Genomic DNA, 144,179 nt, shown 5'->3' on the forward strand with positions numbered 1-144,179 from the left:
TAAAGTGGAATATGTTTTGCTCATATCATTTTAAAAACCAAGTCGTTAGGTGTGGGAGCCGTTGTTCATGTTTTATCATGTCCCTGCAATTGCTGAATGAGCATGAGGAATTATATCGCTGGTGGCGTAAGTTTCTTAATAACAAGTAAATTGCAAAAAAAAAGTGTCAGGGTACTTCTATAACATGTCATTTACATCCAAAATACAGATTTGGTGAAAAAAAACAAAAGTGACCTTATCCTTTAACAATAATAGAGCCTGCATCACTGAACTTCTGTGACACCTATACTGCGTTCAATTTAACACAATTAAAACATTAAATACAGACAGTAGGCTAAACTTTGGTTTTAAGATGTAAGAATGTTTTACAAACATCCCCACCTTAGTTACTGACCTTATAATAAATGTAATGCTGGATGTCATTATGGATGCATGCATTCACATGTTTTTCCCCTCTAGCACATATTCAAAAGTCTCTGTACAGATATTTAATTACACAGGGTATTTACAAATAAATGCAAAAAGTAGCGTATGTGCGCATTCTCATGCGCCAAAGGCGTGTCTCAGCTATTTTAAAAGCTGCACGGCTACTCGATGGCAGGGAAATTCTTGAAATCAAATATTGTTCTGTATGGTTTTCCCTGTGGCTATCTATTCTGAAGTCTTAATTTTAGCCTACATGCTGTCATATTATCATGTTATAAATCATAGCATGTAATTTGAGGAAGGTCAATTAAAAATAAACTCCCAGAAGAAAATGCTTACAAAAACATAATTTGGAGCTAGCTTTTTCTTACTATGTAGTTTTGCCATTTTTGACTATCTTCGGGCTAAGTGCTGTTGAACTCAGGCATATATGTATGTAGCTATGAACTTTTAAACTCCCTCTTTTAATGTCTGCCCTCTGATGGCCATACATTTGCTCAAATACTTTTGTATACAATTGTGCTTTCAGTCTCCAGTAATTCCATTTAAAAGCATGTGCCTTTAATTCTAAATTAATTGTCCATTTAATTTTTTAATTTAATTAATTCGTAATTGAATTTCAGTTTGGATAAGTGTAGAGTATACGGTGCCTTCGGAGAGTATTCAGACCTCTTGAGTTTTTCCACATTTTGTTACATTACAGCCTTATTCTAAAATTGATTTAAAATCAATCTACACACTATACCCCATAATGACAAAGCGAAAACAGGTTTTTAGAAATGTTTGCAAATTCATTATTTATTTTTTAACTCATATCTTAATATTCAGACCCTTTGCTCTGAGACTCGAAATTGAGCTCAGGTGCATCCTGTTTCCATGATCATCCTTGGAGCCCACCTGTGGTAAATTCAATTGATTGGACATGGTTTGGAAAGGCACACACCTGTCTATATATGGTCCCACATTTGACAGTGCATGTCAGAGCAAAAACCATGCCATGAGGTTGAAGAAATTGAGACCTGACAATAGCTGTGCAGCAACGCTCTACGTGACAGAAATTGACATTATCTGCAGAGAAGCATGGGAGAAACTCCCCACATACAGGTGTGCCAAGCTTGTTGCGTCATACCCAAGAAGACTCAAGGCTGTTATCTCTGCCAAAGGTGCTTCAACAAAGTACTGAGTAAAGGGTCTGACTACTAATATAAATGTGATATCAGTTCTTTTAATCTTTAATGAATTTGCTAAAAATCTGTTTTCGCTTTGTCATTATGGGGTATTGTGTGGAGATTGCTGAGGATTTTGATTTATATAATCCGTTTTATAATAAGGATGTAACAAAATGTGGAAAAAGTCTATGGGTCTGAGAACTTTCCATAGGCACTCTATATTAGGCCAGAGATTGCTTTAAGTGATTTAATAAATAACAGCAAGCATAAACAAATAGTTGCATTACTCTTTCAATAGTGGGCCTCCACTTTCTTTGGTGAAGTTGGGCCTTGTTTTAAAATGTCCTTATTAATGATCTAATATTTTGAGCAATAATAATTTGCTTTTTCACTGAATAGCAAACACAATTTATTACTAAAAGGTAACACAACTTGATGTGCCCTGTATTTATATACTTTTTCACCTTAAGTTAATTCAATTTTTGCAAATTTAGAACCCTTCCCTGATGAAAGCAAGTTATTATTTCAGATAAAATTCAAAATAAATCAAGTTCCCCTAGCGGTTTGAATCAGCACCTCCTGGAGCAAAAATACAAATTCTTGCCTCACATACCACATATGCCAACCTTAGAACAAACAAATATTACAATGTCTGAAAGGTTGATCAGAGGTGTTTGGCTGTGTCTTGTCCTATACTTCTTATTAAGACAATGAATGCACTAGTGTGTCATTCCTTTGCCTTAGTGTGTAGTAGGCTACCTTGTTCTGCATGCATATGTTTGACTTAGTCATCCATTTTATTTGCACAAGAACGACAAGTTTGTCAAACACTTTTTTTTTCTCTAGGGGAGATATTTCAAGATGTTGGCAGTTAAGCCATTTTTTATTTTATTTTATTTTTTTTACCCAGAGGCAACTCATGGATACAATTTTTATGTCTCTGCATCAGAGTATGTGAGCAGAGTTGAGCGGTTGGAAATCCCAATCATCGCTCACAAAGTAGTATTTGCACACTGTGCCAGCACACAATGTCATTTCCCCACTCCGTAAAAAACAATCACTCAGCGCTCACAGAAAAAAAGAAAGATCACTTAGCAAACACCCCATCTACTTTTGTAACTATGTACCATTTGGTTTTGAAGTAGGCTATATTGTAGTGGTGGGGTAGGCTTAATAAATACAATAGAATATGTCTTATTAAAAGAACAGTGATAAAGGAAATAAAAAATGCTGGGCAGAGCATGCCCAGAGCTTGTTGATGAGCGGTACCTGAGCATTTTTTAAATATGCTTCTGCGAAATTATACACACTCCACTACTCGCTCCACTCACATCCTCTGCAAATTCCAGAAAATACCTTAAACTTCCTTCAAACTGCATGCAGAGACATACAAATGGTATCCATGAGTTCATCTGACTCTGGGTAAGTAGAAAAAGGTTTAATTGCCAAAATCTTGAATTGTCCCTTTAAAAGATTTGCAACTTTGTGTTTTTAAGAGAAATTAAGCAATTATAATGTGTCACAGAGACTGATGCTATATTTCTACATTGGTATCTGTATGTCTGCTGGTTTGCTTTGAAGTTAAATCAGTGTTTCCCCTATATGCATTCGTGGCCGCCACTTCAAAAAAATAAATACTAGAATATTTGTATTTTTATTTGAAAATAATTTTGGGATGATAGAACATTTTCAGTGTTAACTTAAATGACCAATGCGAGATATGAAGTATGTAGAAAATATAATGGAGCAATATACAGTAATTGTACAAAACATGCTCTTCCCACTGACGAGGCAATTGAGACATGGATTGTGTGTGTGCCCTTCAGAGGGTAAATAGGCAACACAAAATATGTAAGTGCTTTTGAGCATGGTATGGTAATAGGTGCCATGTGCACCGGTTTGAGTGTGTCAAGAACTGCAACGCTGCTGGGTTTTTCACGCTCAACAGTTTCTCGTGTGTATTGAGAATGGTCCACCACCCAAAGGACATTCAGCCAACTTGAAACAACTGTGGTGAGCATTGGGGTCAACATGGGCCAGCATCCGTGTGGAACGCTTTCGACACCTTGTAGAGTCCATGCCCCGATGAATTGAGGATGTTTTGAGGGCAAAAGGGGGTGCAACTCAATATTAGGAAGCGATTCCTAATGTTTTGTACACTCAGTGTATTTGTTTATGAGATAATCTTTGAGAACTAACAATCACCAAAAGTATAACTAGACAGTCAGGAAGAATCTAAAATTCAAATAATGTCATGGAATGGGGCCGCCATTGATTTACTTGTAATGTTTGAGTCACTCCGATAGCATATGAACAAATGTGTATAAAACATTTGTATATTTGCAGGAAATTAACTTTAAAACTGTACATTTTCTCACGGGCCCCATGACAAAATGTGTAGAATTGGTGAAAATGTGTTTTAAAAAAAGCTGAATGCTATCTCTGCGGCTAATTGGAGGGCCTCTAAAACCACGCCATTGGCCACGGCCACCACTGCTGAAAAAAGTCCAAGGGGAAACACTGAGTTGAACTTTTGCATGTCAGGCAACCATAATGAAAAACGTTATTTCCTCTCCAGTTTGACGTCAACTGTGCATCATTTGGCTACTTTACCTTTTGAATGAACGTCTTGGTCCCCAATCTTAAAGTAAAAATTATATACATATTCATGAAGTGTAGTACATTGGCATGCATGGTACCAACTGCACGATTTAACAAAGTTAATAGTTTCAACCTGTTGCAAAGACTGTGTTTCTATCTTAGCGTTTAGTTTTTGCACTGAACACAATAACCCCCACCTGCATGATTTAGTCAAAAGTTAATTTACACCCCTATTCTAAAACAAACGGAAATCCATGACCATACAAATGGCATAGGCCTATATAAATACATTGATGAAGGGGCAGACAAGGGACTTATTCTAACAATATAAAGAAAAATAAGTAAATAGCATGGGAGCATCTAAAGCTACAGTTTGGGATTTGGAAAGCTGTTTGACGGTTATTTAAATTCTTGTTATGTACCCATTGGTTCTTAAAGAGTATGATGAGCTTAGCACAACTGTCTGTCTTTATCATAACGAAAAATATAAGGTTTTGTTACACCTTTGTTTTGTTGGTCGACTGACAGGGGGTGTATCTTTTGGGATTGGCTCGACCGTGATGTCTTCCACTGGGAGAGGAATGCCCCTGCTGGAATGATATGTTGAGGATGTCAGAGATGGGTTGGCTCAACTCGCAGGTAAATTCTTGGAGGATCTGCTATGGCATACCGTCGGAACCTGGGGCTTTGTTGGTTTTGATCACAGTCAGCTTATCATAAAACCTCCCAGGCTTTAGGGATGCTGCAGGGCAGGTAAAAATGGGAGGACTGTCATGTCCAAGAGCAGTTGTAATTGGCTGACCAGTGAGAAACTGATGTTAGTTTAATTCATTAGGCTATTCTAACTTCTTTGTTTTGGTCATTGCCAGGAAAGCTAATTTTCAGAGAGGCCTTTCATTTCAGGCATGATTTGCAGGGTTCTTGCAGTGGCAGGTCTTGACTTGGCGATGGTCTTCCACAGCTGATAGGCCAAGGTGTCGATGCAGTTCAGAAAGGCAGTAGTAACGGAGGGAGCGTTGATAGCACAGGGAGGGAGAAGTGTCAGTCGCATAGATATACCACCTGGCCTTTACAAAGTTGGATACAGATCCTTAATTTATGTTCTCCCTTCACTTTACTCACCAGTTCCTGTTCCCATTCCAGTCCCATATTCAGGTCAGAGCAAGACTCACAGATCAGACTAAGAGGAATGTTGTTTAACTGCCCTGTGTGTTACAAGACAGCAGTTTGACATTGATTGTAATTCCATCACTGATTTAACATTGGCTTACATTTGTGTTGCCTACCTCAGGGGTTCCCAAATCTTTTATTTTAAGTTAACTCATCTTCTTTCAGTATTATTTCTATATTAAGTCGAACTTTGAGCAGCCTCATTAATCAGACTACTTCTGGACTGTACCAGATTGAGCATATATCTTGTCATCTGAATGCATGTATATTGTAGAGTAATGATGTTTTGGTTCTGAGCATACCGGCAAAGATTTTTTTATAACTAAACCAAGGTAGACCACAGCACGTTGTTTCAAATGGGAACAAATGAGTCATAGTGGGCAGAACATGCAAGGAGGTGGGCAGAGCCAAGCATGAGCTAGCGAGATCCTATTGGCGCATTCTAGCATGAATTAGCGTATTTCCGTTAGGGAACGCCTACACTGTGAAGTGCGCGTGTGCAATAACTCAATTCGTCTTTGCAATCCTTCGAGAACACTTTATTTTCTATTTTGGCAAAGGGTAAAAGTCTAAAAAAAACTTTGTCCACTCTGTTCATAGTAGATTCTAGTTTTGGGAACAGAAAACTGTATTGAGATCAAATGTTTCACCGATTAGAAAATTAGCAGAATGCCGGACAAAATCCATTTTGTTCCATCTTCTCCCACTGCCTGCCACTGGGCTTCCTCTCACTAAGCGGATGCTTCACATTTATATATCTGTCTCATTGTTCCATCTGTGATACTGGTGCATGGAAAATGCCAGACATTGCTCAAAACTCTCATTAGAGAAGCATAAGAAAGAGGTGACACACAATGCTCCATTTAACTTAAAGGGATAGTTTGCCCAAATTACAAAATTATATAGGTTTCCTTACCCTGTGATCAGTCTATGGACAAGGTTCCACAGCTATCCATGCTTTAGTTTTGTTTACCTGGCCACTGTTTCCAAATGCTAACTTTTGAGCATTTGTGGCACAAATCCAATGTAACTCAATGGTACCAATATTTTGCCTGACGACTAAATCAGAATTCTTCAGCTGCCTTATCATTTGCTGCATACTTCAGTCTGAGACTGCCATCTTTGACGTCGTTTGTGGTGATGTCTAAATGAGGAGTGTTGTTAAAAATAAATTGGTGATTGGATCATCTCTAACCGATCAGAGTATGACACATTTTCAAAACTCTGCTTCACCCACGTGTGATCTGGCTCTGTCCCAGCCCGTTGGTTCTTGGGACCATGCTCATTGAGCTATTAGTGTTTATCCCATTTTGCAAATGTTGTAGCATTGAAGCTGGCCAGTGTTTTTTGGAGATCTGTGGTGTAAATGGATTGGTTGCTCTTGGAAGCTGTCATATCAATGTTTTATCCTATGTACCAACTAGCACAATGATGGTGCCACATTCCCACGGTTTCTATCTAGTGCGTAGCAAAGGGATTGTTGTTATGACTGCAATTAGGCCTACCTCATTTAGAATATGACTAGCTGCATATTGGCCTATACATGCCTCTGAGCAATAACTCATTGAATTTAATGTAATGTATTTATTAATATAATTTATGTATCCTGCATTCGCACTCATAGTAGACTGTCCATGCACTCAGTTACACAAAATATATACATTTATTTTTTAAAGCACGACTAATGCAAAGAAAGAAATTGATTAGGCTGTTTTCTTTGTTATTATTGTTGTCTTAAATAAAACTGTCTTGATTGGTACGCATCTACTGCAGCATTGTTCAGGGTTAGTTTCACCAAAATTACACATTTGTATGATTTTTTGACACTTCTCTAGGCTGTTGTCGATCAACCCAAACAGTTTTTATACTGTATGTGCACTCTGCAACATTTTATCATTGTGAATAATAATAATAAGAGATGTATTTTCCCTTCTTGTTTGGAGTGGTTGAAAAAAACACAGGCTCCACAGTAGTAGGCCTACTACACAAATAACAGAGGACAGGATGACATGAAATATAACAGCCACGTCTCTGAGTAGGACTAGTGATCTACAATCACTTAGTCCTTTCATATCACCTCTCCTACTCTTTATAAGGGATCTGTTATTCATTTTTGAATAAGAAATGCAGAAAACATTAATACTCTTTCCTTATCATAATCCAAAATAAAATGTGTTCTTCCTGACCAGCCACTGGCACATAAGTAAGCATTTATTTTTTATTTACAATCTCAAGTTATTTTATTATTTTACTTGACATAAGTAAAATTTGCCATTTTTTTTATTAAAAAAAAAAAAAAATTACATCATAGACCTTTAGGAGTATTATTTAAATGTATGTAATAATATAATATTTGGGTTTAGTATATTATATATAATGTACTTCAGACATCTGTTTTTCATAAGAATTGGCTTAAATGCAGTTTCTACCTGATTTCATTCTCCTCCAATCAAATCTCTGTTAGCAATACTTCCAGTTAGGTCGTGTTTGATAGAGCAATTGGGAACAGTGATTAGATTGGATGCATTTTGGTTAAATTGTTTTTGTTGAATAATGCTTTACCTAGGAAAAGCAGTCGTTTTTTTGGAAATTCTAAAACGCTAGTCAGAGGTTGCTGAAACAAACTAAATACCCAACTATGTATTTAAATCTGTCTGGGTCAATAAACAACAGCCTAAAAGTAAGTGAACAAACCCATTAATGGTTCTGTGTCATGAACTCGTTTTAGCACTAAAGGAAATAGGCACAGTCTTTTCATTGAACATGCATAACATTTGTAAGATGAAGGAATACATGTATTTGAAAAGACTTCCCCATGCCATCTATACAGACTGTGTTGTCTATAGCTATATATGTAAGATGGTGATGTTTTCAGAAAGCTCATTCCAAGGTCTTAAAAGTTAGTTTGAAGGATTTATTTGAACTTGTATATCCAAATATCAGAAATGTAGACAAATGTGATGTCATTTTTAGATGTTTGCTATGATTGAAATAAAGTTATTTACTGAACATTCTGAGATCAAATATAGCGCTGGTCATGTCCATGTTGTCTTTGTTGTAAAATATACATTTCCAATTTACACAGATTAGGGGAAGTTACAAAAAAATTCCAAGAAACTGAATATTCCTTTAAGCTTGGTCAGGTACGGTAATTCATCTGTGGATGGCATATCATGTCACCCTGGCACTGTGAGGCTTAGCTGCAGCATCCCCTGATAAGCACTACCAACCCAAAACATCTTCCCGCGGCCATGCTGTGAGGATCTGGCTAACCATCCTAACTGAGCTGCAGGAGAAAATAGAAACTGCTCAGGGATGTCAGCGTGGCTGTGTTTTGCCTGCATTTTAACAGGCAGCCCAATTCAGAATTTTTTTCCGCTAACTGGTCTTTTGACCAATCACATCAGCTCTTTTCACATCAAGTCTTTTTCAGAGTTGGTCAGATGGGTCAAAAGACCAATTCATGAAAGAAATATCAGAATTGGGTTGCTTGTCTAAGGCAGCCCAATTTTTTTCAATTATTAATTGGTGTTTTGACCAATCGGATAAGCTCTAAAAAAATATCTGACTTGGTTGCTGCAGCACCCTCAGCAACCCTATGTAACAGTATAACTTTAGACCGTCCCCTCGCTCATACCCGGGCGCGAACCAGGGACCCTCTGCACACATCAACAACAGTCACCCACGAAGCATCGTTACCCATCGCTCCACAAAAGCTGCGGCCCTTGCAGAGCAAGGGGAACCACTACTTCAAGGTCTCAGAGCAAGTGACGTCACCGATTGGAAACACTATTTAGTGCGCACCACCGCTAACTAGCTAGCCGTTTCACATCCGTTACACCTACTTCCCACGGCTATGGTGGTAGAAAAATGCTGCATCGAGTTCACAGTATCTCTCATAAGTGTTCAATTGGGTTGAGATCTGGTGACTGAGATGGCCATGTAATATGGCTTACATAAACAATTCAGTGACCACTCGTTCCCTGTGGATGGGGGCATTGTCATCATATGGAGGCATAGCTATGGTAACCAAAATAATCGCCTGCCCAGCATTTTTATACATGACCCAAAGCATGATTGGATGTTAATTGCTTAATTAACTCAGGAACCACGCCTGTGTGGAAGCGCCTGCTTACAATTATACTTCATCCCTCATTTACTCAAGTGTTCCCATTATTTTGGCAGTTACCTGTAACTCAGTATTTGAGCTATTTTTTTATTTAGTTGGTTTTGCTCATCTTTATTAAGGGTGTCAATAATGTTGAAACCCACTGTAAATCTTAAATGATAGTGTTTTCATGAATTTGATTATATAATCTTGAAGCCCATTCGAAAGACCTGGGAGATGACCCCGGAAGGATGACGTAGTATCATGTCACTTACACATCATGTGTGAGATGAACAGGCTGAGCTGCAAAATACATTTTATAAGGAACGACCACACGAGGAACCTCGGCAGTGATGTCATTTTGTGGGGTGTAATGACGCAGCTGTCCAAAAATAATATTATTTGACAGAGGGGTTTCTAAGCTGTCTAGAAATGTCAGGCTTTTGTATTATGACTTGTAAAAGTGGGAAATGAATTTGGATTTTATTTTCAGTCTTTTAAAAAACTTTTTTTTTTTTAAGGGGTGGATCAGCTAAATATTGCGTAAAGAATATTGGTTCCATCAATGTAATTGTCTGCATAATTTCCAATCCCCCATATATTTTTGGGGTAAATACACTGCTCAAAAAAATAAAGGGAACACTAAAATAACACATCCTAGATCTGAATGAATGAAATATTCTTATTAAATACTTTTTTCTTTACATAGTTAAATGTGCTGACAACAAAATCACACAAAAATGATCAATGGAAATCAAATGTATCAACCCATGGAGGTCTGGATTTGGAGTCCCACTCAAAATTAAAGTGGAAAACCACACTACAGGCTGATCCAACTTTGATGTAATGTCATTATAACAAGTCAAAATGAGGCTCAGTAGTGTGTGTGGCCTCCACGTGCCTGTATGACCTCCCTACAATGCCTGGGCATGCTCCTGATGAGGTGGCGTATGGTCTCCTGAGGGATCTCCTCCCAGACCTGGACTAAAGCATCCGCCAACTCCTGGACAGTCTGCTTTCATCTGTGAAGAGCACAGGGCGCCAGTGGTGAATTTGGCAATCTTGGTGTTCTCTGGCAAATGCTAAACGTCCTGCATGGTGTTGGGCTGTAAGCACAACCCCCACCTGTGGACGTCGGGCCCTCATACCACCCTCATGGAGTCTGTTTCTGACCGTTTGAGCAGACACATGCACATTTGTGGCCTGCTGGAGGTCATTTTGCAGGGCTCTGGCAGTGCTCCTCCTGCTCCTCCTTGCACAAAGGCGGAGGTAGCGGTCCTGCTGCTGGGTTGTTGCCCTCCTACGGCCTCCTCCACGTCTCCTGATGTACTAGCCTGTCTCCTGATAGCGCCTCCATGCTCTGGACACTACGCTGACAGACACAGCAAACCTTCTTGCCACAGCTCGCATTGATGTGCCATCCTGGATGAGATGCACTACCTGAGTTGTAGACTCCGTCTCATGCTACCACTAGAGTGAAAGCACCGCCAGCATTCAAAAGTGACCAAAACATCAGCCAGGAAGCATAGGAACTGAGAAGTGGTCTGTGGTCACCACCTGCAGAACCACTCCTTTATTGGGGGTGTCTTGCTAATTGCCTATAATTTCCACCTGTTGTCTATTCCATTTGCACAACAGCATGTGACATTTATTGTCAATCAGTGTTGCTTCCTAAGTGGACAGTTTGATTTCACAGAAGTGTGATTGACTTGGAGTTACATTGTGTTGCTTAAGTGTTCCCTTTAAATTTATTGAGCAATGTATATATATCCATACACACATGCATACATATACACATATATACATACACATACCTATATAGACATACATACTTTTAAAAAGAATATACCTTTATTATTATTCCCCCCAAATCCTACCACCAATCCCCCAAATGGAGTAAACTAATAAACACTTCAGCTTTTACCTTCAATTTATACATCTTCTACACATTTTACATTCAGTCTATTTTACAGTAGTTCTTTTTTTGTTTGTTTTTAGTCCTTCCTCTATTTCTGATGTCCATCTAGTTTGATTTCGATTTGTAACTGTGCTATTAAACAAAAGTTCTGAACATACAGTGGGGCAAAAAAGTATTTAGTCAGCCACCAATTGTGCAAGTTCTCCCACTTAAAAAGATTAGAGAGGCTTGTAATTTTAATCATAGGTACACTTCAACTATGACAGACAAAATGAGAAAAAAAATCCAGACAATCACATTGTAGGATTTTTTATGAATTTATTTGCAAATTATGGTGGAAAATAAGTATTTGGTCAATAACAAAAGTTTATCTCAATACTTTGTTATATACCCTTTGTTGGCAATGACAGAGGTCAAACGTTTTCTGTAAGTCTTCACAAGGTTTTCACACACTGTTGCTGGTATTTTGGCCCATTCCTCCATGCAGATCTCCTCTAGAGCAGTGATGTTTTGGGGCTGTTGCTGGGCAACACGGACTTTCAAATCACTCCAAAGATTTTCTATGGGGTTGAGATCTGGAGACTGGCTAGGCCACTCCAGGACCTTGAAATGCTTCTTACGAAGCCACTCCTTCGTTGCCCGGGCGGTGTGTTTGGGATCATTGTCATGCTGAAAGACCCAGCCACGTTTCATCTTCAATGCCCTTGTTGATGGAAGGAGGTTTTCACTCAAAATCTCACGATACATGGCCCCATTCATTCTTTCCTTTACACGGATCAGTCGTCCTGGTCCATTTGCAGAAAAACAGCCCCAAAGCATGATGTTTCCACCCCCATGCTTCACAGTAGGTATGGTGTTCTTTGGATGCAACTCAGCATTCTTTGTCCTCCAAACACGACGAGTTGAGTTTTTACCAAAAAGTTATATTTTGGTTTCATCTGACCATATGACATTCTCCCAATCTTCTTCTGGATCATCCAAATGCTCTCTAGCAAATTTCAGACGGGCCTGGACATGTACTGGCTTAAGCAGGGGGACACGTCTGGCACTGCAGGATTTGAGTCCCTGGCGGCGTAGTGTGTTACTGATGGTAGGCTTTGTCACTTTGGTCCCAGCTCTCTGCAGGTCATTCACTAGGTCCCCCCGTGTGGTTTTGGGATTTTTGCTCACCGTTCTTGTGATCATTTTGACCCCACGGGGTGAGATCTTGCGTGGAGCCCCAGATCATTATCAGTGGTCTTGTATGTCTTCTATTTCCTAATAATTGCTCCCACAGTTGATTTCTTCAAACCAAGCTGCTTACCTATTGCAGATTCAGTCTTCCCAGCCTGGTGCAGGTCTACAATTTGACAGCTCTTTGGTCTTGGCCATAGTGGAGTTTGGAGTGTGACTGTTTGAGGTTGTGGACAAGTTTCTTTTATACTGATAACAAGTTCAAACAGGTGCCATTAAAACAGGTAACGAGTGGAGAACAGAGTAGCCTCTTAAAGAAGAAGTTACAGGTCTGTGAGAGACAGAAATCTTGCTTGTTTGTAGGTGACCAAATACTTATTTTCCACCATAATTTGCAAATAAATTCATAAAAAATCCTACAATGTTTTTTTCTGGATTTTTTTCTTCTCATTTTGTCTGTCATAGTTGAAGTGTACCTATGATGAAAATTACAGGCCTCATCTTTTTAAGTGGGAGAACTTGCACAATTGGTGGCTGACTAAATACTTTTTTGCCCCACTGTATATACATTTTACAGACCCCGTATGTTCTACATGTTTTATCTTGCTATTAGTCCCACCCTTCAGCTCCATTCAACCTCTCCCATCTATCTCTCAACATCATCCATTTTGAATTTCAATTTGCCATATATTTTTCAACTCTGCTGTGATGCTTCACAAACGACTTGAACCTTTCTATTCTCATAGCTTCTACAGATTGTAAATTAAAAATAAACATTTTTTTCTAAAATAATAATTATATTATTGATTGATTGACTATGGCTTTTCAAATCACCCAGTATTGCTGTCTGCAGCGTTAGTTCTAGGCAAATGTTGCAATTCTTCAGCCATTCCTGGACCTGTGACCAAAAACGAGCTACAAATGGACAATACCAAAATAAATGATCTAATGACTCTGCCTCCTCATAGCAGAATCTGCAGAGCTGGGAAGATTGTATCCCCCATATATATAACATTATAATTCATTGCAAGAATTTTGTTTAGTAATTTACATTTTAAAATTCGAAGTTTTGCATCCGGCGTTGTTTTGCGTATCAATTCATAATAGGGGCGGCAGGGTAGCCTAGTGGTTAGAGTGTTGGACTTGTAACTGAAAGGTTGCAAGTTCAAATCCCCGAGCTGACAAGGTACAAATCTGTCGTTCTGCCCCTGAACAGGCAGTTAACCCACTGTTTCTAGGCCGTCTTTGAAAATAAGAATTTGTTCTTAACTGACTTGCCTAGTTAAATAAAGGTAAAATAAAAATCAATTCATAAACCATGTGTCATGGAATGGGTACATCGAAAATCTCTTCCCAACTATTTAGCCATTTATATGGCACAGCTGTCATATTTTCAGTCTTTGTCCAGCTGAATGTGTCTTAAAGCCATTATTTTGCTAGACAAGCTATGTTTACTTTTAAGAGGATATAGAGAACTTTTATTTCTGGGTTTTCTTGAGCCTTAAAGGGTCCCCTAAATTGACAGATTTGCCGCTAGGCCTCTCCAAGCGGATCCTAATGAATCAAACCGGGGCTTGAATACAGAACCATATGACTGTTATGCCAAAAAAGCAGAACCTCTTGACGTCACGTTCCAGAAACTTCCGAATTTTGGCCATACTGACCAATACTTTATTAAAATAGTTATTAATTTCACATGTCATATGTATGTTAATGTCCATTTAAAAAAAAAAAAAAAGCTTATTTGTTTAAATGTTGAAACTGACAAATTGTGTTAATATTTGAATTTAATGAACATATTTAATGAATGTTTAGAATCAAAGGTTCATGTAGCTTTGTGGGGATCTGACCAAATTCACGTAGAAATTAAAGTTATTAATCGGTCATTCTGATTAAAAAGCAAGTATGATAAGCAGTATTCAGTTGTATTTTGTGTTTTTTCTATGCATCCCGTTCTTAAATATTCAGGTTGAAATATTTGTGAAAATAAATGAGAACACTGTATACCAAAGGTGACAGTGCAGTTAAGCACCATAAATTTAATTTTTCCATAATCTTTTAAAACTTGAATTTAGCAGGAGGAACATTGGTGAGCTCGTTTTGCATGACCGGTCCCCCGGCTGTTGCACAGATGGGAGGAATTTACACTCGATTACCAATTTAGGAGCCTGGCAGGGAACACTGAATGCCCCACCGAAACCGACGGTGAGGCCGTCTAGGGATGGAGTCTAAAACTAAACAACAAAACGCACGTGGTGCATACAAACTTCTGAAAGATCTTATTAATACTACATGCTACCTAGATATTTTGTGGCAATGATGAGAATGCCAGCTCATCAAACAGGGGCAACTAAACTCAGCAAATAAAGAAACGTCCCTTTTTCAGGACCCTGTCTTTTAAAGATAATTCGTAAAAATCCAAATAACTTCACAGATCTTCATTGTAAAGGGTTTAAACACTGTTTCCCATGCTTGTTCAATGAACCATAAACAATTAATGAACATGCACCTGTGGAATTATTAATTATTATTATTATTATTATTATTATTATTATTAAGACACTAACAGCTTACAGATGGTAGGCAGTTAAGGTTACAGTTATGAAACTTAGGACACTAAAGAGGCCTTTCTACTGACTCTGAAAAACACCAAAAGAAAGATGCCCAGGGTCCCTGCTCATCTGCGTGAACGTGCCTTAGGCATGCTGCAAGGAGGCATGAGGACTGCACATGTGGCCAGGGCAATAAATTGCAATGTCCGTACTGTGAGACGCCTAACACAGCGCTACAGGGAGACAGGATGGACAGCTGATTGTCCTCGCAGTGGCAGACCACGTGTAACAACACCTGCACAGGATCAGTATTTTCGAACATCACACCTGCGGGACAGGTACAGGATGGCAACAACAGCTTGAGTTACACCAGGAACGCACAATCCCTCCATCAGTGCTCAAACTGTCTGCAATCAGCTGAGAGAGACTTGACTGAGGGCTTGTAGGCCTGTTGTCTGGTGAGGACCTGCCTTACATCACCAGCAACAACATCGCCTATGGGCACAAACCCACTGTCGCTGGACCAGACAGGACTGGCAAAAAGTGCTCTTCACTGACGAATTGCGGTTTTGTCTCACCAGAGGTGATGGTCAAATTTGCGTTTATCGTTGAAGGAATGAGCTTTACACCGAGGCCTGTACTCTGGTGCGGGATCGATTTGGAGGTGGAGGGTCCGTCATGGTCTGGGGCGGTGTGTCACAGCATCATCGGACTGAGCTTGTTGTCATTGCAGGCAATCTCAACACTGTGCGTTACAGGGAAGACATCCTCCTCTCTCATGTTGTACCCTTCCTGCAAGCTCACCATGACATGACCCTCCAGCATGACAATGCCACGAGCCATACTGCTCGTTCTGTGCATGATTTCCTGCAAGACAGGAATGTCAGTGTTCTGCCATGGCCAGCGAAGAGCCCGGATCCCAATCCTATTGAGCACGTCTGGGGCCTGTTGGATCGGAGGGTGAGGGCTAGGGCCATTCCCCCCAGAAACGTCCAGGAACTTGTAGGTGCCTTGGTGGAAGAGTGGGGTAACATCTCACAGCAAGGACGGGCAAATCTGGTGCAGTCCATGAGGAGGCGATGTACTGCAGCTGGTGGCCACACCAGATACTGACTGTTACTTTGGATTTTGACCCCACCTTTGTTCAGACACATTATTCCATTTATGTTAGTCACATGTCTGTGGAACTTGTTCAGTTTGTCTGTTGTTGAATCTTGTTATGTTCATACAAATATTTACAAATGTTAAGTTTGCTGAAAATAAACGCAGTTAACAGTGATAGGACGTTTCTTTTTTTGCTGAGTTTATGTGGAACTAATACATGCCTTTGCTGAATTAATTTTTATAGTTAGCAACCCATTGAGACGCCACCCTGTTTGCTTTTTGCTCATGGCCTAGGGTGGAATTTTCTATTAAACTGATGCGCTCTTCCGTGTTCTGCAGAACAAAGTGATGGATATGGGTCTCTGCCTTACCTGTATCAGCGACACAATGAAAAGCACTGGAACGGCAGCGACAAGACTTTATTACACTGAACAAAAATATAAATGCAACATGTAAAGTGTTGGTTCCATGTTTCGTGAGCTGAAATAAAAAATCCCATAAATGTTCCATCTTCACACATTTGTTAACATCCCTTTTTGTGAGCATTTCTCCTATGCCAAGATAATCCATCCACAGGTGTGGCATATCAAGAAGCTGATTAAACCGCATGATCATGACACAGGTGCACCTTTTGCTGAGGACAATAAAAGGCTGCTTTAAAATGTGCAGTTTTGTCACACAATGCCACAGATGTCTCAAGTTTTATTTAATTTCTTTATTTAACCTTTAACTAGGCAAGTCAGTTAGGAACACATTCTTATTTACAATGACGGCCTGGCAAAAGGCCAGCGGGGATAAAAAATAAATAAAAACAATTTAGGACAAAACACACATTACGATAAGCAAGACAACACTACATAAAGGGAGAGCTAAGAACAACATAGCAAGGCAGCAACACATGAGAACACAGCATGGTAGCAACACAACATGGTAGCAACACAGCATGACAATAACATGGAAGCAACAAAACATGACAGCATCATAATATGGTTCAAACATTATTGGGCACAGACACACAGATGTGTGTGCTTTGGGGACCTTTAACAGAATGTGACTGGCAGAACGGGTGTTGTGTGTGAGGGATGAGGGCTGCAATAGATATCTCAGATAAGGGGGAGTAAGGCCTAAGAGGGTTTTATAAATAAGCATCAACCAGTGGGTCTTGTGGCAGTGATGACCAGTTTACAGAGGAGTATAGAGTGTAGTGATGTGTCCTATAAGGAGCATTGGTGGCAAATCTGATGGCCGAATGGTAAAGAACATCTAGCCGCTCGAGAGCACCCTTACCTGCCGATCTATAAATTATGTCTAGCATAATCTAGCATGGGTAGGATGGTCATCTGAATCAGGGTTAGTTTGGCAGTTGGGGGTGAAAGAGGAGCGATTACGATAGAGGAAAAGAAGTCTATATTTAACCTTAGCCTGCAGCTTTGATATGTGCTGAGAGAAGGACAGTGTACCATCTAGCCATACTCCCAAGTACATGTATTAGGTGACTACCTCAAGCTCTAAACCCTCAGAGGTAGTAATCCCACCTGTGGGGAGAGGGGCATTCTTCTTACCAAATCACATGACCTTTGTTTTGGAGGTGTTCAGAACAAGGTTAAAGGCAGAGAAAGCTTGTTGGACACTAAGAAAGCTTTGTTGTAGAGGATTTAACACAAAATCCAGGGAGGGGCCAGCTGAGTATAAGACTATCATTTGCATATACATGGATGAGAGAGCTTCCTACTGCCTTGGCTATGTTGTTTATGTAAATTGAGAAGAGTGTAGGGCCTAGGATTGAGTCTTGGGGTACTCCCTTGGTGATAGGCAGTGGCTGAGACAGCAGATTTTCTGACTTTATACACTGCACTCTTTGAGAGAGGTAGTTAGCAAACCAGGCCAAAGACCCCTCAGAGACACTAATACTCCTTAGCCGACCCAAAAGAATGGAATGGTCTACTGTATCAAAAGCTTTGGCCAAGCCAATAAAAATAGCACAAGATTGCTTAGAGTCAAGGGCAATGGTGACATCATTGAGAACCTTTAAGGTTGCAGTGACACATCCATAACCTGAGCGGAAACCAGATTGCATACCAGAGAGAATACTATAGACATCAAGAAATCCAGTCAGTTTTTCCAACACTTTTGATAAACAGGGCAAAATAGAAATAGGCCTATAACAGTTAGGATCAGCTTGCTCTCCCCCTTTAAATAAAGGACGAACCGTGGCTGCCTTCCAAGCAATGGGAATATCCCCAAAGAGGAGAGACAGGTTAAAAAGGTCAGAGATAAGCAATGATATGGGCAGCAACCTTAAAGAAGAAAGGGTCTAAACCATCTGACCCAGACGTTTTTTGGGGGTCAAGTTTAAGGAGCTCCTTTAGCACCTCGGACTCAGTGGCCGCCTGCAGGGAGAAGCTGTGTTGCGGGGCAGGGGAAAAAGAGGGAGGAGCATCAGGGCTAGTTGCATTAGACGGGGAGATGAGGAAGTGTTGGATGGGCAAGGAGTCATGGCTGAGCCTATAGGAATCCTGATTTAATGAAGTGGTGATTAAAGAGCTCAGCCATGTGCTTCTTATCAGTAACAACCACATCGTCAACATTAAGGGACATTGGCAGCTGTGAGGAGGAGGGTTTACTGTCCAGGTCTTTGACTGTTTTCCAGAACTTATTGGGCTTAGACCCACAGAGAGAGAACTGCTCCTTAAATTAACTATCTTTGGCCTTCCAGATAGCCTGAGTGCACTTATTTCTCATTTGCTTGAATGAGAGCCAGTCAGCCTGAGTATGTGTGTGCCGAGCCTTTCGCCAAATGCAATTCTTGATGGGAGCGTGTTTGTTAACAATACCACTGAAAATATAAAAAAATATTGTCCAAGCGTCTTCGACAGAGGGGATCAAGGTGTTCTATACCATTTTACAGAGATCAGTTCATGAAGGAAGGATTGTTCATTAAAGTTTTTTAGCAAGCGTCTATGACAAATCAGGACAGGTTGTTTCACTGAGCAGCCATTTTGAACACAGGCTGAAAAACAGTGATCACTAAGGTCATTACAGAAAACACCAGACTGATACCTATCAGGATTATTTGTGAGGATAACATCGAGGAGAGTAGCCTTCTCTGGGTGTTTGGAGTCATTCGTTGTGGGATTGGTAATAATTTGAGAAAGATTTAGGGAGTCCCATTGCTTTAGGACTTGGTTAGTTGGTTTAAGCATGTCCCAGTTTAGGTCACCTAGCAGGACAAATTCAGACTTAGTGTAAGGGGCCAGGAGTGAGCTTAGGGCAGGTAGGGTACAGGCCGGTGCTGATGGAGGGCGATAGCACCCAGCTACAGTCAACAAAGAGCTATTTGAAAGTTGAATGCTTAAAACCAACAAATCAAATTGTTTGGGGACAGACTTGGTGGAGACAACTGAGCACTGAAGGTGATCCTTGGTGAAGATTGCCACTCCCCCACCTTTGGAAGACTTTCTTGCCAAAAAAGGTTATAACTAGAAAGGTTAACATCAGTATTCAAAACACTCTTCCTTAACCACATCTCAGTAATGACAAACACATCTGGATTGGAGCTGTGAACCCACACTTTCAATTGATCAATTTTAGGTAATAAGCTTCCAGTGTTAACGTGCAGAAAACCCAGGCTTTTACAAGAGCAGAAATCAGTGAAGCAGATATCAGAGCACAAGTCAGAATTGGGGCTAGCAACAGTAGATGGGCCAGGGTGTACATGCACATTTCCAGATATCATCAGCAGTAATACAATCAAGGCATGGCAGAGGACAGGGAGAGCTCTGCTGTGTTGATTTATGACATTTGAATGTGCATTAGATGGCAACAAGATCATATTACAGTACAGCAATTTCATCAGGTAACATGAATACAAAACCGGCGAGAGGTGGTTAGAATAGGATGGTAACCAAGAGATTCTCGAGTGTTGGAACAAACAGTCTGTCTCACTGTTGGGTCAACAAGAAAGTTCATAGTCAACAAAGCATGCAGAAAGCATGCAGGAGTCATATGGCAAAATGCACAAGAAACATTTTTAATATAAAACGACTTGGGGCTAGCCATTGTAAGTTCAGAGTCACTCGCCCCAACAGTGCTTGTGTGCTGGTGGCGAGTGAAAGCTCAGGAGAGAGGGGGGAGTGTGGTGGGGGTACCTGTGCCAGACGGGGAGACAGTCCAGGGCAGACGGTGAACAGATCACCAGGTGGAATCCAAGCAGCAGCACAACAGGCAACGGGAGTAGGTGTCACACCCACTTGGGAGAAGCTTTTATTTCTGGAGACAGATTTCTTGTAGAAAATGCCAGTGGATGGTCTCTGAACAGCGGGAGGGGGCTTCAAAGGCCTCTGGATTTGGATGGGGCAGGCTGCGAGAGACTCCTAGCACTTGTTGGGCCCAAAGGCCTCTACACCTCTTACTTCACACCTCAGTACTAATTTAAGTTGTATCTTGTCTGTTCAAGCCAACCTGGAAGTCTTAACTCAGCATTCGGGCCCCATAAAGTAAAATATATCATTGTAATGTACTTTATTTTTCATTTTTCTTCTTCTTGGCTTTCAAAATAACATCAGACCAAACACTACCCACTCAGTTCCAGGTTGGATGGTGTCCTCAGGAGTGTGCAGGGATTTCCACCAGAGCTGTTGTCAGAGAATTGAATGCTAATTTCTCTACCATAAGCTGCCGCCAACGTCGTTTTAGAGAATTTGGCAGTATGTCCAGCTGGCCTCACAACCGCAGACCACGTGTAACCATGCCAGCCCAGGACCTCCACATCCGGCTTCTTCACCTGTCGGATCTTCTGAGGGAGGGTGCTGAGGAGTATTTCTGTCCAAAATAAAGCCCTTTCGTGGGGAAAAACAAATTCTGATTGGCTGGGCCTGGCTCTCCAGTCGGTGGGCTTGGCTGCCAAGTGCTATGCTCTGCAAGGCCCACCCATGGCTGCATCACTGCCCAGTCATGTGAACTCCATAGATTAAGGCCAAATAAATGTATTTCAATTGACTGATTTCCTTATATGAACTGCAACACAGTAAAATCTTTGAAATTGTTGCATTTATTTTTGTTCAGTATAGTTTCTTTATTATTTTTTATTTATTTTGCCTTTATTTAACCAGGTAGGCCAGTTGAGAACAAGTTCTCATTTACAACTGCGATCTGGCCAAGATAAAGTGACAAAAACAACACAGAGTTACACATGAGATAAACAATCGTACAGTCAATAACACAATAGAAAAATCTGTATATAGTGTGTGCAAATGAAATAAGGAGGTAAGGCAACAAATATGCCAATAGTGGCGAAGTAATTACAATTTAGCAATTTACTCTGGAGTGAGATATGTGCAGATCAGGATGTGCAAGTAGAAATACTGATGTGCAAAAGAGCAGAAAAACAAATATGGGGATGAGGTAAGTAGTTGGTTGGTTGGATGGGCTATTTACAGACGGGCTGTGTACAGCTGCAGCGATCGGTAAGCTGCCCTGACAGCAGACGCTTAAAGTTAGTGAGGGAGATATAAATCTCCAACTTTGATTGCAATTTATTCCAGTCATTGGCAGCAGAGAACTGGAAGGAAAGGCGGCCAAATGAGGTGTTGGCTTTGGGGATGACCTGTGAAATATACCTGCTGGAGCGCGTGCTACGGGTGGGTGTTGCTATGGAGACCAGTGAGTTGAGATAAGGCGGAGCTTTACCTAGCAAAGACTTATAGATAACCTGGAGCCAGTAGGCTTGGCGACGAATATGTAGCGAGGAGCCAACAAGAGCATACAGGTCGAAGTAATGGGAAGTATATGGGGCTTTGGTGGAAAAACGGATGGCACTGTGATAGACTGCATCCAATTTGCTGAGTAGAGTGTTGGAGGCTATTTTGTAAATTACGTCACTGAAGTCAAAGATCGTCAGGATAGTAAGTTTTACGAGGGTATGTTTGGCAGCATGAGTGAAGGAGGCTTTGTTTGCGAAATAGGAAATCGATTCTAGATTTAACTTTGGATTGGAGATGCTTAATGTGAGTCTGGAAGGAGAGTTTACAGTCTAACCAGACACCTAGGTGTTTATAGTTGTCCACATATTCTAAGTCGTAACCGTCCAGGGTAGTGATGCTAGTCAGGTGGGCGGGTGCGGGCAGCGTTCAAGAGCATGCATTTCATTTTACTAGTATTTAAGAGCAGTTGGAGGCCACGGAAGGAGTGTTGTATGGCGTTGAATCTCGTTTGGAGGTTTGTTAACACAGTGTCCAAAGAAGGGCCAGATGTATACGGAATGGTGTCTTCGACGTAGAGGTGGATAAAAGAATCACCCGCAGCAAGAGGGAGATCATTGATTTAAACAGAGAAAAGAGTCGGCCGAGAATTGAACTCTGTGGCACCCCCATAGAGACTGCCAGAGGTCTGGACAACATGCCCTCCGATTTGACACACTGAACTCTATCTGAGAAGTAGTTAGTGAACCAGGCGAGGCAGTCATTAGAGAAACCAAGGCTGTTGAGTCTGCCGATAAGAATACTGTGATTGACAAGAGTCGAAAGCCTTGGCCAGGTCGATGAAGATGGCTGCACAGTACTGTCTTTTATCGATGGTGGTTATGATATCGTTTAGGACCTTGAGCGTGGATGAGGTGCGCCCGTGACCAGCTCGGAAACCAGATTGCATAGCGGAGAAGGTACTGTGGGATTTGAAATGGTTGGTGATTTGTTTGTTCACTTGGCTTTCAAAGACTTTAGAAAGGCAGGGCAGGATGGATATAGGTCTGTAACAGGTTGGGTCTAGAGTGTCTCCCCCTTTGAAGAGGGGGATGACCGCAGCCGCTTTCCAATCTTTAGGAATCTCAGACGATAAGAAAGAGGTTGAACAGACTAGTAATAGGGGTTGCAACAATGGCGGCGGATAATTTTAGGAAGAGAGGGTCCAGATTGTCTAGCCCAGCTGATTTATAGGATTCCAGATTTTGCAGCTCTTACAGCTGTCTGGATTTGGGTGAAGGAGAAGCGGTGGGGGAAATTTGCAGAATGCAAATTTCTGTTTGAAAAAGCTAGCCTTAGCTTTCCTAACTGACTGTGTGTATTGGTTCCTGGCTTCCCTGAAAAGTTGCATATCGTGGGGACTATTCACAGCTAGTGCAGTGTCTTTACTATCATTAAATTGAAGACAGTTTTATCAAAGATTCCCTGTAATTAGTATAATGCGATCAAAGTAATTAATCGTGTACCTGTAATTAACTAGGAAATAGGGGCACCAAGGAAAGCATTCCGATTACAAAGTTATAATTTCCCAATATAACCTTTCAGATATTTTCATATCTGATCAATAAATAGTCTTCTGATTAATGATTTATTTATTTTACTTCACGTTAGTCTCATTCCAAACGTCTTAAATTGTTGGTTATCTGCACGAATCCAGTCTTCAATATGAGTCATCCATACATCAATTGCCTTAAATCATTTATTTATTACTAGCTAAGTAATTCACAGAAATGCATAAACAAACAGTAAATATGGTAACATGAAATGATAGAATGTGCCCTAGTGGGCTGAACCGGCATGGCAGCTTGTTAGGCAAAGGGGCAACAGAGTTAATTATAACAATTAAAATGCTAATCCCTTACACATGAACGCTCACTCATTCGGGAACAATTGCAATCAATCAATATATTTACGCTCAGTGTGTCGTCTTGATCGCTGGTGAAAAGTTAATTTATTTTGCAGAATTGTCCGTCTCTCTCGTTGTGGTTAGAGGGGATTGTTCAGAGTGACATTCGTTATAGAATGGATGTTTCGGTGGTTGTCGTTCTTCGCGTTCAATGATGCCAAATTCCTAGCTGCAGACTAGTAATCAATATCAAAGACTTGTTCTTATTCTGTCGGTATCGATAGTCTAAGAGTTTAACCACGTGGTATGGTTAAAAAGATTCAGCAATGGTCTGCAACCTTTAGTCCCCCTCCTTATGGAGAAAAACATGGTCTACTGATAATTTCTCAATGTGGGGTTTTATTCAGAATGGCAGAAGAGGGCTGTCTCAGGATGTCTGGCCCTAACTGGGCTCAGGGGCGGTCCTCTGATTTAGTTCAAATCAAAAGGGAATTGTATTTTTCTTCATTAAACAGTCCACAATCATATTTCACCATTATTCAAAAAGTATCATCCTCACTCATTCATCTTATACAACAATTAGATGTAAACCTCATATCTGAGGCTATTATATAAACAGCGGTATGGTAATGTGGCCACACCGTCTCTTTTGAGCTTCCCAAGTTGTGACAAACGCACCAGTTCGTAGCTGGATTCTTCACCGATCTTTTACACTTTCTCTGGAACATGAAATTTGTTCGTTTTACACTTTCTCTGGAACATGAAATTTGTTCGTACCTCACGTTCTGTGAGGTGGAAGAATTTCCTTTGTCTCCATGAAAACTACTCTCTATAACTGTGTGTCCTTGAGGCAGGTTCTTCCTTAGGAATTCTCGATCTCACTCTGCCCACAGCAGTCTGGTTGTAGAAGCAGAGAGCGGGGGATGGTGCTCGCTGTACTCAGAGGGCAACATCATGACAGGGGCATGCTTATTTAAGATGGTGAGGAAAGCACTTTTAAAGAACCACCGGGCATCCTCAACTAACGGGATGAGGTCAATATCCTTCCAGGATACCCAGACCAGCTCGCTTAGAAAAGGCCTGCTCGCAGAAGTGCTTTAGGGAGCGTTTGACAGTAATGAGGGGTGGTCGTTTGACCGCGGACCCATAACGGATACATAACGGTGGCAGTGATCTCTGAGATCCTGGTTGAAAACAACAGAGGGCGATTTAGAGGGCAAGTTGGTCAGGATGATATCTCGGTGCCCGTGTTTACGGATTTGGGGTTATACCTGGTAGGTTCCTTGATCATTTGTTTGAGATTGAGGGAATCTATCTTAGATTGTAGGATGGCCGGGGTGTTAAGCATATCCCAATTTAGGTCACCTAGCAGTACGAACTCAGACGATAGATGGGGGTAATCAATTCACATATGGTGTCCAGGGCACAGCTGGGAGCTGAGGGGGGTCTAGGACAAACGGCAACAGTGAGGGACTTATTTCTGGAGAGATGGATATTTAAAAGTAGAAGCTCGAACTGTTTGGGCATAGACCTGGATGGTATGACAGAACTCTGCAGGTTATCTCTACAGTAGATTGCAATTCCGCCCCCTTTAGCAGTTCTGTCTTGACGGAAAATGTTGTAATTGGAGATGAACATTTCAGAATTTTTTGTGGCATTCCTAAACCAGGATTCAGACACGGCTAGGACATCAGGGTTGGCGGAGTGTGCTAAAGCAGTGAATAAAGCAAACTTAGGGAGGAGGCTTCTGATGTTAACATGCATGAACCCAAGGCTTTTACGGTTGCAGAAGTCAACAAATGAGAGCACCTGAGGACACAAAGGGCCTGGGTTAACCTCTACATCACCAGAGGAACAGAGGAGGAGTGGGATGAGGGTACAGCTAAAGGCTATAAGAACTGGTCATCTAGTACTTTGGGAACAGAGTATAAAAGGAGCAGATTTCTGGGCGTGGTAGGATAGATTCAGGGCATAGTGTACAGACAAGGGTATGGTAGGGTGCGATTACAGTGGGGGTAAACCTAGGCATTGAGTGACGATGAGAGAGGTTGCATCTCAGTTAAGCTCAGTGCGGTCTCCGCATGTGTGGGGGGTGGGACAAGGGGGCTATCTAAGGCATGTTGAGCAGGACTCGGGGCTCCGCAGTAAAATTTAACAATGAGAGCTGCCCTAAACAACAGTATACAAGTCATATTGACATTAGAGAAAGGCATAAAGCAATCACAAGTGTTGATTGGGAGAGCTAAGACAACAACGGGTGAGACAACAACGGGTAAACAGCTAGGACAACAACGGGAAATGCCGATGAATGGGCAGAGAGGGTCCGTTTGCTACACACAGGGCCTGAGTTCGAGGTTGGGGCAGACAGATTAACAAAATGAAGTACTGTGTTAATGAACAGTCCAGCAGGCATCAGCTGTGTAGCCGAGTGATCATAGGGTCCAATGAGCAGCAATAGATGAAACAGGGAGCCGTTCGGTAGTCGATTACTACGCTAGTCGAGTGGGAGACACGGCATTCAGGAAGCTAGCAGGCCGGGGCTAGCAGATGGATCATCAACATCCACGATGCAGAGGTCGGTTGAGAGCACGTCGCCTGAGTTACGTCAGCAGACCAGCAGACCAGTCGTGATGGATCGGCGGGGCTCCGTGTCGACAAAGGGTCCAGGCCAATTGGTAAGAGAGGTATTGTTATTGGTGTAGTTATTTTGCTAGCCGGGAGATGGGCCTAGCTCGAGGCTAGCTCGAGGCTGACTGGTGAATGCTTCTGGACAAGGATGTTAGCCACTCGGTAGCAACTAGCTAGCTGCGAAGATCCGGTGTAATGTTCCAGAGCTTGCGGCAGGAATCCTATGATGTAATGGAAAGAAGCAGTCCGATAAGCTTAGGGCTGGTATCGCGCTGTGCAGACTGTCGGGTACTACCCGGGCTAAAGCGGCTGGGCTATTGTCACGAGAATTTTCAATCCCAATGATGATAACTAAACAATTATTTGAGCTTTGACCAATCCCCAAGGTTTGTAAGACCCTGGGTTTAATAATAATTAGGCAAAGACTCAGCTTCTGCAAAAGGTTTGTAAGCTTTATTCAGAAAATGTTCTAAAGTCAACCAAAAATTGAACAGTCTTTATAACCCCCTCTACACACACACACACACACACACACACACACACACACACACACACACACACACACACACAGACACACAGACACACACACAGACAGGTTAATCACTTTTCTACCAGCCTTGGCAATTTCTCGCCGTTCCTTTCCTCCCCAGATAAGAGGGACCTTGGAAGGAGCCTCTTTCCTGTTGTCCTTTGTTCTCTCAACTCTCACAACACTACATAGCAACACAATGGTCTAGTCACACATATTATGGAATTATGACTGCTAACACATTTCATACAATTATATGATTTCAGGGTGGAATCCTTTAGTTATTACTTTAAACACATAAATTCCCTTATTAACTATCCGGACTAAAGCGGCTGGAGTCCGAGCTAAAGGTAAAGACCGCTAGCAGAGGCTAACAATGACTAAATAGCTAGTAGCTAATTAGCTGGCTAGCTGCTGATGGAGGTTCCAGTTTTAAGATCTAAAAAAAATAGCAGATCCGTACCATATTGGGTGAGGTGGGTTGCAGGAAGGTATATTTAAAATTGAAAATGGAAAACAAAGATTAGAATATAATGAAATGTATACAAACAAAAAGAAAAAGACAATATTTACATGGGACGAAAACAAATACGTATTACTGCTGCGCCATCTTGGATCTTGGAGATGATTCGAGCAGAAATGCATTGAACTGGGCCTGGCAGAAAGCAAAACTTGTAAAAACAGCTCATCAGAGTAGAGAGGGTGCGAATCTACTACAACATACTGGACAATATGAACCCGGTCAAGAACCGAGGTAAAGTAGGTTTTATATCTGACATTTAACAGACATTTGCCGTTAGCCTATTTAAAGGTTGACAACCATTTCCATTCCTCTCTGATTACTACTGTTGGATTCGAAATGTTGAACATTGAGATATTAAAGACATGATAGATCAGACACATAGTATATTAAGGAGTGAGATCTGTAGAAAGACAGAGTGGCTGTGGAATGTGCTGGGTGGACGGGAGGAAATCAAATGATTTCTATAGGGGAGACAGATGGACATCTGTGGACTAGGCAAAGGAGGGGTTGAAGTCAGGAGGTGAGGTCAGATCCCCTGAAGGGAGTAATAAAGGTTTACTACCCCTTTCCTGTGGAACCATAAGATATAAGGATTGGAGAGAAGGAAGAGTGTCTTAAGGGGGATATATATACCTGTGATGGTGAGAAATGTTTGGTTGTCTGAATTACAGCTGTACAGATCCTTTGGGAATAATTAAACTTGGTTAAAGCTTATCTAGTGTCCGTGAGTTATTTACTCTGAAAAATAAGAACCTAACACTACGAAGGATCTTTCACGAGCACATTTCGTTTGTTAGGGACCAGACAGATAAAGTCAAGTGTTGATTTGATAGAAATAATCAAATCATATAAAAATACATTTAAATCTCTTGTGCATAATCACTTTTTCATTGATTGTCATAGAAAGATCAGCACAAGTGCAAATTGTTCTGAAAACATCTGGCGTACTTTTACAACCTTTGATTTGCATCAAAAGTCGTGGTGATATGATAGAAATAATCAGGTTATATAAAATTGCATTTTAATCTCTTATCCTCAATACAAAACAAGCAAAATAATATACAGTATCAATAAAAGGTTTGGACATTCTTTTTTTCTGCATTGTAGAATATTACATCAAAAGTATGAAATAACACATATGGTATCTTGTAGCAACCAAAAAAAAGTGTAAAATAAATCAAAATAAATGTATATTGTAGATTCTTCAAAGTAGCCACCCTTTGCCTTGATGACAGCTTTGCACACTCTTGACATTCTCTCAACCAGCGTCATGAGGAATGCTTTTCCAACAGTCTTGAAAGAGTTCTCACATATGCTGAGCACAGTCGTATTCCTGGTCGTAATGCTGGTGAGTTATCATCGCTCTGATATCCAAAAGTTCATCCCGGCTGTAAGTAATAACACAAAATGGCCTAATAATGTAAGAAATAACACATAAAAATACAAAATACTGCAAAGTTGCCTAGGGGCTAGAAGCACAGCTGCCCTCTCTATTCGCACCATTTTTTTTAACTTGATGGAGTTCCAATATATGCTGAGCACTTGTTGGCTGCTTTTCCTTCACTTTGCGGTCCAACTCATCCCAAACCATCTCAATTGGTTTGAGATCGGGAGATTTTGGCCAGGTCATCTGATGCAGCACTCCATCACTCTCCTTCTTGGTCAAATAGCCCATACACAGCCTGAAGGTGTGTTGGGTCATTGTCCTGTTGAAAAACAAATGATTGTCAAACTAAGTGCGAACCAGATGGGATGGCGCATCGCTGCAGAATGCTGTGGTAGCCATGCTGGTTAAAGTGTGCCTTGAATTCTAAATAAATCACAGACAGTGTCACCAGCAAAGCACCCCCACACCATTACACCTCCTCCTCCATTCTTCATGGTGGGAACCACACATGTGGAGATCATCCGTTCACCTACTCTGCGTCTCACAAAGACACGGTGGTTGGAACCAAAAATCTAAAATTTGGACTCATCAGACCAAAGGACAGATTTCCACCGGTCTAATGTCCATTGCTCGTGTTTCTTGGGTCAAGCAAGTCTCTTCTTATTATTGGTTTCTTTTAGTAGTGGTTTCGTTGCAGCAATTCGACCATAAATACCTGATTCACGCAGTCTCCTCTGAACAGTTGATGTAGAGACGTGTCTGTTACTTGTACTCTGTATAGCATTTATTTGGGCTGCAATTTCCGAGGCTGGTAACTCTAATGAACTTATCCTCTGCAGCAAAGGTAACTCTGGGTCATCCTTTCCTGTGACGGTCCTCATGAGAGCCAGTTTCGTCATAGCGTTTGATGGTTTTTGCGACTGCACATAAAGAAACGTAAAAAATTATTTTAGTTTTCCGCATTGACTGACCTTCATGTCTTAAAGTAATGATGGACTGTCATTTCTATATGCTTATTTGAGCTGTTCTTGCCATAACATGGACTTGGTATTTTACTAAATAGGGCTATCTTCTGTATACCACCCCTACCTTGTCAAAACACAACTGATTGGCTCAAACGCATTAAGAAGGAAAGAAATTCCACAAATGAACTTTTAACAAGGCACACCTGTTAATTGAAATGCATTCCAGGTGACTACCTCATGAAGCTGGTTGAGAGAATGCCAAGATTGTGCAAAGCTGTCATCAAGGCAAAGGGTGGATACTTTGAAGAATCTCAAGTATAAAATATATTTTGATTTGTTTAACACTTTCTTGGTTACTACATAATTCCATATGTGTTATTTCATAGTTTTCATGTCTTCACTATTATTGTACAATGTAGGAAATAGTACAAATAAATAAAAACCCTTGATTGAGTAGATGTGCCCAAACTTTTAACTGACACTGTACATTTTGTTCCGGTTTGGGTTGTCAGAGAAACATCAAACTAAATCCAAATTATTCAAACCAGACCATCAATGGAACTGACACAAGCCATTACCACCATACATAAAGTTTCGGCTTTACAAAGGATGTTACAGAATTATCTGCCGGTGACTCTTAGATAAACACCATCAAATAGCCCTCTCTCACAGAAAATATGTAACTGGCCCTTCACATCTCTGGCCCTAATCAAACCGATTGGTTGCTAGTGACCAGGTTGCCAGGTGCCTTATCACACTGTGGAATCAGCCTATCACAGGCAGTCATCTTGGGTACCAGATCCCCAATTCCTGCCACCCCCTCTCAGTCTTCTTCAAGCAGTTGCAGAGAGAGCATCAAGCCCCTACACCTCTTCCCTGCCCAACACAACTGGACTCATTCACATACCTTGACATGTGGAATGGTGTCCGTGTATAAAGGAAGGAGGGAAATCGTATTTGTGTATATTACTGCTGGTTGTTCTGTACAATATTCGCTTTTAATTCTATACAGTTATTTGCCATTTGTTTCTACTCTATTCTGTAAGGTTCTGCATCTGTGCATTCTTTGCCTGGTGTATTAATTTGGTATGTGAATATTCGTTGCCTATATTGTCTCCTGTTACAGAACCACTACCATTCCACTTTCCATGTCTGCCAGTGTATGTCAATAAAGTATCCCTGTGTGTAACTCTGAAGTTGAATCATTCCCCATGTCCTCTGAACAGGGCCGGGGCTAGCGTGTCACAGTCCAGCAAAAATATGGAGAGCCAGGTCGCACTCTTTCAAATGGTGTGAAATTACTGGGCAAAATCGTGTGCAATTATAGGTCCCCTTGTCAGTCCAGTGCCCTGATCATTGTCTTGTTTCAAGGTATTTATGGAGACGATACTGCAAAAATAACACCTCAACCCTGAAGACCTCCACCTGGCTGCCACAAGCTTGCTCAGAACAAGCTGCAGAAGTCATGATTCATTTGGAGTAGAAAATGCTGTATCCCACATGCTTCAAGTTGCACTGGACCAGGGTTTCTGTAATGGGATTTTGTTTGTTTGGTTAATGTGAGGAGTGTGAATGATGTTTGCTGTACTAATGATTCTGATGTGCTGTTTGAAACAAGTCATGCAATTGAAACCAAGTGCCCAAATGATGGTCTAAATGCAAACCCTTAACCCAGCCATATACAGATACTGTAAGTGCGGGGTAGGTCATTGTTTCATCCATGCTGGTAGGAGGTGAAGTTTCCCCTGTCCTCTCTCTATCTGTCATGGCCCGGTATGTTGCTACTCGCCTTTGTGGGACTTTTATAGTTCATGAATTGATGTGCACATATGAACTACATGTTGTGTCTGCTACATACTGTATTTGAATAGCTGTTCTTGGAAAATGTTAAACTACTGTATGAATCTGTTGCTTTGAGGTTCTGATGCTGTAATACTAATTGTCCATTTCTTTCTGTGGACTATGGAAGAAGAGACATTTATCTTTTCAAATGTAACCAGCACAAACATGTAGTTCCACCAATATCTAGTCTAGACATCTTTCACTAATTATGTTACATATAGATAGGCACGAAATATAGTTTCAGATGATCATCAAATCAAAATCCAATTGTATTTGTCACATGCTTTGTAAACAACAGGTGTAAACTAACAGTGAAATGCTTACGGACCCTTCCCAGCAATGCAGAATGCAATAAAGACATTCAAATAATAATAGAAATGTAGAGAAAAGGCCTCCTGGGTGGCGCAGTGGTTAAGGGCCCTGTACTACAGCGCCAGCTGTGCCACCAGAGACTCTGGGTGGCACAGCTGACTAGGCAAGAGGATAGATAATAGACAGTAGCAGCAGCATACTGTATGTGATGTGTGTGTGTGTGTGTGTGTGTGTGTGTGTGTGTGTGTGTGTGTGTGTGTGTGTGTGTGTGTGTGTGTGTGTGTGTGTGTGTGTGTGTGTGTGTGTGTGTGTGTGTGTGTGTGTGTGTGTGTGTGTGTATAGAGTCAAAAAGAGTAAAAGGTCAATGCAGATAGTCCGGGTAACTATTTGGTTAATTATTTAGCAGTCTTATGTCATTGGGGTAGAAGCTGTTCAGGAGCCTTTTGGACCGGTACCAATTGCCATGCAGTAGCAGAGAGAACGCTCTATGACTTGGGTGGCTGGAGTCAATTTTTATGGTTTTCCTCTGGCACCACCTGGTGTAGAAGTCATGGATGGCAGAGAGTTCGACCCCAGTGATGTACTGGGACGTACACACTACCCTCTGTAGCGCCTTGCGGTCGGATGCTTGAGGTGGATGTCTGCTTTACCTTTTTTAATTGGGAGCATCTTGACTGGCTGCATCACTGCTTGGTATGGCTACTGCCACACACACACACACACACACACACACACACACACATCACATACAGTATGCTGCTGCTACTGTCTATGGCTACTGCCATACCAAGCGGTGATGCAGCCAGTCAAGATACTCTCAATGATGCTGCTGTTTAAATGTTTGAGGATCTGAGGGCCCATGGCAAATATTTTCAGCCTCCTGAGGGGGAAGAGGTGTTGTCGTGCCCTCTGCATGACTGTGTTGGTGTGTTTGGACCATGATAAGTCCTTAGCAATGTGGACACTGAGGAACTTCAAGCTCTCAACCTGCTCCACCATAGCCCTGTTGATGTGAATGGGGATGTGTTTGGTTTATTCTAAATATGTCTTAAGTCCCGCCGGGGAACTAATGGGACTTTTCTGTTTTTTTATATGTTGGCCACTCGGGAGATGCATTGTTCTTCTTCTGCGTTAGGCTACCAGGAAAATGGAATGTGGGGATTGGGGGGTTGACCAGGATCCTTCACTGGTATTCTGGAGATGGTTGTAGACACAACATGGACCATAGCTCCAGCCACCTCTTCCAGTCATCCACCTCTTCCAGTTCAGCTTAAGGTAGTGATTTATTAAAAATATTGAAAAATACATTTTGAAATGTTTGAGAAACTGCCCTGTCAGTGGATTATAAAATGAAGTATTGACATTCAACATTAATTGAAGAGTGGTGAAATTTCCCCAGACCCATCACGCAACTGTATACCTAAACTAATGTTGTGGACTATGATGCGCTTTGTCAAACGTCACACTGGTGTCCATTTCCTTTTCCACAAAGCTTTGAAAATTAGCAATGCGAGTGTATAGCCTAATGCAGATTTAATGCAGCCTACTGTTTGACAAATTGAGATTCAGTAGATGCGGTTGATAAATGGTTTACAGAGCTAAAACTAACTTAGAAGGTTGACGTTTTCTAGGAAGGAGACAAGGTTTTCCGGAAGATAAGAGGGTAAAGCCATGACAATAGGATTAATCATGATTTTTTTTTAACATTCTCTGCATTCTGTTGTCCTCTTCTTGATGTCAAACCTTCCTGTTTCTCCAGTTAAAGTATCTGTTTCTTCTTGAAGTGTCTTTCCCGTATGTTTTTAGAATATTTTACACTTGTTTTGATGTTTCTATGACAAACAATGAAAAAGTGAATGAATTGAATTGAATTGCGAACGAGATTTAAATGCATTTTTATATGATTTGATTATTTCTATCAAATCAACACTTTACTTTTTTATGTTAATCAAAGGTTGTAAAAGTACACCAGATGTTATTAGAACAATTTGCACTAGCAAATCAACACTTAACTTTATCTGTCCAGTCCCTAACAAAAACATTTGCTCGTGAAAGATCCTTCGTAGTAGTCAGAGAGGAATGAAATTTGTTGTCAACCTTTAAATAGGCTAACATGGAATGTCTGTTGAATGTCTGATATAAAACCTAATTTACCTCGGTATGTTCAGATGAGAGACAGGTTTGACCACTTTGGTGTACTTAATTTCCTTGGCTTAGTGAACTGCAAAAAAAATGAAATAATGTCCAGCATGACCTGACGTAGACTGTCCCCGAGGCGACAAAGTTACTGCAGCTGGTTCTCAATATACCAGCCTAATCAGCATCCATTGAGAGGTCTTTTTCTGCGCTGAAATGGATAAGAACATCCAGTCAAAACCGGACTGTTCAAGGGCGACTCTCATCCTTTGCTATCATCTTCATTGAGACCGAGAGACTTTTATAACTGAGGCCCAACCGGGAGGAGTTTTTTTACAGTTCAGTCACGGATGTCTTTACACAGAAGGATAGATAGATGGACTTTATTTACAAGTAAATGTAAGTGCAAATGTTTATTTACAGTAGCGCAATCTACTATTATTACATTACATCTATTGTGTCAGTTTACAGTGCCTTCAGAAAGTATTCATACCCCTTGACTTATTCCATATTTTGTTGAGGTACAATCTTGTTTATTTTTTCAGTTTATTTTTTATCAACAACAAAAAACAATCTAGTCCTTGCCGATGACAAGCATACCAATAACATGATGCAGCCACCACCATGCTTGAAAATATGCTTGAAAATACTCCATGCTTGAAAATACTCAGTGATGTGTTGTGTTGGATTTGCCCCAAACAAAACACTTTGTATTCAGGACATAAAGTGAATTTCTTTGCCACATTTTTTGCAGTTTTACTTTAGTGCCTTATTGCAAACAGGATGCATGTTTTGGAATATTTTTATTCTATACCGGCTTCCTTCTTTTCACCCTGTCATTTAGGTTAGTATTGTGGAGTAAGTACAATGTCATTGATCCATCCTCACTTTTCTCCTATCACAGCTATTAAACTCTGTAACTGTTTTAAAGTCACCATTGGCATCATGGTGAAATCCCTGAGCGGTTTCCTTCCCCTCCTGCCACTGAGTTTGGAAGGACACCTCTATCTTTGCATTGACTGGGTGTATTGAGTGTGTCTAATGGTTGCGCCGCCTACCTGCTGTTGTTTGATAGGTTGGTTTTTGTATTTATTTAGGATCCCCTCTACTCTTCCTGGGGTTCAGCAACATTAAGGCAGTTAAATATTAAATACAATTTAAAATATTAAATTACATTACATTTCATAACACTTCACACAATACATGAATTGTGTTCCCCCAGGGCACTACTCTACTAACACATCTACAATACAAAATCCATGTATACTGTGTGTGTAAAGTGCGTGTCTTATCGTGTGTATGTGTGTCTGTGAGTGTGTGTGTGTCTCTTCACAGTCCCCACTGTTCCATAAGGTGTATTTTTATCTGTTTTTTAAATCTGATTCTACTGCTTGCATCAGTACCTGATGTGGAATAGAGTTCTATGTAGCCATGGCTCTATGCAGTACTGTGTGCCTCCCATAGTCTGTTCATGAATTAGGGATTGTGAAGAGACCTTTGGTGGCATTTCTTGTGGGGTATACATTGTTGTCCGAGCTGTGTGATAGTAATTTAAACAGACACCTTGGTGCATCCAGCATGTCAACACTTCTTACAAAATCAAGTAGTGATGAAATCAATCTCTCCTCCACTTTGAGCCATGAGAAATGTACATGATATTTTAATGTAAGCTCTCAGTGTAAATTTAAGGGCCAGCCGTGCTGCCCTGTTCTGAGCCAATTATAATTTTATGGGGTCCCTCTTTGTGGCACCACATGACTGAACAGTAGTCCAGGTGTGACAAAACTAGAGCCTGTAGGACCTGCCTTGTTGATAGTGTTGTTAAAAGGCAGAACAACACTTTATTATGGACAGACTTCTCCCCATCTTAGCTACTGTTGTATCAATATGTTTTGACCATGACAGTTTACAATCCAGGGTTACTCCAAGCAGTTTAGTCACCTCATCTTGCGTGCGTGAGTGAGTGAGTGAGTAAGTGAGTGAAAGAGACGGGGACCGGGGGTGAGGGTGGGAAAGGGATTTGTATCCCAAATCAATGGCGGGAAAGGGATGTGAGTGACCCCTCACTTTCACATCGTATTACAATGCCATGCTGCCTTGAAAGTGTACTGTATATTTTTGTGATTAAAAATCAAATACAGTAATTTTGCTCTGTATAATTTCTGCTCTGTATGTAATTGTCTCTTTAAGCTGTTTTGAATTGTTGTTTGTGGTAACACAGGGCACCATTGAAAAAGAGACCCTAGTCTCAATTAGGATTCTCTATATAAATAGTGATTAAATAAAATTAATACAAATGTTTTAATGTTTCCTTTCAAATGTATGAAACAACGTTTTTGTATCAGAATATTCATAAACATTGTGATTGGAGGACAACTGTGAGTGTTATCGGATCAAATCCTCTCTTCTCCTCAAGCTCATTAATTATAAAATTTGCCAAAAGTCTTGCATTGGCCCGGGTATCCCACGAACCAGACCGAATTTGATCTAAATCGAGACAGCTTGAACGGATTCCCTCAAACACTCTGATTGTCATGATTAGGCAATAAGGAGCAACTTTTCCTCTGCTGGAGATGGCAGATCGTATTTTCCCTCAGGTGGTTGAGAGGAAGAAGGCAGAAATTCTGGTTGGAACTGCGCATCAGGAGAAGATGAGAGCATAGACTCGGATGAAGGAAGGATGAAGCAGGCAGATGTGTAATATGAATCAGATGGCAGTGGAAGTAAGGAAGAATGGACCTTTGTCCAAAAGGACAGGGTAAAATCAAAGTTGGGATGGGAAAGAGAGCACCTAGTGTTAAAAAAAGACATCACATTTGGTGGATGTCCGGTTTCTGGGAGAATCAGGGCCCGAATTGTGAAATTCGTTGGAAGTATCCAACATGGTGGAGAGAGGTGTGGGTAAAGTGGAGTCGGTGAGGGTCACGAGGAGTGGGCTGGTCTTGATTTTTTTGTGTTTCTTCTGAACAGAGGAAGAGTGTCTTGGCAATCAGACAAATTGATGACCATACTGTATTGTGTTTGAACTAAGGAGAAGAGCACCTGTCAAAGGAGTCATTGCTGGAGTCTCTGAGTAAGTGGGCATCGAGGAGCCGAAAAGTATTCCTGGAGTGGTTAATGCATGGAGGATGAATCGTTGGGCCAATGGCAGGAAAGAAAATAACTTGTATATTATTGTGTCCCTCCTGACCCGAGTGAAGCTGGGGTATGTGCACTTTCCTGTAAGAGCTTTTACTTCCAGGTCGTTGCAGTTTAAACGGTATAGAATGTTTGGACATGTAGAAAGTGTCTGCAGGCGGAGGAATCCGAGATGTGGAAGTTGTAGAAAAGAAGGTCATGGTGAAAGTTATGAGGAAGATGTGAAGTGTTGCAACCGTTGTGAAAAGCATGTAGCTACATCTTCGGAGTGCCGGACGAGGGTGAAAGAGAATGAGGTTGCCAATGTCAGGGCCATCCAGAGAATTTCATGTGCAGAGGCCTGCATATTAGAGACCTTCAATGCAGGCTGCAGAGTTGGCTTCCCACCAGCAGGATCCACGGATGTTACATGTAAAGAAGGTGCACTTTGTGATTTGTATGGCAATGGTGATCAGTGGCACGGCTAAAGTGGAGGGAAAGTCCAGGAAGACTACATTATTTTGAATGCGGCAGAGCAGTCCCTGGGACTAAAAGATTTCTCAGGGAAGGTGTTACACAAGGTGCTGTCACGAGCAGTCCTACCCTCTCAGAGCCTCAGGAGGGAGCAATGGAAGATGGAGGAAATTAGGGAATAGGTTTTGTTAAGATATTTTGTTGTGTTTTAGGTTATGCGGATTAGCCACCCCTTCCTTTTTTTTGACCTCTGTACAGTTGGCGGCGGTAATGCACCATAGATATTGGATGCCAACCGCCGTTAAAATCCTCCGAAGATGAAGAAGATTAGGCAGTATAATGATTTCATACTACAGAGTAGTAGGCTTTACTGAAGTAGAGCAGTGGTCCCTCAGGAGGGGCTTCAAGTTTTCAGTTGAGAAAACACACGTTTTTTTCTAGAAGGAAGGTTGGGGAGGAAATATACTTGAAGTTGTATGGCAGTAATCTTGAACCGGTGGGAGTGTTTAGATTCCTGGGGTTCTGGTTTGACACTCGAATGACATGGGCAGAGCATATTAACAGAGAAGTTGTCAAATGAAAGAAAATATTGAATGTGATGCGTTGCTTGTCAGGAATGGAGTGGGGGGCAGATAGAATGCCATTGAAAATGATATATAGCGCTATTAAGGTCATCAATGGATTACGGAAGTATAGCAAATGGATCAGCAGCCCAGACATCTTTTAAAAAATAGATTTGTTATCCAGGCCCAAGCCCTAAGAATCTGTTGTGGAGCACTTAGTACCTTTCCGGTGGCAGCGATGCAGGTGGAGTTGGGAGAGATGCCGTTAAAGTTAAGAAGACAACAGCTAACCTTGAAATATTGGGTTAATCTACAATGACATAAGGTTACACATCCTACATAAAAGGTGCTCCTAGAGTGATGGGAACATAAACAAAATCTGAATACAAGCTTTGGGTGGATAGGCAATGGCATGGCGAGAGAGATGGGGTTGTTTGGGAGGGAGTTTAGCCCCTCTGTGGTTCTTCCTACACCTTGGTTTCTCCCTCAGACAGTGATAGATCTAGGGTTGCTTGAGAGGGTAAGAGATGTTGAGGAAGTGAGTAGATTCAGTTGTAAGTGAACATTTAAGAACACAATACTAGGCTTTCTTGAATATTTTCACAGATGGATCTAAGGACCCTAAAACAGGGAGCAGCTTTTAGTGTTCCTGAGTTTAAGGTGGCAGTGACAAAAAGAGCAACGGATAATTTATCTGTTTACACAAAGGAGTTGTTGGTCATACTATTGGCTCCAGAGTGAGTGGAGGAGGTGAGGCCAGACAGGGTAGTCATCTGCTCTGACACCTGTACAGCACTGATGAGCTTAAATTAATGTGTGTCTCAGAGCAGACAGGATGTATTGTATGAGGTTTTGCAGTGTTTGTATAGGGTGAAACAGACTGGGGTGTTTGTGATATTCCTCTGGGTACCAGCTCATGTGGGAGTAGAGGGGAATGAGGAAGTGGATATTATTGCCAAGCAGGCTCTTAAACATCCTGTTGAGATGGAATTGTCAATCAGTAAAGCAGAAGCCAAGGGATTCATAAGAACAGTGGTTAAAAATAAGTGTCAAGAGATGAGGAACAGGAAGAGTATGGGAAGACACCTGTATAAGATCCAGGAAAAGGTGGTGGCAGGGAGGTCCGATTGAGAAGGGAGGAAAGTGTAGTCACAAGGCTGAGACTTGGACACACAAGGCTAAATAGTACATTGAAAGTGGTGGGGAAACGTTTGAATGGGAGGTGTGATAATTGTCATGAGGAGATGGAGACAGTGGAACATGTTATATTTCAATGACAGAAATATATGAGAGAAAGGGAGCGATTGTTATTAGATTTGAGGAGTAACGGGGTTGAAGAGCCAGGATTAAGTGAACTCTTGGGGAAATCTTCGGGAGATGTAGTGTTTAATAATGTATTTGGTTTCCTTCGGGAGACGAGATTATTGGGTAGGATTTAGACCGTCAGTGTCTCTGGTCCACACTCTAGTCAGGTTGGTGGCAGTAATGCACCTTAAAGTTGGTTGCCAACTGCCATATAAACTCCACAGAAGAAGAAGAGGAACGTATTAGGCTGATGCACAGCCCATACAGAAGCTGTCGGCATGCACCCATAACATTTGTTTGCAGACCACAGTAATATCGAATAAGAAGATTAGGCATGGACGGCAAGCAGTTGTGTTGAAAAGGTCGCATGTTGAGCTCAGAGAGGCACGTCAACTTCACTGAAAAGGGTAGCCAATCACCATACTTCTGAAATGCCGAATGGTAAGTAGGATTGCAGTACCACACTAGTGAGTTGAACTAGATCTGTATTTGGTGTATTTGAGTTTAAATATATCATTAATCAGGTAAAGCGAAGGATCGTTTTCTGAAGCCACTTGTAGCAGACTACGAGGAACTGCTGGGTCGTTTCCAACAGACGGAATCTGTGCGGTTTGAGGAATTTACTGCTATTTGGAGAAACATGGGCTTCTCAAGTGTATTTTAGTAAGTACCTTTCCTCTTCATCAGTCGTCTCTTTAAGATTACCTGCCGGCCTACCTAGTGTCGACAATTTGTTGCCAAATATGCATTTGCCATAATGCACTTTTTTTTTTAAACATGCTAATTATTATTAGACCACTGCCAACCTGTGCCCGGTTTTCCGATAACGATGGAATTTAGGCTTACTGGTGTTTTAACGATGAGTCTTTCCTACAACTGCTGAATATTTAACACGAGTTTCCCAAAACGCCATGCAGAGAACAACGCTAAGTGCGTCGTCGTCGGAGTGTTTGTCGATACTGATCGGATGGAAATAAGGGCAGCACTGCTCTCGGGACAGCTTTCTCAGTTTAAAATCTGAATTATTTCACAATACTGACGACGGATGAGCTCCTAGTGAGAGTTTACAATCTACGGCTGCAAGTATTGAAGTGGCTTAATGTATTGCAATACCCAATAAAAATGCACTAAATCAGCGATTTGGCACGTCATTCCGCAACATTTTAGGCTACCCATCATGAAATGTATTAGACAAATTAGGCAGTAGCCTACAAGTAACAAAATATATAAAATGTATTGAACATGAAATAGGCGTATGTGCTACTCTATTTCTATTTCAATGCAGTCATCTTGGTTTTAATTTATAGTTTATTTTACATCCCGCTTGTATTAATTGCAAAGACATTAGCAACTTTTGTTGTAGTACACTTTGTTCAGCAGTTGCAGAGAGACGGATAAACCATGTGATTCTAGGTTTAGCAAAGATCTTCTGTGTATAAAGTGACGCGGGAGGGGAAAAAAGCAAATACTGAAGCATGTAGTTTTTCTACGAGTGGTCAGAGGCAGACGTTAGGGGTGCTTGTTAGATTACGAGCGTTTTCAAGTGCTTCTTTAACGATGGTTTTGAGAAACGGCTCGAGGTTAAACGATGCTCCTACGAAGGTTCTAAAGATGAATTTCTCCTTAAAATGCTTTTTGGAAACTGGGCCATGGTCACGTTCCAGAGTTTGACAAAAACACATTTACTTGAACAGTGCAGATGCAAAGTTTGGTAATGGCTCAAATCGTAGTTCTTTAACCAAGAAAATGTGTTTTTGTAGATATTGTTAGAAGTACTCCCTGTGCCAGGCAGGTAACATCACTGGGGAAGCAACCTATGTGATAAATGTGTTTGCTCAATAAATCCTGTTAATTCATAATTTTTTTAAATGTGTGTGTATATATATATATATATTATTTTTTTTTACTATTACTAACGCAACAAATACAAAAAAAACTGAAATATACAACAAGTACATAAACCTAACATACAGGGTATTACATATCAAGATTCATTTTCAATTTGTTAAATACTTTTATGGTGCGTATTGCTTATTTGTTTTTACATTTACTGATCATTTCAAAAATAATAATTCAATTATTTCAATCTTAAATAATGTGAAGAGGGGTTTGTTCTCTGCACACTTCATTTTATGGACAGAATCTTCCATGAAAGATAAACAAATTAACAATGAAAGTTAAATCAGGGTCCATATTACTTGGATGAAAATAAAACATAATATCAGAGTCTTTCAAATTAACATTAATAGTTGTTTTTTTTTCAAATCAAATCTAACTCACACAAATCTTCTGACATAAGAACAGTTCCAAAATAAATAGTTGAGTCTCTGGGTCACAACCACAAAATACATATTTTCTATCAATAGCTATTTTAAATCTGTGTATAATAAAGGTCTTTACAGGGTAGATTCTATGAATGAGTTTGTATGATACTACTTTCACCTTATTAGATATACAATATTTACCAGATAACAACAAAACTTTGTTCCAGTTCACTTGTCCTAGGGCTGCATTCCAGTACATTTTAGCAGAGGGAGTAGTATCATATTGACATAGTTTCCTTATGTACATGTTGTTACATTTATAGTTTAAAATGTAAATTCCTTCTAATTGTATTGAGGCTACAAAATCCTCAACACTTGCACTTGGAGTATTGTTATATTCTCCCAAAAGAAGAATGGCATCTTTTGGGATAGCTCTAACAACCATGTGATACTCCTCAGGAGTCAATGTAACATTGTGTTCTAATAAATTCTGGATGATCACATCATTAACAATAATTGTTTAACCCAAATAATGTTGTCAAACCAGTTCTGGAAAAACAGACATGTTTTTGTATTTTATGTCTCTATTATTCCAGATTGTATACCTAATGTGGGAAAAAATTGTTTTGTACATGAGGTTCCAAGTTAGAAGTACTTGTTTATGAAAGTTTGCAAGCTTAATAGGGATTTTACCCAAATCAAAGTTGCATTTGATTTTCAGAATTCTAGACCACCAATCTGTTGTAATATTAAATTAGGGATGATATTCCAAATGCAATCCTTATTTCTTAAATAGTTTTGTATCCATGTTAATCTTAAATATTATGAGGTTTTAATATCCAGAGCACTCAACCCTCCCTCACATTGGATGCTACATATTACCGCTTTTCTTAAATAATGAGCTTTATTCCTCCGTATAATAAACCTCAGTATGAAGTTAACTAATTTAGAATCAACCATTTTAGTTACTGACAGAGGAACATCCAAGGCAAGGGAGGTATAAACTAATCTGGACAGACCTTCAGATTGTGATAAAAGTACTCATCCAGATAAAGAAAGATCTCTTAATAACCAGGAGTTAAATCTCTTTCCAATTTTCTCTACAATAGGAGAGACATTTAAGTTGGCCCTTTCTTTCTGATCTTTGCTAACTGTAATACCAAGATATGTGATCATATCTTTTACGGGGATATTACATATTGAGTTTAAGTCGCATCGTTTTAACGCAAATAATTCACATTTCCTAGTATTCAGAGATAAACCTGATACATGTGAGAAGGCATTAATACACTCAATAGCTTTCTTGACTTCATTATGATCTTTCGAAAAAAATGGTGGTGTCAGCCAATTGTGAACGTTTTATGACCTTCCCTTTAAATGCACCTCTCAACTGCTACACCTGCAGAGTGGTTGTTGCCATATGGTAACCAGATATCGTTACCCCATTGATTTTTTTCCAAAAATATAGATCGGAAGAACGAGCATGAGTCTCTTCTAAAAAGTAAAAGTCTGCATTAAACCGTTTTCAATACAGGAAAATCGCCTTACCCTTGAGTAAATTACGAATACCCCTGACATTAATTGACCAAAGAGATAAAGACAAACTTCAACCAATAACCTTGTTATGCTAATATAAGCTTTTCCTAAGGATATGTAACTCAAAAGGATTTCCATCCCATTGTTAACCTCTCCAACAAAAACAAAAACAAATATTGGTCATAAAGTTACCAAAGTGTTCTTACTCCCACAAGGGGAGTAAGAAGAAGCACTGCGCCTGCCACGTCTTTTTCCCCTGGTTGATTTACCAGTTCTCAGGTCAGCCTTGATTGGAGTGGCGGGGTCGTAAGGTAACAGCCTGAGCTGGGGACTGGAGAGGCGGATGTTGTGAGCATTGTTGTCGGTGCTCACCACATTTTCTAAACTAAAATATACCAAAAAAGAATTGTCCAATCAACGTAAGCTGAGTATGTTGCTCTTCATGGTTAAGATTTGTGTTTGTTCGTGCAAGTAAAAAAACATGACTGTACTTGTAGAGAAATGTCAATGCCGCCATCCTCTTTCCTGTTGACGAAGCGGTCTATCACTCTGTCATACAGTACACGCTTGTATTTTTTTGGTTGTCCTAGGCTACCTGGGTAAAATGCTTGCTCACTAGCGTAACTTCCATTCATGGGCAACGTTAGCTAGTTTACGTTAGCCTTTTACATCTACCTACGTATTGAGCTTCCATCCTCTTAAGGCTAAGGGCACAACAATGTATGAATTAATGGTTGCATCAGAATTGCCATTATAATCATTGGCCAGTCGTGTGCCTTTTAGCGTCATACCCAAGAAGCCTCGGCTGTAATCGCTGCCAAAGGCGCTTCAAAAAAGTACTAAGTGAAGGGTTTGAATACTTACAATACCAGTCAGGTGTTTTCTACAGTGTCTCCACTATTATTCAAACTATGAAATAACACAAGGAATCATGTAGTAACAAAGACGGTGTTGAAGAATGTCAATTATAAAATATATTTTATACTTGAGATTCTTGAAAGTAGCTACCCTTTGCCTTTGATGACAGCTTTGCACACTCTTGGAATTCTCTCAATGCGCTTCATGAGGTAGTCACCTAGAATGCATTAACAGTTGTGCCTTGTTAATTTGTGGAATTACTTTCCTTAATTAGTTTGAGTCAGTCGTGTGACAAGGTAGGGGTGTTATACAGAAGAGAGCCCTATTTGGTAAAAGACCCAAGTCCATATTTATGGCTCAAATAAGCAAAGAGCTAAGACCACAAGCAAAGAGCTATGACCAAATTTAAATTAATTTGACATTTCAAGTGCTGTTGCAAAAACCATCAATGAAACTGGCTCTCATGAGGACTGCCACAAGAAAGGGAGATGCAGAGTTACCTCTGCTGAAGAGGATAAGTTCATTGGAGGTAACTGCACCTTAGATTGCAGCCCAAATAAATGCTTCAGAAACATCTCAACATCAACTGTTCAGAGGAGGCTGCTTGAATCAGGCATTCATGGTCGCATTTCTGTAAAGAAACCATGACTAAAGGACACCAATAATAAGTCTTGCCAAGAAACACGAGTAATGGTCATTAGACCGGTGAAAATGTGTCGTTTGCTCTTAGTCCAAATTAGACATTTTTGGTTCCAACCACCTTGTCTTTGTGAGACGCAGAGTAGGTGAACAGATCTCCAGATGTGTAGTTCCCACCGTGAAGCATGGAGGAAGTGTGGTGACACTGTTGGTGATTCATTTAGAATTCAAGGCACACTTAACCAGCATGGCTACCACCGCATTCTGCAGCGATAAACCATCCCATCTGGTTTGTGCTTAGTCCCACTATCATTTGTTTTTCCACAGGACAAACACCCAAAACATACCTCCAGGCTGTGTAAGGGCTATTTGACCAAGAAGGAGAGTGATGGAGTGCTGCATCAGATGACCTGGTCTCCACAGTCACCTGACCTCAACCCAATTGAGACGGTTTGGGATGAGTTGGTCCGCAGAGGGAAAGAAAAGCAGCCATCATAGCGCTTGATGGGTTTTTTTCGACTGCACTTCAAGAAACGTTCAAAGTTCTTAGTGTTCTGCATTGACTGACCTTCATGTCTTAAAGTAATGATGGACTGTTTCTCTGCTTATTTTAGCTGTTCTTGCCATAACATGGACTGGGTATTTTACCAAATAGGGCCATCTTCCATTATGATTTCATACTGTCCAATTAAATTTCAATCCAAAATAATATTCTGCTTTTCCTGCATTCATTTGAGAATTTCCACTCTGCCACATAGGGCTGCACAATGTGAGTAAAACATCTAGGCCTTATTTTTAACCAAATGCTGAAAATGCGATTTGACTTGCAATTTTTAGATCAACTCTTCGGTGAACTGTTGGAATCATTTTCCCATGATTCTAACCCTATCTGGTGTGGCCACCAGCTGCATTAAGTACTGCAGTGCATCTCCTCACGGACTGCACCAGATTTGCCAGTTCTTGCTGTGAGATGTTACCCCACTCTTCCACCAAGGCACCTGCGAGTTCCCATACTTTTCTGGAGGGAATGGCCCTAGCCCTCACCCTCCGATCTAACAGGTCCCAGACGTGCTCAATGGGATTGAGATCCGTGCTCTTCACTGGCCATGGCAGAACACTAACATTGCTGTCTTGCAGGAAATCACGCACAGAACAAGCAGTATGGCTGGTGGCATTGTCATACTGGAGGGTCATGTCAGGATGAGCCTGCAGGAAGGGTACAATATGAGGGAGGAGGATGTCTTCCCTGTAACGCACAGCTTTGCGTTTGCCTGCAATGACGACAAGCTCAGTCCGATGATGCTGTGACACACTGCCCCAGACCCTCCACCTCCAAATCGATCCCGCTCCAGAGTACATTCCTCGGTGTAACGCTCATTCCTTCGACGATAAACGCGAATCCGACCATCACCCCTGGTGATACAAAACCGCGACTCAGCAGGGAAGAGCACTTTTTGTCAGTCCTGTCTGGTACAGCGACAGTGGGTTTGTGTCCATAGGTGATGTCTGGTGAGGGCCTACCTTACAACAGGTCTACAAGCTCCATCCAGTCTCTCTCAGCCTATTGCAGACAGTCTGAGCACTGATGGAGGGATTGTGTGTTCCTGGTGTACCTCAGGCAGTTGTTGTTGCCATCCTGTACTTGTCCCGCAGGTGTGATGTTTGGATGTACCGATCCTGTGCAGGTGTTACACGTGGTCTACCACTGCGAGGACTTAGGCGTCTCACAGTACGGACATTGCAATTTATTGCCCAAAAAAAGGTGTCAAAGAAATTAACTTTGTCTTGAATACAAAGTGTTATGTTTGCGGCAAACACAACACATCACTGAGTACCACATATTTTCAAACATGGTGGTGTCTTCAGTGTTTTCTTATGATAAAAAGGAACAGAATAGAGCTAAACACAGGCAAAATCCTAGAGGAAAACCTGTTTGTCTTCTTTCCAACAGACAATGTCACCTTTTAAGCAGGACAATAACCTAAAACACAAGGCTAAAAATACGAGTTGCTTACCAAGATGACATTGAATGTTCCTGAGTGGCCTAGTTACGTTTGATTTTAAATCTACTTAAGTCTATGGCAAGACACAAATGGCTGTCTAGCACTGATAAACAACCAACTTGGTTGACACACCTTTTTAATTTTAAGGAATGTGCATGTATTGGACAGGTGGGCAAAGCTCTTTGAGACATGCGTTGATAAACTCAGTAGTATTCACTGCCAAAGGTGATTCTAACATGTTATTTACTCAAGGGTGTTAATACTGTTAAATTTTCAATAAACTTTTTTTCACTTTGTCACTATGGGGTTTTGTTTGAAGATGGGTTTGGGGTTTTGTTTGTAGATGGGGTTTGGGGTTTTGTTTGTAGATGGGGTTTGGGGTTTTGTTTGTAGATGGGGTTTGGGGTTTTGTTTGTAGATGGGGTTTGGGGTTTTGTTTGTAGATGGGGTTGGGGTTTTGTTTGTAGATGGGGTTGGGGTTTTGTTTGTAGATGGGGTTGGGGTTTTGTTTGTAGATGGGGTTGGGGTTTTGTTTGTAGATGGGGTTTTGTTTGTAGATGGGGTTTTGTTTGTAGATGGGGTTTTGTTTGTAGATGGGGTTTTGTTTGTAGATGGGGTTTTGTTTGTAGATGGGGTTGGGGTTTTGTTTGTAGATGGGGTTGGGGTTTTGTTTGTAGATGGGGTTGGGGTTTTGTTTGAAGATGGGGTTGGGGTTTTGTTTGAAGATGGGGTTGGGGTTTTGTTTGAAGATGGGGTTGGGGTTTTGTTTGAAGATGGGGTTGGGGTTTTGTTTGAAGATGGGGTTGGGGTTTTGTTTGAAGATGGGGTTGGGGTTTTGTTTGAAGATGGGGTTGGGGTTTTGTTTGAAGATGGGGTTGGGGTTTTGTTTGAAGATGGGGTTTTGTTTGAAGATGGGGTTTTGTTTGAAGATGGGGTTTTGTTTGAAGATGGGGTTTTGTTTGAAGATGGGGTTTTGTTTGAAGATGGGGTTTTGTTTGAAGATGGGGTTTTGTTTGAAGATGGGGTTTTGTTTGAAGATGGGGTTGGGGTTTTGTTTGTAGATGGGGTTGGGGTTTTGTTTGTAGATGGGGTTGGGGTTTTGTTTGAAGATGGGGTTGGGGTTTTGTTTGAAGATGGGGTTGGGGTTTTGTTTGAAGATGGGGTTGGGGTTTTGTTTGAAGATGGGGTTGGGGTTTTGTTTGAAGATGGGGTTGGGGTTTTGTTTGAAGATGGGGTTGGGGTTTTGTTTGAAGATGGGGTTGGGGTTTTGTTTGAAGATGGGGTTGGGGTTTTGTTTGAAGATGGGGTTGGGGTTTTGTTTGAAGATGGGGTTGGGGTTTTGTTTGTAGATGGGGTTGGGGTTTTGTTTGTAGATGGGGTTGGGGTTTTGTTTGTAGATGGGGTTGGGGTTTTGTTTGTAGATGGGGTTGGGGTTTTGTTTGTAGATGGGGTTTTGTTTGTAGATGGGGTTGGGGTTTTGTTTGTAGATGGGGTTGGGGTTTTGTTTGAAGATGGGGTTGGGGTTTTGTTTGAAGATGGGGTTGGGGTTTTGTTTGAAGATGGGGTTGGGGTTTTGTTTGAAGATGGGGTTGGGGTTTTGTTTGAAGATGGGGTTGGGGTTTTGTTTGAAGATGGGGTTGGGGTTTTGTTTGAAGATGGGGTTGGGGTTTTGTTTGTAGATGGGGTTGGGGTTTTGTTTGTAGATGGGGTTGGGGTTTTGTTTGTAGATGGGGTTGGGGTTTTGTTTGTAGATGGGGTTGGGGTTTTGTTTGTAGATGGGGTTTTGTTTGTAGATGGGGTTGGGGTTTTGTTTGTAGATGGGGTTGGGGTTTTGTTTGAAGATGGGGTTGGGGTTTTGTTTGAAGATGGGGTTTTGTTTGAAGATGGGGTTGGGGTTTTGTTTGAAGATGGGGTTGGGGTTTTGTTTGAAGATGGGGTTGGGGTTTTGTTTGAAGATGGGGTTTTGTTTGAAGATGGGGTTGGGGTTTTGCTTGTAAATGGGCTTGGGATTTTGTTTGAAGATGGGGTTGGGGTTTTGTTTGAAGATGGGGTTTTGTTTGAAGATGGGGTTTTGTTTGAAGATGGGGTTGGGGTTTTGTTTGAAGATGGGGTTGGGGTTTTGTTTGTAGATGGGGTTGGGGTTTTGTTTGAAGATGGGGTTGGGGTTTTGTTTGAAGATGGGGTTGGGGTTTTGTTTGAAGATGGGGTTGGGGTTTTGTTTGAAGATGGGGTTGGGGTTTTGTTTGAAGATGGGGTTGGGGTTTTGTTTGAAGATGGGGTTGGGGTTTTGTTTGAAGATGGGGTTGGGGTTTTGTTTGAAGATGGGGTTGGGGTTTTGTTTGAAGATGGGGTTGGGGTTTTGTTTGTAGATGGGGTTGGGGTTTTGTTTGTAGATGGGGTGGGGGTTTTGTTTGTAGATGGGGTTGGGGTTTTGTTTGTAGATGGGGTTTTGTTTGTAGATGGGGTTGGGGTTTTGTTTGTAGATGGGGTTGGGGTTTTGTTTGAAGATGGGGTTGGGGTTTTGTTTGAAGATGGGGTTTTGTTTGAAGATGGGGTTGGGGTTTTGTTTGAAGATGGGGTTGGGGTTTTGTTTGAAGATGGGGTTGGGGTTTTGTTTGAAGATGGGGTTTTGTTTGAAGATGGGGTTGGGGTTTTGCTTGTAAATGGGCTTGGGATTTTGTTTGAAGATGGGGTTGGGGTTTTGTTTGAAGATGGGGTTTTGTTTGAAGATGGGGTTGGGGTTTTGTTTGAAGTTGGGGTTGGGGTTTTGCTTGTAGATGGGGTTCGGGTTTTGCTTGTAGATGGGGTTCGGGTTTGCTTGTAGATGGGCTTGGGGTTTTGCTTGTAGATGGGGTTGGGGTTTTGTTTGAAGATGGGGTTGGGGTTTTGTTTGAAGATGGGGTTGGGGTTTTGTTTGAAGATGGGGTTGGGGTTTTGTTTGAAGATGGGGTTGGGGTTTTGTTTGAAGATGGGGTTGGGGTTTTGTTTGAAGATGGGGTTGGGGTTTTGTTTGAAGATGGGGTTGGGGTTTTGTTTGAAGATGGGGTTGGGGTTTTGTTTGTAGATGGGGTTGGGGTTTTGTTTGTAGATGGGGTTGGGGTTTTGTTTGTAGATGGGGTTGGGGTTTTGTTTGTAGATGGGGTTTTGTTTGTAGATGGGGTTGGGGTTTTGTTTGTAGATGGGGTTGGGGTTTTGTTTGAAGATGGGGTTGGGGTTTTGTTTGAAGATGGGGTTTTGTTTGAAGATGGGGTTGGGGTTTTGTTTGAAGATGGGGTTGGGGTTTTGTTTGAAGATGGGGTTGGGGTTTTGTTTGAAGATGGGGTTTTGTTTGAAGATGGGGTTGGGGTTTTGCTTGTAAATGGGCTTGGGATTTTGTTTGAAGATGGGGTTGGGGTTTTGTTTGAAGATGGGGTTTTGTTTGAAGATGGGGTTGGGGTTTTGTTTGAAGTTGGGGTTGGGGTTTTGCTTGTAGATGGGGTTCGGGTTTTGCTTGTAGATGGGGTTCGGGTTTGCTTGTAGATGGGCTTGGGGTTTTGCTTGTAGATGGGGTTGGGGTTTTGTTTGAAGATGGGGTTGGGGTTTTGTTTGAAGATGGGGTTGGGGTTTTGTTTGAAGATGGGGTTGGGGTTTTGTTTGAAGATGGGGTTGGGGTTTTGTTTGAAGATGGGGTTGGGGTTTTGTTTGAAGATGGGGTTGGGGTTTTGTTTGAAGATGGGGTTGGGGTTTTGCTTGAAGATGGGGTTTTGCTTGAAGTTGGGGTTTTGCTTGTAGATGGGCTTGGGGTTTTGCTTGTAGATGGGCTTGGGGTTTTGCTTGTAGATGGGCTTGGGGTTTTGCTTGTAGATGGGCTTGGGGTTTTGCTTGTAGATGGGTGAGGGAAAAGTATCTCGAATTCAGGCTGTAACACAATATTAAGGGATATTAATACTTTCTGAAGGTGCTGTAAGCCTATATATATATATATATATATATATATATATATATATATATATATATATATTTCAATCATGTTGTAATCCATTTCTGGTTCATTTGATTTCTAATTTGCTAATTGTAGGTTAGTGTCTAATTTTAGCATTCATGGTGTGTAACGTGTCCAATGATGTGCCATATCTGTGGTTTAGTCTGTTATAGTGTAGGCTAGGGCCTAAGCTGATCTGTCAGTGTGGAACAATTATATGGTATGTGGCTGTTTTGGTAGGATTTGGATAGCGCTGCTCACGGATCAGCTTTCTGTCTTTTTTTCTTTTGATCCTATCAGTGCCGACACACTCCAACTACGCACTTAGTGAAAGTTATCCCTATGTAGTGTTTTGGGAAATGCATGTGAATTCTTCGGTCGTTGTAGGAACAATGCATTGTTAATACACTCAAACCTAATCGCTATCGGGAAAAGGGGCTTTGGATGTTGCCCCACATGCTTGACTAGAAGTTCAGTTCTTCTTTCTAGTCAACTGCCATATGCCAACATGTTTTTTATTTTTATTGATTTGCTCAATGGAATCATTAGTATTACAGTGACACATTCCATCCCTGGAATGAGCTATGTTTTGAAAACATTTCACTTTCACTGTAATGTAAACATATATTGGTATGTGGCTGTTTTGACTAACGGGAAGTACTGAACCTCTAGTCTGGTAACTGTACACATACTGTGTATAGAGTTACCATCTGTGGATACCATAGTATTTGCGTTAAGTCCTACTGAAGTGACTGTACCTGTTTAGCAGCATGTCACACATTGGAAGGTATATCTGTAATAATTGGTAGAAAGTTCTGATTTAAAAAAGGCATTTCCCGAGCGCCCAAGACCATTAAATCAAGTTGTTCCAATAATCTAAAATCCATTCCATGTTGTGTTCTTGCTTATTGCATACACACTGGTCTCACACCTGTTTTGTCCTAGCTAATCATTACCAGTGCTACTGTTGTAACTCTTCTTAATTTTCCCTCTGCTCTCCATTTCATTTTAGCGGTTCACTTGCTGGTAATGAGATGAGGGAATTCTGCCACCTAACCCTGACCATGGCCTTCAACTACTTCTTACCCCCATATAGCTTCCAGATCAGAGTGGGGGGTCTGTACCTTCTCTATGGCCTATACCACACACAGCTCGCTTCACCTAAAGAGAAGGTGCTGAAAGACACTTACTTTAACTCTCATTATTCAATCCCATTTATTCCAATAGTGTTTTCTATTTTTTTTTCTTTAACAATTGACTTGATATACTTTTCCACTTCCTAAACTAATATGCTGTACTGAACAATGTCTGTGGAGAATCTCAATTGTATACTCCTCGCCGCCTCCTGAGTAGAAGGTCACAGGGGATGCACCTTTTGGCTTTCTCATTCAATGGGTTTTGAGGAGGATGTGAGTAGTATGCAATTGAGATTCTCAAATAGTGTGCAACAACTTGCAGACAGCCCTAGTCTCGGAATGTCTGAGTTTCCCATACAATGACTGTAAATCTTCCAGATCCAAGTGGTCCTTGTCAATCCATTTGAAATGTCACATTTGTGTAACTCATCAGAAAATTCTATCTGATACATATGGGGGAAATTTGTTTCTCACTAGCGCAGGAGAAAATATATGCATGTTCCTGACAGTAAAATAACCCCTGACAATAGCTCATGAAGTATATCCGTATGAATTTGCTGTTATCATTATTGTGTTTGGGTTATGTCCCCAAAATGACTCAAGTATCCCACTTGGGTGATCTGTTCTTGATTCTTGTGGTTGGATGATAAGTTGAATGATATGTATCCAACGTGTTGGGTGCTTTGTTAGATGTATTAGGGGGATGAAGTCATGCACAATATGTTGAGTAAGTGTGTGTGTTCCCCCCACCCCTCCCAGATCAGAATTGCCCTAAAGGACTGGGAGCAAATTCAGAAGTTTTACCAGGATTCTGTGAATTCGCAGCACTATGATGCAGTTTACATTATCAGGAAGCTAATAGCTGAGAATGCTGTCCTTTACACCGCCATGCCTCAGATGGTAAGGCACTCCCAAATTACATATTGTAATTTTAAAGTATCCCTTAAGGTATTTTGTAATGTTACATACTTGGCAAAAGAGAATCTAGAAATCCATTTAATGTCTACATATCTTCCAAAGCTTATTAAACAATGTAGAAGTACAAAATGGCAGTGCAGTAGCTTAAACAGTCTGTTTATTTACATCATTGGTCAAAACGAGATGTTTAAAAAAAATAATAATAATAATTACCCCTTTTTCTCCCCACTTTCGTGGTATCCAATTGTTAGTAGCTACTATCTTGTCTCATCGCTACAACTCCCGTACGGGCTCGGGAGAGACGAAGGTTGAAAGTCATGCGTCCTCCGATACCCAACCAGCCGCACTGCTTCTTAACACAGCGCGCCTCCAACCCGAAAGCCAGCCGCACCAATGTGTCGGAGGATACACCCGACACCTGGCAACCTTGGTTAGCTAGCGCGCACTGCGCCCGGCCCGCCACAGGGGTCGCTGGTGCGCGATGAGACAAGGACATCCCTACCGACCAAGCCCTCCCTAACCCGGACGACGCTAGGCCGATTGTGCGTCGCCCCACGGACGCGAACCCAGGGACTCTGATGGCACAGCTGGCGCTGCAGTACAGCGCCCTTAACCACTGAGCCACCCGGGAGGCTCCAAAACGAGATGTTAAAAATACAACTAGTTGAAACAAGCACCTATGATTCACCTCACAGCAGCAGTCTGGTCAATGTTGCTATCTGACAGACCAGAATAACAGCCATGCACCTCAGAGCCAGTGTCCTTTTTTTGTTGTGATGTCAGCCCATCTATCTTCATAGGAGAAGAGTAATTAGTGTCAAGTTTTTGGCCAACTGATGACATTGCAAGCTTTAAAATGTTTGTTTTTCATTCAAATGTCATGTGGGTCAGTGTTTCTGCACAATCTTGTACAGATATTTAAATCATTTCAACAAATATATTTATTTTCAGGGCTTTCTGAACAGTGACCTGATCAGCTTGAGTGAATTGAATTCAAATTGATTTCGTTGAATTGTTGTTGGGGGTAATTTACCTGACACTAAAATTAATTGACCTGAAATTAGAATTTCCTTGATCTAACTTACAGTGAGAGGGAATTTAATTAAAGTTATTGAATTGACCCTGACCCCAACTTGAATTAGTCTGATTAGTATTACTCTAATTCAAATCCCTTTTTGATGATTCAAGTATTTACAAAATAATGTTTAAGCATGGAGCATCACTCAACATTCCAGAGTGCCAAAGAAGCCCAGTTCATGTCTGCTGCAGAGAGACAAGACAAAGCCATGACAACCAGTTTTGATGAGTCAATGTTGACATTTTGTTGATTCACCATTAACTAAGTTTATTAGATGGAAAACAAGCTATTAGGGTGAGAAATTCTGACGTTTTGTCGCAGGTGCAGCCGATTCACGCAAGCGAACGTTTGAGATCATGGCTAGACGGCGGAACATTTTTTTTTTTACATTAAGCCTAGTTGTATTTTTCAGCTCATCTCCACATTTTGGTAGGCTACTTCCTATGTGTTAGTCAATAATTGGATACGTGCAAATTCTCTTTGTCATTACTTGATGCCCTAAAATAATAAATAAAGCCTTGCCCACCAGAATGTCGTAAATCGATTGAATGAATGCATCTGGTGGAAAAAGTACCCAATAGTCATACTTGTGAAGTAAAGAAACCTTTTAATAGAAAATGACTCAAGTAAAAGTCTAAAATATTTGGTTTCAAATATACTTGAGTATCAAAAGTAAAAGCATCAATCATTTAAAATTCCTTATTTAGCTAACCAGATGGTGCCATTTTCTTTTCCCTTCAAATTTTACGGATAGCCAGAGGCACACCAACGTTCCTACATAATTTACAAACTAAGCATGTGTTTAGTGAGTCCGCCAGATCAGAGGCAGTAGGGATGTTCTGTTGAGAAGTGCGTGAATTGGCCCACTTACCTGTCCTGCTAAGCATTCAAAATGTAATGAGTATTTTTGGTTGTCAAGGAAAATGTATGGAGTAAAAAGTAAATGTTTTTTCTTTAGGAATGTAGTGAAGTAAAAGTAGTCAAATATAAAGTACAGATACCCGCAAAACTTCTTTAGTATTTTAAATGTAAGTCCTTTACGCCACTGGAATACTTTCATTTCTGCTTCTCTCACAGAGTGAGAACGTTTTAAGGAAGCGAGGTGAGAATGCAGTAACTCAAACAGCTGAAAGATTTCTCATGCAAAATGTCTGAATGACATCAGTTTGACCGGTTTTAAGAAAATGAAATTCTGTGGAAAAGATCCAAAGATTTCAGTTTGTCTTGACTGCATTTCTAATTTGTGGTTGAAATACTGGTAGCTTTTATATTGCTGAAAAACAGTTTATACACTGTCCCTAAAAGCCAATTTATGCTTATGTACCCATGCGGAGGGCACCTTATAACGCCACATTGACAGGATTGGTTGATGTTAAGTGGGGGCGGGAGGTCCTGTATAAACACACTCACGTCCTTCACAACAGCTCTGCTCCGTGTAGTGCAAAAAGTAGGAGTGCCCTGACTTCTGTGGAGGCCATATCACTGTAAATTCGGCACTTCCAATGCAGATGTCGGATTGACCATGCAGCGCCTTTAACCACACATTCTCATTCTCTCTCATATTTCTCCACGCCTGTTCCCAAAACAATGTTATTTGGTGTATCATTTTACTATAAGAAATCATTAATTCTGCAGACGTTTATATTGTATTAGGCTACATGTGAAAGGTTTTAGGCCCACAGTCAGTGTCCAGATTTCAGCGTATTCCATTTAACCCATCTAAACTTCAGATGCGTAGACCAGGGGGTGCGGCCTCACATGTCACAACCTACTTCCGCTGTCTCTGCGTGCGCACACCGAGCTTGGCTGCATTTAAGCCAATCAGTGCAGCAGAGTACACGTTTATAGACCCTCCGCCTTAATCTTGTAGGGCCAATATTTTTTTTTTTACCAGAAATGTTACTTATTGAACTTGATGGAATTGACCCTATTCCTCGGTTCACTGTGTCCACCTGTAGTTGACCTTCCGTGTGAAGAAGAAGCCCCAGCATCACAAGGTGTGCGAGGAGTTCCGTGACCGACCAGAAAGGGTCAAGGACCTCATCTCTACAGATATGCTGCAAGTATGGCTTTTCCTCTATTAAAAACTTTGCTACAGTAAAAACGGTTCCATGTCACACTGGGGAATCGGCACATTTCCCATGCTGAATCTGTAGATCTCCCACTCAATGTGTGAATAGGCTTTTTGAATATCAGTAGGCTATAATGCAGGCATGGGGGTGTGCGTCTAAAGCCTGTCTCATACCATCCAGTCAAAATGCTGCTTTAAAAGTTGATAAAGTGTAATCCCATTTAGGAGAAAAAGGCATTCAAACATTTTGCTGCAATTTTCACACTGCTCTACATTAAAGTATTATTTTCCCAGCAATTAAACAAATTACCTAAATGGATTCTCTGAACATTCTCACCAAGTTCCCTCATTAGGCAAACCATTAACAGTATTAGATTAGTTATTCTATAATAAAAATGTCACATTGAACAGCTACAGTGCTGCTCTTTGTTTTTGCCCATTTAGAATCTTTCACAGCCTCTTAAGCCTTAGCTCGGCCATCTCTTACAGAATTCACATAGGAACATGTGACTGGTCAAGAGTTCAACATTTAAAATACTTTATCAACATCAAGTGCTAAAGGTAGCCTACAATTAGGAAACAATTCAAACACATGAAGGCTTGGGTAGAATAAACTACTTACGGTACATTTGGAAAGTACAGACCCCCTAGACTTTGCACATTGTTACGTTACAACCTTAATCTAAAACTGATTTAAAAAATGTATTGAATCCATCTACACACAAACCCATTTACACACAAACTTCCTTGACCAAGGCCCTACTCCCCCGATTGCTCAGTTTTCCCAGGCGGCCAGCTCTAGGAAGTGTCTTGGTGGTTCCAAACTTCTTCCATTTAAGAGTGATGGCCACTGTGTTCTTGGTGACCTTAAATACTGCAGATATTTTTTGGTACCCTACCCCAGATCTGTGCCTTGACACAATCCTGTCTTGGAGCGCTATAGACAATTCATTCCACCTCATGGCTTGGTTTTTGCTCTGACATGCACTGTCAACTGTGGGACCTTATATAGACCGCTGTGTGCCTTTCCAAATAATGTCCAATCAATTTAATTTACCACAGGTGGACTCCAAGTATTAGAAACATCTCAAGGATGATCAATGGAAACAGGATGCACCCGAGCTCAATTTCGAGTATCATAGCAATGGGTCTAAATACCTATGTTAAGGTATTTTTTAAATACATTTTCAAACATACAGTGGGGCAAAAAAGTATTTAGTCAGCCACCAATTGTGTAAGTTCTCCCACTTAAAAAGATGAGAGGCCTGTAATTTTTAACATAGGTACACTTCAACTATGACAGACAAAATGAGAAAAAAAAATCCAGATTTTTAATGAATGTATTTGCAAATTATGGTGGAAAGTAAGTATTTGGTCAATAACAAATGTTTATCTCAATACTTTGTTATATACCCTTTGTTGGCAATGACAGAGGTCAAACGCTTTTTGTAAGTCTTCACAAGGTTTTCACACACTGTTGCTGGTATTTTGGCCCATTCCTCCATGCAGATCTCCTCTAGAGCAGTGATGTTTTGGGGCTGTTGCTGGGCAACACGGACTTTCAACTCCCTCCAAATATTTTCTATGGGGTTGAGATCTGGAGACTGGCTAGGCCACTCCAGGACCTTGAAATGCTTCTTACGAAGCCACTCCTTCGTTGCCCGGGCGGTGTGTTTGGGATCATTGTCATGCTGAAAGACCCAGCCACGTTTCATCTTCAATGCCCTTGTTGATGGAAGGAGGTTTTCACTCAAATTCTTTCCTTTACACGGATCAGTCGTCCTGGTCCCTTTGCAGAAAAACAGCCCCAAAGCATGATGTTTCCACCCCCATGCTTCACAGTAGGTATGGTGTTCTTTGGCTCCAACTTAGCATTCTTTGTCCTCCAAACACGACGAGTTGAGTTTTTACCAAAAAGTTATATTTTGGTTTCATCTGACCATATGACATTCTCCCAATCTTCTTCTAGATCATCCAAATGCTCTCTAGCAAACTTCAGACGGGCCTGGACATGTACTGGCTTAAGCAGGGGGACACGTCTGGCACTGCAGGATTTGAGTCCCTTGCGGCGTGGTGTTTTACTGATGGTAGGCTTTGTTACTTTGGTCCCAGCTCTCTGCAGGTCATTCACTAGGTGAGATCTTGTGTGGCGCCCCAGATCGAGGGAGATTATCAGTGGTCTTGCATGTCTTCCATTTCCTAATAATTGCTCCCACAGTTGATTTCTTCAAACCAAGCTGCTTACCTATTGCAGATTCAGTCTTCCCAGCCTGGTGCAGGTCTACAATTTTGTTTATGGTGTCCTTTGACAGCTCTTTGGTTTTGGCCATAGTGGGGTTTGGAGTGTGACTGTTTGAGGTTGTGGACAGGTTTCTTTTATAGTGATAACAAGTTCAAACAGGTGCCATTAATACAGGTAACGAGTGGAGGACAGACGGGCCTCTTAAAGAAGAAGTTACAGGTCTGTGAGAGCCAGAAATCTTGCTTGTTTGTAGGTGACCAAATACTTATTTCCCACCATAATTTGCAAATAAATTCATTAAAAATCCTACAATGTGATTTTCTGGATTTTTTTTCTCATTTTGTCTGTCATTGTTGAAGTGTACCTATGATGAAAATTACAGGCCTCTCATCTTTTTAAGTGGGAGAACTTGCACAATTGGTGGCTGACTAAATACTTTTTTGCCCCACTGTATGAACCTGTTTTTGCTTCATTGTGGTATTGTGATTTTTTAAAAATTGAACCTTTTAACTAGGCAAGTCAGTTCAGAACAAATTCTTATTTACGATGACGGTGTACCATAGATTGAGGGAAAACATTTGATTTAATCCTTTTAGAAGACGGCTGTAATGTAACAATGCGGGAAAAGGCAAGGTCTGAATACTTTCCCAATGCACTGTACGTTACTGCAAAACGTGTTGCAATGGTTTTACGTAGGTATTTAGTTTTATGTAACAGTTTGTCACACTGAATGACCCTCTGGATTAATTTAGCATATCGGACTGTTCGGATGTCTGGCAAGTGTGTTTTGTTTGCATTGCACATAGGAGGTGGCTAACATTCAGGGTCACCATGAGCGGCTGAAGGCGTCCGTCTTGGAGAGGTCATCCATTGCGGTGACCCAACAGGACCTGCCTGCCCGCTTGCACAGCTGTGTGCTTGAGTTCCTCCACTGGCAGGACAGGCATGAGGTGAGCCTCTATTCTTATAGCGCAGCGAAAAAGCATATTTCAATGCAGCAGTGTTTAATTGTCACTGTTTTGCACTATAAACATTTTTGTTGACAATTCATAAAATGTAAACTTCTACTCTGAAGAAATATTTGAGCCCAGAAACTGGGTGTGCTTTTTAAACTTGGCTTTTTGTTATGTTTAGAACCATGGAGATGCAGACCACTTGGTTTATGCTGAGGAAAAAGCCCAGCAGGTCGAGGTAAGCTTTAGCGTAGTTAGCCTTTTTGTTGTTGTACTGTAATGAACTAACGCTATGACTATTTGGGAACTTGGCATAGACCGTTAAATGCTAGAAAGCCTTCTGCACTGCTTGTTTTGCTACTGTCTAACATTACTAGAATATAGTACATTGACTAACAAACTACAAAACCCTTCGGGAGTGTACAATGGTTTTACGTCAACACTGGTGAGTACCACCGTTGGCCAAATAATGACATTGCAAGCATTGAAGGTCTTATCCTTTCCTGAATATGCTCTCTTTTTGTCCAGTCTTCCAATAGGGCACAGCTTCTGGCATCCATCAAGACAAAATCATACGGGTGTCTTGCAGAGGTCTGCTGAACAAGAAGTGATTTTTCACACTTAATTTCAAGTGCCACTTAAGTGTCCAATGCACATCTGTCAAACTCCAGTCTTTGAGGGCAGAGTGTCTACGGCCTTTTTCTCCTCCCTTGTACTTTATTAATCCTTAAAGGTAATTGATTAGTTAAGAACTCTGCTCACCTGGTTGTCTGGGTCTTAATTGGACATTAACTGAAAGAAAATGACAAACCAGCAGATATACATCCCTCCAGGAATTGAGTTTGACACTGCTTGTCCAATACATAGTTTATTTCATACACCACTTTATAATGGCTATGCATGTGTTTTTTATTTATAGAAAATGATGGGCAACATTTTCCTCTTGCTAAAAGGCGCACGATGCACAATGAGCTAAAAAATCTGAGCAATGACTTTTTGGGTATTTTCCACTGACCTGTAGGTGTCTGCACAGATCTTGGCCATGTTGGACATCAAATACTGAACACCTTGAAAAACATCGGAAGCAGGCATTTCTATTGTTTATCCCCATAATGCACCACACATTGAATGTCGTTGATCACTGCTGGAGAACCAACTTGAATATATCTGATCAAACGTGCCCCATGCCAACTTTCCCACAACAGAGGTGAAGCAATGGGAAGGTGTATTGGGCGGTAGGCTAATTAGCCTTTGTTCATGAATTTAGTGATTGGCATGGCAATACTTACAAAACTGTATATTTTGCTAATGGAGTTAAGGACAAGGAAAATGTTGCCCTACATGTGGTATATTGTTTTGCTTGTCTGCATCATATGCATCTGGTTAATCAATTCTTAATTCATTGCATTACTGGCTAGTGGATATACTCAGTGTCCTATTCAATGGAATACTTTTGAACTGATTGATCATTTTTATGTTTATCCACAGGCCTCGAAGTCACGGCGGCATCGCCAGGTGGAGATGGACACATCCATTTCTGGAACAGGCTACATTAAAGAGGCTCCCAAATATCACAAAAGTAGGGCACCATCACTCAAGGCCCGAACCAACAAGAACCTCTGTGGGGAAGGTCAGTCAGTATACCTCTTGTTTGATGAGAACTTTTTGGGGTGAGATGTTTTGGAGGAGTTTCTCCAAAGTCAACAGTGATGTGGATACACTTTTATAGCTAGCCACAAAGCAAGAGAACACCTTCAGGCCTGTCAGACTGAGGTTCTGTTCCGGCTGCACCACTAACAGGCAGCTAGACAAGTGGTCACACCAGGATGGATTCCGCTTAGTCTATTTTAATTCCACTTGCATGAATTACTCTTAAGGGCATGTTCAGACTCCTAGGCATCTGAACCATGGGGTTAACTTGGCATCTGCCACACCACTTATTTAACATTTTATTTAACTAGGCAAGTCAGTTAAGAACAAATTCTTATTTACAATGACGGACGACGCTGGGCCTATTGAGCGCCGACCTATGGGATTCCCAATCACGGCCCGTTGTGATACAGCTTGGAATCAAACCATCAAATCAAATCATCATCAAATCAAATCATTGCACCGTGATTAATTATTTTGTCTCTTGGGTGGCTTGGGTCTAAAATGATTTGAGCCTTGTGGAGGTCCCTGACCATAAAGATCTCACACATGCCTTTCTGTTTGACTCCAAGTACCTTGCTTGCTGTGGTGATAATCCTTCTCAGCATATATCTGGCATTGCCAAACCAACAAATAATACAAAAAGTTAAGATACTCTCAATGAAAGATTTCTAAAACCGAGTTTGTGTAGTACAGTGACTGTCTTTGTAGATCAGGTCTGTACATTTACTCCACTGAAGCTTATTGTCCAAGAGGACACCCAGATATTTGTTTTCTTCTACGATCTCTGTTCTGACCACTGATAGATGTTGCAGAGGTAGGTGTTGTACACTCCCTGAAGTCTATGCACATCACTTTGGTATTGAGGACCAAGTGTGATTTGTCACACCACTCTACAAAGGTCATTTAGGACCGGGCCATGGTGTTCCTCGTTGTCATGCAACAGGCTTATTAAGGCAGTGTCATCAGCGAACTTAACGAGGTGTCGGTCAGGATGGGAACTAGTACAACTATTAGTGTACAGGAGTGTGGACAAAACACGTCCCTGAGGAGAGCCTATGTTGGTGGTGTGTTTGTCTGAAATGTGGGGACCTACTTTGACCCGCTGTGGCTCATGAAGTCCAACAGCCACAAAACCAGACCCCCATCAAAGGAGAAGTACCTTAGGAGTCTCTGTGCCAGAATGTAAGGCTGACTTGTGTGTAAGGCTGAAGAAAAGCCAACCGAACCCTGACATGGGATTTGGCACCTTCTAGATGTCTATAGACCATGTTGAGAGTAAGAATTGATCATCAACTCCTCTGCTGGGCAAAATCTTGAGGAGAAAACATTAGCAATGTACTAGCCCTCATGTCTCCCAAAGTCAGCATTGTTTTTTTCCCTTGCCTATGTGGGTCACACTAGCCATGGATTTAATCTGTTGAGTTTCCTGAGGAGTGGGTCCTCTCCACCCTTTGTTTATATGCCTCCTTGTCCACCAGTATCTGTCATTTGAGCTCACATTGTACATCTCTTCAAGCCTATCAATTACCCTCAGTATAAACTGCCTTCCTATTAAGTAGTGATTTTTAATGTTTTTGATACCAAAGGCTTATTGCGGGGACTCGAACTAGTCACCTTTCGGTGAAATTCAGCGTTTTTAAGCCAAAAAATGTGACCTACGTGATTAGTGTAGATCCGATGAGAAGTTTTTGGCGGGCTATGGATGACTGCTGGCTGTATGCAAACGAGTGATTCGCATTTGGAGCAATACTGGCGGTATCCAAGGCTCAGCCAATCGTTCACATAACAGAATGCAGCACGTGACTGAAGAGAAGAGACAGCCAATGTGCTAGTTACAGCATCAGCGCTCGCTCTATAAAGAGCAGGAGAGTGGAAAGGCAGTTTGCCACTTAATTTACAGCAGCGTGTCCCCTGAACAATAATGAAGGGGTAGGTGAGAAGCCTGACCACGGAGACGGGGGTGAGAAGGTGATGAAGTATACTTCATGAGCTGTAACCGAAAAACAACAACATTTGGAAAGTTTGAGCTGAGGGAGAAAGTGTGATGGAACAATTATTGTTAGCATTAAATATCTTGCAAGCATTCTCCCTTGGCTAGCCAGAAAAATGTTGAGCAAAATCAGCCAACTAAACTGATCAAATAATTGAGTTTATGGTGTGGAAAATGAGCTGGCTAATAAAATCAGACAGCCAATGTTAGCTAGCTAATGTTACAACATCAGATAAGCAAACGTTAATAACCTAACCAATTCACTATGGTATTAACTGGGCGGCAGGGTAGCCTAGTGGTTCGAAGGTTGCAAGTTCAAATCCCCGAGCTGACAAGGTACAAATCTGTCGTTCTGCCCCTGAACAGGCAGTTAACCCACTGTTCCTAGGCCGTCATTGAAAATAAGAATTTGTTCTTAACTGACTTGCCTAGTTAAATAAAGGTAAAATAAAATAAATAAAAACGTTGCTGTTCCTCAAGTTATAACTCGTTAGTTTGGACACTGGCAATCTGTGTGAAATGTTAATAACAAGCTAGTGAACTAACAGTACTATTTTCCCTCTACCTTATGTGGTTAATTTTCAGAAGTAATTACAATATACCAATTAGACACTGGAATGGTAGATGTGCAGAAGATTAATGTGCAAGTAGAGATACTGGGGTGCAAAGGAGCAAGATTTATAAATAAATAAATAAATAAATACAGTATGGGGATGAGGTAGTTGGATGGGCTGTTTACAGATGGGCTATGTGCAGTGATATGTGAGCAGCTCTGACAGCTGGTGCTTAAAGCTAGTGGGGGGATATGGGTCTCCAGCTTCAGTGATCTTTGCAGTTCGTTCCAGTCATTGGCAGCGGAGAACTGGAAGGAAAGTCGGACAAAGGAGGAATTGGCTTTGGGGGTGAGCAGTGAGATAAACCTGCTGGAGTGCGTGCTACGGGTGGGTGCTGCTATGGTGACCAGTGAGCTGAGATAAGGCGGGGCTTTACATAACAGACTTGTAGATGACCTGGAGCCAGTGGGTTTGGCGACGAGTATGAAGCGATGGCCAGCCAACGAGAGCGTACAGGTCGTAGTGGTGGGTAATATGGGGCGTTGTTGAGAAAACGGATGGCACTGTGATAGACTGCATCCAATTTGTTGAGTAGAGTGTTGGAGGCGTTGCTTGTTAAACAAGTGGAGCTGGGCCTGGCTTAAACTGGATGCCTCTATAGAGGTTAAAGGAACAACACATGCTTTCCCACTTTTTCAATTCAGTGGATTAAAAGGGTGGTGTACGCTCTGCCTGAAAGGTCAATTATGCCAACAAAGTTTATCATGCTCTGCTGGCACATTGTGGAACAGATGTCCACATTCAGAAAGTATACAATGTAATAATATGCAGTGTAGCCCAAAGATATTGCTTTTGTTGAAATTGACAGTAAGACGTGTGAGGGGGGGATTATTGCATTTTACTTGGTGAACGTAATTTTTGCACAAATTTAGCCTTGTGCACTTGATCGATAGATCACTATAATAGAGCAAAAATAAAATGCCTGTTTCATATTTCTACTAAAGATATTTTTTTCCCCAAGTGCAATATTTAGGTGTGTGTGTGTGTGTGTGTGTGTGTGTGGTCAAAAGTGTTCTATTATAAAGGGTGTCATGGCTAAATGCAATATTAGGGTATTGGTTTTTTTTTCTCAAGACTTGAGTGTCATTTGCAGTAAAGTCTAGGCAACAAATAACATTGGATTGCTTTCTTTACATTTTTTAGCTGTGAGCTAGGTTCACTTTAACCACTTTCTTTTACAGAGACTGATCATGTTGATCATTTTCTTTGTTTAATTAGTTAACCTGCATTTCCTCCTAGCAGGGATTTGTTTTGCATGTTACAGTGAAGAAAAAAGGTGTCACCTTTTTTGGGCCCTCAACAGTTTGCATCCCTGTTATTGTTAGGGAAGATTTTACAGGTTTTAGTAGGCACAACTGACTCAACACAGAATTTTACAACATCTGACTTCATTAAGATCAGAGCTGCTGTTCTCGTACCTCCCACAGAGTACAGTCAAAACATCCTTGGAGACGAGTGATACTATTGTTCCATACCTGGACAGTTTCTCCAGTAGGTTGGCAAGAGGTAGACAACATTGTGGTCCAATGTCCCCAGGGGAGGTCTGGTAGTGGCAGAGAAAGCACTTGGTATTGTCCGATAGCACAAATCGAGAGTTATTTTTCCTAGTGTGACATTTCACATATTGGTGGTACATGCAAAGTACAGTTTTTAAAATCCCCTAAAATAAATGTTGGGTGAGATGGATTCCAGTTTCTGTGACTGGTTATTGATCAGCAAGGTGGCGGGTAAGGGAAGATTGTTTAAATCTTTCTGATTCCCCCACGTTTGCATTTGGGTTTGTAATCCACTCTCAGACAATCAGGGATTAGATGGGCCATTGGAATATCCATCGTGTTTGAATTGCATTGTAGTAGGAACTCTCTGCTGTATTGGATCCGCTGCCAGCGGCGCTTTCATAATTTAGTCCGTTATTGTACATACCTGCTACAATAAACAAGATCAGTCCAGCACACCATCACTGTAAAGCTGTTGTTGAGAGATTGTTTACAAAGTGTACGAATTAAAAACCTAAAACGCCACACCCATTGTGGGATGCAACAGAGCCGTGCCCCCCTGTCACTCTACAAGGTGGTTGAAAGTGTTGCACAGGTGCTGGCCCATGTTGACTCCAATGCTTTCAACTGTTGTCAAGTTGGCTGGATGTCCTTTGGGTGGTGGACCATTCTTGATACACACAGGAAACTGTTGAGTGTGAAAAACCCAGGAGCATTGCAGTTGTTGACACACTCAAACAGGTGTGCCTGGCACCTACTACCATACCCCGTTCAAATGCACTTTTATTTTGCCCAATCACCCTCTGAATTTGCACACAAACACAATCCATGTCTCAATTGTCTTGTTTCATACGCTTAATCTACACTGATTTTGAAGTGGATATAACAAGTGACAGCTTGCACCTGTTCAGTCTGTCATGAAAACAGCAGGTGTTCCTAATGTTTTGTAGACTATGCATATGGCCGATATAAGGGCTGTTATTGCATGACGCAGAGTGCTTGGATACAGCCATTAGCCGTGGTATATTATCCATAAACCACAGTGGTGCCTTTTTGCTATTAACTGCTTACCACCATAAATAGAACAATTAGAACAAGTCATACCCCTTTCTGAAATACCGTGACCCAAACTACCCGGTTTGATATTATGAATATACAGTACCTGTCAAAAGTTTGGACACCTGTTTTCTTAATCAAATTTTATTGCTCACATGGTTAGCAGATGTTATTGCGAGTGTAGCTAAATGCTTGTTCTTCTAGTTCTGACAGTGCAGCGATATCTAACAATTCCACAAATACCTAATATGCACAAATCTAAAGGGATGGAATATAAATATATGGAGGAGCAATGTCAGAGTGGCTTAGGCTAAGCTGCAATAGTATAGAATACAGCATATACATATGAAATGAGTAATGCAAGATATGTAAACATTATTAAAGTGGCCAATGATTAAGTCTATGTAGGCAGCAGCCTCTTCTAGTGATGTCTAACAGTTTGATGGCCTTGAGATAGAAGCTGTTCTTCAGTCTCTTTGTCCCAGCTTTGATGCACCTTTACTGACCTCGCCTTCTGGATGGTAGTGGGGTGAACAGGCAGTGGCTCGGGTGGTTGTCCTTGATGATGTTTTTGGCCTTCCTGTGACATCGGGTGCTGTAGGTGTAGGTAGTTTGCCCCCTGCACTCCTCAAAGTGAGCAAAGAACGTGTTTGCCTTGTCTTTTTTATTTTTTGTATTTGTTTTATTTCACCTTTATTTAACCAGGTAGGCTAGTTGAGAACAAGTTCTCATTTGCAACTGCGACCTGGCCAAGATAAAGCATAGCAGTGTGAACAGACAACACAGAGTTACACATGGAGTAAACAATTAACAAGTCAATAACACAGTAGAAAAAAGCAGCAAGACTGTGGTGTCTGGGACGTGGCTGGCTGTCCTTTTGTAGTCCGTGATTGTCTGTAGACCCTGCCACATGCGTGTCATGTCTGAGCCGTTGAATTGCTACTCCTTTGTCTCGATATTGACGTTTTGCCTATTTGATTGCCTTGCGGAGGGAATGACTACACTGTTTGAATTCAGCCATATTTCCCATCACCTTGCCATGGTTAAATGCAGTGGTTCGTGCTTTCATTTTTGCGCGAATGCTGCCATCTATCCATGTTTTCTGGTTAGGGTAGGTTATAATAGTCACTGTGGGTACCACATCTCCTATACACTTCTTGATAAACTCAGTGACCGTCTCGGTGTACACGTCCATATTATTCTCAGACGCTACCCAGAACATATCCCAGTCCGCATGATCAAAACAATCTTGAAGGGTGGATTCTGATTTGTCAGACCAGCGTTGAATAATATTTTTCACGGGTACTTCCTGTTTTGAGTTTCTGCCTATAGGAAGGGAGGGGCAAATTTGCCAGAAGGAGGGTGGGGGAGGGTCTTATATGCATCCCGGAAGTTAGAGTAACTATGGTCCAGTTTTTTCCCAGCGTGAGTGTTGGTAGAATTTAGGGTGCCTTTTCCTCAAATTTGCTTAAAATCTCCAGCTACAATAAATGCTGTATCTAGGTATATAGTTTGCATAACGTCCAGTGAAATTCCTTGAGGGCCGTCGTTGTATCGGCTTAAGGGGAAATAGTCACAGCCGTGTATAACTGAAGATAATTCTCTTGGGAGGTAATACAGGAATTCTAGGTCAAGTGAACAAAGACTTGAGTTTCCTGTATGTTATTACAATTACACCATGAAACATACACCCCCGCCCTTCTTCACAGAGATGTTTATTCCTGTCAGGGCGATGCACTGAGAATCCAGATGGCTGGACCGACTCCCACAGTATATTGTAGTGGAAATTTCCTGTATTACCAAATCACAAGAGCGCAAACCACACATAAGACAGTTATCATAAAGTCCATCTTTAATTATATGAGCTCCATCACAACCCTGTGACTCTCAGATCAATTCAGTGTCTATAAATGAATTCTGAGTGCTTACACATTGCAACTGAGATCCTTTATAGCAAAAACACATATAGCCAGACAGCATTGGCTATAAATTATCGTTCAGTTTTGGTCTCCTAAACTATGTTCTTATCTCGCTCTTGGTACCATTCCAGACCAACACCATTACCTCACCCAATGGCATATATTAAATACACCCCCTCCTGGAGAAGATCAGAGAGCCAGTGACTGGCACACAGACATTGTGGAGCCAAGAGATAATTTGTTCCCGCTCAATCATCCCTTCACATGGTTCAAATGATACGTTTACACATGACACATTCACAGATAAGACTAACCAGACCTCTCCCCTCTCTGGGCCCAAGTAACTTTCCCACATAAGCATGCTATAAAATGAGTAAAACATCTTATTTATAAATGTTACCTAAAGAATTCTGATTCTGCCACGACAATATCCCAAGAGCCATGTTTCCGTGAAACAGAGTGTACAATCCTTGTCTCTCTGGAAAGCAACCCTTGTTCTGATCTCGTAAACTTTATCTAGGGACTGGACGTTAGCGAGTAATATACTCTGAAGCGGCTGGTGACGTGTGCCTCCTAAGTCTGACTAGGAGACCGCCTCCGGCTTCCTCTTCTCCGGCGGTGTTGTTTTGGGTCGGCCTCGAATCAGTTCAAAGCCCTGGGTGGCGCAAACGAAGGATCCGCTTCAGGGAAGTCATATTATTGGTCGTAGTGCTGGTAAGTTGACGCTGCTCTGATATCCAATAGTTCTTCATGGCTGTATGTAACACAATATTTTCTGGGCTAACAATGTAAGAAATAATACATTAAAAAATGGTGCAAGGTTTCCCAAGGACGAGAAGCGAAGCAGTTGGTGCCATTTTCCTTGTAGTGTTGTAGAATAATAGTGAATATTTTTTTAAATTTATTTAACCTTTTTATTTAAGTAGGCAAGTCAGTTAATTAAGAACAAATTCTTATTTACAGTGACATCCTAGTGGGTTAACTACCTTGTCAGCTTGGGGATTCGATCTAGCAACCTTTTGGGTTACTGGCCCAACGCTCTAACCACTAGGCACCTGCTGCCCGAAATAACACGTATGGAATCATGTAGTAACCAATTCTTTTTTTTAAACAAATCAAAATATATTTGACATTCTTCAAAGTAGCCACCCTTTGCCTTGACAGCTTTGCACACTCTTGGCATTCTCTAAACCAGCTTCATGAGTAATGCTTTAACAACAATATTGAAGGAGCTCCCACACACATGCTGAGCACTTGTTGGCTGCTTTTCATTGACTCTGTTTGGGATGAGATGGGCCGCAATCTCAATTGGGTTGAGGTCGGGTGATTGTGGAGGCCAGGTCATCTGATGCAGCATTCCATCACTCTCCTTTATGGTCAAATAGCCCTTACACAGCTTGGAGATGTGTTTTGGGTCATTGTCGGGTGGAAAAACAAATGATTGTCCCACTAAGTGTAAACCAGATGGAATGGCGTTTCCCTGCAGAATGCCGTGTTAGCCATGCTGGTTAAGTGTGCCTTGAATTCTAAATAAATCACTGTTAGAAGGAATTAAATTCCTATATGTTTATTACCCAATTCAATTAATACACTCAGCCCATTTCTAAGGATTGTAAGATACTTATTTGCATAAAATGGGCAAGACCAGTCTCAAAATCAAGCAATAGCGTTTATTCTCGAGAGTACTGAACATGATACAATTTACAACAGGTTATAAACTGAAAATGGCGTCATAAGTTTTAAACTGTCCCGTCCCTCCTCCACTCCGATACAATGGCAGTATAGTTCACAAGCCTTCCTACATTGTCCCCCACCGGTTTAGGTAATTTACGACCAAGCCAAGGTCTCCCTGTGTAGATAAGCATTCTAGTCAGTCTGACGATAAGTTCATTTGTTTCTACCAAGGAACAGACGGTCTTTGTTCTAATTCTTGATTATAATTACACACATTATATTCAGTACTAGGATTTAAATAAAATTCATACATCTATACAGTATTCTGATTTAGTCAGTCCTGATTGAAATGTATACATAATTTAGTAATTATTTATAAAAATCTCTTAACAATCACCAACCGTGTCACCAGAAAAGCACCCCCACACCATCGCACTTCCTCCTCCATGCTTCACCATGGGAACTACACATGTGGAGATCATCCGTTCACCTACTCTGCATCTCAAAGATACAGCGGTTGGAATCACAAATCTCCAATTTGGACTCATCAGACCAAAGGACAGATTTCCACCGGTCTAATGTCCATTGCGCGTGTTTCTTGGGTCAAGCAAGTCTCTTTGTCGTTTTCTTTCCAGCAATTCATCAATGAAGGCCTGGTTTATGCAGTCTCCTGAACAGTTGATGTCTTACTTGAATTCAGTGAAGCATTTATTTGGGCTGCAATCTGAGGTACACTAAACTCTAATGAACTTATCCTCTGCAGCAGAGAACTCTGGGTCTTCCTTTACTGTGGCTGTCCTCATGAGAGCCAATTTCATCACAGCGCTTGATGGTTTTTGCGACTGCACATAAAGAAATATTCAGAGTTCTTAATGTTTTGCATTGACTGTCCATGTCTTATAGTTATGATGGACTGTCATTTCTCTTTGCTTATTTGAGCTGTTCTTGTCATAATATGGACTTGGTATTTTACTAAATAGGGCTATCTTCTGTATACCACCCCTACCTTGTCAAAACACAACTGATTGGCTCAAACCGATTAAGAAGGAAAGAAATTCCACAAATTAACTTTCAACAAGGCACACCTGTTAATTGAAATGCATTCCAGGTGACTACCTCATGAAGCTGGTTGAGAGAATGCCAAGATTGTGCAAAGCTGTCAAGGCAAAGGGTGGCTACTTTGAAGAATCTAAAATGTGTCATGACACCTGCAATGACAACAAGCTCAGTACGATGATGCTGTGACACACCGCCCCAGACCATGCCGGACCCTCCACCTCCAAATCAATCCTGCTCCAGAGTACAGGCCTCGGTGTAATGCTCATTCCTTCAACGATAAACGTGAATCCGACCATCACCAGTCCTGTCTGGTCCAGCGACGGTGGATTTATGCCCATAGGCAACGGGGATGTCTGATGAGGACCTACCTTACAACAGGCCTACAAGCCCTCAGTCCCGCCTCTCACAGCCTATTGCGGACAGTCTGAGCACTGATGGATGGATTGTGCGTTCCTGGTGTAACTCGGTTCAGTTATTGTTGCCATCCTGTACCTGTCCCGCAGGTGTGATGTTTGGGTGTACCGATCCTATGCAGGTGTCGTTACACGTGGTCTGCCACTTCGAGGATAATCAGCTGAACGTCCTGTCTCCCTGTAGCGCTGTATTAGGCGTCTCACAGTACGGACATTGCAATTTATTGCCCTGGCCACATCTGCAGTCTCCTTGCATCATGCCTCCTTGCAGCATGCCTAAGGCACGTTCACACAGATGAGCAGGGACCCTGGGCATCTTTCTTTTGGTGTTTTTCAGAGTCAGTTGAAAGGCCTCTTTAGTGTCCTAAGTTTTCATAACTGTGACCTTAATTGCCTACTGTCTGTAAGCTATTGGTGTCTTAACGACCTTTCCACAGGTGCATGTTCATTAATTGTTTATGGTTCATTGAACAAGCATGGGAAACAGTGTTTCAACCCTTTACAATGAAGATCTGTGAAGTTATTTGGATTTTTTACGAATTATCTTTGAAAGACAGGGTCCTGAAAAAGGGACGTTTCTTTTTTTTGCTGAGTTTAGTATGAAATTGATTCGGGAGAATGTTTTGTACCTGTTTGAATAGAAAGTGTTCTCTTTTTTAGGGTTATGAGCTCACCATGCGTCAATGAGGTTGTGATCAGATAGTATATGTTGGAGAGCCTTGGTTGCCTGTGGATTGTTGGTCTTATTAGATTAGTCCAGATTGGCATTCATGTCTGTCCCAATAACCAGTTGGTGTTCAGTTAATTCCAACAAATATGCTGTTGAGAGGATCATATCAATTGGAGCATACACATTAATAAAGGCAATTTTTTTTATTTCCATTATGGATCCATTTTAGGAAAGTGATTATGCTTTCTTGGTCTTTGCCTTTACCAAGGATAGGGAATTTGAGTATGTATTATTGCGATTCCACGATTAGTTTTGTTTGAACAAGTGGTTCTCTATTCGGTCTCTTTGGCGCAGGTGTGTTTCTTGGAGCATTGCTATATCAATATGGTTTCTTGCGAGGAATGTCAAGACTGCTTGAACATTGATAGGAATATTAAGTCCTTTGAAATTCCAGATGGGAATAGCTAGTGTTGCCATTTGTTTTTCTAAAATGTAAGTAGTAGCAGCAGTAGCTTCTTTTTGTGGGCCATGCTTTTTATTTTACATCAACACTACATCAACACTAAAGATGCTAAACAAAATAAGTAAACAATTCAGACCTTTACAAATAAGTTGGCAGACTTGATGAGTAAGGGTGGGTAATGGCAAATAAAATGTAAAACATAGATATGACACATGCAAGCCTAATACTTAACATTCAAAAAAGGTATAGCAGTAGGATCCATGTATTAATTAATTGACATGGTGTCATCAATGTTTAAATGTTCTGGAACATAGGCAATATAATTACAAGTTCAATGCTCAGCAATATTGTTCCTTGTACCCAAACATGAGGGGTGTACTCATTTGTCTTATGCTGAGGACAGCATCATAGCAATAGGCTATGCTGCATGACTGACTGTACATGGATAGCACACCTGAATGAGCCAGTCATGGGGTTTCATCTGTCGGCTTGTCCAGTTGTGTATTGGGTTTTATGTGCTTCTCAAGGAAGTCTTGACCATATTTTAGCTGTGCAAATAGTGTTTTGTGTTCTGGAAGATTTAATGAGTTTAGCTGGGTGGATGAAGCCGCATCTCAGGCTTAGCTTTCGTAGCTGTAATCTCACTTTGTTGTAGGTCTCCCTCGGTTTTAGCAGTTTGTCACTTAGGTCTGGGTAGATGCTGATCCTCTTCCCTGCATAGGTCAGAGCCCCGGATTCCGCTGCATGGTGAACCATTCGCTGCTTGACTTCGCAGCTGTGGATCCCTACAGTGAGAGCTGTTGTGGAGTTGATCCGTGTGGTGCACAATGTTAATGAGTGGCATGGGACCCAGCTTTTCCTGCCCGAACAGAAGGTGTTGCCCGCTTCCACTCTAGTTTCAAGTCCTGTGACCCCGCACATTGAATTTACAAGAATGATTTTCAAGTGATTTCATTTTCTCTTTTAGGAGTTTGATTATCCCTTCCAACTTAGCTGGCGCTGTTTCTAGGTCATGGAGTCTTCTCCAGATTTTCCACTTTGGTTGAATAGGTATCTATTTTAGCAGTGAACACTGCCATTGATTTCAGTTACCGTTTTTTATTGTAAGTCGAGGGCAGAGCCAATCTCCTCACCAACAATCTCTCGTATACTAGTGGCCTGCTATTTCTGTTGCCTGGTATTGAGAGCCGCCATGTTCCCACAGTTGAATTGTGGATGGACAAATTCTAGCTGCTGGGGCGTAATAGACTTGGTAGTTATTTCTTGTCACACAATGCATGTCCCCACACCTTAATATGATATTTAGTATTAAGTCAGTCAATTCATGGTAATTTGCCACAAAGGTCATGTGTTTGTGTATGCCAGCTGACTTTTGAGGGATAGATGAATGTGTACTGTGTTGATGCATTTGACCTGTCTGTCCAGGCTTTTAAGTCACTTGATTGATACAGATGAGGCTGGTGGGAAGAGCTATAGGAGTACGGGCTCATAGTATTGGCTATAATGGAATACATGGAGTCAAGTGGTTTCCCATATGTTTGATATGATTCCATTCCAGCCATTACGATGAGCCCGTCCTCCTATAGCGCCTCCAACCAGCCTCATCTGATAACGTTTATTCATATTTATCTCAAGCCAAATTATGCTCTTTATTTCACTGATTAACTCTGGTCATCACCAACCTTAAAATAGCTTTTTGTTCTGCTGTGTCCCTTTCCATTAGGAGATGAACAGAAGATCCAATATTGGCTCCTTAGTGCTGCAGAGGAGGACAAGACTGCATGTAAGAACAAGCCAATGCCACTTACCAGTGAATAGGGGATTATTTCAATGTAGATCCATACAAAAACACTTGTAGTCCATTTTATTGTGTTCTTCAAAGTAGTTCCCTCCCACACAGTTACCTGAAAGCCAAGTGGGGGGGGGGGGGCAGGAAACAACTAAGTGTAAATCTGGGTTTACACTTAACCAAGCGTTCTCCTTAGCAATATGTCATTGATGCTTGTATAAAGTTATACATTCTGGCATACATCAAAATATCACGATTAACATGTCAAGACTATTTGTATTTTTATTTTTAGGTTGTGTATTGAAAATGAAAGTTTGAGCTGCACAGTATGGCAGGGTCAATGACGTCCAATTAATTAATAGCACTGGTGATCTCCCAAAAAAGGAAAAAAGCACTGACAGAATTTTCTGGCTTAGGTGTAAAAACTGCTACGAGGGACGTGGCGTGTTTTGGAATATTTATTTCTCGCACAGAATAAAATAGGTTGACTTTTGTACTATGGGGGATAGTAGACTGACTTTTGTTGTTCGTTAGGCCTACTCATCTTGTTGGCTGACAAAGTAAATGTGGACTGTTCCAATATCTTCAATATGCACCTTGGAATTGAATAAGGATGTCTGTCATTACTAGTAGCCTGTGAGAAAGACCCGATCACTTTGATGGAGAGCCGTGAGAGGTGATTTGGAGCGCACAGCACTCAGGGAGAAGGGCACAACGGCCGCTGGCCGCAAACGGCATGGATTTTATTTTAGGCATTATCAAGTGCTTGTCACATTGTGAATGAGTAACTGATGTAGTGTGTTCAGCATGCACAAAAAAACAAAGCAGAGTTCACTTTTTTCCAATCATTCGTGTCATATCATGCAGCCTTACAATATATTAAAAATCAAAACATAAAGCCCAGCGTTTGTAGAACTAAAGTTAGATTAATACCTCTAAATTAAGCAAAAATGAATTCCTATTTCTTTGCTAACCACTCAACACAGAATAGTCCATGTGCACACTCCCTCAAATCATTTGGAGAAAATATCCTTTCCATTTTATTCAGCTTTGTTCAATTGTACTATTCATTGTACAAAATAATGCCACGGAATTCTAAGCAAATCCTGTCTGCTAAATTAACTAGTGTATCCCACAGCCGTATGGCATAGCCAGATCAGGGCCGAACACATTTAAACGTAGATGTTCTAAAGGTCTGCATCAGTCAGTGGCTTGTAGGCTATGCGTGGAAGCCAGGAGATGGTAAATGTATGTTTAATTAACAGTCAATTACTGTGAGACCGACAGTTATTTGCTTGACGATCACCGGCTGACAAATACGTGAGCGCCACAGCCCTATCCCCAGCCGAGTCATACCAAAGAAATGTTTTATATTGTTATGGTATATTCTCTCATTATTTGTGCATTTTAATGGACCCCAATGTAATGAAGGCACTCAAACCTGCTGTTTCCATTCTCCTAAATTGCTTTGACTCTCTCTTACATTTTGTTTCAGTGAAAAGACAGAAGCGAAAACACAGTTTCCGGTGGTGAAGAGAATGCGGAGGATTTGAGCTATAACTGCTGCACTTTTGGAGAGGCTAATACATTAGGAGAACACTAAATATCCACATAATGAATATATTCATCAAGTTGTCTGAGGGCTTGAGCCAGTTAATTACTGTGCATATAACAGGAAATGTAATTAATAGAGCACTTTTGTTTTTGTGTACAAATAAATGTGGCACCAAATTTGCATCATTCTATGAATTTCCAAGCATGGATCTGTAATCCTTTGTCCTTCTGACAATAGTACTGCACTGGGTATGGCCCATCCTGAGGTTCCCTCGTCCCCTTGTTTTTAGTCGGTCACCCTACCTGAAAAATACTTTTGAGCTTGGGTGGTGTTTTTACCCCAAGTTCCCCTACAATTGACCCATGTTACATTTAGCTCCACTTTCCCCTATTACTTACAGTGAATTGCGGCGCGTTGAAGCCCTTAAGTCTATTAATGCATCTGTTACTCTAAGTAACACAATATATTTTAAAAAATCCATCTGTCAGTTTAAGATGGAGAACTTTTTTTTTTGCGTTGGCAGCGTCCCAATCCACCGCATACGCCTATGTCGGCCTTCCGCATCTGCGTTGAAAGGGGGTTGAGCTACAGCAGTGTTTGTCAGACCAGGAGACATCCCGAAAATGGGTCTTCTCAAGAAAACGTCTCTGTAGCGTCCAAATGGTTTGGCCTACAACCCCCACAAGTGTCACGGGACTCGTCTTAAGGTAACCCGTACAAATTAATAGAAGTATGGAGGCAGTTTTGTGCCAACAAAGGGGTTAAATATGTCCAGCAAATGTTTTTTTTGTTGCATTATTACGTCTCCAAGATATAGGACACACTTCAAAACTTGAACCCATATGATTTAATTTAGTCTTTTTTCTTGTGCCATTTATCAATGCGTTTATGTGCTTTAGTAGTAAAGGCCAAATTCAATATTTTTGATACCTAAAGGGGTCCTAAAATTCAAAATCAAATGGCTAAATGATCCATGGTATGACCATCCACCAAAACAATTTCATATTGCTTTGTAGAACTAGCGTTAGTGCAATGACTTGAACTCTATTGGTATCTACTACCATGCTAGCAGATACCATGGACTTCCAGTCATTGAACTAATGCCATTTAACATTGACTCGCAAAACTACCTCAAACTTCCTTTATACTGGACGCAGAGACATAAAAATGGTATCCACGAGTTTGTCTGACTCTGGGGAAGTAGATAAAGGGGCTCATTGACAAAATCCCAAAGCAGTCTCACAAAGTAAGGGTTAAGGCTGTTGTAGTATCTGTCAAGATTAATGTGATGGCAGGGATTGCAAAATGATTGATTAATACCAATCATATCTCATTCTGCCAGGTAGGCCTAATTTGCAGTCAACATTTCAATTTGATTATTTATTTTTTTGGCTTATCCCTTTTAGAAATGTACATTCAAACATGACATGATTGAATTGCGAAGATTCAACCAAGACTTTGGACCAACCTATTTTGAATACCTGGTGTGCATACCCATTGACACCGCAACGGCTCTCAAGGAACTACAATGGACTTTGTGCAAACTAGAAACCGCATATCCTGAGGCCGCATTTATTATAGTTGGGGACGTTAGTGAAGCAAATCTGTGGAAAATGCTACTGAATTTGAATAATCACATCAACTGCGCTACTAGCTCATCAAGAATTCTTGACCATTGCTACTCCCCCTTCCAGGATGGCCCTCCACTGCCCTCCCTTGAACAAATCCGATCACTCCTCCATTCTGCTCCTCCCTTGCTATAGGCAGATACTTAAACGGGAAGTACCCGTGGTAAGGACTGTTCAAACTTGGTCTGACCAATTAGAATCTATGCTTGATTTTCTTGATTGTGCGTACTAGAATGTGTTCCAGGTTGCCTCAGAATAACATTGACGTATACACTGGCTCTGACTGAGTTTATCGGGAAGTGCATCGAGGATGTTCCCACTGACGATTACAACTTATCCAAACTAAAAAACGTGGATAGATGGCATAATTTGCGCAAAACTGAAAGCGTGATACACTGCATTTAACCATGGCAAGGTGACTGTGAACATGGACAAGTACAGTCAGTCAGCTGTGCCCTCCGTAAGGCAAACAGGCAAAATATCAGTACAGAGACAAAATGGAGTCACAATTAAACAGCTCAAACATGAGACGTACAGTTGAAGTCGTAAGTTTACATACACCTTAGCCAAATACATTTAAACTCAGTTTTTCACAATTCCTGATATTTAATCCTAGTAAAAATCCCCTGTCTTAGCTCAGTTAGGATCACCACTTTATTTATTAAGAATGTGAAATGTAAGAATAATAGTAGAATGATATTTCAGCTTTTGTTTCTTTCATCACATTCCCAGTGGGTCAGAAGTTTACATACACTCAATTAGTATTTGGTAGCATTGCCTTTAAATTGTTTCACTTGGGTCAAATGTTTTGTGTATCCTTCCACAAGCTTCCCACAATAAGTTGGGTGAATTTTGGCCCATTCCGCCTGACAGAGCTGGTGTAACTGAGTCAGGTTTGTAGGCCTCCTTGCTCGCACTCGCTTTTTCAGTTCTGCCCACAAATTTTCTATGGGATTGAGGTTAGGGCTTTGTGATGGCCACTCCAATACCTTGACTTTGTTGTCCTTAAGCCAATTTGCCACAACTTTGGAAGTATGCTTGGGGTCGATGTTCATTTGGAAGACCTATTTGCGACCAAGCTTTAACTTCCTGACTGACGTCTTAAGATGTTGCTTCAATATAGCCACATAATTTTCCCTCCTCATTTTCCCCCCTGTGAAGTGCACCAGACCCTCCCGCAACATGATGCTGCCAACCCTGTGCTTCACGTTTAGGATGGTGTTCTAAGGCTTGCAAGTCTCCCCCCCCCCCCACCACCAAACATAACGATGGTCATTATGGCTAAATTGTTCTATTTTTGTTTCATCAGACCAGAGGACATTTCTCCAAGAAGTATAATCTTTGTCTCCATGTGCCGTTGCAAACCATAGTCTGGCTTTTTTATGGCGGTTTTTGAGCAGTGGTTTCTTCCTTGCTGAACGGCCTTTCAGGTTGTCGATATGGGACTCGTTTTACTGTGGATATAAATACTTTTGTACCCGTTTCCTCCAGCATCTTCACAAGGTCTTTTGCTGCTGTTCTGGGATTGATTTGCACTTTTCGCACCAAATTATGTTCATCTCTAGGAGACAGAACGCATCTCCTTCCTGGGTAGTATGACGGCTGCGTGGTCCCATGGTGTTTATACTTGCATACTATTGTTTGTACAGATGAACATGGTACCTTCAGGTGTTTGGAAATTGCTCCCAAGGATGATCCAGACCTGTGGAGGTCTACAATTGTTTTTCTTTCTTGGCTGATTTCTTTTGATTTCCCATGATGTCAAGCAGAGGCACTGAGTTTGAAGGTAGGACTTGAAATACATCCACAGGTACACCTCCAATGACTCAAATTATGTCAATTAGCCTATCAGAGGCTTCTAAAGCCATGACATTTTCTGGAATTCTCCAAGTTGTTTCAAGGCAGTCAATTTAGTGTATAAACTTCTGACCCACTGGAATTGTTAGTGAAATAATCTGTCTGTAAACAATAGTTGGAAAAATTACTTGTCATGCACAAAGTAGATGTCCTATCCGACTTGCCAAAACTATAGTTTGTTAACAAGAAATTTGTGGAGTGGTTGAAAAACTAGTTTTAATGACTCCAACCTAAGTGTATGTAAACTTTCGACTTCAACTGTATGTGGCAGGGATTCCAGACAATCACGGATTATAAAAGGGAAATCAACTACGTCCTCAACATGGGTGCATGCTCAGCCCCCTCCTGTACTCCCTGTTCACCCATGACTGCGTGGCCACACACGTCTCCAACTTGATCATCTTATTTGCATACGATGCAACAGTGGTAGGCCTGATTTACCAATAATGGCGAGACATCCTACAGGGAGGATACCGAAGGCCCTGGTGGAGTGGAGCCAGGAAAATGACCCCTCCCTCAACGTCAACAAAACAAAGGAACAGATCGTGGACATCGATGGGGCTGCAGTGGAGAGGGTGAAAAGCTTGAAGTTCCTTGCCATCCACATCACTAATAACCTTGAAATGGTTTAGCCACACAGTGTTGTGAAGAGCATTCACTAAAAAGAGGCTAACGAAATCTGGCTTGGCGCCTATGCTCCTCACAAACTTCTACAGATGCACCATTGAGAGAATCCTGTTGGGCTTTATCACCGTCTGGAACAGCAACTGCTTCTTCTGCAACCGCAGGGCTCTGCAGAGGGTGGTGTGGTCAACTCAATGCATTACTGGGGGCACACTGCCTGCCCTACAGGACACCTACACCACCCGATGTCACAGGAAGGCAATAAAGATCATCAAGGACAACAACCACCCGAGCCACTGCCTGTTCACCCCGCTATCATCCAGAAGGCGAGGTCAGTACAGGTGCATCAAAGCAGGGACTGAGAGACAGAAGCTGTTTTTCAATTTCAAGGCCATCGGACTGTTAAACAGCCACCACTAACATTGAGTGGCTGCTGCCAACATACTGACTCAAGTCCAGCCACTTTAATAATGGAAAAAATGAATGTAAAAAATGTATCACTATCCACTTTAAACAATGCCACTTTCATATGCTTACATACCCTACATTACTCATCTCACATCTATATACTGTACTCGATACCATCTACTGCATCTTGCCTATGCCGTTCTGTACCATCACGCATTAATATATTTTTATGTACATATTCGTATTCATTCCTTTACACTTGTGTGTGTATAAGGTAGTTGTTGTGAAATTGTTAGGTTAGATTACTCGTTGGTTATTACTGCATTGTCAGAACTAGAAGCACAAGCATTTCGCTACACTCGCATTAACATCTGCTAACCATGTGTATGTGACAAATAAAATTTGATTTGATCTTCACAGAATTTCTGGTAATGTCACACCGACTCGCGCTGCCTCTCTTCAGCCCTCGACGTCGCCGGTCTACTAACCACCGGTCATGGCACCATCAGTACGCACATCTGCTCCTCATTACGCTCACTTGGACCTCATCACCTTGATTACTCTCCCTTTATTTAGCCCTCAGTAGCCTCCGTCATTAGGAAGTATTGGTTTTGTTCACGTTCAGTACGCTTCTCCTGTTTTGTTTATCTGCCTTCTCTTTTCATTAAACTTACCTTCTGCACCTGCTTCCTGACTCCAACCGTTTACGTTAATTAAGCCATTAAATATAGAAATCACCATTATTTCAATATTCCGTGTGTCTAATCACATACACAGTCCTTCGGGTCCGTAGATCTATGATCTCCTTCCTAACTTAACCCAACATTCTGATACCTATTTTAAGTGCTTATTTATTAGAACTGACCCTTAAGTCAATCTAAACCAAATTCTTAAGGGTTTTACCCCTAAGAAATACAATAAACAGGAAATATCTTACGATATTGATTTCCAAATAAATTACAATTTACCAAATTATGTTATTGTACTTAGGAAATACCTTAAGTATGGAATATCACAATTTCCTTCCAAAATCTTGGTCTTGCAACTTTGATTACTAAATAATGTACATTTACCAAACACTAAAATATCACATTTAAATGAGCCTGCAAATTTTACCCAATTTGTAAATGAATAGGGCACCGAGCTGGTAGTATGACTAGGTAACAGACAACTCCTTTTTGTAAGGATTTTTAATAAGGTCCCTCGATTAGTAGTTTGGCCAAGGATTGTCTGGGTCAAAGCTGAGAGATGGGTTGACTTCTTCTCGAACCGCTTTCATCCGGGTCACAGCACTAGATTGAGGAATCAGGCAGAACTCATTAATCAGCAAGAGTTTATTCAAGCAATTGCAGGTAAGTTTACACTCAGGATAAAACCGGAGAGAAACTTAATGTACAGAATCGCAGAGTAATTGTATACACCTACACAAATAACTGCTTTTCCCTCCCTTAAAGCATTACACCAAAAATAACAGGTTCTAACCAGTTCTCACAGCCTACAGTGCAGTCAAAGTATTCAGACCCCTTGACTTTTTCCACATTTTGTTAGGTTACAGCCTTATTCTAAAATTGGTTAAATTTGATTTTTTTCCGGCATCAATCTACACACAATACCCCTATAATGACAAAGCAAAAACATATTTTTATAAATTTGAGCAAATTTATTATTTTTTAATTACATTTGCATAAGTATTCAGACCCTTTATTAAACCTTTGCTGAAGCACCTTTGGCAGCGATTACAGCTTCTAGTCTTCTTGGGTATGACACTACAAGCCTGGCACACCTGTATTTTAGGAGTTTCTCCCATTCTTCTCTGCAGAGCCTCTCAAGCTCTGTCAGGTTGGTCGGGGAGCGTTGCTGCGCAGTTATTTTCAGGTCTCTCCAGAGATGTTCGATCGAGTTCTAGTCTGGGCTCTGGCTGGGCCACGGAAGGACATTCAGAGACTTGTCCTGAAACCACTCCTGCGTTGTCCTGTTGGAAGGTGAACCTTCACCCCAGTCGGAGGTAATGAGCGCTCTGGAGCAGTTTTTCATCAAGGATCTCTCTGTACTTTGTTCCGTTCATCTTTCCCTCGATCCTGACTAGTCTCCCAGACCCTGCTGCTGAAAAACATCCCCACAGCATGATGCTGCCACCACCATGCTTCACTGTAGGGATGGTGCCAGGTTTCCTCCAGACATGACTCTTGGCATTCAGGCCAAAGAGTTCAATCTTGGTTTCATCAGACCAGAGCATCTTGTTTCTCATGGTCTGAGAGGCTTTAGGCAAACTAAGTTGGCTGTCATGTGCCTTTTACTGAGGAGTGGCTTCCACCTGGCCACTCTACCATAAAGGCCTGATTGGTGGACTACTGCAGAGATGGTTGTCCTGGAAGGTTCTCCCATCTCCACAGAGGAACTCTAGAGCTCTGTCAAAGTGACCATCGAGTTCTTGGTCACCTCCCTGACCAAGGCCCTTCTCCACCAATTTGATCAGTTTGGCCGGGCGGCCAGCTCTAGGAAGAGTCTTGGTGGTTTGAAACTTCATCCATTTAAGAATGAAGGCCCCTGTGTTTTTGGGGACCTTCAATGCTGCAGACATCTTTTGGTACCCTTCCCCAGATCTGTGCCTCGGGCACAATCCTGTCTCTGAGCTCTACGGACAATTCCTTCGACCTCATGGCTTGGGCTTTGCTCTGACATGCACTGTCAACTGTGGGACCTTTATATAGACCAGTATGTGCAAATCATGTCCAATCAATTGAATTTACCACAGGTGGACTCCAATTTAAGATGTAGAAGCATCTCAAGGATGTTCAATGGAAACCGGATGCACCTGAGCTCAATTTCGGGTCTTATAGCAAAGGGTCTGAATACTTATGTAAAAAAAAAAACGTTTTTGCTTTGTTATTTTGGGGTATTGTGTGTAGATGTATGAGGAAGAAAAATCATTTAATCCATTTTAGAATAAGGCTGTAACGTAAGAATATGGAAAAAGTCGAGGGGTCTGAATACTTTCCAAATGCACTGTATGTATTGCTATAGGCATGTTTGTATTGTTATCAAGGAATTGCCTGACTGTCTCTTCTGTCTGTTTCTCACTCTTTTCAAATGATTGAATTAAAAATGGGTTTATTCATTACTGTTTTTCAATCTCATGAATAGCCTTGCTTCTAAAACTTGATGCTGTGCCCCAGCCTCCAGCCTCTCGGATCACCGCCCAACCACCAGCTCCAAAGGCAAGTGCTTAATTAGCCATTTTTGACGACCCTCCCACTCTGTCTGCTGAATTCTTTCACTTTGCTATTTTCCTGAATAGGATGTTGGTGGGAGGAGCCGGGAGGTCGTCAGCCGTTCATTGATGACTCTCTCCATGCAGACACACTTGTGTTTTGGTTGTGGCATTTTGTGGCTTGTTTATTTTGGCACCTCAACACCCCTCATTATCACCATCTATGTACGCAACCACTCACTCACACACCATTGTTAATTGTATATGTTTTACTTTAGTTAAGGAATAACACTATCTACATTTAAAAAAGTGTATTTGTCATCGTTTAACGTTGGAGAGTGCTAAGATATTAGTGTATCATCAACATTTATACAGCCAGGACCATCGGCAGAGGGGATTACCCCTTTGGGAATAAGTAATCCTGCGCTGCAGGCCTGCAGTGGAGATGGCACCTCCAGCATAGACATGGTTAAAGACCTGCCTGTGTTTGGGAGGGAAGTGATTGCTACCCATGGATTATCTGGAAATGCCAATAGAGGGACTTTAGCAAAGCTGACCCTTGAGAGAAAAGTCTAACTGATAATTGGTAAGGGAAACATTTAGATCCTAATGCAGCAATAAGGTATTTCCAGTGGCAAAACACATTTAACTCAAATGTTTTACTTTGACCCGATTTGGATTTGTGGAAATTGTGCAAAACAAGTTTCCAGATAAATCATCCCCCACCCCCCGAGCAGCACTGAGGGAGAAGATGAATGATATAGGTTTATACACCTTCTTGTCAATGTTTTAATATACACTTCTTCTCTGTTTGATAAAAGAACGCTTATTGGGCAACATTTCCTTTAACCCCAAATGACCCCTTATTCAGTTCTAAACTCAGCAAAAAAAGAAACATCCTCTCACTGTCAACTGTTTATTTTCAGCAAATTTAACATGTAAATATTTGTATGAACATAAGATTCAACAACTGAGACATAAACTGAACAAGTTCCACAGACATGTGACTAACAGAAATTGAATAATGTGTCCCTGAGCAAAAGGAGGGTCAAAATCAAAAGTAACAGTCAGTATCTGGTGTGGCCACCAGCTGCATTAAGTACTGCTCCTCCTCATGGACTGCACCAGATTTACCAGTTCTTGCTGTGAGATGTTACCCCACTCTTCCACCAAGGCACCTACAAGTTCCCGGACATTTCTGGGGGGAATGGCCCTTAACACTCAACGTCCGATCTAACAAATCCCAGACGTGCCCAATGGGATTGAGATCCGGGCTCTTCGCTGGCCATGGCAGAACACTGACATTCCTGTCTTGCAGGAAATCACGCACAGAATGAGCAGTATGGCTGGTGACATTGTCATGCTGGAGAGTCATGTCAGGATGAGCCTGCAGGAAGGGTACCACATGAGGGAGGAGGATGTCTTCCCTGTAACGCACAGTTGAGATTGCCTGCAATGACAACAAGCTCAGTCCGATGATGCTGTGACACACCGCCCCAGACCATGACGGATCCTCCACCTCCAAATCGATCCTTGTCCTCCAGCTGGTCCACGTGAACGGTTGATTCAACTCCCTGATTCTCTCAGCTCCCTTCTTAGCAGCCGACTTGATGTCGGACCACTTCTTTTTTACAGCGTCACTGCCCCTTGCCATACCCCCGACGGCAGAGACCGACTCGGCCACTCTCGCCCATCCTCTCTTTTTCGTCTAGCAGTGACCCCGCAGTTATCGAGTTTCCCCAACAGCAACCGTTTCCTGGCTGCTATTTCCTCCATCACTTCAAGCTCTTGTTTACTTAAGTTTTTTTTATTGTGCTTTCCTTGGTTATCCATTTTTGGTTTTGATATAGCTAACGTAAGTCTGGTGGCTATAATGTGTGAAAAATACAGTTTTTTTTGTGGGTATAGAGTTGCAGCCAACTAAAAAGGTATTCTCGAGACAAAGCAAAAAAATTATTGTAATAAAATGGAAATATCAACACTTTAATATAGAGGGCCAAATCCTATCACAGGCTTATTTATTGGTTTCAAGCACGTTACTAATGTCAATACCACATAAGAAGATATTTACAAAGTTCCGACATTTTGCACTTGAGAAATAGCAACTTTGCTTAACTTTCTTCATAATTCCACGATAACTAAACCCTTGTTTTATACGCTAATGAAAGCAATTAAATGTTTAACTCAAACTTCATCTGAAAGTTTCAGAGTTTACTATTTGAAACTCAACATGTTTTAGAACTAATTTCAATATGAAATATGCTAACATGATTGCTATTGCTAACTAAATCGTTGCATAGCGACTAATTTTAAGACGCCATTTAAGCAGTTTGTAAGAAGATATTTGAGAAGTTCGTAAACTAAGATTGATTTTCTTATGTGAAATTACTCAACACCTTAAGATTTCATGATTTTCTTATGAACTTCTCAAATATGGTTGTAGTTAAGCAAAGTTGCTATTCCTCACGTGCAATTCCTCAACATCTTATGAACTTGTTTTTTTATTTAATTTTTTGAGTAAGAAGTGTTTTGTGAATCTCTAGACCCAGCTCTCCAAACGTTAATGTCAATACGTTCAGTACTCACCAAAATATTGAGTTTCGTAGAGCATCTATCATCATTACTGCACTTATGTACTTCCAAAAAAAGGTCTAAGTAAACATGTAATCGATGATCTTTCGGGATACTGTACTGCTGCTGGATCAGCCGACCTGCGTGGTAGTAATTCGTTATTTTATTCGAGGTGCAAAAGGTGGATTTGGTGAACTGAATGTATTTAAATTATGTAACAACATTCCAATCTTGTTTAGCATTGTCTAGTCGTCCATGCTTCCACTATTTGTATGCCTTTGCGTCACTTTCAATTAGGGACTTTTATTTTGAAGTCAACCCGCAAATTCCACTATTGTTGCTAATCGTTATGGTGGTGAGCTTCTCAAACGCGCCGGCCACAGGCATAACTGGTCCGGATTATTTTGCGACAAGTAGCTACCTACCTACATCAGACTCCGCTCCTCCGATCTAACTACACATTTTGTATTCCAACGACTTTTCAACCAAACTGGAGTTTATCGTATTTCCTCTATTTTGTCTGTGAAAGCTACCTACAGTAGCGAACGAGACTCCATTTTGCATGTGATTTGGAGGGCGGCTAGCTAGCTAAACTAGTTTGTGTCAGACGTACTATGGCGAAAGATCTAAAAACGATGTTCGTACGGTGTTGTGGGCATTTGCAAGATCCGCACCATGTAGCATCATTTCAAAAGCTCTGTGGTGTCCAAGGGTCATTCCCAGTCAAACTGAGCAGGAAAGAATGGGAAAATGATTTTTTTGTGAAACGCCACCAGGACCAAAGTGGAAACGGCGAGGGACATGTTGGCGGACAACAAATCGAAGGTCCTCTGCAAAGAAAAAGCGTAACTGCCGGAGAACAACATAAAGACTGTTCAAACAAGCTGCAACATGGAACAGCTCTGGTGTCTGGGTTAGGGGAGACACCCGAACAACAGACGGTTTCCCATGAGGGAAACAGTCAAAGTAGCGGCTGTAGATTGACTGGGAAGTCGTCCAAAGCTGTTGAGAGTGACCGCGAGAATGGGGACTCTAGTGGAAGGGTCAAACCTCTTCGCAGGAACTCACTGACTGGGGATGTAGGCCAGGAGTTTATTATTCAGAATAAGTTCCTATTCTACCTTTTCACATTCGGGTCCGAGCTTGGTAACGAGATGTTCTTCATTGTTTTCTTCCCCTTCCTAATTTGGAATGTAGATGCTTTTGTCAGCCGGCGAATCCTTGTGGTCTGGATCTGGAATCTTTTCCTCGGCCAATCTACCAAAGACATTGTCCGCTGGACGCGACCAGCATCTCCGCCTGTGGTTAAAGTGGAGGTGTTTTACAACTCAGAGTACAGTATGCCATCAACGCATGCCATGTCCGGGACCGCCATCCCTTTCTCTCTCTTCCTACTCACGTATGGACGTTGGCAGGTAGGCTATGCATCAAACCTAGCCTATAATCACAATTTTGAAACTAAGATTTGTTTACAAACAATTTAGTATTTTGGGATTCCGATGTGGTATTGACAGTTGAACTAAACTCATGAAACATTTATCCACCTCATTCTAAAGGCACTGTAAATATATTCAAAATTGTATCCCAACGCCCACACATTCGGACTGAGCATTTAAGTGGCTCAGAGAAATAAATTATGACCAAATATATTTGAGTTGTATAGAAAAATACACAGTGATTTTAAAAAATAAAGTGATGATTTAAAAAAAATGACTGCATGAGGGCTTTAGAATGTCATTAAGTTTTGTAATGGAGTGGCAACGGGATACAGCGTTTATGTATCCCAATTTGCCCAGGCAAAAAAAAAGAAGGATATTTCTGCGCATGTGTATGATTTAAAGAAATTGTTACGGGGTGCTCGGCGGCGACGCCCCCTTCCTTCATCGCCTTTGTCTGGACGTTTGGGTCTTTGCGTGTCAAAAAAAGATACACGTCAAATAACGCAGTTCTATTATACAATGGTGTGTGTAATAAATTTGCACGTGCAATCCAAGCGCCACCACTACTGTCAGTAGCACTGTCACAGCTGTACAAAAAAGTCTGCAAACACCGGCCACCAACGATGTGTTTACTGTACCGCGTTGGTAATAAAGCATGATTTATTCGACAGCACCAATACAACCAGCCTGAAAACAATGACCAGTAGAAACTGCAGTCATTTTCATTATTCTTAACAAGGATTCCGGCTAAATCATTGCTAGTGGAATTTGCGGTTTGTCTTCAAAATAAAAGTACATTGTTGAAAGCGATGCAGAAAGTTACAATTGGTGGAATTGTGCCATATTTAGACTAGGCAATGTTGAACAAGGTTGGAATGTGAAGCAATGAAATGGGGTATCAGTCTACTCTGTGACAGCCAACAGAACACAACTGTGAAAAGTTTACGCAAATATCAGTGTTGTAGCTCTTATGTGAAATCACCTTCCCAGTCAGCCTATTGTGTGTATTGACATTCATATTGCACTGTAAAGCTTTACCCCATTTCATTGATCTCCAATCCTTAGGTATCAGTCTACTCGATACCCAATATATCTTTTCCCAACGTCCTCCTCAGTTATCAGACTCCAAAACATCCACACAGTATTGTTTTTCCTCGGGAATAGTGTTCAATACACATAGGTTGACAAGAACTGTGGCTCAATTCAGTTTCAGAGTCCCGCAATAAGAGCTACGATGCTAATGTTCTCTGGGTGTTGCTGACTAGACTGATCCCCCATGCCATTGATCCACAATCCATAGGTAAGGCTGTACAATGAAATAAATATGCCCACAATGCAATTCTAATGTATAATACATCCAGTGTGATTTCAACAAGTTTTTGTCAAATTAACAAATTATTGTCTTGTTGTTTTTCTATAACATTCCAACCTCGTTTAGCATGAGTTATTCAGTTATGGCATAATTATACTATTTGTATTCATTTGCATCACTGTCAAAGGCATACTTTTATTTTGAAGGCCAACCTCAAAGTCCACTATTGTGGCTAATCCTTATTGTGGCTAGCTTCACATAGATGTGTCCGACCACCATTAATCAAATAAGAACTGTCTTATAAATTAGGGTTTTTTTAGACGATGACACCTTGCTATATAAGCTAGTTAACTATAGCAACTGAAACAGATGAAGTCGTTTTGGGGGAAGAACATTCCATGAACTAGCTAGCTCTTTTTTTATGACCAGCACTGTAGGTGCGCAAGACAACTTTACCAGCATCATAGCATACGTATCGATGAGTCGTTACTTATGAAATACGAGTGATAGTGTAATCACTGTGAAATAACTACGCAAAAAAATAATGAACGCTTTAAATTATTATTTGACATGTATATTTTTTGACATGCAAAGACCCAAACAGCCTTCCATAGTTCGCTGGTGTAGCCTTCAACATTTATGGAATGCCGTAGTTTCAGATTCTCGCAATAAGAGCTACGATGCTAAACTTCTCTGGCTGTCCTTGGGTAGACTGATACCCCCATGTTGTCATCCACAATCCATAGGTAAGGCTGTACAGTGAAATAAGTGTGCCCCCAATGCAATTCTAAAGTCTAATACATCAAGTGTGATTTCACATTTTTGTCAAATTGTCTTTTGTTGAATTTATATAACTTTCCAACCTCGTTTAGCAAGATTTATTAAATGATGGCATAATTCCACTATTTGTAGTCCTTTGCTTCACTGTCAACAATCAATTTTTCGCTAGTGTGGTTAATCCTTATTGTGGCTAGCTTTACATAGGTGGGTCCGACCACCGTTAATCAAATAAGAACTGTCTTATACATTTTTTTTTTTTTTTTAGATAGTTAGCAAGCAAACTATAGGTACTGAAACAGATTGTGCTGTTTAGCTATGTTTTTGGGAAAGAATATTGTTTGCTTCCATGTTTGCTAGCTTTTTTTAAACGTCTGACTTCAACTGTATATTTTTGGGAATGTTCGTTCAAATCGCTGCTGAATTAATTTTGTATTTCAGCTGTTCAGAAACATATTCAGCTACATTAGAAAAATGTATATGTGCCTAAAATAACACATGCCCATAATGTGATCTGTATGCTTAGATTTAAGAAAGAGGTTTCCAGAGGGGCGAAACTCCATAGCCACTGCCTATTCATTTTTTTAAAAACTGAATGTCTAGAATGAGCTTTATGAACATTTACATAACACTATCAAATTCTATGGCAGCCATGTTAGCTCCTCATTAACATTACATGGGGAATATTTAAACAATGCTTTAACTGAATGTTTAGAATTGGAACAATATTCTAAAAGTTGGCTTAACTCTCTAAATATATGGCTCTGGGTACACTTACCCGTAGGATATTAAAAATCAGCTTTTCTGTGTCGGAATGGTTTGGGGGTACCCCAACAACAGAATGCGTGGGTGTATACCGGTCATTAAAGGGGAACTGCACCTGCTTATTTTGCCTCGTTTTTTAGCTTGCTCCTCAAATGCTGGATGCCATGACAGAAGCCAACTCGGGAGTTGGCCTGGGGGTGTGATTTGATATGTGTGTTTCTTGGGTGTGTCCACCAAGACACCCATCTGTCTGATCCTTGCTCACAGAGTGCAAACCAGCTGTGTAACGTGAGCCCCAGTTAGAGGTGGGGGAGGAGAGGGACACAACAGCCAGAATGACAGAGGGATTCATGTGATGTGGTTTTATAACAATTCACAGCACATTTAACATTTGCGGGACATGTTTTTTCGGCAATCCCAAAGTTGTCTGTCTGACCGCCCGCAGCATGAACCATTCCAACCGCGCCTCAGACTTCTCTGTCGGGTGATGCGGGGCTCGATTGTGAACACAAGGTTAGGTAGAGGGTACCTAGCTAGCAAACATTAGCTAGCCCAAGTGTGGCTTACAGCTAGCTAGCTAGACAAGAAGATCCATGGTCTCTCCCGGTGAAATTGATTTTGAAAATTATTGTCTCAATACTCTCACCACTTGAGTGTTGTACATAAATAAAGATCACTGTAAACAGTAGTGTCGTTGCAAGGGATTTATTATAGTTAGCTAACTATATGGAAAACAGTGTTCGTCTTCTCATTCTGCAGCAAAAATCTGGCTGACTGCCGACAGTTGTCACTGCAGCGCAAGTGAAAACTACTTAAATCCAGGCACCATTTTTTTTTTTTCCCGGACTGGATCAAATGTAAAACATGAAATAGTTCAGATTGTGGTCTCAACATTACAATATCATGCATGGAGCTCAGAGATGTGTGAAATTGTGCAATTTAATCACAACTTTGAACCTTTTTCAAATGTTTTTATTTAACTGGGCGAGTCAGTTAACCTCTAGCGACGAGCAATCCCGTATCCGGGATCTTAAGTATAGCCTCAAGCTCATTAGCATAACGCAACGTTAATTATTCATGAAAATCGCAAATGAAATGAAATAAATATATTGGCTCTCAAGCTTAGCCTTTTGTTAACAACACTGTCATCTCAGATTTTCAAAATATGCTTTTCAACCATAGCAAAACAAGCATTTGTGTAAGAGTATTGATATCTAGCATAGCATTAAGCCTAGCATTCAGCAGGCAACATTATCACAAAAATAAGAAAAGCATTAAAATAAAATAATTTACCTTTGAAGAACTTCGGATGTTTTCAATGAGGAGACTCTCAGTTAGATAGCAAATGTTCAGTTTTTCCAAAAATATTATTTGTGTAGGAGAAATCGCTCCGTTTTGTTCATCACGTTTGGCTGAGAAAAACCCCCGAAAATTCAGTCATTAAAACGCGAACTTTTTTCCAAATTAACTCCGTAATATCGACAGAAACATGGCAAACGTTGTTTAGAATCAATCCTCAAGGTGTTTTTCACATATCTATTCGATGATAAGTCATTCGTGGCAGTTTAGTTTCTCCTCTCTTCAAAATGGAAACATGCACGCACCTGGCGATTACGCAATAGTTTCGACAGAGGACACCAGGCGGACACCTGGTAAATGTAGTCTCTTATGGTCAATTTTCCAATGATATGCCTACAAATACGTCACAATGCTTGCAAACACCTTGGGGAAACGACAAAGTGTAGGTTCATTCCTTGCGCATTCACAGCCATATAAGGAGACATTGGAACACAGCGCCTCCAAAATCTGGGGTACTTCCTGTTTGAAATTTCATCTTGGTTTCGCCTGTAGCATCAGTTCTGTGGCACTCACAGATAATATCTTTGCAGATTTGGAAACGTCAGTGTTTTCTTTCCAAAGCTGTCAATTATATGCATAGTCGAGCATCTTTTCGTGACAAAATATCTTGTTTAAAACGGGAACGTTTTTCATCCAAAAATGAAATACTGCCCCTAGAGTTTCAAGAGGTTAAGAACAAATTCTTATTTGCAATTTATGGAATTTTCCAAGAATTCCAAAGGAGCATGTTGACAGTTGATCATGCCCCTCTTAGTGTTATATCAATGATCCAAAATCTATTCTGACCAAAGTATTATTGCAGATCATTTCATGATGTACTTAGATGTTGTATAAAGGTAAACAAAATAGGGAAACCTGTCACCTTTTTAAACATTGCTTAGGCCCAACTCAACATCCTTGCCTCCTTTCATTCAGGTTGGTTGCTCAAATTAGCTAATTTTCCAGTGAAAACAGAGTGAAACATTTGTGGCTGCTTACTATTGCACAATAGTCTGCTTTTTAATGCTGTATGCTCACTGCTTGTACATTAGCCCCGACAGCCCTCCCCCCATATCCTAGCAAGCAATCTTACTGGTTCAGTCATATCAGGAGAGATGTGTTGTGATGCCCTCTTAATGGGAAAAGTAAGAGTGGCTAATCTCAGAACCAATACGACTGAACATGTGTGATAAGAGAGAGAACAAGCTGTTTCATTATCCCTTGTGTAACTGAGCCACAGACTCAGTTCTGCAGGTTTAAAGAGTGTGTTGATCCAGCGAAGAGAAGTTAGCATCTCCCTGCAGTTTTGGGTGAACTGTAGCCTAGTCCATGTGATTGGCTGTCCAGGCTTCTGTCACAGCCTATCCCCACCATGACATTTCACTCATGACATTGTCATTGGCAATCATCAGAATATGGCCTTCTACTCCTCTCCATTTTTATGGTTCGATATTCTGTTTAGTTGACCAATGAGCACAGAAATTAATGCAATTTGCTAAGCCTATTTGGTCGAAATATAGCAAGACATTTGCTTCGAATTCCGATTTACAGTAGGACTGTTTCAGTATCATCTAGGCCCGGAATGGCCAACTCCAGTCCTTGGGGGCTTGATTGGTGTCACTTTCCCCCAGCCCCAGCTTACACTGCAATAATCAACTAATCATAATCTTCATTTTAGAATGGAATTAGTTTAATCAGCTATGTTTTCTAGGGATTGGGAAAAGGTGTGACACCACTCCGGCCAGTAAAGGCTCTGACCATGAGAAACAAGATTCTCTGGTCTGATGAAACCAAGATTGAAGTCTTTGGCCTGAATGCCAAGCGCCACGTCTGGAGGAAATCTGGCACCATCCCTATGGTGGTGGCAGCATCATGCTGTGGGGATGATTTTCAGCAGCAGAGACTGGGAGATTAGTCAGGATCGAGACAAAGATGAACGGCGCAAAGTACAGAGATCTTTGACCAAAACCTGCTCCAGAGCGCTCAGACTGGGGCTAAGGTTCACCTTCCGACAGGTCAACAACCATAAGCACACAGCCAAGACAACGTAGGAGTAGCTTCGGGACAAGTCTCGAACAGTTCTGGAGAGACCTGAAAATAGCTGTGCAGCGACGCTCCCCATCCAACCTGACAGAGCTTGAGAGGATCTGCAATGAAGAATGGGAGAAACTACCCAAATACAGGTGTGCCAAGCTTGTAGCGTCATAACCAAGAAGAATTGAGGCAGTAAATTACTGAGTAAAAAGAAAAGAAAAGGGTGCAAACATTTCTAAAAACGATTTCATCAATTTAAGAATAAGGCATTAACGTAACAAAATGTGGAAAAAGTCAAGGGATCTGAATACTTTCTGAATGCACTGTATTGAAGGAGGGTAATTCGTTCCTCCCCAAAGCCCCCAAAAGGTGTGACAACCATCCCCTATTATGGATCGCCCCCATGCCAGTACATTTAGATCTGTCCCTAACCAGACTCAATAAATATCTTAACGTTACAAACATCTTAACATCCTTCTGCCAAATAATCTTTCTATGGATTACAGTGGGCCTCTGCCTATAAATCTATACCAAATCACAAAAATATTTATGACTCATTTCAGAATCTGTTTTTCTTGAAGGGGAACGGAGACAAAAGCAAAGACCTCTTGGGAAAATCTGCCTTGTCTATGGCATTAAAATTCACAGTTCATTGTTAATCTGTCCATCAAACATCTGGGTAGGCCTATTCTGATACTTGAAGAGTCTCATTACTGTACCTTTTTGACAATGGGGCTATTCAATCCTGACCCTCGAAAGCATTGTACAACTTGTTTTCTTTTCTTCCTTGTGGTTAGTCTCATAGGTTAATAAATGACTTTCTGTGATTGGCCTGATTAGTTCTCCCACCTGGTTTCACCATAGACATTAAAACCAGTAGATAGTCATAGGAATACGTGGATGACATCAGCGCTATGTAAAACTCCCAGTGGAGCATGAAGCCGGGAATTATTAGAATTTGAAGCTCGCCATACTGCTGACTGGCACCAAAAAATCACTAAGGATCATGGTGAAAATGGCCATAACTAGCAAAGGATCATGGTCGATATAGTCGTTTTCATCCTGCCTGAAAGCCTCGTAGCTTGCCAGCCCGTGATTGGTCTATGTCAGCACGTGTGACGACAGGTCGCAGGTCTGAATCAGTCTGATTTAATGAATAGCCTAGCCAAATGAACAACTAATAGGCCTATTGCTGTGGCCTTCCAGGACTGTAATTGAATAGCTTTTTACACACTTGAGATAGAACACACTGTACCTGTGACTGATTGGTATTCAGCTTGTTAAGCACAGCTAATAATATGTATAGGCTGAAGTTTTTAAATCATTAATGTGAACAATAGTAACCCCCTCCCCTTTTTTTCCTCGTTTGTTGCTCTTGCTCACAGTACCCTTTCCTGTTTGGCTTGAGTCTGGCCGTCTGCTGGAGTTTCCTCGTCTGTGTAAGCAGAGTCTACATGGGCATGCACTCTGTCCTGGTAAGTCAATAGTATTTTAGACCAAACAATAACCTTTTCTTGAAATATGAGGGTGTAAAACATGCATTCTAAGAAATGTTTATACATTTGTTGTTGAAGACATTCAAGGTTTAACCTGCAATCCAAACTGAATCCATGCTCCGTTTCACGATAGTTCCACCTCGTGGTTTCCGTCTTGCCATGCCTTCATTGAAACACCTTATTCTAAAATAGGATCTCCATGATAAAATCAATCTACTTTCACCCCTGCTTGTTCAATACAGATGTTCTGTACACACCAGGGTGATTTGAAAATGGTGTGATGTTTTTCATATTGTGTTGTACTGCTTTGGGTGCATGAATCACTTAATAAAATAACTATTTATTATAACCACCACACATAATCAGACAGAAATGTAGACTATCCTCTGTCCATTTGCTCCAGTGCATATTCAAGCCAGGCTCAAAACATACACTGCCGCTTCAGAAAAAAAAGCCCTGTACCTGACTCGCTTTTCCAATAGTTGGACGTTTACAGGAGTTAACATCGTCTTTTGAATGTCGTGATTATTAAAAATAAAAATGTATAGCCTATGCCTTTTCTAAATTCATGCCCCCTTTTGACTTTTCCTAAATTACTCTATTTAACACACTGACGTTGTTAGAATGTCTATCACTAACATAATTTGTGTTAGGAGAACATGTCACTGGCCCATCTACACTATATCAAAGTTAATTTCACACATATAACAATAGATGTAGCCTTAAAACCAGATTAAATTGTGTCTGATGGTTGACAATATTATCAATTGTCAAATTGTGACTGATGAACAGCGCAGCGTGTGGAATTGAAACGGGAAAAACTAAAAGCAAGTCCTTCTACAGAGTCGCATAATTTTGTTGTACGTTTTTTTTGTCTTTTATAAAACATACACAAACAACATCCTACAAACATCAACTACATCACACCTGCCCAGACCCACTAGCACACACCCCCATCTCCAGAACACACATCACTTTCTGCCACATGGCCTGAAACGGCACCATTTTGTTTCTTTCCATAGCCCACGCACATTCAATATATTAAATAATAAATAATTTGATTTTTCCATTGTTAGCCGATTTTGATTGGTTTTCCAAGTTTTTAGTATCTGTTTTTTCAAGATGAGTGATGTAGAGAATTGTCCTACCCATCGGGTTTCTCACTACACCCCCATATACCATGTCTTGAAATAGGCAGACTTTCCAGACCTTAAAGCATTCCCAGAAGGCATGTATTTTTCACTCATTATTACTTAAAGGAAAAATCTACCCAAAACCACTCATTACATTAGTGTTAAATAACACTGTTAGAACAATATTTTTTGTGAACAAATGTTTCATTTTGTCATTATAATAAGGTTGGTAGCAACGTGAAAATCGTTGTGGAAATCTGTTGCAACTCGAGTCGACTACAAAAGCCACAATGCAATGCTCTCTCTATGGGGTAGCTGTAACTACACACAATAATACTAAAGTCAATATCAGCATGTGGAGTAACAGTTTAAGGTGATTTTTACAGCTATCAATTTACGAGTCTACAATCTCACAATGTTCAACCTGCAGATTGATGTGCCTCAGAGTGGAGCCCCCCCCCCCCCCCAATTTTTAAAATTTTATTTTAAATAACATTATAGGATTTTAGTTTTTGGTCCAAAAATCACCAGGAATTGAGCTATAAATTACTTTCATTTAGGAAATCTGTTCAAATATTCTCAAAAATAAAAAAAGAGACGTGATCATCTCCCAATGTAATCAAGGTATGATTTGTATTTGAAAATGACAATCTCTTAGTTGTGGTCATCTTGCAGAGTACAAATTATTATAATTATGTTCCGGCCTCCCGACCATCCGGACTGACAAAAATCAGCCCATGGCGGGATCTAGTTGCCTACCCCTGCTCTACAGCTTGATAATATGCTCAATCAAAGTTTAAGTTGAATTTCCTAGGCTTGTCTTAATCTTATGGCTTAGATCCCTCTAACGGGATTGATATGACAGCCAGTGAAAGTGCAGGGCGCCAAATTACACAATTTTAAAGACAAACTTGTTGTTAATCCCACCACTGTGTCCGATTTCAAAAAAGCTTTACGACGAAAGCACACAATGATTTAGGTCTGCACCTAGTCACAGAAAAACACAGCCATTTTTCCAGCCAAAGAGAGGAGTCACAAAAAGCAGAAATAAAGAAAATTAATCACTAACCTTTTGATTTTCATCAGATGACACTCATAGGACTTCATTACACAATACATGTATGTTTTGTTCGATAAAGTTCATATTTATATCCAAAAAAGATCAGTTTACATTGGCGCGTTACGTTCAGTAATGTTTTACTTCTAAAAATCAGCCGATTTTGCAGAGCCACATGAATTTACAGAAATACTCATCATAAATGTTGATGAAAGTACAAGTGTTATGCATGGAACTTTAGATACACTTCTCCTTAATGCAACCCCTGTCAGATTTCAAAAAAGCTTTACCGAAAAAGCACAACATGCAATAATCTGAGTACGGCGCTAAGACACAAAAACAAGCCATACAGATATCCACCATGTTGTGCAGTCAACAGAAGTCAGAAATACCATTAAAAATATTCACATACCTTTGATCTTCATCAGAATGCACTCCCAGGAATCCCAGTTCCACAAATGTTTGATTTTGTTCAATAAAGTCCATCATTTATGTCCAAATACCTCCTTTTTGTTTGCGTGTTTAGTACACAATCCAAACTCACAAGACGCGGGCAAGTCCAGGCGAAAGTTCAGACGAAAAGTCATGTTCGTAGAAACATGTCAGACAAAGTATAGAATCAGCCATTAGGATGTTTTTATCATAAATCTTCAATGTTTCAACCGGAGAATTCCTTTGTCTGTAGAAATGCAATAGAACGCAGCTAACTCTCACGCGAACGCCCCATGATCAGCTCATGGCACTCTGCCAGACCCCAGACTCAATCAGCTCTCATTTCCCCCTCCTTCACAGTAGAAGCCTCAAACAAGGTTCTAAAGACTGTTGACATCTAGTGGAAGCCTTAGGAAGTGCAATATGACCCCATAGACACTGTATAGGCAATGACATGGAAAACTACAAACCTCAGATTTCCCACTTCCTGGTTGGATTTTTTTCTCAGGTTTTTGCCTGCCAAAATGACTTCTGTTATACTCAGACATCATTCAAACAGTTTTAGAATCTTCAGCGTGTTTTCTATCCAAATCTACTAATACTATGCATATATTAGCAACTGGGCCTGAGTAGCAGGCAGTTTACTCTGGGCACCTTATTCATCCATTCATCCATATTCATCCAAGCTACTCAATACTGCCCCCAGCCAAGTTAAATGATGTAGATTCATCTTGGCCTCTGTTTCACCAGCCCTTTCCCCAACATTTAGTTTCTCACTACAACAAATGTTGTATAATGGAAATGCACAAATAATTTTGTTGCAGTCTTTCTCATGTCATTCAAACAAGTCTGGTGCTTCATGCTCTAAACGACTCAATTTTCTAGTTCTGCTGTCTGTAAAGAAATGGGCGAGCTGTCGGTTGAGCCTAATGTTTCGATTGGACAGAGCTCAGCTTCATCTCAGTTCACTCGCTTTTTATTGCACGACAAGTTCCACTCGCATGTTTTGCTCAGATCATTTAGATTGGTGCTGCCAACTGGGTATATGATTAATCAGTTGGCGAGGATGTTTGCCAGCAAGCTAATAATGTGTATAATATCTAACAAGCGGCACGAGTGTAGGAAAACAGGATAAAACGTTGATGCTGTTTTCTGACTGAGTTGACAGCAAACTCGCATGCCTGCTGCTAGTTTTGAGAACTCACACACACACCTCTTCTGCTCCTGCATCTTGTCGTGGTTTATAAAGCTGCAGAGAGATTTTAAGTAGGCCTAGGTTATTGACTACAACCATTTTAAAACATGTTATAACACTTCCATTTTTCATCATTAGGGGTCCTAGCACCCAAGGTTAAAATAAGCGATGGGCATTTTGAGTCTTTTCAGTGAGGTGGATCATTCGGCACTTTGTCAGTAGGATATCCGATTTTTTCCAAGTCAGCCCATCTTGTGACATTTTGACTTCTGAGGTAAAAATGAAAGTCCTTGTGCACACCTATCACTGAAATTGTTCAGTGGAGTTCACGCTTAACCCATTCAAGTGTGTGTGCACGTCTTTCCAAAGGTAATAAGGTCAAAGTTCAGTTGAGGGCCAACCTCACCATGTTGGATGTCTTATCCGGGACATTTTTTTATTTTCCTTTTTTCCACCCTGACACTGTTTCATATTCAACATCATGACATGGCTCTTGCACAATGTTTACTCTTATCTGAAAAGAACCTTGAACTTTTTCTGAACATCTCTATAGCTTGATAAGATGCTCAATAAAAAGTTTACGTTGAATTACTGAGGCTAGGCCTAACCTAAATCATGTAGTAGTGCCTCTTTCACAATCCTTTGCCGCAACATTTAGTTTTCAATCACAAATATTTTGTATAATGGAAATGCACCAAGTATTTTGTAGCATGAAGTTCATTATTGTAAAGTGATTGTGTTTGCCGAGTACTCGGAAAAAACAATTATCATAACGGATATGGAGAATTTTCCGGATGCAATTATAATACACGTGTATTATTATTATTATTATTATTATTCGTGATCGAAAAATAGATGTTCAGCTGCCAGCACACATCTTTCTCTTGTTGTCAAACAAGTCTGAGGTGGTGCCTGCTCTAAATGCTCAATTGGCTAGTTCTTCTTCTGTCTATAAAGAAATGGGCGGGCTGTAGGTGGATTCTACTGCTACAATTGGATAGAGCGCAGCTGTATCTCTGTTAACTCGCACTTCATTGCATGAACATTTCTCATGTTCTGCTCCGATTATTTAGATTGATGCTGCCAACTGGTTATATGGTCAATCGGTTGACGAGGACATTTTCCAACAAGCTAATAATGTGTATATTTAATTGATAATGCCAGAGAAGCTGTAGTTTGGAGGATATATTGGCATGGGTGTTCATCTTGGGATGGCAAACCTTGCCAATATATCCTCCAAACCATGGCTTCTGGGGCGTTATCACTTTCATACACCGGGGTACCAACCTATTTTGATTTAATTTATTCATACTATTTCATCCTTCCATGAGGATATAGTCCCGAGGTTGCTACCCAAGCCATCTGGTCGTTCATTTCATTGTATTGTTTCCAGTTAAGGTTCACTGGTCGTTAGTTCGATTGGGCAGGTTGCTATGGCAAACAAAAATTGTTGCTATAGATCCCCCCCCCCCCCCCCAGCTAGCCAACTACACAGCTAACACTATCACTCCAGACTGTAGCAGGAAAGATGCTGAACTAGCTGCATTTAGTTTTTCTATTGACAGGTCTTTGTATACAGTGCCTTCAAAGTATTCACAACCCTTTACTTGTTTCACATTTTGTTGTTACAGCCTGAATAAAACATTCATTAAATGTAGATTTTGTATCACTGATCTATTCTTCATGCCTTGGCTGTGCGAGTAAATAAAATATTAGTCCCATCTGTGTGAGCTACACAATTTACATGGTCACCTCACTCAAAACACCCAATTTTTTTAGGAGGCTAAACCCATGATTTGGTCAAACCGTAAAATACACTATCCTCATGATTCCTTTAACGAAAGTGTCTGCGTGCCCCTGTAGGCTACCTGTTATGCTGGGGTCTGCTACTGTGTTGAGCCACTCCTTTCCCGGGGGAAATAAACGCTCTGGGAAAATAGTGTTTTGATTGTGTAACATTTTAAAATCCTATTGTGGGGAAGACAAAGCTATCCCGTTGTTATAGTTGAATAAAGAAGGTTATCAGCTTTCTGTAGGTATAATTTGTATTTCTCCGCTCTCAATTTTGAGCTCAATAGCAACCATTTTACAACCAAGATATTTGATATGGCTTTGAGATACGGAGCATGCGACATGCACTTTGGCCATTGCGATTGCATAGGGCGCTAGGCTACAACTACAATGTTTTCTGGGACATAAATGTACTGTTGGATTAACATGGCTACTGGCAGTGGGTATTATATTTAGAGTTAGCAATCTAGCTAATGTGTTTTGAATTTCCACTTACTCAGTTGGTGAATTAGCCACAAATACAGTAAATTAGCACATTAGTGTTAACATTAGTAAACTAACACATGCAGGCAAGCTCATCAGAAAATTCTGGAACCCTATTTTAACAGTAAAATATAACAACAATAGCCTAATTGTCAACCCAAAATGCATGACAATCACTGGATTAGGGTGCACATTAAAATATTTTGAATCACAACATAAGGATGATGAATCAACTTATTTCTTGAATCACATCTCAGTAGTCTACTTAAGCAATAAGGCCAGGGGGGGTGTGGTGTATGCCCCATATACCACGGCTAAGGGCTTTTCTCCTGCATGACACAACGCGGAGTGCCTGGATACAGCCCTTACCCGTGGTATATTGGCCATATACCATGATGGGTTCTGACTTCTAAACTTGTCAAATGAAATATCCTTGTTCATGGTATGGAGGGAGAGAGGGGAATGCAGAACATGGTATTGTTAGACATCAGGTGTCCTGTGGAAAGGAGAAGTGCCACCGTCTGGTTTCTACACCAGAAGGTAATGGTTATCTGTAGGATGAATGTATATGGTGGGGTCAATTAAGGTTGGATATCAGCCAAGGGCTTGGAGTGTTATTGAGTAAGGGGAAAGCAGTCACATGGTTGTGGTCACTGATAAGGGTGGAGAGCTGTGGATTAGTAAGGAATGGGGGCTGAGGTCAGGTCACATTAAGGGAGAGGGAACAGTTATTACCCACATCACTTATTTTCCTGCCTAGCAATAAGGATGTAATGTTTAGAGAAGAGGAGGAGACTTCACCTAAAGTGGGGTATAAATACTTGTGCTGGTGGGAACATGTTTTTGTCTGTTCAACTGTCTGACACATTTGGTGAATAAACATGGTTTGAGCTTTTCATAGTTGTCTGTTAGGTTCTAAATAAGAGTAAAAACTAACAACCACAAACCCCCAGGTGCCTTATTGCTATTATAAACTGTTTACCAACGTAGTTAGAGCAGTACATATACAAGTTTTTGTCATATCAAGGCTGTCAGCCAATCAGCATTCAGGGCTCAGATCATTTTTTATAAAGCACTGTGAATGGATTTATAAGATACTAAAAAATATATATATATATATATTGCGTGACTATAAGAAAAATCATGTGCAGTTCCACCAGGGGAAAATGTTTGTCTGGCGCCCTGACCTAATAGCTTTTTCCTTGAGTCATAAAAGTGCATTGAAATGAGTAAGGTTGGTGGCTACTTGGAGACACCAGTTAGACCTCTCACTCAAACCCATGTCATTGTTTTGTCTGATGTTGCACATGCCCCAAATGTTCCATGTATACCGTAAAACTTCAATTAATAGCCTGGGCATTTATTTGTTTAAATCATTGAACACAACAGGTGCTTTTTAGAGACGGGCTACTATTTGAGGCAGGTATCTATTTCCTTAATGCACAAAGCTTTTACTAATTTGCGTAGTTAATTGTTTAATTCCAGCATTCACTTCCAGTATTTTCATACATTTCTTTATTTTGTCTAAGTTGCCAAAAAAAATAATACTTTTCCTTGACAGAATAATTATTTTGTGTTTTCGTACTGTTTTTGTACTTGCCAGTTAGCTAGCAGTTGTTGTTGCTGTTAGCAGCCAATGCCTAGACGTTTCTTACTGGGGATTGAAAATGGATGAATGCCATAATTTTTTTTTGTCATTTACTGAATGTAACAAATCAAACATTAACCTCATAAACAATTAATGGTAACTCATGGTGATCTGGTAAACAATATATTTTGACCCAGCGTTTATTTGAAACGAGCGTTTATTTGCTGAAATGTGTGTCATTGCCGAGCTATTAAAAGGGACAGGTAGCTATTTGAGACTCAGCATTTAGTTGAATTTTTAAGGTATTGTTATTATGTTACAGAATGTATCGAGAGTATTTTCAGATTTTGTTATCAACAAATTCTGGGGGAAATGTCAATGTAGAATGCACAGAAAGTCAAGTGTAATGTTTGGATTCAGTCTTGTCAGATGGACTGTTGTGTTGATTATGCTTTTCATATTTCTTCTGTAAGAAACATGCCAATTTTGCCCTATCCATATAGGCCAATTCCCAGAAGTATATAGGGTTAATTGTTACATAGTTCAAATATGTTGTAGACAAAATAATGAAAAGGGATGTATGCTAGCCACAATAAACATAAAATATTTGTAGGCTACTTCAACACGTACATTGAATGTTTGCTTTTTGCTTGACTTGACAAACTCGTGACTCGATCTTACAAAGCAAGACATGGACCTGACTCGAGTCTCGACCCGTTCTACATGGGACTCGACTTGAGACTCGGGCCTTATGATTTGAGACTTGCTTCTGACTCGAATAACAGTGACTTGGTCCCACCTCCGCCTGGCGGTATGAAAAACAAATGCATAGAAATCATTTTATAAAACCTTTAAATTTGCCTTTATTGACATTTATGTCACGCCATTATGTCCACGTTACACTGAATCTGAGGAATGGGAGAACACCAGCCATGACCACCTAATCTCCTCTCCATTCTTCATTTTCACCCAATAACTCTCTTTTGTAAAACAGCGAGGGGGACGATCGTTGTTCTGTGGGAAGTTGATATATCTGAACAGGCCATCTCCTCTCTATATATCACAGCGCTGGTCATCACCGATGCTCTGTATTGGCCAGGGGGATTGTCTATTATATTTACTAAATATTCAAGTGACCGCTCTAACAATGGAAATATATCCAAAGTACCATTCTAACCAATGAGACCTCAGGTACACGTGTGAACAATAGGCCATAGAGATAGAGGACACCTCTTTGTATCTTTGTCATTATAGCATCTGTGACAGCATGGGCAGTGCCATTGAGCCTAACTCCATTTTCAAGTAGTCCATTTTTTTTCTTCGTTGGCTGATTGCGCCCAAAATCACCATCCAGTTGACTACTTTCAAATGGTGGCCGCCCTCAATGGCAGTGTCCATGCTAAAACGGGTTATATCCATGATGGGTCCTCTATTTATCTCCGATATAAAGTTGTTTTTGGGTACGTTTCTGAAATGCCACGTGCCCCCCCCCCCCCCCCAGATGTCTGGACCATTCTTGATACACACAGGAAACTGTTGAGCATGAAAAACCCAGCAACTTTGCAGTTCCTGGCACCTACTACCATACCCCGTTCAAAGGCACTTGAATATTTTGTTGTTGTTGCCTATTCACCCTCTGAATGGCACACACAATCCATGTCTCAAGGCATATAAATCCTTCTTTGTATTTAACAAGTGATATCAATAAGGGATCATAGCTTTCACCTGGATTCACTTGGTCAATCTATGTCATGGAAAGAGCATATTTTGTACACTCAGTGTATATCAGTGCATTTGTATCAACCTAACCATTACAAAACTTCTATTAGATCAAATAAGACTCATTGGCAATGAAAAAAAAGTGTCAGAATTCGACACTCATTGACCTCCATACAAAAATTCCTCACTTCATGGGCTATTTTTCGTGAACAGGTTTTGGGCTGAGTAAAACCTCTAGCTTTGCCTCTTCCTCTCTGGTATAAATTATAATGGATTTATATATTTTCCACAATCTGCCTTTTTTCTGGCCTGCAAATTGATTTTGACATGGAATTTTTTTAAATTGTGCAGCCCTCCGTTGAATTTCAAAATCCCAATGTGGCCCTTGAGCAAAAAGGTTTGCTTAAGGGCGAAAAAAACAAAACAATCTGTCTATGGTCTGCGGGGGCCCTCAAGCATCCAGGGGCCCATTTTTCAGAGTGTGTGTCAGTCAATCACTCAAGTTGACTGAAGAGGAGGATGTGGAATACTTAAGAGAGCTGAGTTCAGGTTTTGGGATCATTGCAAGTTTGCAAACTTGATTTTCTGGTTAAAATCCCTTCATTGTATTTCAGATGACTTAATGTCTTTATTGAGGGAAAGATAAGGGACAATTGAATGGCTAATGAAGTTATTTAAATATATTGCCTCTGTCTTTTGTCTCGTAATCTCTCACCAAATAGAAAGTAGAGTAAAATGGTGTTTGAACTATTTTGTTGTCATGTCATTTGAACATGGATTTTTTTTTTAATCACAAATTAATAGTAGTAGTTGAAATAATTATAGATCCTGTGTGTTAAGAGTATAAGGGTGCTTCCAAGGTTGTTGGGTTTCTATCCGTCAGAAAAATCACAATCTATCCATCAACCATGGGCCCCCTCCTCCTCCTTTTTTTTTTTTATGACCAATTTATCCCTTTTACCAAAGAGCACCTTCTAATTACATAGACCTACTATTGTGTACTCTAGCAGCACTTCCCTTCTTTTTATCCACAAGTTATCCATCAACCAATTGAAGATGTAGTTGCGTTTTTCCAAATAGTTTCTCCCCACCACACTGCTGCGTTGACATGTGTTTAATGTATTGGTTTCAAAGCACCCTAATATCCTTTGCAATCTCTGTTTTACAGGAGGTCATTGCTGGCTTTCTATACAGCCTGCTGATCCTGGCCGTCTTCCAATCAACGTTGGACCAGATTGACAGTTTCTACCTGACGAGCCACCATGCACCACTAGTCATTGTCATCCTGCACGTAGGCTTAGGCTTCCTGGCGTTCACCCTGGACTCATGGAGCACCTCACGGGGTGACACAGCGCAGGCTCTGGGCACTGGGGCCGGGGCTGCCCTGGCCTCCCACCTCAACCACCAGCTGGGCCTGCTGGCCGACCCACCACTTTCCTCCCTGCCCCTGGCACTGCCCCCCCTGAGTGCTGCCCTATTGGCCCGCTCCCTGCTGCGCCTACTGCTTGGGGTGGTCGTCCTGCTTGCCACCCGGGCTGCAATGAAAGCAGCCACCATTCCGCTGGCCTGCCGGGTGTTTGGGCTGCCTGCTGGTGATGTACGGCAGGCACGGCAGCACATGGAAGTTGAGCTATCTTACCGCTACATCGTCTATGGCACTGTGAGCTTCAGCTGCGTCTGTCTGGTTCCCCTCCTCTTCAGCTACCTGAACCTCTCCTGAACAGACTCGATAATCTGCTAATCAGCCATATGTGCTTAAACAGTACATATGTACAGCAGAGACATGGCCACATGCCTATTATATTATGGTGACCGGGAGACTAAAAAATATATGTTAACTCTAAACATCTCCACCAACTTTTTTTGGGGGGGGGTTGTCTTTTTCATCTCTGTCACCAGTTGTCATGTTGTCAGTCTGTGCCGTTAAAAGTAAGCCCAGCTAGCACATAACGTTCTGAGAACCATATGTTTCTTAGAGCTTGGTGAGAGTGTGGTTGTCTCATGGTTATTTTGCATACAACCTTCCCACAAGTTTCTGGGAATGGCGCATGATAGTTGCTTGGATTTGAAACATTCTCAGCACATTTAAGGAACTTAAATTTAAGGAACCAAAAGTTCAAACATGGTTACATTTAAACGTTCTCCAACTGGTTTGACATTGGGTAAGTTCTCAAATAGTTCAGAGAACGTTAACGTTCTTCTGTAGGAATTTCAGTACTTCAGCATTACGTTTCCTCATGGTTCTGTTTAAAGCAATGTTCTCAAACTGTTCTAGAATGTTATTTAAAAAAATACATTCCGTTCTCAGCGTCAACAGCATCTTTTTTAAGTGTGTTCAGGTGTTGGCCACAGCTGATCTTAATGAGTGCTTGTTTCCTTTGAAATGGGTTCTGTTTGAATAGGTTAAAATGAACAGCGTTGTAAGAGTAAAAAAAAAAAAAAACATTTCACTCCATCCTGGTGGCGTAGTGGACTAATTCAATGGATAGAAAACACAGATCATTGGTTTGAATCTCATTGACGCCATGTCGCAAAAAATAAATGTGTTTGCATGATTTAATGCCTACGCAAATTAATGTCCATGTGTTCTTCCTGTGCTCAGAGTTCAAAACAGTTAAACTAAGCTAGCAGTGTTATTAAAAGTCTTATTGAAACATGTTCTTAGAATTTTATTTAATTAAGTTCAAATCAGAATGTTAATAAAACCTCCTGGAAAACTTTCAGGGAACCGTAGTAAAATGTTCTCAGAACCTCTCTTCTACCTAAAAATGTATGTTCTCGGAACAGGCAAAAATGTTCACTTCTGTTCTCAGAATGTTTAAGAAATGTTGTGTTTTACCGGTCAGAAAATGTATGCTTCATTCCCAGAACCAATAGGAAACCAAAAATGTGTGTTCCCACAACTTCCAATGAACCAAACGTGCTAGCTGGGAGGTGTTTGTTTTATATTAGCCAAAATCCATCTCCTCTTGATTACGCTCTGCTCCCAACAGAAGACCCTTTTAATAGAAACACAGATACTGGCCCCAGTTTTTTCAAAACATTTAAGCCAGATCATAACGATCCTGTGTTCAATTCTCCTCCCCGTTCAGATGTCGTCCCTCATTTTTGTAAGTAGTTTTATGAAGAAACTGAAGCAAATCTAACATATCACATGTGCTACAATTAAGATCATGTTATATGAGCCCATGAGATTTGGGTCAACCTTTTTTTAAATTTGTGTATCTTTCTAAAATTATGGGGAACAAAGTTGATTGTGGAAACCGGATTGAGACAAAATCTCCCCTCTGTACCGTACAGGCCCTTATCCTGCTCACTACATCAATATTATTTACCCTTGAAACAAATAAACAGGAGGTACCTCTTGAAACAATAAACTGGACTCAATTCCAACCCCTACAAGTGCAGTTTGATGTCATTTCAGTTATCATTTTCCCTTGAATTTATGTTTTTGTTCATAGGAACATACCACAAAAATGGCACCTTACCTTTTGAGAGAGACCATGTTTTTTTCCCTCAGAAATATGTGAGATTTGCAACTTGCAAGTGGAAGGATATTATACTCACTGTGATCTCAAGGCATGATTATTGGGGCATTAATCTGATGTAATTACAATGGCTGTGTTTACACACAAGGCCTAATAAGATGTTTTTATTTCATATTCAATCCTTTTTGTCTGACTGTCCACATTCAGTTTTGCACATACACATTGACCCTGCCTTTTGAAATAGCACACAGACACTGATTATTTAGTGTCACTGTTCCTTTCTATCGTTTGTTGATTTTTTTTTCTTCTATGTTATGTCTTTAGCTAAACCTCTTTGGTCTTATTTATAATGTAGACTACTGTAACAGTTTTGCGATATCTCTGACGGGCTGACATGCTTGCAACCAAGATCAGTGTTTGTTCTTATCTTGACACTGAGAATGACAACAAAAATCAGTTGAGAGCAAAACAATCTGAGCGTCCAGACTCCGGTGACATGCAGAGCATTGGAAATGTATAGGATTTTAGTACCACTGCAGAGCATTGAACATGTATAGGATTGGAACTCAAAACATCAGGGACCTCGTTTATAAAACATTCTTATGCACGTATTTGATTGTACATTTAGCTTACAATGAAATCCACAACAGATTATTTAAAAACCTTAATGTGCGTACCTCTAAGTTAGCAACAGACCATGCTTGCAACTGTATTCCAAGCAAGATGTTATTTTGCTCCTTTGGACAAATGGAGGTACATGCCATAGGTTAACTGTAAGGACGTTGATCTAAGGATTTGTGGTCTACGAATAAATATTATGGTTATATTAAGAAGACAAACAGGAAAATCAAATAAATTGTTGTCCACTTCATGAAACAATTTGGTGAGTTGGTGAAAGCACAGTATGGCAAAATGTTGTTTATTTTTATCGTAATAGTATTGCAAGATAATTCTCGTCTGTTATTACGTGACGAGCTTAAATCTGTAGGGCCAAATGCAACCAATATTGGCCACCATATTACCACAAGGTGATCTCTCGTTAAACCATCAATTCACACTAAGATCACCTGCACAGGGATCTCAAATGCTTTCAACATTTCCTGATCCCTTAAAGTCGAGCTACGCGCTCGGTCGGTGTGATGTTAGTCTGCTTTCGCCCCAAAATGGTTTCATTTTTTTCTCGACAGGGTATTATTTGTGGTATACACCGGGTCATTGGGCAGACCAGGCGCAGATTTACCTATTTTACAATCATTCCGTACAACTGAAATAAACGATTTCCTCGTTTTCCATGCAAAATCTACTGTTGCAAGTTACCCTACACATTTTATGAATGGAAAACTCATGTGTACGTACTTTAACATCTCCAATTCATGTAATTCTTTAACAACAACTTGTCTTAACACTGTATGGGCATTTCTTATCAAGAGGATGAATTAAAATATCCCAGAACTGTCCACCTCTAAAATGTGTAATTAAATCAAGACAATCACAATTGAGTTAATATAATCTTTTTTCATTAAATTGTTGTCGAATAAAGTTGTCAGATGACTTTTTAAATTCTAATTATGTTGATGTTTAAAATGAAATATTCTTACAATGAATTACCAGCTTTGCAATTTTCAATGTTCCTAATGGGTACATTTTTCATTGGGGTTGGGAGTAGAGAACCTAGACGACACTGTCTGGTATCAAACTGACTTGACACGATAACAACGGGAGATAAACTAATATACAGTTGAAGTCGGAAGTTTACATACATTTAGGTTGGTGTCATTAACTCGTTTTTCAACCACTTCACAAATGTCTTAACAAACTACAGTTTTGGCAAGTCAGTTAGGACATCTACTTTGTGCATGACACAAGTAATTTTTCAGCAATTGTTTAGACAAATTATTTCATTTATAAATCAATCTCAGTGGGTCAGAAGTTTACATACACTAAGTTGACTGTTCCTTTAAACAGCTTGGAAATGTCCAGAAAATGATTTCATGGCTTTAGAAGCTTCTGATGGGCTAATTGACATTATTTGAGTTAATTTGAGGTGTATCTGCGGCTGTATTTCAAGGCCTACCTTCAAACTCAGTGCCTCTTTGCTTGACATCATGGGAAAATCAAAAGAAATCAGCCAAGACCTCAGAAAAACAATTGTAGGCCTCCACAAGTCTGGTTCATCCTTGGGAGCAATTTCCAAATGCCTGAAGATACCACATTCATCTGTACAAACAATAGTACGACGCAGCCGTCATACCGCTCAGGAAGGAGACGCGTTCTGTCTGCTAGAGATTAACGTACTTTGCTGCGAAAAGTGCAAATCAATCCCAGAACAACAGCAAAGGACCTTGTGAAGATGCTGGAGGAAACAGATGCAAAAATGTTTATATCCACAGAAACCGGATCCTATATCGACATAACCTGAAAGGCCGCTCAGCAAGGAAGAAGCCACTTCTCCAAAACCGCCATATAAAAGCCAGACTACGGTTTGCAACAGCACATGGAGACAAAGAAGTACTTTTTGGACAAATGTCCTCTGGTCTGATGAAACAAAAATGGAACTGTTTGGCCATAATGACCATCGTTATGTTTGGAGGAAAAAGGGGGATGCTTGCAAGCCAAAGAACACCATCCCAACCGTGAAGCACGGGGGTGGCAGCATCATGTTGTGGGGGTGCTTTGCTGCAAGAGGGACTGGTGCACTTCACAAAATAGATGGCATCATGAAAAAGGAAAATGTAATTGGATATATTGAAGCAACATCTCAAGCTTGGTCGCAAATGGGTCTTCCAAATGGACAGTGACCCCAAGCATACTTCCAAAGTTGTGGCAAAATGGCTTAAGGACAACAAAGTCAAGGTATTGGAGTGGCCATCACAAGCCCTGACCTCAATCCTATAGAACATTTGTGGGTTGAACTGAAAAGGCGTGTGCGAGCAAGGATGCCTACAAACCTGACTCCGTTACACCATCTCTGTCAGGAGGAATGGGCCAAAATTCACCCTACTTTTTGTGGGAAGCTTGTGGAAGGCTACCTGAAACGTTTGACCCAAGTTAAACAATTTAAAGGCAATGCTACCAAATACTAATTAAGTGTATGTAAATTTCTGACCCACTTGGAATGTGATGAAATAAATAAAAGCTGAAATAAATCATTCTCTACTATTATTCTGACATTTCACATTCTTAAAATAAAGTGGTGATCCTAACTGACCTAAGACAGGGAATTTTTACTAGGATTAAATGTCAGGAATTGTGAAACGCCTTAGCCAAATACATTTAAACTCAGTTTATGTAAACTTCCGACTTCAACTGTATATGTATGTGTGTGTAAAAATGTGTATACACACACACAGTGCATTTGGAAAGTATTCAGGCCCCTTCCCTTTTTCCACATTTTGTTATGTTATTGCCTTATTCTAAAATGAGCTTTTCCCCCTAATCAATCTACACACAATACCCCATAATGACAAAGTGAAAACAGGTTTTTAGACATTTTAGTACATTTATAAAAATAAACATATCCCTTAGATAAGTATTCAGACCCTTGGCTATGAAACTCAGGTGCATCCTGTTTCCATTGATCATCCTTGATGTTTCTACAAGTTGATTGTAGTCCACCTGTGGTAAATTCAATTGATTGGACATGATTTGGAAAGGCACACCTGTCTATATAAGGTCCCACAATCGGCAGTGCATGTCAGAGCAAAAACCAAGCCATGAGGTCAAAGGAATTGTTCGTAGAGCTCCGAGACAGGATTGTGTCGAGGCACAGATCTGGGAAAGGGTACCAAAACATTTCTGCAGAATTGAAGGTCCCCAAGAACACAGTGGTCTCCATCGTTCTTAAATGGAATACATTTGGAACCACCAAGACTCTTCCTAGAGCTGGCTGTCCAACCAAACTGAGCAATCGGGGGAGTAGGGCCTTTGTCTGGGAGGTGACCAAGAACCCGATGGTCACTCTGACAGAGCTCCAGAGTTCTTCTGTGGAGATGGGAAAACTTTCCAGAAGGACAACCATCTCTGCAGCACTCCGCCAATCAGGCCTTTTTTGTAGAGTGGCCAGACGGAAGCAACTCCTCAGTAAAAGGCACATGACAGCCCGCTTGGAGTTTGCCAAAAGGCGCCTAAAGGACACTCTGGTCTGATGAGAGCAATATTGAAGTCTTTGGCCTGAATGCCAAGCGTCATGTCTGGAGGAAACCTGGCACCATGATGGCACCATGATGCAGCATGGTGGTGGCAGCAGCATGCTGTGGGGATGTTTTTCAGTGGCAGATCGAAGGAAAGATGAACAGAGCAAAGTACAGAGAGATCCTTGATGAAAACCTGCTCCAGAGCGCTCAGGATCTCAGACTGCATCAAAGGTTCAACTTACCACAGGACAACGACCCTAAGCAAACAGGCAAGAAAATGCAGAAGTGGCTTCGGGACAAGTCTCTGAATGTCCTTGAGTGGCCCAGCCAGAACCCGGACTTGAACCCGATCGAACATCTCTGGAGAGACCTGAAAATAGCTGTGCAGCGACGCTCTCCAACCCACCTGACAGAGCGTGAAAGGCTCTGCAGAGAGGATTGGGAGAAACTCTCCAAATACAGTTGTGCCAAGCTTGTAGCATCATACCCAATAAGTCTCAAGCCTGGAATCACTGCAAAAGGTGTTTCAACAAAGTACCGATTTAAAGGGTCTGAATATTTTTATTTAAATGTGATGTTTCATTTTTACATTTTTAATAAATGTGCAAATGTTTCAAAAACCTGTTTTTGCTTTGCCATAAGGCAACAAAATTGAAAAAGTCAAGGGGTCTGAATTCTTTCCGAATGCACTGTGTGTGTATGTATATTTGATGGCAGGTTTTGAAAAGTCTTATTGAAACATGTTCTCAGAACGTTATTTAATTACCTTCAAATAACCTAGAATTTCTGTTCTCAGAATGTTAATAAAACCTCCCAGGAAAACATTCAGGGATCCACAGTAAAATGTTCTCAGAACCTCCCTGCAACCTAAAAATGTATGTTCTCCGCACATGAAAAATGTTCACTTCCATTCCCAGAACATTAAAAAATCTATAATATTTAGATCATAATGAAATAAATTCCACGTTCAATCAATTGAGTTACATTTTTCTGATCGTAGGCTGCTGTCTGTAGCCTATTTTTTGCATATAGCCTATACTGTATTTGAAATATTGGGGTAGGGTTGTAGAGAATCGAAGGACCATGAATGTAATACGAATCCTTGGGTGCTGGCTTAAGGTCGAAAGCAACAGAATGTCCGGTCGGAACAAAGATGAGGCGGATGTCCAGGTTAAGGGAAGTTTAATGGAAGAAGATGTCCACATCACACACACATCTGACCACTCATGGTTCAGATAACTGAGAATCATGTCCAGTGCGAACTGTCATTGACTATGGTTGTTTAGATGCACTCACAATTAAACATCAGACATACAGGGATTCAGTCCACAGGAGGGAACGTTCAACAGGAGGGTGAACTGTGAAGTGCTCATCAGGATGGGGAAAGCATTTTTTCTGACCACACAGCGTGCTGGGGTCATAGACTAACTGAAACTGAAGTCCTGGGAATCAAGGCCACTCATAGGCTGAAGGAGATGTGGTGATTATTATTTGGCGTGACCTTGACCAATAAGACACTAACAAAAGTGGGGGTCCTCTAAATGGGAGACTAAGCGCCCGACTAAAACTGACCATAAAGGATGGCTAGAATCAGCTGACTGAAGCTGGCCGTTTGTAAGGCCAATGTAAGAATTACAAATACATTTGCAACTTTGAAGTCAACTTTGTTCTGAAATGATCTGCGTTCTCAAAGACAGATAAACATCTTGGTTCTGTTTAGCACTGATCTTCTGTGTATAAAGTGACGCAAAAAAACTAACAAAGAAGTTGAAAAATAATGAGCATTTTGAAGTGCAACTTTAGTAACAATGATTTTGGAAAACATTTCAGAGATTTAACAATGCTCTTCTGAAGGTTCTAACGATTAACTGAGCCTTAAAATGCATTTGGGAAACCGTGCCCTGCTGGTTTTTTCTTGTGTGTTTTTTGCTTGCAATCAAGGTTATTGTTGCACATACGCTACCGGTCAAAAGTTTTAGAACACCTACTCATTCAAGGGTTTTTCTTTATTTGGACTATTTTCTACATTGTAGAATAATAGTAAAGACATAAACTATGAAATAACACATATGGAATCATGTAGTAACTAAAAAAGTAACTGAGATTCTTCAAAGTAGCCACCCTTTGCCTTGATGACAGCTTTGCACACTCTTGGCATTCTCTCATCCAGTGTCATGAGGAAGTCACCTGGAATGCATTTCAATTAACAGGTGTGCCTTGTCAAAAGTTCATTTGTGGAATTTCTTTCCTTCTTAATGTGTTTGAGCCAATCAGTTGTGTTTTGACAAGGTAGGGGGAGTATACAGAAGATATCCCTATTTGGTAAAAGATCAAGTCCATATTATGTCAAGAACAGCTAAAATAAGCAAAGAGAAACGACAGTCCATCATTACTCTAAGACATGAAGGTCAGTCAATACGGAACATTTCAAGAACTTTGGGCTTTTCTTCAAGTGCAGTCGCAAAAACCATCAAGTGCTATGATGAAACTGGCTTTCATGAGGACCGCCACAGGAATGGAAGGCCAAGAGTTACCACTTTTAGAGGATAAGTTCATTAGAGTTACCAGCCTCAGAAATTGCAGCCCAAATAAATAGTTCACAGAGTTCAAGTAACAGACACCCCTCAACAGCAACTGTTCAGATGAGAGTGTGTGAATCAGGCCTTCATGGTCGAATTGCTGCAAAGAAACCACTACTAAAGGACACCAATAAGAAGAAAAGACTTGCTTGACCCAAGAAACACGAGCAATGGACATTAGACCGGTGGAAATTTGTCCTTTGGTCTTTAGTCTAAATTGGAGATTTTTGGTTGCAACCGCCGTGTTTTTGTAGGACGCGGTGTGGGTGAACGGATGATCTTTCCCACCGTAAAGCACGGAGGTGGTGGTGTGTGGGTGCTTTGCTGGTGACACTGTGATTTATTTAGAATTCAAGGCTCACTTAACCAGCATGACTATCACAGCATTCTGCAGCGATACACCATCCTATCTGGTTTGGGCTTTGTGGGACGATCATTCATTTTTCTACAGGACAATGACCCAACACACATCCAGGCTGATGACCTGGCCTCCACAATCCCCCGACCTCAACCAAATTGAGATGGTTTGGGATGAATTGGATCGCAGAGTGAAGGAAAAGCAGCCAACAAGTGCTCCGCATATGTAGGAAGATTGTTGGAAAAGCATTCCAGGTGAAGCTGGTTGAGAGATTGCCAAGAGTGTGCAAAGCTGTCAATAGTAACACGTTTTCGTTGCAAAATGGTTTCTGTTTGAAGTAAACGGTTCCTGTTGTGCAATGTTTTGCTCTGGAATTGTCATAATGAATACACCCCTGCACTAACATGCATTAAGTTCTGCCTCGCAGTGTTTATATAACAAAACTGAAATCACCATGCCATGAATCCATCTTACATTTAATACATGACGGCCGTCAATTTGAATATTTATGATCATTGTGAAACATTTAATATAATTTCAACTGTATTAAATTGTATAAAATCTTTTTTGAGAAATCCATCTTTCAAATGATGCTACTGGATGAAGGTGACGTGGAGAAAATGTAGAAAAATGACCTTGTTTTGTCAATTCTTGTCCTTATCCATAGCCTTATATAGCAAAAAAATGTGTAACTTGTTACCATATATGGTGAGTGAGGGGTGTTTACCAAGCGGAACTGCAATGCTCATGCATATGCACTCAATTTGACAAAAATGTCTGATTTATAAATGAAAGATTATGGTTGATTTATGACACTTAATACATTTGTACAAACATTTTATAAATCATGCATACTCACATTTTGAGAACTGATCTTATGCACATATTTAGTATGAAATCGAAGCATTTATGAGGCCCCTGATTCCACGTGGTCTTTTGTTGCTGACCTTTTGGGGAAAGGATCAGGTCTGTATCGGATAAGCCAAATGATTGGAATTGGCTAGGTAAACATGCCTATGTTCTATACATATCTAAAATTAAAAGAGTTGTATTTGGTACAAAGAATTTCCTATGTTCTAGATCTCTGCTGAATCTGGTAATGAATGATGGGATTGTTTAGTAAATTGAGACTTAACTTCTTGGTGTCACCTTAGACTAAATTGTCAAGGCATGTTGATTAAATTGTTGTAAAGATGGGGAGAGGTCTGTCTGTGATGAAGAGATTTTTAGCATCACAGTCGACCAAACAAGTACCGGTTATACTGGTCAAGTGCCGCAAAGAAGGACCTAGAAAAGCTGCAGCTGGCCCAGAGGAGAGCAGCATGTCTTGCCCTTCAATGTACCCAGAGTGTCAACAGTCTAATGTTAATAGTGTGCATGTCCGTCTCTCTTGGCTCAAAGTAGAGAAATTGACTGCATCAAGTCTTGTTTTTGTGAGAAATGTTGTTGAAAATTCAAAATTGGCTGTATAATCAATATACATATCATTCTGGCAGACATAAGCCTCCATGGGTCTTGTCACAGTTCCTAAATCCAGAACGAATTCAAGGCAACAAACAGTATATAGCGTTCTATCTCAGATTATTCAAGCAAACATGTTGCATGGACTTAAGTTGCATGGACTCACTCTGTGTGCAATAAATGTTTAACATGATTTTTGAATGACTACTTCATTCCCACACACAAAATTATCTGTAAGGTCCCTCAGTCGAGCAGTGAATTTCAAACACAGATTCAACCAACGGGATGCTGGTCCATATGGACTCCAATGCTTCCCTCAGTTGTGTCAGTTTGGCTGGATGTCCTTTGGGAGGTGGACCATTCTTGATACATACGGGAAACTGTTGAGCGTGGAAAAACCCAGCAGCGTTGCAGTTCTTTACACACTCAAACTGAAGTGCCTGTCACCTACCCCGTTCAAAGGCACTTAAATATTATTAGGTGAACAACAGGTAAGTAAAGAAATAAAACAACAGTAAAAAGACAGGCTATATACAGTAGTGAGGCTATAAAAGTAGCGAGGCTACATACAGACACCGGTTAGTCAGGCTGATTTAGGTAGTATGTACATGTAGATATGGTTAAAGTGACTATGCATATATGATGAACAGAGAGTAGCAGTAGCGTAAAAGAGGGGGTGGCGGGTGGTGGGTGGCGGGACAAAATGCAGATAGCCCAGTTAGCCAATGTGCGGGAGCACTGGTTGGTCAGCCCAATTGAGGTAGTATCAACATGAATGTATAGTTAAAATGACTGCATATTTGATAAACAGAGAGTAGCAGCAGTGTGAAAGAGGGGTTGGGGGGGCACACAATGCAAATAGTCCGGGTAGCCATTTGATTAGGAGTCTTATGGCTTGGGGGTGAAAACTGTTGAGAAGCCTTTTTGTCCTAGACTTGGCACTCCGGTACCGCTAGCCATGCGGTAGTAGAGAGAACAGTCTATGACTGGGGTGGCTGGAATCTTTGACAATTTTTAGTGCCTTCCTCTGACACCTCCTAATGTAGAGGTCCTGGATGGCAGGCAGCTTAGCCCCAGTGATGTACTGGGCCGTACGTCATGCCCTCTTCACGACTGTCTTGGTGTGTTTGGACCATTCTAGTTTGTTGTTGATGTGGACACCAAGGAACTTGAAGCTCTCAACCTGCTCCACTAAAGCCCAGTTGATGAGAATGGGGGCGTGCTCGGTCCTCCTTTTCCTGTAGTCCACAATCATCTCCTTCGTCTTGGTTACGTCGAGGGATAGGTTGTTATTCTGGCACCACCCGGCAAGGTCTCTGACCTCCTCCCTATAGGCTGTCTCGTCATTGTCGGTGATCAGGGGTACCACTGTTGTGTCGTCTGCAAACTTAATGATGGTGTTGGAGTCGTGCCTGGCCATGCAGTCGTGGGTGAACAGGGAGTACAGGAGGGGACTGAGCACACACTCCTGGGAGCTCCACTGTTGAGAATCAGCGTGGCAGGTGTGTTGCTACCTACCCTCATCACCTGGGGGCGGCCCATCAGGAAGTCCAGGATCCAGTTGCAGAGGGAGGTGTTTAGTCCCAGGATCCTTAGCTTAGTGATGGACTTTGAGGGTACTATGGTGTTGAATGCTGAGCTGTAGTCAATGAATAGCATTCTCACATAAGTGTTCCTATTGTCTAGGTGGGAAAGGGCAGTGTGGAGTGCAATAGAGATTGCATCATCTGTGGATCTGTTTAGGCGGAATGCAAATTGGAGTGGGTCTAGGGTTTCTGGGATAATGGTGTTGATGTGAGTCATTACCAGCCTTTCAAAACACTTCATGGCTACGGACGTGAATGCTACAGGTCTGTAGTCATTTAGGCAGGTTGCCTTTGTGTTCTTGGGCACAGGGACTATGGTGATCTGCTTGAAACATGTTGGTATTACAGATAACAGATGTTGTTATTACAGGTAACACATACCCAGCACCATCACACTGGGGAACAACAGGGACTCTGTCCACTTTTACGGCATGCCCAAGCTGTGCAGGAACTCTGGCCAACTGAGCCATCTGGCCGCAGCCTGTACAGCCATAATCTGTAAAATCAGCAAAGGCTTCAGAATGCAAATCAACATGACCCTGCAACCTGTGATGGAGGTAGGGGCACTACTACCGAAACTGCCCCTTTTCTACGCTGAACGGGCCAATGCCACAAACCCCCCACCCCCTCTGCCAGACAACAACAACATGAAGACCCAGACCACCCGACCACCTGCCCCCCTCCACACACTCCTTAACGCCCCTGACCCCTCTCCCATACCCCACAGCCCCTGATTCCTCTCCCCCGCTCCTTAATGCCCCTGATCCATCCCCCTACCCCAAATTTGAACCAATAATACACATCTATGTTTGGGGAAAATCAAGGCCTGACAAGACCAAAAAAAGACGTCAATGGACATCGGCGTAGGTCCGTGCTCAGTGGATACCCTCAATGTAATGACCTTGCTGAGAAATCTCTGCAGATTGCTAATTCAAAAGCAGACGAGAGGCCCCTACCTCAGTCTCCTTGAGTACCACAACCTTCTAAATCAAATCAAATGGTATTGGTCACATACACATGGTTAGCAGATGTTAATGTGAGTGTAGCGAAATGCTTGTGCTGCTAGTTCCAACAGTGCAGTAATATCTAACAAGTAATCTAACAATTCCCCAACTACCTAATACACACAAATCTAAAAGGGGTGAATGAGAATATGTTCTGTTTGAACTTGTTATCAGTATAAAAGACACCTGTCCACAACCTCAAACAGTCACACTCCAAACTCCACTATGGCCAAGACCAAAGAGCTGTCAAAGGACACCAGCAACAAAATTGTAGACCTGCACCAGGCTGGAAGACTGAATCTGCAATAGGTAAGCAGCTTGGTTTGAAGAAATCAACTGTGGGAGCAATTATTAGGAAATGGAAGACATACGAGACCACTGATAATCTCCCTCAATCTGGGGCTCCACGCAAGATCTCACCCCGTGGGGTCAAAATGTTCACAAGAACGGTGAGCAAAGAATGCTGAGTTGCATCCAAAGAACACCATACTTACTGTGAAGCATGGGGGTGGAAACATCATGCTTTGGGGTTGTTTTTCTGCAAAGGGACTAGGACGACTGATCCGTGTAAAGGAAAGAATGAATGGGGCCATGTATCGTGAGATTTTGAGTGAAAACCTCCTTCCATCAGCAAGGGCATTGAAGATGAAACGTGGCTGGGCCTTTCAGCATGACAATGATCCCAAACACACCGCCCGGACAACGAAGGAGTGGCTTCGTAAGAAGCATTTCAAGGTCCTGGAGTGGCCTAGCCAGTCTCCAGATCTCAACCCCATAGAAAATCTTTGGAGGGAGTTGAAAGTCCGTGTTGCCCAGCAACAGCCCCAAAACATCACTGCTCTAGAGGAGATCTGCATGGATGAATGGGCCAAAATACTAGCAACAGTGTGTGAAAACCTTGTGAAGACTTACAGAAAATGTTTGACCTCTGTCATTGCCAAACGGGTATATGACAAAGTATTGAGATAAACGTTTATTATTGACCAAATACTTATTTTCCACCATTATTCGCAAATATATTCATTAAAAATCCTACAATGTGATTTTCTGGATTTTTTTTCTCATTTTGTCTGTCATAGTTGAAGTGTACCTATGATGAAAATTACAGGCCTCTCTCATCTTTTTAAGTGGGAGAACTTGCACAATTGGTGGCTGACTAAATACTTTTTTGCCCCACTGTAAATATATGGATGAGCGATGGCCGAGCGGCATAAGCAAGGTAAAATAGATGTTATAGAATACAGTATATTCATCTGGGATGAGTCATGTAAGATATGTAAACATTATTAAAGGGACATTATTTAACGTGGCATTGTTTAAAGTGACTAGTGATCCATTTATTAAAGTGGCCAGTGATTGGGTCTCAATGTAGGCAGAAAGCTCTCTGAGTTAGTGATTGCTGTTTAGCAGTCTGATGGCCTTGAGATAGAAGTTGTTCTTCAGTCTCTCGGTCCCAGCTTTGATGCACCTGTACTGACCTTGCCTTCTGGATGGTAGCGGTGTGAACAGGCAGTGGCTTGGATGGTTGTTGTCCTTGATGATCTTTTTGGCCTGCCTGTGACATCGGGTGCTATATGTGTCATGGAGGGCAGGTAGTTTGCCCCCGGTGATGCGTTGTGCAGACCGCACCGCCCTCTGGAAAGCCTTGCAGTTGAGGGATGTGCAGTTGCCGTACCAGGCTGTGATACAGCCCAACAGGATGCTCTAGATTGTGCATCTGTAAAAGTTAGTGATTTGGGTGACAAGCCAAATTTCTTCAGCCTCCTTAGGTTGAAGAGGCGCTGTTGCGCCTTCTTCACCACAATGTCTGTGTGGATGAACCATTTCAGTTTGTCTGTGTTTGGCCCCAGTGTTAAGGGTCAATGAAGTGGAGATTTTTGTTTCCTACCTTCACCATCTCAGGGTGGCTCATTGAGTGCAATTTCTATATTTAGAAATTTTGAATTTTAAAATATAGAAATACATTCGGAAAGTATTCAGACCCCTTGACTTTTTCCACATTTTGTTACGTTACAGCCTTATTCTAAAATGTATTAAATAAATAAAAATCTCATTAATCTACGCACAATACCCTATAATTCCAAAGCAAAAATGGGTTTGGAGAAATGTTTGCAAATGTATAAAAACTAAAAACAGTACTTTGTTGAAGCACCTTTGGCAGCGATTACAGCCTTGAGTCTTATTGGGTATGATGCTACAAGCTTGGGACACCTGTATTTGGGGAGTTTCTCCCATTCTTCTCTGCAGATCCTCTCAAGCTCTGTCAGGTTGGATTGGGAGCATTGCTGTGCAGCTATTTTCAGGTCTCTCCAGAGATGTTCAATCAGGTTAAAGTCCGGGCTCTGACTGGGCCACTCAAGGACATTCAGAGACTTGTCCCGGAGCCACTCCTGCGTTGTCTTGGCTGTGTGCTTAGCCCAGTCTGAGTTCCTGAGAGCCCTAGAGCATGTTTTCATCAAGGATCTCTCTGTACCTTGCTCTGTTCACCTTTGCCTCGATCCTGACTAGTCTCCCAGTCCCTGCCGCTGAAAAATAAACATCCCGACAACATGATTCTGCCACCATCATGCTTCACCGAAGGGATGGTGCCAGGTTTCCTCCAGACATGACGCTTGGCATTCAGGCCAAAGAGTTCAATATTGGTTTCATCAGACCAGATGATCTTGTTTCTCATGGTCTGAGTCCTTAAGGTGCCTTTTGGCAAAATCACAGCAGGCTGTCATGTGCCTTTTACTGAGGAGTGGCTTCTTTCTGGCCAATCTACCATAAAGGCCTGATTGGTGGAGTGCTGCAGAGATGGTTGTCCTTCTGGAAGTTTCTCCCATCTCCACAGAGGAACTCTGGAGCTCTGTCAGAGTGACCATCGGGTTCTTGGTCAACTCCCTGACCAAGGCCCTTCTTCCCCGATTGCTCAGTGTGACCGGACGGCCAGCTCTAGGAAGAGTCTAGGTGGTTCCAAACTTTTTCCATTTAAGAATCATGGGGGCCACAGTGTTCTTTGGGACCATCCATGCTGCATAAATGTTTTGGTACCCTTCCCCAGATCTGTGCCTTGACACAATCCTGTCTCGGAGCTCTACAGACAATTCCTTCGACCTCATGGCTTGGTTTTTGCTCTGACATGCACTGCCGATTGTGGGACCTTATATAGACGGGTGTGCCTTTCCAAATCATGTCCAATCAATTGAATGTACCACATGTGGACTCCAATCAAGTTGTAGAAACATCTCAATGGTGATCAATGGAAACAGTATGCACCTGTGCTCAATTTCGAGTCTCATATCAAAGGGTCTGAATACTTATGTAAAAAAGGGTATTTCAGTTTTTTTTTTTTATATATATACATTTGCTAACATTTCTAAACTTGTTTTCGCTTTGTCATTATGGGGTATTGTGTGTAGATTGCTGAGGATTTTTTTCTCTCGTTTAATTCATTTTGGAATAAGGCTGTAACGTAACAAAATGTGGAAAAAGTCAAGGGGTCTGATTAATTTCTGAAGGCACTGTATGTACCTTTTTGGGCGACCCAACCAAATTCACATAGTAATTAGTTATAGATCTGTCATTCTTATTGAAAGCAAGTCTAAGAAGTGGTTGATCTGTCCTGTGTGCACAATTTCTATGCTTCCAATTCTTAAGTTTATTTTTTGCATCTTTTACTTTCGGTTTGGTACACAAGCTTCAAATAGCTGAAAATACAATATTTTTGGTTATGGAAAAGATTCTTCACATCGGTTTTGATGGTACATGGATTATCTACACTATACTTGCTTGTTTTGTCACATAAACTGCATTTAGCCAAACTATTAGAATTTTAGCAACCAGGAATTGGTGGAGCTATTTCTACATAGCTGTCTCTGATAGCTATAGGACCACAGAGACACAAATTGTATTCTGTATTATTGTGCATGTTTATCTTACATGCTGGTAGCCTGGAACAAATGTTATGGATAATGAATGTGCACTTTTCAATTGCAAACTACGAAAAACACTGCCGTAGCTAGTAATAGCAATAGCAACGGAGATTCTCTAAATTATGGACCATCTCTGATAGCTATAGTACCGCAGAGACACATTGTATCTAGAAAATTTGATGACTCTGAGGTGAAATATAGCACATTTCTTTGCTTTTTTAATTGGTATTTCATCACCTGCCAAATACAAATTTAAAATGTCCCTACTCCTGAAAAAGTTAATTGGGCTGGATAAACTTAAGTGGACTTGACCTGAGTATCATTAGCCGGAGCCCAGACTCGGGAAGAGCTCGGTCTGCTTGAAGCCCCCAGAGTCTCAACCGGAATAGGCCAAGACTGATGACTGGGTACAGTATGCCACGAAACCCTAATCCATTTTGGTCCGCACTGCCAGCTATTGTTTGCCAACTGTGCTAAGCTGAATCATGCAAACCCTGATGAAAAATAACATTACTCCAATTTTAATAATTGTAATTGTTCTAGTGTCTTATATCTAATGGGTGCAAGGCCCACAAACACTATGCACATGATTATAGAGATTTAAACCATAAACCAGATATCAACCAAAATGAGACGTATTTTACATTACTTATTTTTCACGTCTTAATATGGTTGTGATCTGGTTATAAGACGTCCCGACCAGATTTCAACCAGAAAAAGACGTCTTTATCACGTCACATGCCCACTTCGTTGCTATTTGGTATGGAAGCCAGCAACCTTCCCTTAGGAATAATGGCAAAAAAAAGTGTGTTGGCACAGGCTACCAGGTATTTTCAGACACACCCTCTTATTGCTGAAAAAAAAGAAATATCCCTTTTTCAGGACACCGTCTTTCAAAGATAATTCGTAAAAATCCAAATAACTTCACAAATCTTCATTGTAAAAGGATTTAAACACTGTTTCCCTGCTTGTTCAATGAACTATGAACACGCACATGTGGAACAGTTGTTAAGACACTAACAGCTTACAGACAGTAGGCAATTAATTAAGGTCACAGTTATGAAAACTTATGACACTAAAGAAGCCTTTCTACGGACTCTGACAAACACCAAAAGAAAGATGCCCAGGGTCCCTGCTCATTTGAGTGAACATGCCTTAGGCATGCTGCAAAGAGGCATGAGGACTGCAGATGTGGCCAGGGCAATAAATTGCAATGTCCGTACTGTGAGGCAGAGCTACAGGGAGACAGGACGAACAGCTAATCATTCTCGTAGTGGCAGACCACGTGTAACAACACCTGCACAGGATCGGTACATCCGAACATCACACCTGCGGGACAGGTACATGATGGCAACAACAACTGTCCGAGTTACACCAGGAACGCACAATACCTCCATCAGTGCTCAGACTGTCCGCAATAGGCTGAGAGAGGCTGGACTGAGGGCTTGTAGACCTGTTGTAAGGCAGGTTCTCACCAGACATCACCAGCAACAACGTCACCTATGGGCACAAACCCACTGTCGCTGGACCAGACAGGACTGGCAAAAAGTGCTCTTCACTGACGAGTCGCGGTTTTGTCTCACCAGGGATGATGGTCGGATTCACCTTTATCATCGAAGGAATGAGCGTGACACCGAGGGCTTTACTCGAGCGGGATCGATTTTGAGGTGGAGGGTCCATCATGGTCTGGGGCGGTGTGTCACAGCATCATCGGACTGAGCTTGTTGTCATTGCAGGCAATCTCAACCCTGTGGAAGTTATCCTCATTCTTCATGTGGTACCCTTCCTGCAGGCTCATTCTGACTTGACCCTCCAGCATGACAATGCCACCAGCCATACTGCTCGTTCTGTGCATGATTTCCTGCAAGACAGGAATGTCAGTGTTCTGCCATGGCCAGCGAAGAGCCCGGATCTCCCATTGAGCACATCTGGAACCTTTTGGATCGGAGGGTGAGGGCTAGGGCCATTCCCCCCAGAAATGTCTGGGAACTTGCAGGTGCCTTGGTGGGAGAGTGGGTTAACATCTCACAGCAAGAACTGGCTAATCTGATGCAGTCCATGAGGAGGAGATGCACTGCAGTACTTAATGCAGCTGGTGGCCACACCAGATACTGACTGTTACTTTGGATTTTGACCCCCCCCCCCCCGCCCCTCCTGTTTCAGAGACACATTATTCCATATTCTATTCTGTTAGTCACATGTCTGTGGAACTTGTTCAGTTTATGTCTCAGTTGTTGAATCTTGTTCTGTTCATACAAATATTTACACGTTAAGTTTGCTGAAAATAAATGCAGTGAGAGGACGTTTCATTTTTTGGTAAATTTACGTTCCCGTGCCAGCCGGGTGGTGACCATCCAAAATATATTCAATTTCTTTCAAACCATTAGTATTGGTGATTCAAATAAATTCCTAAACCAGCCATGACTGAATGAAAATGAATTGGTAGCCAGCTGCATTATCCACAGGTCTCCTGGAGATGCATTATTAGGGGCTTTTTGACTTGGTTAGCAGTGTAGTTTGGTTAGGTTTAAAATCACATTTTAAAAAGATAATTTGTAGACATAGGCAGGGTTTATGACGACCAGGTAACTGCTAGTGACTATCAGGCACAACTACAGTATAAAGTGTTTTTTCTCAACGTTGCCGGGATGCCTACTTATATCAGTACACTCGTAACAACCTAATTATTATGAAGCATATTAGATCAAATAAACCACACGTCGCAAGTAATCCATAAAAAAATGGTTAACCAAATTCGACACATTGACCTCCATTCAAAACCTCATCGCTTGGTGAGCAAAGAAAATACTAAAATAACGCCACCTGCTAGAGAAGACAGATTTTGGGCCCAGTTATCCCTCTCGCTTCGCCTCTTATTCTCGGGAATAAAGCATTTAGTCCACTCAGTAACAGGAGACAGGTTTCCATTTACCGAAGTTTATTTGACAAAACCAATGTCACAACAACAACAACAAAAACATTACCACATGTGTAATGGAAGTGACAGATATAGGATAAATGTTCTAAAGATCAACAACATTGTTATCCGTTCGACAGGGGTGGATCGTTCTGTTGTCTTACTTTCTTTATTGCATCACTATGATGGAAACTGTTTTTCGAATAAATGATTGACAAATAATTTTGAAGGTATGTCATCACATAGGCCTAACTAAAAAGTTCCACCCCACATCCACCCCCTCTACGGCCTATTTATTGCCTACCTCCCTACTCTTCTACATTTGCACACACAGTACATAGATTTTTCTATTTTTCTTCTCTATTGTGTTATTGACTGTACGTTTGTTTGTGTAACTATGTGTTGTTGTTTTTGTCGCACTGCTTTGCATTATCTTGTCCAGGTAGCAGTTGTAAATGAGAACTTGTCCTCAACTGGCCTACCTGGTTAAATAAAGGTTAAATAAAAAATGAATAAACATTTAATTTCAAATGCCTACTGCTTGCTAAATAAATGACAACTATAAAAAATAATGTTTCTTTGCAGGATAAGGATTGGCCTGACTTTCAAGAATGCCGGAATTGCTTTGCCTTGCTTTTCTGGTTGGCAGAATGCAAGTTTCACCATCCAATTATTTCAGATTTACAGGAGTGCAAATTTCACCATGGCACGGGCTGTGGTAATATGTTATTAGAATATGGAAAAGAATTGTCCAGTTAATTTTGCATTATAACCATGCTGTCTTCCGCGGGCTACCTGAGACATGAAACAGATAGGTGGGAAGGCATACAGGCTGTCTCAATTTATTAATACGCAATTAGCCTCTATGCATAATGGGAACACTTCAACCACCTAATTTTTATTCGACACTGTGGGTTTTTACAAATCAATCATTTTTTAGGTCTTGTGAAACAATTACCTCTAGTTGTCTTTATCGAGACAATATAGTTATATGGAAAGGCAACTGTCACGTCTATTTCCTATGCAAACTTTCTAAATGTCGCCAAAAATTCACTGGACAAGTTAATGAAACAGCAGATTTTCTATGTTATATCGGTGGGTCGAGTGCTTTTTCTGGATGATAAATCGTTGCTACCACGGGGTGGCGATGTGGCTAAATCTGTATGTGCATTCTACTATTTCTCTGCTTGCTGCAAAAGAAGAAAACTGATATCCCAGCACACTCTGCGACACACCATACGTTGTTTTCGTTGGAAAGTGACCTTCTTCGCACCGGACATCACATACTGAAGGTAAGGCCCTAAAAATATCTTTTATTATGTCTGCAAACCAATACCTAGTGCAAAAATATCAATTAAATATGTCAGATTACCTTGTTTAAAAAATATATATATCAGGTTTACCTACGCGTGCCAGCCATGACGACAACCTCTGCATGAGGCCCAACGTTAGCGAGCAAACCGGCTAACATTTAGTTGCAGGAATTTAGCAAGCTAACCTTGCGTGATTGTGTAAATGTAGCTAGCTAGTTTTTGCTGTTACTTTTGACATAGACATACATACTAACTAGTGTGCCTTGATAACGTAAGTTGACACTTATAACAACCATGTATCAGGACAACTGGGTAACGTTAGCTAAGGAGGCGGATATGGTTGAAAGTCATGCGACGTCCTCTGCTTCAACGGTAGTTCTGTTCGGTGGGCACATATACCATGTTGCTTGCTCGGCTATACAGCTAACGCTAGCTAACAATCTTTCACCTAGGCGTCTCTCACCTCCCACGTACTACAAGCTAGCCAGCTGTAGTGGTACTGCTAAGGTACACTTGTTCCAAGTTCATTTCCTTCCATTGCTGGACCGACCCTGTTTTTTTGCCTGGAAAAAAAATCTATTTGACAGAATTCTGTTATTTTTCACAGATGGCAGGGCGTGTATTTTCAAGCTGGTGGGCCAAGATGAGCCCTTACTACACTGGGGCGTACCAGGAGATGTGGGTCGGCCTGGGTGTCATGACATACCTGTACTACAAAGTATCTTATGGGGGTGAGTTGTCTACTGCTAAATTGAATAAAAGTTTGACACCAAAACTTCTGAAATCGTAGTACTGTACTACATGTCTTCATTCATTTGAATAGTTGGTGGCTGTGGGCAATAATGCGTGAAGCATTATCTTTCATTCTTGGTAAGGCACACCAGACTTGAAGAGGATCAACTTTAGTAACTGAACACGATCTTTACATCAGTGATTGGAGAAACTCTATCATGCAGCAGTAGAACACTACTGCAATTTCAGAATTGGCTTTTTAATGGCGCGTATTAACTTTGTACAGGGCTAGTACACCTGTATTTGGATAATGTATGGGTTTGCTTTTTAACATCTTGTGCCCTTCTCCCCTTTCTAACTTTAGGAAAGAAAGCAGTTAAAGGAAGTAAGTGCAACATGTTTTCTATTTGGCATTTCATGTTATTCAAGTTTACTGGGATACCTACATGGCAGATTTGCATGTTAAAACAGCAATACATGAGCATGTTCATGGAATCAATAAAAACAAAACGTTTATACTTTATGATGTATTAACCAACATTTCATGAGATGACATTGTGGCTATCTTACACTACCTACTGCAGCAACATAGGCAGTAACACCTGACATTTAATAAGCTAACTTTAACAACATCATACATTTGAAGTATTTTGCAATAGTCTGTATGCATTGACACTTGTTTTTTTATTTCAGAGCCTGCACATTGATTTCATCACTATGCTGAGCGGTCACCCCCTTTCCCCATGTGAAATAGCACCCCATGTGAAGCAGCTCAATTTACACCATAATGTCTGTCCATATTGTCTGTTTCTTTGGAACAATAAAATGATCTACTGAGATCACTAGAAGGATGATACATTTTTGCCATTGTATTCAGTGATCATGTTAATCTCATCAACGGGTTCAAAAAGGTGGGGTATATGTTAAGTTAGTCAACACATTTTTCTATTAAACCATTGACTTTATTTTAAGGTATACATATTAACAATATTTGTGGGTCTTAGGTTTATTAGGATTTAAGTGATTTGTTATGCAAACACAAGTAATGTAGTTCTGGCCAATCCTTAATACGATCTTTATTATCTATAACGAAGGCATACTTATAGTTTAAAGAGCAAGTTAAACAGAAAACACTCCTATGCTGTGTTTACACACAGGCAGACAAATAAATGCAAATCCTTCTAATTGATTTTCAGATCTGCTCTGATTGGTCGAAGGACTAATTAGTGGAAACTCATTCCGTGTATGCTGTCTCAATGGGCATAGTAACTCTTCCCTATTCTGAAGTGTGACCATATTTTTTTTATTGGAAACATGGGGCAGACCTGTTTTCCAACTGTGGCTGACATTGTAGTTGATTCTAGACCAGTCACGTGTGACTACCTCTTAATCACCCACTTCTACGGGTGGAAAATGGGAGACCCTGGATAAAAATACGTTTTAAACGCTTATTTGTTAGCGAAGGACACATTCAAACCAATGTATCGAATGGTATATATTTTGTTGATCAAGGAAGCTTCTGCAGCATGCCATCTGTCTAACCAGGGATCATCAACTATATTCAGCCAGGGGCAGATTTTTTTCTTGAGCGGATGGTCGGGCCAGAACGTGAGCTGATTTGTTGGTGTCTTCAAAGTCAAGCCGTAACAATTTTTTTTAACGATTCACTGCGGGACTAAACAAGCAGATAAAATGCGGGTAGGTAACCTTCGCAATGAAATTATTATGGATAAATATGAGATTATTTGACAAATGGCAGCCGAACATGTCACCAGAATAAGAACCTCTATTGGAAAGGAGCATCAAGCTCATAACGTGCACTTACACCACCCTATGAATTTCAAAATTTATCTGTAGCCTATTAAACTGCATCCTTTCCCAAGCCTTAGTGGGAGGACCACAGAATGTTTACTTCGTTATGGTGGTTTCCACCATTTCTCGCATAATTATTTTACTGAGATAAATATCCCACCTTGTCTAGTGTATTTTAACTTGTCGACATCTGGAAAGTTTAGCTACAAATTTGATGTTTCCATGGGGCCTGTCATGCTGTGGCTATTTTAGCATGTACATCTTGTAGTTGATGAATACCAGCAAAGCCACTAAACAATACATTAATTGCGCTGTAATGGTGACAAACGGTGCTCACGGACTGTTAGGGCCTACACAAAATATGTGGATGTCGATTATGGCAGCCCCCCGCACCTCTGATTCAGAGAAGTTAAATGCAGAAGACACGTTTCAGTTGAATGCATTCAGTTGTACAACTGACTTGGTATCCCTTTCCCTTTAAAGCTGTCCCAACAGCAGAGCTTACTTTTCAGCACCGTGGAGTGAATCCTTACCACCGCTATCAGCGGAGCGTTGTCTAGCAGCTGAACAGTTCATTCAGTCTCATTTATTGCCTTTTTTAAAAACATCTTATATGGCTGACTTGCTTAAACAAATATGGTTTCTACTGATAATTGAGATGTACAAACTATGGCATACGGGAACGTTGAGCAGATAAGAGGCAATCCGTTATTACGATTAAGACATGAAGCTAGGACGGACGTAGTCAATATAATTATTTGTTCAGCACTTTTGAAATGTACAGCAACAGAATTAAGAACATGGGCTGTTCTTACAGTATTCAGCTGGCACACCAAGTAGGAACTGTAGGATAAATAAAGAGGGCATATAAGCAGACAATGAAAGCGCTTACATTTTCATTTAACTAGGCAAGTCAGTTAAGAACAAATTCTTATTTACAATGACGGCCTAACCCGGACGACGCTGGACCAGTTGTGTGCCGCCCTATGGGACTCCTAATCACGGCCGGAGGACGGCACACAATTGGCACAGCGTCGTTAGGGTTTGGCCAGGGCAGGCCTTCATTGTAAATAAGAATTTGTTCTTGTTCATGAGGTGACTAACTCATGAAGCTGGTTGAGAGAATGCCAAGAGTGTGCAAAGCTGTCATCAAGGCAAAGGGTGGCTACTTTGAAGAAACTCAAATATAAAATATATTTTGATTTGTTGAACACTTTTTTGGTTACTATGTGTTATTTAATAGTTTTGATGTCTTCATTATTATTCTACAAGTAAAGCTAGTACTAGTTTTAGTACTAAAACTATGAGTAGGTGTCCAAACTTTTGACTGGTACTGTACATATGAACTACAAAATAATGGCTATGTGTAGGTCTACCTTAAAATAAAGTGTTACTTATATTACAATAATGTTTTTAAATATATGAAATTAAATCACATTTATCTTGAATTGAAAGTGAATTGATGGTTACTGATTCAATTGCATTAATGACTGTTATTTATAGTTATGACAAAGAATTATGTAGATTTAGGGGTGTACAGTTAGGGTATGGCTGAAGTGCATAAAGTGTAGGGAGACACTCAAACCACATGTCTATCTGTGGAGACTTGAATTTATACATTGTCTAGAAGAATATATCACTGACATTGCCAAGCTAGTTTTTCCAATCAAGAATATCTTGAGTATATTCTACAAGTTGGACACCAGCTGTATCCATTACATTCTAGAGGTAATAAAAAAAAAATGATGTATAACTTTTTATTTGATATATTTCAACATATTAACTAAATTGATAGCAGTCCGCCCATAGTAGGCATGGATCAGCAAGTCGCAGCAACATAAAAATTATGCTTAAATGAGGACATGCTACTTAAAGAAGGCAATCCCGGTACATTATTTTGCAAGAAGTAGAATAGGCTAGCTAGACTACCGTTTGGCAGTAAAGGCTGCTCTTCCTTATTGATGATGGCGTAGCAGTCAGACGTGTGTTTGTCTTGTAAATAATAATTTTCCTCATTTTTTTTGTATATATTTCGTATAGATTTGAATCTCACTTTCCATCCACGGACTGAGTATACTCTCCTGCAACCCGCAACACCCAATGTGGTACGGATCTGCTATTTTTATACTTAAGAACCGGAACCCCCATCAGAAGCTAGCCAGCTAACTAGCTACTAGCTAGTGGTCAGCCACTGCTAGCGGTCTTCAAGCTGCAAGCTCTGGACCATTACACCTGATCACCACAGCTATCTAGCTGCAATCTAAGTGGCTACTCCTGGCTAACGCCTCTGCCCCGAAGCAAGCACCAGTTAGCCTTGAGCTAGCCTCGAGCTAGGTACCTCTTTTGCCAATTGGCCTGGACCCTTTATTGCCGACGTGGAGCCCGCTGATCCATCTGCTGGCCCCAGCTCGCTAGCTTTCTGAATCGCCATGTCTCCAGCTCGCCTAGCATAGTAGCGACTACCTATTGCTGCTCATTGGATCCTATGATCACTTGGCTACACATGCCTCTCCCTAATGTCAATATGCCTTGGCTACTGCTGTTTAGGTTAGTTATTGTTTTATTTCACTGTAGAGCCCCCAGCCCTGCCCTAAATGCCTTAGATAGCTGTTTTGTCCCACACTGCACACATGCAGAGACCTCATCTGGCTTAACTTGTGCCTCCAGAGACGCAACCGCTCTCATCATCACTCAATGCCTAGGTTTACCTCCACTGTACTCACATCCTACCATATCCTTGTCTTTACATTATGCCCTGAATCTATTCTACTACGCCCATAAATCTGCTCCTTTTATTCTCTGTTCCCAACGCACTAGACGACCAGTTCTTATAGCTTTTAGCCGAACCCTTATCCTACTCTTCCCCTGTTCCTCTGGTGATGTAGAGGTTAACCCAGGCCCTGTAGCCCAGGCGCTCTCATTTGTTGACTTCTGTAACCGTAAAAGCCTTGTTTTCATGCATGCTAACATCAGAAGCCTCCTCCCTAAGTTTGTTTTATTCACTGCTTCGGCACACTCCGCCAACCCTGATATCCTAGCTGTGTCTGTATCCTGACTTAGGAAGGCCACCAAAAATTCAGAAATTTCCATCCCCAACTGCAACATTTTCCGACAAGATAGAACTGCCAAAGGGGGCGGAGTTGCAATCTACTGCAGAGATAGCCTGCAGAGTTCAGTCATACTATCCAGGTCTGTGCCCAAACAATCCGAGCTTCTACTTTTAAAAATCCACCATTCCAGAAATGTCTCTCGCCGTTGCCGCTTGTTATAGACCCCCCTCAGCCATCAGCTGTGCCCTGAACACCATATGTGAATTGTTTGCCCCCCATCCATCTTCAGAGTTCGTACTGTTAGGTGACCTAAACTGGGGATGTGCTTAACAATTATCAAGGAACCTCCCAGGTACAACCCTAAATCTGTAACCATGGGCACCCTCATAGATATCATCCTGACCAACTTGCCCTCTAAATACACCTCTGCTGTCTTCAACCAGGATCTCAGCGATCACTGCCTCATTGCCTGCATCCGTAATGGGTCCGCGGTCAAACGACCACCCCTCATCACTGTCAAACGCTACCTTAAACACTTCAGAGAGCAGGCCTTTTTAATCAACCTGGCCCGGGTATCTTGGAAGGATATTGACCTCATCCCTTCTTTAGAGGATGACTGGTTGCTCTATAAAAGTGCTTTCCTCACCATCTTAAATAAGCATGCCCCATTCAAAAAATGTTGAACTAAGAACAGATATAGCCCTTGGTTCACCCCAGACTTGACTGCCCTTGACCAGCACAAAAACATCCTGTGGCTAAGACTTGCCTTTTCAAACAGAAATTTGCATCCTGTAGCACTAATTCCAAAAAGTCTTGGGACACTGTAAAGTCCATGGAGAATAAGTGCCCACTGCACTGAGGCTAGGAAACGCTGTCACCGCCGATAAATCAACAAAAAAAAAAAAAATCAAAAATATTTTTCTACAGCTGGCCATGCTTTCCACCTGGCTACCCCTACCCCGGCCAACAGCTCTGCAGCCCCCGCAGAAACTTGCCCAAGCCCCCCCCGCTTCTCCTTCATCCAAATCCAGATAACTGATCTTCTGAAAGAGCTGCAAAATCTGGATCCTAACAAATCAGCTGGGCTAGACAATCTGGACCCTCTCTTTCTAAAATTATCCGCCAAAATAGTTGCAACCCCTATTACTAGCTTGTTCAACCTTTCTTTCGTATCATCTGAGATCCCCAAAGATTGGAAAGCTGCCGTGGTCATTCCCCTCTTCAAAGGGGGTTACACTCTAGACCCAAGCTGTTATAGACCTATATCCATCCTGCCCTGCCTTTCTGAAATCTTCAAAAGCCAAGCTAACAAACAGATAACCGACCATTTCGAATCCTACCGTACCTTCTCCACTATGCAATCTGGTTTCCGAGCTGGTCATGGGTGCACCTCAGCCACGCTCAAGGTCCTAAACGGTATAACCGCCATCGATAAAAGACAGTACTGTGCAGCTGTCTTCATCGACCTGGCCAAGGCTTTTGACTGTCAATCATCACATTCTTATCAGCAGACTCAATAGCCTTGGTTTCTCAAATGACTGCCTCGTCTGGTTCTCAGATAGAGGTCAGTGTGTCAAATCGGAGGGCCTGTTCTCCGGACGTCTGGCAGTCTCTATGGGGGTGCCATAGGGTTCAATTCTCGGGCCGACTCTTTCTCTGTATACATCAATGATGTCGCTCTTGCTGCTGGTGATTCTCTGATCCACCTCTACGCAGACGACACCATTTTGTATACGTCTGGCCCTTCTTTGGACACTGTGTTAACACATCTCCAAACGAGCTTCAATGCCATACATCACTCCTTCCGTGGCCTCCAACTGCTGTTAAATGCTAGTAAAACTAAATGCATGCTCTTCAACCGATTGCTGCCCGCCCGCCCGACAAGCATCGCTACGGTTCTGACTTAGAATATGTGGACAACTACCAATACCTAGGTGTCTGGTTAGACTGTAAACTCTCCTTCCAGACTCACATTAAGCATCTCCAATCCAAAATTAAATCTAGAATTGGCTTCCTATTTCGCAACAAAGACTCCTTCACTCATGCTGCCAAACATAACCTTGTAAAACTGACTATCCTACCGATCCTTGACTTTGGCGATGTAATTTACAAAATAGACTCCAACACTCTACTCAGCAAATTGGATGCAGGCTATCACAGTGCCATCCGTTTTGTCACCAAAGCCCCATATACTACTGTTAAGAGAATTATGTTCTCATGTTCATTAACCAATTCAATTAAAATACTCTGTCTGTTATTAAGAATTTGTAAGGTTCTTATTAAAATGAAACAGACAGAGACCAGTCCACTTAGTCAGCAGGTTTATTTACGAGAGCTCTGCTTATCATTTCCTGTACTTTGGTCTATATTGTAACGCTTGTCGTCTGGGGAAGGAGAGGAGGACCAAGGTGCAGCATGGTAAGTGTTCATATTTTAAATATTTTAATGAACACTGAAAACAAAACAATAAACAACCAACGAACAGTCTTGTAAGGTGCAACACAAGACTAAACAGAAAATAACCACCCACAAAACACATTGGAAAACAGGCTACCTAAATATGGTTCTCAATCAGGGACAACGATTGACAGCTGCCTCTGATTGAGAACCATACCAGGCCAAACACAGAAATAGAAAAACCTAGACAACCCACCCAACTCACGCCCTGACCATACTAAAACGAAAGACATAACAAAGGAACTAAGGTCAGAACGTGACATACAGTGGGGTAAAAAAGTATTTAGTCAGCCACCAATTTTGCAAGTTCTCCCACTTAAAAAGATGAGAGAGGCCTGTAATTTTCATCATAGGTACACTTCAACTATGACAGACAAAATGAGGAAAAAAATTACATTGTAGGATTTTTAATGCATTTATTTGCAAATTATGGTGGAAAATAAGTATTTGGTCACCTACAAACAAGCAAGATTTCCCCAGACCTGTAACTTGTTTTTTAAGAGGCTCCTCTGTCCTCCACTCGTTACCTGTATTAATGGCAATGGTATTAATATCATACACACAATCCCACATCTATTTTTATTTGAAATATCAATTATACCCCAAAAATCAACCACACAAAAACCAATATATGTATTTACAATGACTGTTCTAGGCCTACATCAGAACTCTTCTTATCAGGATTTTTGTTACAATCTTCATCAAAAAACAGTCTGAACATCAACACAAGAAGAAACCTAAACTTTAAAAATGGTCTCATGTAACATAGCCTCCTCGTAAGGGTCCATCTACTAGATCTGGAGTCATGTATTCATCATTCCACTGGTCAGAACTCGGAATCGGTCCGTATCTCACCATCTGTTGCGTCATCAATTTCTCCAGAGTCCTGGAAAGGAGATCTCTCACGCAACATCCGCACAAAACTAACACAGTCACACAGGTGAAGGTTGCCCACAACACAGTGATCATGACATTTTTCCATTTGCCAAACATACTGTCAAACCAACTCGTCAGAGAAGTATCCACCCCAGAGTTTTCTGCTAATTCGTGAGCTAAGGTGGTTAAACCAGCCAGGGCCTTGGTCACTGATCTGTCTGGAGCTGTGTTATTTGGGATGAACGTACAACGTTCTGCTCCGAACCTCATTCACTCCCCACCCTTTTCAGCCAGTAACATAGCCAAGGTTATTCTATTCTGACATCCCATCAACCTGGGTTGCAGCTGTTATCACCAGAAGATGCTTGATTCCAATCCAGAACTAATCAGGTAACCCCCTTGGAACTCCAATGCTATCAATGTAAACTCTGGGGTCAAAAGATCCTGACGGAGCACTCCTTTTTACTCTTCTACCTGGCGCTAGGTCTTTGTGTCGGATAAGGATGAAGGGCATGAATGCCTAACTGCACTAGTGCACAAATACCGGTCCAATTGGTAGGCAGGTCAGGCCACAGTCTCACACCTCCACAAACCACCAGACATCCACTCTAGGCCTTTTCATCTGCCAGTCAAGTCCCTCATTGTCTTGTCAGTTGTAACATTCTCTGTCCTATTGCATGTTCTTACTTCCCCTACGTCCCATCCGTGTGTGATGTAGCGAGCCATACAATAATAATGTCCTCCTGTAACTGTGAAAGGGGGAAGTCTGGATGTAATGGGCATATGGGGATACTGTGGCCTGCTGTGGCGCAGGCCTAACATTCTTCTTTCGCTACTGATCTGGCTGTATACTGAATCCATTCTAACCATAGGTTAGAATCCCCATAACCAATACTTATTTTCCACCATATTTTGCAAATAAATTCATTAAAAATCAATGTGATTTTCTGGAGAAAAAAAATCTAATTTTGTCTGTCATAGTTGAAGTGTACCTATGATGAAAATTACAGGCCTCTCTCATCTTTTTAAGTGGGAGAACTTGCACAATTGGTGGCTGACTAAATACTTTTTTGCCCCACTGTATGTCCATTTTGAGTACTGATGATGACAACTCTCCAGATATCCAGCAACAAGATTCTGCCACAGCCATGTGTCAACAAATGAAAGAGGCTGTAAAAAAAAACTATCAACGAAACCCACAGAGTTCGTGTCCAAGCTCATTCCCAAGCTGCTGGACGAGGACAACTTCCCAAAGCCCCTCATCATTGACCATGCACACCGCTCTCTACAGGAAAAGCCCTCACCAGGTGCCAAGCCATAATCGCAAGGGTGCATCACTTTTAGAAAAAGGAGCTCATTCTATGACTTGGATGAGCTATGCAATAAAAAGACCAAAAGGTTCTCATCTTCCCCGACTACACCATGGAGGTGATGGAGCAACAGCACGCATTCCGAGAAGTGATGCAGACCATGAGATAGGCGGTGGTGAAATACAGCCTGCATTTTCCATCCAAGCTACATGTCCATCACAACGGCATGACAAGAGTCTTCACCAAGCCCAAAGAAGCTGCAAGCTACATATCAAAATTACAGCAACCCCCCTGAAAGGGTGAAATCACTCGCCGCTAATGTTTTTGTTTATTCATAAATGGTAAGGTATTCATTTGTTTTCCAACAACCGTGAAAAGGGCCTCATTTATGTGAGATGGGGAGAACAGTGCTTCATTTGGGGAAGCAGTGGGGAGGGTGGGTTTCTCTGGGGTCTGTGACATTTTTTTGTTTCTGTTTTCTGCTACCAGACAAGTTTTATTTGAATTAGTACATGTTTAAGACATTTTATTTGAAATGCCTTTGGATATAAATGCCAAGGAAACTATCATGGGAATCAGTCAGATGTTAAAGGTCTTGTGGAATGTGCACGGTCTCTGGCACGCGAGCAGAAGGGGTATGTTATTGAAACACTTGAAATCACTTGGTGCTGACATAATGATTTCTGAAGTTTATCAATCCCCCTTCTCTTCTAAGGCTAGAGGTGTTGCTATTCTCTTTCATAAAAACATCCCTTTTCAACTCTCATCCAGGTCTACAGACCCACACGGTAGGTACATCATAGTATCAGGGAACATTCACTTTTTCCCTGTCACCCTATTGAACGTCTATGGCCCAAACAGTGTTGACCCACATTTATTTCTGAATGTTTTTTATTTCCTCACAGATCTTGGTACCACTAATCTAATACTCTGAGGTGATTTTAATTGTTACCTTGACCCGTATCTTGACAGACTAACTACACGTACAGGTTCTAAATAATCTAATCAAACCCAGGAAATGTAGTAGAGACCAACATCCCACAGACAATAACTACTCATTCTACTCTCATGTTCACAAGTCTTATTCTAGAATCAATTACTTCCTAGTTGATTCCAAATTGATACCCAATGTGCTCAATTCGAAATACTTTAGCATCTACATAAGTGATCACAGTCCAATTATGTTGTCCCTCAATCTCTCTTTACCTAAACAGAATTACAGTTGGGGTTCTCCTTGCTCACAGACCAAGCATTTATTGAGTGCATGACAGCCAAGTTGAATGAGTTCCTCAAGACTAATGACACAGGAGTGGTATCTGATTCTAAAGTATGGGAAACTTTTAAAGTGGTTATGAGAGGTCATATTATTTCATATGTCTGCCATAAAAAAAAAAGGGAATCGCATGCGACTGGATGAGATAGAAAAAAACTCCACGCTTTGAAGTGGACATACAGAACTTCACTCTCTCAGGTTGACTTCAACAATATTTTGAAATTAAAATATATTATCATCTTGGTTCCCAGGTCAGCAACCTCCTATTAAAGATGAGACAAAAACTATTTGAACTAGGGGACAAACCGGAAAGGTTGCTGACTAGACAACTAAAGAGAGCACAGGCTAAAAGAGCAATCAATAAACCCGGTCTGAGGCAGGCACCTTGCTGACAGATCCTAAACTCGAGAGTTATATTCTTCCAGATCCGATGCTTCTAGTTCTGATGTGCCAGCCTTCTTTGACTCCATCAGCCTGCCAAAACTTGATGATAGCGTCAATAAAAGCTTTCCCACCTGGAAAGGCTGCAGGCCCCTAGTGTTTTGGCTGTGAATTTTATAAAACATTCAGTGTAGCCAGTTGTGGTCGTTGCCATTTAAGATGAGGGAGGACGATATTCACTTTTCGTGAGCATAGCTTATTTCTATTACAGCATATTGGATGACTGTCATTCATATTCCATTCACCCAGTTCAATGTAACAGCGATAGGTTTGGGCTATTAATTGATTCTCAAATTCTCCCTATACCCATCATGAGGTTGCTACAACCTAGCCTATGAATGAAAGTTTACAACGTAGGTGCACACAGGTCGAGAATTTATTTTGATGTGACAGACAGTGACACATTCAATACCGACTTGCACACTCTTGCCTGTATCTAGCTGATCTAGATGGGTTAGGGAGGTAGCCTAGTGGTTAGAGCCAGTAACTGAAAGGTTGCTGGATCGAATCCCCGAGCTGACAAGATAGAAATCTGTCCTTGTGCCCCTGAACAAGGCAGTTAAGCCACTGTAGTCCATCATTGTAAATAAGAATTTGTTCTTGACTGATTTGCCTAGTCAAATAAAGGTTAAATTAAAAAATAAAATTATCTAGGGTGTAATCATTAGGCCAACAGTTGATAACAAGAGTTGATAACAAGGTATGTTTATCCCCATTTTGTTCCGTTTGCTTCCGTATAAGAAACGTTTTTCCATAGAATAGGTGGAATGAATACACCTCTGATCACGCATAAACATGGTTCACTTTCATAGCAGCCACGTTGTATTCCTTCTCTGATCTATGTGCTCCCGTCCTCTCACCTTTTCCCTTCACCTGTGGACTTCAGTGCACAACACGTCAGCTGTATGTGACCAGGCGAAAAAACCTTTCCAAGCCAAACCATATCATTACCACTACACACAGCCTACATCGTTGTCAGTCAACATAGCTAATACTAAAACTAACACGTTAGTTAACCCGCCACAATCATGCAATAAAGTTACAGTGTACAATCAGTAAGCAGTTTAGCACTTACATCGGCGGGCCCTGGTGGCAATAAATTAGTAAAACCAAAAGCTTTCCTTGACTTGGAAGAGTTCCAGTGTTGTGTTGGATATTTATCGCCAGCTAGCTAACAAAGCATCCCTCTGTTTGAACAGGGTTTTTGAGTAGGCTAAACTAGCTAGCTGCATTTTCTCGCTAAGTAAGTGAAACTCTCTTGCTTCTCCTTCATTTTGGAAGAAATGTATTTGTTCAAAACTGTTCAACTATTGTCTTTCTCTCTCTTTGAGTTGACTACTCACCACATTTTATGCACTGCAGTGCAAGTTAGCTGTAGCTTATGCTTTCAGTGCTCAATTAATTATCTGATCCTTTGATTGGGTGGACATGTGGCAGGCTTGAAAAATATTACGGACTACAAAGGGAAACCCATACGCGAGCTGTCTAGTGATGCGAGCCTACCAGACGAGCTAAATTCCTTTTGTGCTCGCTTCGAGGCAAGCAACACTGAAACATGCACGAGAGCACCAGCTGTTCTGGATGACTGTGCGATAACGCTCTTGGTAGCCGATGTGAACAAAACCTTTAAACAGGTCAACATTCACAAAGCCGCTTGGCCAGATGGATTACCAGGACGTGCACTCAAAGCATGCGCGGACCAACTGTCAAGTGTCTTCACTGACATTTTCAACCTCTCCCTGACTGAGTCTGTAATACCTACATGTTTAAAGCAGACCACCATAGTCCCTGTGCCCAAGGAAGCGAAGGTAACCTGCCAACATTATTACCACCCCGTGGCACTCATGTCGGTAGCCATGAAGTGTTTTGAAAGGCTGATCATGGCTCACATCAACAGCATCCTCCCGGACACCCTAGACCTACTCCAATTTGCTTACCGCCCCAACAGATCCACAGATGACTCAATCGCACTCCACACTGCCCTTTCTCACCTGGACAAAAAGGACACCTATGTGAGAATGATGTTCATTGACTACAGCGCAGCGTTCAACACCATAGTGCCCACGAAGCTCATCACTAAGCTAAGGACTCTGGGTCTAAATACCTCCCTCTGCAACTGGATCCTGGACTTCCTGATGGGCCGCCCTCAGGTGGCAAAAGTAGGCAACAACACGTCTGGCACGCTGATCCTTAACACTGGGGCCCCTTAGGGGTGTGTACTTAGTCCCCTCCTGTATTCCCTGTTCACCGACGACTGCGTAACCAAACACGACTCCAACACCATCATTATGTTTACTGACGACTCATCAGTGGTAGGCCTGATCACCAATAACGATGAGACAGCCTATAGGGAGGAGGTCAGAGACCTGGCAGTGTGGTGCCAGGACAACAACCTCTCCCTCAATGTGAGCAAGACAAAGGAGCTGGTTGTGGACTACAGGAAAAGGCGGACCGAACAGGCATTGACGGGGCTGTAGTGTAGCTGGTTGAGAGTTTCAAGTTCCTTGAAGTCCACATCAACAATGAACTATCATGGTCCAAACACACCAAGACAGTCGTGAAGAGGGCATAACAAAACCTTTTCCCCCTCAGGAGACTGAAAAGATTTGGCATGGGTCCCCAGATCCTCAAAGTTCTACAGCTGCACCATCGAGAGCATCCTGACCGGCTGCATCCCCGCCTGGTATGGTAACTGTTCAACATCTGACCGTAAGACTCAACAGAAGGTAGTGTGTACGGCCAAGCTTCCTGCCATCCAGGACCTATACACTAGGCGATGTCAGAAGAAAACCCAAAAAATTCTCAAAGACTCCAGTCACCCAAGTCAAAGACTGTTTTCTCTGCTACCGCACGGCAAGCAGTACCAGAGCGCCAAGTCTAGGACCAAAAGGCTCCTTAACAGCTTCTACCTGCAAGTCATAAGACTGCTGAACAATTAATCAAATGGTCACCTGGACACCCCCCAATTTAGTTTTTACACTGCTGCTATTAGCTATTTATTATCTATGCACACACTTTACCCCTACCTACATGTATATAGCCTCGTGATGGTTATTTTAGTTTATTTGTTAAATATTTTCTTAACTCTTCTTGAACATTGTTGGTTAAGGGCTTGTAAGTAAGCATTTCACGGTAAGGTCTACTACACCTGTTGTATTCAGCGCATGTGACAAAGTTTGATTTGATTTTGATTCAATGCAATTCCCCCCTCCTGAAAATTTAAAATATATTTCTCTGTTAAACTGTTTGTTCTATCGATAGACATTCCACTTCTATCTCGTTACAATAAGGTTCCATTTGTAAATCATTTGTAATTAAGTCCTTAATGGTTATTCAATAATTAGTAAATGCATTATAAACCATTGGTACATGGTTATAACAAATTGATGAAAATAGTGCGACAGACACTATTTACCTCCAGGTATTAACCATTTATGAATTAACTTACAAATGGGTATAATATTGAATCGTTCAAGTATGTATCATCATGCAACATTATTTTCAATGGTTTCACAGTTAAACAGTAGTTATTTTCTCACATTTTGGGTGGGATGCATTGTTGCTATGTCTCAGAATCAGAAATAGTTTGTTTTCAGACCGATGGTCAACTTTCATGATGTGTGTTGCCACATGTTTGAAACCCTACGGAAGTCCAGAGAGGACATATGGATAAATAAAAATGTCCCCTCATTATGTCAAGATCACAACTTATTTACCTCACGATCACAACATAACAAAAGTTTTGTAGATCACAATATTTTTCTGGTGAACCCGACAGAACAAAAGTTGTTTTGTACCACGCATCATCCATTCATTTGTTCAGATGCACGATAACCACTTCATCAAGGAGCCCTGTAGCTGAATTAATCGCAATGCGAGGCATTTAAGCCCTGAAAGATGCCTGAAGGTGGCACCTTCTCCCAGGCGCTGTGCCACCCCCAAGATAACAGCCAATTACATGCAAGGAACAATGCAGCAAACTTTGCTAGTCTTATGAGCTAGCTAGTTAGTTATGTAGTCTTGTTAGCTAGCTATCAAGCTAGTTTATATATGGTGGATGTTAGCTTGCATAGCTGATGTGTGTATATTTATAAAGGACACTTCATGTTTTGTGGATAATATTTACATTAACATTGGGTGAGCTCCATTCCTGATCAGATCAGATTCAAGTCAGGATGCTGCCTTGGAGGCGTTTCATAGGCAAGGCTCCTTGCAGGCAGATTAGCTGTCTAAGTGCTTTATAGGCAGATGCATATCTGATCCAGGGGGTGAGCTCTATTCCTGGCATGCTGAGCAGATTCAATAGCAGCCTCAGAAGTTGATGTCAGGTTGCTGCTTTGTTGGCTGTTTCATAGGTAAAACTCTTTGCAGGCCGATTAGCTGTCAATGCATTATATGCTGACCCATATAATCCAAATTGGGTGAGCTCTTCCTGGCAGGTTGATCCGATTCAATAGCCGATTCTGAGGCTAATAAATCAGGATGCTGCCATGTAGGCTGTTTTATATGTAAGATCCTTGCAGACAGCCTATTAGGCAGCATTCTGATTTATTGGCCTTTGAGGCGGCTATTGAATCTGATCAGCTCACCCACTCTGTAAATAAATATTATCCATAAAACATGAAGTGTCCCTTACAATTAGAAACATGTCTGTTATGCAAGCTAACAACCAGCATATATAACAAGACTAACCAAGTTATTGTGCCTTCAGAAAGTATTCACACTTTTCCACATTTTGTTGTCTTATAGCCTGAATTTAAATTAGAAACAATTTAGATTTTTTTGTCACTAGCCTACATACAATACCCCATAATGTCAAAATGTAATTATATTTTTTCAATTGTTACAAATTAATAAAAACATGTAAAGCTGAGTCAATAAGTATTCGACACCTTTATTATGGCAAGCCTAAATAAGTTCAGGAGTAAAAATGTACTCAACAAGTCACATAATAAGTTGTATGGACAGTGTGCGATAACAATTTTTAACATGATTTTTGAATGACTACCTCATCTTTGTAC

General features: G+C 41.2%; 3 protein-coding genes across 4 annotated transcripts; all 3 read left to right on the forward strand.

The window, feature by feature from the left end:
- Window positions 1–39,975: 39,975 nt before the first annotated feature.
- Window positions 39,976–75,929, forward strand: LOC139415621 (snRNA-activating protein complex subunit 1-like). The gene is made up of 11 exons (XM_071163736.1): window positions 39,976–40,027; window positions 40,111–40,249; window positions 51,860–52,019; window positions 52,743–52,883; window positions 55,938–56,042; window positions 59,099–59,242; window positions 59,427–59,483; window positions 59,774–59,836; window positions 60,734–60,875; window positions 73,976–74,035; window positions 75,537–75,929. Exons 1-11 carry the CDS (start codon window positions 40,018–40,020, stop codon window positions 75,572–75,574), a joined length of 1,059 nt encoding a protein of 352 aa, XP_071019837.1. The 5' UTR covers window positions 39,976–40,017; the 3' UTR covers window positions 75,575–75,929.
- Window positions 75,930–86,224: 10,295 nt separating this feature from the next.
- Window positions 86,225–109,508, forward strand: LOC139415224 (sphingosine-1-phosphate phosphatase 1-like). Its single transcript, XM_071163136.1, has 3 exons — window positions 86,225–87,310; window positions 94,946–95,035; window positions 105,623–109,508. The coding sequence occupies exons 1-3, from the start codon at window positions 86,510–86,512 to the stop codon at window positions 106,172–106,174; spliced, it is 1,443 nt and encodes a 480-aa protein (XP_071019237.1). The 5' UTR covers window positions 86,225–86,509; the 3' UTR covers window positions 106,175–109,508.
- Window positions 109,509–127,094: 17,586 nt separating this feature from the next.
- On the forward strand, window positions 127,095–128,795 carry LOC139415623 (ATP synthase membrane subunit j). 2 transcript variants are annotated; one of them, XM_071163737.1, is made up of 4 exons: window positions 127,095–127,186; window positions 127,815–127,938; window positions 128,304–128,324; window positions 128,633–128,795. In XM_071163737.1, the coding sequence occupies exons 2-4, from the start codon at window positions 127,815–127,817 to the stop codon at window positions 128,644–128,646; spliced, it is 159 nt and encodes a 52-aa protein (XP_071019838.1). In that variant the 5' UTR covers window positions 127,095–127,186; the 3' UTR covers window positions 128,647–128,795. The 2 variants fall into 2 exon arrangements, with proteins under 2 accessions (XP_071019838.1, XP_071019839.1); XM_071163738.1 differs by lacking the exon at window positions 127,095–127,186 and adding an exon at window positions 127,671–127,714.
- The last annotated feature ends 15,384 nt before the right edge of the window (window positions 128,796–144,179 follow it).

Source organism: Oncorhynchus clarkii, chromosome 8, assembly GCF_045791955.1.
Source record: "Oncorhynchus clarkii lewisi isolate Uvic-CL-2024 chromosome 8, UVic_Ocla_1.0, whole genome shotgun sequence".
Taxonomy (NCBI): domain Eukaryota; kingdom Metazoa; phylum Chordata; class Actinopteri; order Salmoniformes; family Salmonidae; genus Oncorhynchus; species Oncorhynchus clarkii.

Bases quoted from the DNA above. Each gene is read 5' to 3' on its own strand.
- LOC139415623 (XM_071163737.1), top strand. From the start codon at position 127,815: ATGGCAGGGCGTGTATTTTCAAGCTGGTGGGCCAAGATGAGCCCTTAC. The intron at 127,939-128,303 runs GTGAGTTGTCTA...TTCTAACTTTAG, and splicing joins CTACAAAGTATCTTATGGGG to GAAAGAAAGCAGTTAAAGGA.
- LOC139415224 (XM_071163136.1), top strand. From the start codon at position 86,510: ATGGCGAAAGATCTAAAAACGATGTTCGTACGGTGTTGTGGGCATTTG. The intron at 87,311-94,945 runs GTAGGCTATGCA...TCTTGCTCACAG, and splicing joins TCACGTATGGACGTTGGCAG to TACCCTTTCCTGTTTGGCTT. The intron at 95,036-105,622 runs GTAAGTCAATAG...TCTGTTTTACAG, and splicing joins TGGGCATGCACTCTGTCCTG to GAGGTCATTGCTGGCTTTCT.
- LOC139415621 (XM_071163736.1), top strand. The intron at 59,243-59,426 runs GTGAGCCTCTAT...TGTTATGTTTAG, and splicing joins ACTGGCAGGACAGGCATGAG to AACCATGGAGATGCAGACCA. The intron at 59,484-59,773 runs GTAAGCTTTAGC...CTTTTTGTCCAG, and splicing joins AAAAAGCCCAGCAGGTCGAG to TCTTCCAATAGGGCACAGCT.